Raw genomic sequence first — 144,179 nt, 5'->3', positions numbered from 1 at the left:
AATCAGAAGGAAAGACAGCCACCTTTTTTCTCTTTGTTCTCTGTAATGGTATTTCTTGTTCTTTCTCAACCTCTCTCTCTTCAGTCTGAGATTCAAATTCTTCAGGAGTGAGGCCTCGTTTGGGAACAGGCTAATTTAGTAATTTTTTAACTATTTGGCTAAAATATGAGCTAAAAAAAACTAGTATGTTTGGGATGACTTTTTGGCTTTTTACGAAAAGATGTGCAAAAAGTAGAGAGAAAATAGAATCTTTGACTTTTTGGTATGGGTTGTTGGCTTTTTGGCTAATTTAGTAACTTTTTGACTTTTTGGCTAAAAAGAAGGGTTTCCAAACGAGGCCTGAGTGTTAGCTGCTTGTCTTTGAGAGCAGCTAGAGTTTCAGCTCTTTTAGGAGATCCTTCTTGTGGAGACCCTGCACCAAGAGGTATGAGTGTAAAGGAGACAAACAAAAGAGCCTAAAAGAAAAGGAACCTGAAAATACTTACCCTTTTTTGAAGCAGCTCTGGTAACTCTAGCTGGAGAGAGTGAGGCTACAAGAATAGTTTGGCAGCTGTGGAAAGGGAGGGAATGTTCTCAACTGTTGCTGGTTTAGCCTTAGAAGGCACTCCTAGCCCTATCAGCAAGTCATGAGGGTGTACTGATAGGCACACTTCCATATTGGCTGTCCACCAGTTTTGAAATCTTTTCAAAGCCAAGCCAGAGGGAAGAAATGGGACAAATTTGAACTCACTCAATTCTTTCAACAGTTTAAATGTTGCCACCTCTAGTTTTGATTTGGGTATTCTCAGGTCTCTGGCCGTAAGATGGACATTCAAGAGGCTGCAAAGTGGAACGGGAATCCCATGAGTAAACCCAAATTGTCTGGCAAACTGAGAAGGGCAGTATACCTCAGATATACACTTATAAGCTCGACGGTTTAGAGTACCAATGAACAGCTCCCTCGGTAACAAAATAGAAGCCCACGCATCTTTGTGTGGAGGGGTGGAGCACTCTTTATCAGCCAAATATGTTTGCAGCCAAGTAGGTCCTTTGTTGGCATCAAAGGGGCAAAAAAGGAGGTGGATGGAGAAATAGGAAGTTAATAAAAAAAGGTGAGGTAGTAGGCAAATGAGGCAGGATAAAAAAATAATTCTAGCATATTTCTCCCCATAAGTGCTAGGATCCTGAACAAGGAATTTCAAGCATTTGGGATGCAAATCAGTGAAGTAAGCAAAGAGCCAGAGTTGGAACACCTAAAGGGGACCTCCTTGGTTGATGTCAAGAGGTTTCTCACAAAATTGGGAGCAAGCTCTATAAATATGGCCTAAGAGATATGGGGCCAAGGCTATGAGTTTCTTCAAGACAAGGGCCTTTGCAAGTGGGGCGAATTTAGGTATAATCCATTGAGATGATGTATAAAAGAGAAATTTACACAACTAGTATAAAATAAAGGAAAAAAGTTATCTATCTCTCACAGGGCCTACCCTTTTGTTTTCAGCCTTTACAAAGTCGCTATAGCAGGAATTTAAGGGTGGAAGGGAAAACTTAACAGAAAGGCCCGGGTAACTGGGTGTGAAAGGAGTACCAATGGGTGAAAGCCCTAGGAGATGGCAGATATCAAGAACGGTGGGGGCCATCATGCCACACCAAAATTGAAAAAAATTAAAAGCCATGTTCCAAAAGCAAAGAGCAGCAAGAATAAAAAAAGGGCCTTCAGGAATGATAAACCTGGAAAAACGAAGGACATCGAGAATACAGAGCTCTTGCAGGTCATCTTCTCTTGCAGGAACAACTCTGTCATACCATTCCTCCCACTCTGCTCTCAATGTTGGCCAGCAACGGTGAGGACGGGTCATTCTCCAATTTCCCTAGTCGAGCCCTCTTTTATAGAGAAGAAAATGGTCCTCCAAACGAGGGTATAAAGCTGGAAGTTAAGCAAGAGCTTCTCAAAAGATGGGACCTAGGACATATTCTTGTTTGTCGCTATGGCGAGGAACAAAGAGGCGTCTGTCTATGGAACTTGACCCATCAGCTGTAAGCTTGGCAATCTCTTCCTCAATACATCTCTTCAAAGCCATTGTTGGGCTTGCACGATCGCCAGTTGGTACTTTCAAAGAAGAAGAATCCATTGGTGGCAAGTAGCAAGGGAGAGAGGGTTAATAGAGGGGAAGGGTTTGTATGTTGAGCAAGCGAGTGATTTCAGAATACGAAATAAAAGGGTTCTAAAAACCTTTGTGTCTGGGAAATATATCGTGTAATTCGTAAAGAAGTACTAAAAGTACAGATACAAAGAGTTTCCTTCAATATTGATACTTTTGGAGGGAAAAACACACCCCAAACGTTACTGTCAGCTTCGAAATAAAATATTTGGCTTCGAAGCCAGTTTTTAGTGCCAGAGTGAAATGACAAACGGCTTCGAATGTCAAAAGCCTGCTTCGAAGCACATTCCATACCTAAGAATGTAAAAATGTTCAAGTATTTGTTTACTTCAAAAAGGTTTAAAGACCTGTTTTAGGTTTCTTAGTGAGAGTAGTATCTTTTGAAGCAAAACTTGAGATCCCTTAAGGATGGGAATTGTTGTTCAAAGTATCAAACCAATAGTTGGTTTGATAGTATGAAGAAGAGATTGTTTCTCAGATTAAAACAATGCAGCCCTTGAAAGGAGCTTCCATATTTTTGAAAGTATGAACTGTTGTTCGAAGCAAAAATGATCAATTTAAAACTGATTGATCGTGCTAACCATATGACCATATATTGGACATGATTCAAAACAAGCTTTAAAGGGCATGATTGTTAAAATTTGAAGCACTGATCCTAAACAGAAATTAGCAAAAGTTGTCAACCGTATTCCATAAATTGGAAATTCATGTTGGTTTTTTAGTGTTCTATTGAACCCAAATTCGAAGGATGAGATTGGTTAGTTCGAAGCCCTAAATTTGTTTGTGAAGGCAAATAGAGATAAATTTGAACCGTGCCAAACAAAGAGAAAAGACTTAGATGTATTAAAACAAAAGCAATTACATTAAGAGTTCCTCTTTTGGTACAAATTCCAGTTCATAAAAGTAAGGAATATAATAAATAATGAGATCATGGAATTTAGTCCAGGTATGGTCAATAAATTTCTGTTCTTTTTTTTATTTTGTCCTCTATTTGTTCCAAGCTTGGTTGCTGGAGTTGATGTGCTCTTATTTGATAAAAGAGCTCTTCAGCTTTTATTTCGAATGCTGTCACTTTTAGCCCTTGTTCCAACTCGTCCATATCCAAGTCATCCCAGTACGCAGAGTCTTTATTCTTGAAATCGTTGTATTCCTCGACGAGGTTCTCTGCTTCGTACTGAGTATGAATTCGAAGGGATTAAAGATGGTCCAAAGATTGGGTGGTGTCCAAAGAAGTCCGGTGCCAATGGAGAAGCAATGAGAGTTGGTCCAAAAACATGTGGAGTTCTGCTTGGGCGATGGGGTTGAGGACATGACCCCGAGTCAGAATATCACAAGCCCATCGAAGGTTCTTGAGAGGAACATCATCCTCAAGAACATTGAAAGACAAGTGAGAAAAGGCCGCAAGCAGAAGTTGGGCTTGCTTTTGTTGAGCTGGGGTAGGAGGAGGTGGAGGCTTGTAAGGAGATAAAACCTTCTCCGCAAAGAGGGTAAGATTCAATCTCTCTATCCATGAAGGTTTTTGCGGAGGAGGGGGTATAGAGACTTCTATTTCGAAGGAAGGGAGGAACCGAGGAACATTAACACAATCAAGCTAGTCAGAAGGATGAAGCTTTGCTTTCTTGGCTAAAATTGATGGGTTATACCCCTGTGGCTCTTCTGGGCGAAGGGTAGCTCGTACTATCTTTGTAGGCATGGATGATGTGTACCATGCTACAAGTAGATTCTCCTCTAAACTACGGCGGCGATCGATGGGCACGTAAGGATAGACCATCGAGCTTCACGCATAGGAAGGGAACTCTAAAGGATCAGTGAACTCGACAAAGTGGTGATTAACTCGCTCCCTCAATTCACAAGCCTCAGGTTCTGACCAGCTTCTCCAACCAGAAGCCCCAGAAGAAGAAGAAGCCACGGCCTCGTCCCATGCAGAAGATTGTGAATTAGAAGAAGAGCTTCCCATGTCCATATGTGCAAATTTCTGAATCAAGGGATTATGGACAGTATGTTCGTAATCCAAAGGTTGATAATTTGCGAAAGCTTCCATGACTTGAATATAGGAAGGTGGGTAAAGGTGGCTAATCAATGCATGAAGATTCTTTCGAGGACGAACGGTTTTTTCAAATAACTCTTCATATGCTTGATCGAGATAAGAAAAGGTCTGTTTCTCCATTGAATTGGACTTTTCAAATACTGAGATAGTGGGCATGTTTAAGGGATCAAAGAGGAGTTAATGCAAATGATCATCAATGAATGACGGTTGTGTTTCTAAAAATATAAAGCCCATGAATGTTCTAAAACGTGGATAAAAGACCTTGATCCACTAATATCACCAAGTATCGGGTATATTAGTGCGGGGGGTAATGTTGGCTACATATTTTGTATAAGCCAATTACAATTCAACGCGTGGCAGATTGAGGGTAAAATGGGAAGACAACTCAAATCTTCGATCGTGATCATATACGTGGCAGTTAATATTGGTTTTCATAAGATCTGCGTAGTACTGAATCAACAAAGAGATGCAAAGGGATGTGGCTTCAACGGTTACTCACATTTGAATTCAAAATTAGGAAGGAGGCCTAACTGTAAGTGATGGCATAGTGGAGCTAATTATAAGGCAACATGATCAACAATCATAGAGGAGCAATTCGACAGTTGAAAGTGCAGTTCGATGGTCATCCTTGAGAAGTATAAATAGCAGAGTAGGCCCCAGAAAAAACCTCAGACTCAGATCCAAAAAAACCAGTTTTATTCTACTTCATTTTCTTTCCAGTTTTTACATTTCCTGTTCTTTATATTTCTGTACTTTAATTCTTGCACTGCACTTCGTTCATAGGAGTAGTTTCAAGTAAATTGTTGTTGTAAACCTCCACGAGGTTGAATTGGATCATTGTAAGTTTTCATTTTAATGAAATGCTTCAAGTGCTCTTCATTTGATTGTCATCTGCTTAATTCTCCTAAATCAAGCCACCAGTAAAAGTCCTCTTCATTGAGGCTGAAAGAACTAAAATACAATCGTTTGATAATTGGTTGGCAATTAATTTTCTGTAAGGACTGATTGATCCTTGTTGGCACGCTCATAATTACAATAATCACCTTCGAAAGCCAAAAAGCCAACAATAATGCTCATGTGATTTTAGACGAAATTACAACACTAATTTTGTTAACTTTAATGATTAAAAAGACAATTATACCCTTTTTATTCTTTTTCTACATCTCATCATGTTTGTAAAAGATCAAGCTAAGCTAAAGTGACTAACAATTTGTTTGGGATATTGATTGACTTTTAGGCTTTTTGACTTTTTTTAGCTTGAGGTTAAAAAGTCTTATTCGGAATGACTTTTTTAGATTTTTTGACTTTTGTGAGAGAAAAAATAAAATAATTATAATTTGAATATGACATTTTGTCTTATTGACTTGTTAGCTTATTTTGTCTTTTTGTGACTAAAATAACTTGAAACCAACATCTCAAACATAGCCTAAATAAACACAAAAAGGCAAAATAGACTAAAACCTCATTTGGGAACAGACTATTTTAATAATTTTTTGACTTTTTGACTAAAATATGAGATAAAAAAAACTTGTACGTTTAGAATGACTTTTTGATTGTTTACAAAAAGATGTACAAAAAGTATAGAGAAAAGAAAAATTTTGACTTTTTTATTTAGGTTATAGGCTTTTTGATTTTTTTAATAACTTTTTGACTTGTAAGCTAAAACTATTACTTTTCAAACGAGGCCTAATTTAAGACAAAATGTCACATTTCAATCATGATCACTTCATTTTTTCTCCCACAACTATCATATCCAAACGAAAAAAGAAAAAAGAAAAAATCCCAAACAGAGCTAATTGCTAAATTAGTCAAAAAAAACTAAAAAGTCAGGTTAAATTAGCTCTTCCCAAATCAAGGCAAAAAAATTATAAATTAACTACTTTTAGTTAAGAAACTTTAATTTGTTCGCTTAATTTTTAACCTACTTTTAAAATTTCAATCTACTTACTAATTTTATCGCATATTAAATTATAAATTATTCTCATGCCTATACAATTATATATATATATATATATATACGAACAACACGGAAGATTTATATATATACTTGTGTATATATTAAGAATGGATGGTCGGTTTAATTATTGTTTGTAATTTATAACCTTTTAATTTAATTATATTTTAGATCATAACTAAATATTTAATTAATTTAAGGCCTTGTTTGTCAACTTTCAGTTTTAGTCAAAAAGTCATTATAAGTTATCATATTACTCTATCTATTTTTCTGTACATCTTTTCGTAAAAAGTCAAACAGTAATTAAAATAACTTGTTTCGAAACGAAGCCTAATTATATTTTAAATCAATCCTTAATTATTGTTTATTTTATATTTTATTTTAATTATTTTAAAATTAATTCTTAATTATATTTTATAGTTTAGATCAATCTTTAATTATGTATTTATTTTATTTTAATTAACATATTAACAATTTTCATTATATAGAAACGTAGAGGGATATGCTTAGAAACACCTAGGGTCTTTTATGTCTTTTTACGTAGTTACTTTTGGAGGGAAAATTTGATTTCCTCACCAACGCATCAAAATCTATGAAGTTGGATGGAACAAGTAACGGCAGCAGTTTACTCCAAGACCATAAAAGGGATGAGCGGCTATTTCTAAACGGTAGAGGGTTAAAACTAAAATCACAAGGGGCAAAGAGGCACTATAAAAAATTAATATTTTAGAGACAACAATTTAGAGATAAAATTATTTTTTACGAGTAAAATTTTTTTGTTATCAAAAGTGTTATTATTTTATTTTAGAGACAAAATTAGATATTTAATAATGAATTACTAACATTTTGGGACCAAAAGTGTTGTCTCATAAAATAAATCTTTTTGAGACTAAGTTATTTTGTTTTTAAAAGTACATTTATTAGCGACATTTTTAAAATTTTATCCCTTAAAACTCTTTTTTTGATTTTTCAGAACGGCTTTTTAGAGACTATTCTCGCGATAACTAAAATTAGTCCCTAAAGATTTTTTTTGCAACAAAATTTATAGTGTTAGAGATTAAAAAAACAAACAAACAAACATGGTCTCTCAAATATGTTGAGGTGGAAATCGAATCAAGATCATCTAGCAAAAACAAAAACAAAAAAAGAAAAAAAAAAAAAAGAAAGAAAGAAAAGAAGAGTAATATGTTGAAATTTTGTTGAAAAGATCAAATGATCCATGATCCGTTGGAATTTTCCATGTTCAGATATATATATATATATATATATAAATGTTGAAAAAATCAAATGATCCATGATTTGGACATTTGATTTGTTGAAAAGATTAAAAAAAAAAAAAAAAAAAAAGAGGAGAGAGAGATCTTAGATCTACAACCATTACTAAAAAAACGAAAAAAAACAAAAAAGGATCTTTTCAGATCACAAACTTGTAAACCTTCTCAATATATATATATATATATATCATCAACAACAACTAAAAGAAAAAAAAAAAAAGAGAGAGAGATCTCAGATTTACAACTATTAAAAAAAAAAGAAAACAAAAAAGATAGGAGGAGAAAGAGTGGTGTTGAGATTTATAACACATCCCACCAACAAAAAAAAAAATACATCTACGCACACATTAAAGAAAAAAATAATCACATACAAATTTACGTGATTTGACATAAATTGCCTACATCTAGAGGAGAGAGAGAGCTTCTATTATGAATAAAATAGATAATATATGTGATATGGCCAAAAACACTCAAAACTCACACCACTACCCAAACCCCATATTCAAGGGTAGTTCACCCTTATTCATTCGATGCCCACGGTATTTTTTCTCTCACATTTACATCTCAATTTTTTTCCCTCACTACTTTCTCAATCTCTATTAAGAAAATCCTATAGTCTACATGACTATTGATAATAGTCTATTCATGAGAATTCTAGTTCCATACAATTAGGTAAACCAAATCTTACACATTGGATTTCTAGTAGATTTCAAACTCTACTATTCAAACTTAAATACATGTATCAACCAACTTAATAACTGTATGGGATCTACCTTTATTACATGGGTGGACTAATCCTAACAATCACTGTAACAACATTGATCTATGATTAAATGTTAAAACAAAATTAAGGATGCCTAATAAATAATTAAGATGAAATTCTGAATTAATTGCATGCGTGTTGCATTATTTGCGTTTTTATCTGTCTATCGTAGGAAGATCCATTAGTGTTTCTGTTTTGTTCTGCGAATTGAAGGCCCTATCGGCATCCAATCATGAAATTGACTTGGTATATGTGTTATTTGGAATTTATAGGCAATTATGATAGGTTTAATTTACATTCGATTCGGAATGAAATAATTAGAATAAAATAGATGGACTTAGCTAAGCCTAACCAAGTTTAATTAAGCTTAGTTAATTCAAGCCTATATAAGGCTCAAGCGAACCCTTGGTTACACTTTACACTCTCATATCTTCATTCTTGATGACATAAACGTGAGGAGAGAGAGAGGATGAGAGAATTGAGATCAAAACAGGAAGTTGCTTGAATTTGGAAGGAACTAGCTTGGAAATTCTAGGATTTGGCTTGGAATCTTAGTGAATTCACCACCTAGAGCTTACTTGAGAAGTTGAGGTAAGGATTCAACATTTAAACAATATAATTATGATATCTAGGACATGAATTCTAGAGGATTGAGTTGAATTATGCAAGAATGGAGCTAATAATGTAGAGAAGATGAAGATTTCATACATGCATGTGCATTTCATGGGATTTTGATGTTGTTTTCGAAGAATTCTCTCATGCATGTATCAAGTCTAGTTTGATTTTGAGAATTCATCACATTTCCTACCAATTGGCCTTAATTGATCATGTTTGGAAAGGTTAAGTTCATATTAATGCATACATGTTATGTTCTTTAAACTCTAAGTTGATTTGGTTCAATTGGCTTACCTTCGGACTTTGATTTTGCGAAATGGCTTTGAATTCATGATGTTTTGCAAGTTTACAAGAGATTTCTTAAGTTTTGGGCCCAAAGGATGTGTTTTGAGGCTTTGTATTCAAGTTTTGCATCATGAAGAGCAATCTAGAATTTTAGAATTCTGCATCTCCGCTTGAGCGATAGATCCTACGCTCAAGCGACCACTCTTGGTTTTGCACTTCTGCTCGAGCGACCAAAAGTTAGATTGAGCGTAAATTGCAAGCTCTTAGAAGTTTACACATTTTGCAGACTGCTTGAGCGACTAGAGTTATGCTCGAGCAAAGATCCCAATCTCGCGCTCGAGCGACCTTCGAGCGTGCGTCGAGCAGAAAAATCAAGCAACCATTATTTTTGCAGAGTTTACAAACCGTTCGAGCGACAGAAGTTGCGCTCGAGCGACCACATTTATTTTTGAACCTCCGCTCGAGCGAAGGAAGTTGCACTTGAGCGATGCCCTTATTTTCAGCAAATCTAACTAAGTGTTTTCATATAAATTTTGGCAACCTCATTGTATCCTAGGCATTCTTAAACCCTAGTTAAGACATAATAATGAGGATAAGACTTAGAAACACACTAAGAACAAAACGAAGTAAGTTAAGTACTATCCAAGTGTGTGTTTCAATATGTGTATTTGTTATGTTTGTGTAGGTCATGCGCCGTGAGCTGTCGATCCATTGGTTTGCTAGCAAAGTTATTTGTGAAACTATCTGTGAGTAATAACTTAGTAAATTTTTGTTCGTTATGAAATATTTTCTGAACATTATGATATGATATGAACTGTTTCTGAATGATACAAAAGGCTATTTTGTGATTACATGAATGATGATCTAATTCTTTGAAATGTCTTTGTTGTATCCTTAGCAGAGGCCCTCGCCCAAGGAAAATAATATCATGGCTTATGGTCATGAGGCCCTCGCCTGGGGGAAATAATACAGCGGCCTAGACCCTTGCTCGGGGGAAACTACACCGTGGCCCACGTATGAGATATGTTACCCGGTACCAGAGGTTCCTTTATGGAGCTTGATATGCTTGACCAAAGAGATATGTTAATGCTAATGGATGTACTACGCATGATTTGAATATGAATATGAACATGACTTTGTTTGATACAAACATGCTGATGTTTCTGTTTTGGAAATCTAAATCTGTTACGGACCTCATTCATTAAAATCTTTACTCTATTATTGTTCACTGGGCTTTAACTCACTGTATTATTTATGTATGTAGGTGACCAGGCGCTTGACCAAGCTTAGTGATGTTTGCCTAGAGGTCAGTTTTGTCGGCCAACCGTTGTGCCTCCCGAGGAGGTTCCAAAAAGAGTTTAGTGGTCGAGTTTTGTGAACCAAGTTATAAGAGTTAGACTTTTATGGTTTTGCAACAGTTCTTTTGTCCTATTTTGCGTATTATAACAATGTGGAATGGTTATGTATATGACATTATATATTTTGCGTATTTTTGTGTCCTATGTATGTCCTCATAGCTCTATGGATTATGTATGTTTTATATTTGCTTCTGTAGCCCCTTACTATTAAATCAATCTGTTTAAAGGCCTTGGGTAATCTCAGGATTACTGGCCAGTTATGATGCTAAACCCATAGAGGTGGGTTTGGGTCGTGATAGAGTGGTATCAGAGCACGTGTTCTATCACATACACAAGTCCATATGAGCTACAGGATGTCCTAGAAAAGAATTAGGGACATTTCATCTATAAGTGTGAATGTGTGTTAATTTCAGTAAATGTGAAAACTGAATCTGAACATGAACATATGAATTGAAATGATGAATTGAAACTGAATACTCTGAACATTATGAAAAGAATTATTTTCCTACGTTTATAAGTGCTCTGTTTACCTATAGCAAATGGAAAATACAAGAAGTGATGGAATAGCTGAATCCTCTGAGGCTCGCATGAGTCGTATGGAATAAATGCTTGCAGCCTTAACAGAATCTTCGAGGCAATAGCCTTTGCCCCCTCCACCTCCACCAGTACAAAATGAGCCAGATAACAATGATATAATCAACCTAACTCAGAAGTTTATAAAGATCAAATCGCCAACTTTCTTGGGTGGTATTGAACCACTAAAGGCAGAAACATGGTTACTTGAAATACAAAAACTATATAAAGTATTTTTTTGCTTTGAGAATCAAAAGGTGCTCTTGGCCACCTATACTTTAAAGAATAAAGCTCGAAGGTGGTGGTTGCTATCCGAAATGATAATGGGAACATGACATGGGTTCAATTCAAGGAAATCTTCTACGAAAAATATTTCCCATAGTGCTTTTGGGACTGAAAAGTTTTAGAATTTCAAGAACTCAAGCAGGGCAATATGTCAATAGCCGAATATGAAGCCAAGTTCATTGAATTGGCATGGTTTGCTCCACATATGGTGGATACCGATTACAAAAAGGCACAAAAATTTGAAGGAGCCTTGACTTTAAAAGTGTTTGATCGAGTCAGTGTCTTGAAGTTACCTACGGATGCGGAGGTGCTCGACCGAGCCTTAATGATAAAAGCTACCTTAGCAGCTATGAAACAAAGTAAGGCCCCAACAACAACAGAATAGAGAGGTAACAAGTTTAGAAAGGACAGCTCCTTTGGAAGCAAAAAAACAAAACACGGGGTCTTACCAGTTTGTCCAGATCGTGGAAGGAAACATAGAGGTGTGTTACTGTGCATCCAGTGCTTGTTACCGGTGTAGCAAAGTTGGCCACATAATGAAAGATTGTCCACTTGGGTCTGAAAATGCCAATCGCCCCGCAACAAGTTCAGGCGGATCTGCTTCTGTAATGAGGTCAAATACAAGATCTAGTGGCAGAGGTAACACTGGAAATAAAACGTTAAGGCAATGGAGAGTGTTCGCACTAGTGCCTAGGTGTACAGAACATCGAGTCTGTAGTGTTAGGTATAATTTCCATCTATGCCCAAAATGCATATGTCTTGATAGATTGCGGTTCTACACGCTCATTTGTGTCATATGCCATTTCTCAGAAATTAACTAGACCTTTAGAACCCATGAATTTCTTATTGTCTGCATCTATATCATCTGGGGGTTCTATGATATGTGCTTATATTTATCTGGCATGTGATATTGTGATTGGTGATGTGACATTGTATTTTGATTTGTAGCCATTGGGTATTGATCATTTTGACAGCATATTGGGTATAGACTAGTTGACGAAATATTGTACAACTATTAATTGTGTGAATAAATCTATTGTGTTTCGTCCACCTAGATTACCTGAATTTGTGTTTGCTGGGAATGGGGTAGTTCCTTCCCCATATTTGATTTCTACCATGAAAGTTGTTAAACTACATAGGAAAGGATGTAAGGGTTATATGTATTGTGTTTTGATTGAGACTTTTGATAGTTCTAATATGGAAACTATTCCTGTTGCTTGTGAATTTCCCAATGTGTTTCCGAAAGAATTGGCTAGGGACTTAATTGATAGAGAAATTGAATTCATCATTGATGTAATACCTAGGACACAACCAATTTCTAAAACCCCATATCGATGTCAACTTCTGAATTGAAAGAATTAAAAGTTCAACTCCAAGAACTGTTAGACAAGAAATTTATCCTCCCGAACACTTCACCTTGGGGTGCTCCAGTCCTATTTGTAAAGAAGAATGATGGATCGTTAAGACTGTGTATAGATTACAAGGAACTGAACAAAGTAACCATTAAGAATAAATATCCATTGCCTCGAATAGATGATCTGTTTGACCAACTTCAAGGAGCACAAGTGTTCTCTAAGATAGATCTTAGATCCGCGTATCACTAGTTGAAAGTCAAGGCAGAAGACATAGACAAAACTGCATTCAGAACTAGATACGGGCACTACGAATTTTTGGTAATGCAATTTGGGGTAACTAATGCACCTGCAGCGTTTATGGACCTAGTGAATAGGGTTTTCAAACAATTTCTTGACGAATTCAAAGTTATATTTATTGATGATATACTGATTTACTCCAAAAGTAAGGAAGAACATGAAAATCATCTGAGAACTACTTTACAGATTTTACGGGAAAAGAAGTTGTTTGCAAAATTTTCCAAATGTGAATTTTGTCTTGATAATGTCACATTTTTGGAGCATGTAATCAATAAAAATGGCATATCAGTTGACCCACAGAAGATTGAGGCTATTATAGGCTAGCCAAGATCGACAAATATATCTGAAGTTAGAAGTTTTCTAGGGCTTGTTGGCTATTACAGAAGATTTGTAAAAGACTTTTCCAAACTTGCCATGCCATTGACACGGTTGACATAGAAAAATGTATCATTTGATTGGAATGATCAACGAGAGTCTGTCTTCCAAGAGTTAAAGACCAGGTTAGTAACTGCACCAATTTTGACTTTGCCTAATGGTACTGATGGGTTTCAAATTTACAGTGACGCTTTGTACAAAGGTTTGGGGTGTATGTTAATGCAAAATGGGAAGGTGATTGCTTATGCTTCTTGACAACTCCACCCACATGAAAAGAACTATCCAACCCATGACTTTGAACTAGCAGCTGCGGTGTTTGCCTTGAAAATTTGGCAACACTATCTGTATGGTGTGCCTTACGAGGTGTATACTGACCATAAAAGCTTGAAATATTTTTTCACCTACAAAGAACTGAACATGAGATGGAGATGATGGCTTGAGTTGATCAAGGATTATGACTTGCAGATTTTGTACCATCCGAGGAAAGCCAATACCATTGCAGATGCTTTGAGCCGAAAATCCATTAGCAATTTGTCATGTTTACTTACCGGTCAAAGAGAAATGTTACATGATTTGGAAAGAAATGAGATTGAAATTGTGTTGTGTGAATAGGGTGGAATCCTAGCTGCCATTTCCGTCCAACCTGAGATAATTGAAGAAATTAAAGAGAAACAACTTGACGATGAGTTTCTGAAGAAGATTGTTGATGAACTTGAATCAAAACCAAGGCCGGGGTTTGTAATTGAGAACAATGTGCTAAACTTTTAGGGTAGGCTTTGTGTATTAGATTGTTTTGAACTGAGGAAACGTGTTATGATTGAGACTTACAATTCGAAGTTTGCTATGCACCCAGGTAATACGAAAATGTACAAGAATCTAAAACAGAACTTCTGGTGGCTAGGAATGATGAAGAGTATTGCAGATTTTGTGGCTAAGTGTTTGCATTGTCAACAGGTAAAAGTTGAACATTAACGACCCGCTGGATTACTTCAGCCGCTTCAAATACTGGAATGGAAATGGGAACATATCACATTGGACTTCATTGTTGGGCTACATCGCTCCTCCCAAGGTATGGATTTTATATGGGTCATTGTTGATCGTTTAACTAAATCTGCCCACTTTTTGCCTGTCAAATCTTTGTATAATGCGGATAAGTTAGCTAACTTGTATGTAAATGAAATTATGAAATTGCATGGAGTTCCAGTCTCCATAGTGTCTGACAGAGATTCCAAGTTTACTTCGAGATTCTGGCAGAGTCTACAGCAAGCTTTGGGAACTGAGCTAAGACTGAGTAGTTCTTATCACCCATAGACAGATGGCCAATCTGAACGAACCATTCAAACCTTGGACGATATGCTTAGACTGTGCACGTTAGATTTCTAAGGAAATTGGGAGACCTATTTATCATTCGCTGAATTTGTGTACAACAACAGTTATCACTAAAGTATTGGGATGGCTCCTTATGAAGCTCTATATGGTAGAAAATGCCGTTCTCCGATCTGTTGGGCCAAGGTAAGTGATAGACCTTTATTGGGACCAGAACTTGTGTAAGAAATGACGAAAAATGTGAAATTGATTCAGTAGAGACTAAAAACTGCACAGAGCCACCAAAAGAGTTATGCAGATGCCCGGAGAAGAGACAGTGAATATGAAGTTGGAGATCACGTGTTTTATCAAAGTGACTCCAATGAAAGGGAAAACTCGGTTTGGTGTAAAGGGTAAGTTAGCACCGAGATATGTTGGGCCATATGAGATCCTTGAGAAAATCAACCCAGTGACATATCGGGTGGCCTTACCACCAGTTATGGAACATATGCATAATGTTTTTCATGTATCTATGCTTCGGGACTATCTACGAGATCCGTTACATGTTATTAAACTAACACATGTGCTTATGAAAGATGACTATACATACAAAGAGAGGCCAATTCAGATTGTGAATCGCAGAATCAAAAGATTGAGGAACAAATGAATATCATTAGTGAAAGTTGATTGGAACAATCACGGAGGGACTTATGCAACTTAGGAGACTGAAGAAGATATGATGAAGAGATACCCTGATTTATTCCCTCTGGATCCGATATTCTTCCACAACGAAGGTAATTCGAGTTTGGAAGACCAAACTCTTTAAGGGGGAAAGACTGTAACAATCCGGACCTATGATTAACTGTTAAACCATGATTAAGGATGCCTAATAAGTAATTAAGATAAAATTATGAATTAATTACATGTGTGTTGCATTATTTGCGTTCTATATGCCCATCGTAGGAAGATTTGTTAGTGTTTCTATTTTGTTCTACGAATTGAAGGTCTTATTGGCATCCGATCATGAAATTGACTTGGTATATGTGTTATTTGGAATTTGTAGGAAATTACGGTAGGTTTAATTTAAATTCGATTCGGAACAAATTAATTAGAATAAAATATATGGACTTAGCTAAGCATAACCAAGTTTAATTAAGCTTAATTAATTCAAGCCTATATAAGGCTCAAGTGAACCCTTGGTTACAATGTGCACTCTCATATCTTCATCCTTGATGACATAAACGTAAGAAGAGAGAGAGAGAGAGGAGGAGAGAATTGAGATCAAACAAAGAAATTGCTTGAATTTGGAAGGAACTAGCTTGGAAATTCTAGGATTTATCTTGGAATCTTAGTGAATTCATCACCTAGAGCTTACTTGAGAAGTTGAGGTAAGGATTCAACATTTAGACAATATAATTATGATATCTAGGACATGAATTCTAGAGGATTGAGTTGAATTATGCAAGAATTGAGCTAATAATGTAGAGAATATGAACATTTCATACATACATGTGCATTTAGTGGAGTTTTGATGTTGTTTCAAAGAATTCTCTCATGCATGTATCAAGTCTAGTTTGATTTTGAGAATTCATCATATTTCCTACCAATTGGCCTTAATTGATCATGTTTGGGAAGGTTGAGTTCATATTAATGCATACATGTTATGTTCTTTAAACTCTAAGTTGATTTGGTTCAATTGGCTTATCTTTGGACTTTGATTTTGCGAAATGGCTTTGAATTCATGATGTTTTACAAGTTTACAAGAGATTTCTTAAGTTTTGGGCCCAAAGGATGTGTTTTGAGGCTTTGAATTCAAGTTTTGCATCATGAAGAGCAATTTGAAATTCCAGAATTCTGCATCTCTGCTCGAGCAACCACTTTTTGTTTTGCACTTTCGCACGAGCGATCAAAAATTGGTTCAAGCGTAAATTTGCTCGAACGACTAGAGTTGCGCTTGAGCGAAGACCTCAGTCTCGCGTCGAGCGTGCGTCGAGTGAAAAAATCAAGCAACCAGTACTTTTGCAGAGTTTACAAACCGCTCAAGCGATTGAAGTTGCGCTCGAGCGACCACCTTTATTTTTTAACCTTCGCTCGAGCGAAAGAAGTTGCGCTCAAGCGAACGAAGTTGCGCTCAAGCGAAGCCCCTATTTTCCGCAAATCTTACTAAGTGTTTTCATGTGCACTTTGGCAACCTCATTACATCCTTAGTATTCTTAAGCCTTAGTTAAGACACAATAATGAGGATGAGACTTAGAAACACACTAAGAACAAAACGAAATATGTTAAGTATTATCCAACCTTGTGTTTCAATATGTGTATCTATTATGTTTGTGTAGGTCACGCGCCGTGAGCTGTCGATCCATTGGTTTGCTATCGAAGCTATTTGTGAAACTATTTGTGAGTAATAACTTAGTAAAGTTATGTTCGATATGAAATACTTTTTGAACATTATAATATGATATGAACTGTTTCTAAATGATACAAAAGGCTATTTTGTGATTACATGAATGATGATTCAATTCTTTGAAATGTCTTTGTGGTATCCTTACCTCGCCCAGGGGAAATAATACTATGGCTTATCGTCATAAGGCCCTCATCCAAGGAAAATAATACTGTGCCCAAGCCCTCACCAGGGAGAAATAATACCGTGGCCCACGTATGAGATATGTTACCAGGTACCAGAGGTTCCTTTATGAAACTTAATATGCTTGACCAAAGAGATATGTTAATGCTAATGGATGTACCATGCATGATTTGAATATGAATATGAATATGACTCTGTATGATACGAACATGCTGATGTTTCTGTTTTGGAAATCTAAGTCTGTTACGGATCTCATTCATTAAAATCTTTACTTTGTCATTGTTCACTGGGCTCCAGCTCACTGTATTATTTATGTATGTAGGTGACCAACACGTGACCAAGCTCAGTGATGTTTGCCTGGAGGTCAGTTTTGTCGGCCAACTATTGTGCCTCCCAAGGAGATTCCAAAAAGAGTTTAGTGGTCGAGTTTTGTGAACTGAGTTATAAGAGTTAGACTTTTGTGGTTTCGTAACAGTTCTTTTGTCCTATTTTGCGTATTATAACAATGTGGAATTGTTATGTATATGACGTCATATATAGGTTCATGTATATGTTTTAAATTTTTGTGTCTTATGTATGTCTGCACAGCTCTATGGACTATGTGTGTTTCATATCTGCTTCCGTAGCCCCTTATTATTAAATCAATATGTTTAGAGGCCTTGGGTAATCTTAGGATTACTAACCAGTTATGATGCTAAACCCATAGAGACGGGTTTGGGTTGTGACAATCACCCCATTCACCCCATGTGGTGGTGTTGATGGGGTTTGAGTGGATGGAAGTGAATTGGAGCATTGGGTTGATGTGGCCTAAATATGTTTTGTAACAAAATTTATATTTTTAGAGACAAAAAAAAATTAATTTCTAAAACTTTTATATATCATAGTGAGGATTTTGTTCTTAAAATAATTGTATGTTCCTTATTATTGCGTAGCCAAGTGACTAAGCAACTTTTTAAACTACTAAATAATTATCATTGGTGAGGTATAAAAAATAGTTGATAGATATGCAACCTGAGAAAAAAAGAAAAAAAAGAGAGTAATTTATAAAGAATAATTCTACACATATTAATAATCTTACTAAAATATAAGTTACCAAATGTGATTGTTTGTTAAAAAAATAATGATATTTGTACGGGGAAGAAATAATTCTCCTCGTATAATCCTGTTGACTAAGTCCACGCTCCTCCATACAACGTCGCTTTGTCACCTGAAAACACAAACGTGAGCTAGCCGGCGGGTGTGTGCCGGAAACCTCTCTGATGCCTAAGTCAGAAAACTTGACAAATAGACAAAGCTCAATGTATTCAGGAAGCAAAATTGTATGTTGAGTTATATTACCTCCTCCAAGGTGATGCTTGTGAGCTTTTATAGGTTTCAAGTGGCACAATCCTAGTAGGACTTTTATTTCTCCATGCAGAGTCCTCCTAGGATTCACACTCCTAAAGGATAATGCTTATCCTTTTACACCCCCCCCCTCACTGCTTAAACCAAGTGGGATGGTTTTTACTACGGCCGAACTACCATTTAACTGAAGTAAACTGGCTAAGCTGAGCCACAAGGTAGGCCGAACTATCTTTAGTTCGGCCCTTCCTTTTACTCCGTATCTCGGTTCTCCCATGTACGAACCATGATATGTTGGGACCGAGCTACCGAGTAGCAAGGCCTTGACCGATCTATCCAGAATACGTCATGACCGGAATAACTCGGAGACCGGTTCCAAACCAAAGTAGCTTTACAATTCCTGAGCCGAAGTAACTTCATCTCTTTTGACCGAAGTAACTTTATTTCTCATGGGCCGGAGTAACTTCTCGGCCCATTTTACCCGGTCTTTCGTACTTTGGGGCCATAAAGTCCATTTCATAGCTCGGCCCAATTTTCACCAAAAATTACCCTCTCAATTGCCCCTTGATTCCATCTGCACGGCATGATTGGGATTACCTAGTGACCAGCCAAGCTAACGTCTATAAGCTTTTCCAGCCGAACTAAAAAATCACTTAGCCTCTCCAACCGAGCTTATTTTACTTCGGCTCTACGCGTTCGGTCAAAACGTCTCTTCAATCACTGACTGTAACGCTTCACTTTCCAATGCCACGTGGCAGGCTCTGATAGGCTATGAGCAGCTGTCACGCCGCTCTCGTACCACGAAATTTTTGAACAGTCCCGCCCTTTTGCTTTTCATCCTTTACACAAAACAACCCTCTCATTTCTGAATCATTTACTTTATTCCTTATTTCTTCTCTCCCTTGTTCCTGAGCCCTGAGTTTGAGCTTGCTGTGTTCGTGCCCTTCATTGCTGCCATTGCTTCCATCTTCTAGCTTCTTCCTTTTTACTCTGGTAGGCAAATCTAACCTTCTTGCTTTGTTTGTTTTTTTATTTTGCTTTCCATGCTTTTGCGAAACATATTAGTCTATTTTCTGCTTTGCTTCTGTATTTTACTGGAAAAACTTTACTGAACTCGTGCGTGTATGTAATATCCTGTAGAAGACTAGTCTTTGATCCAAAAACTTGTCCCAACCGAACTAGGATACTGTTTTGTGCTATATAGGTAGATCAATACAGAAAATAACCGAACTAAAACTTGTAGAAATAACAGCAGCTTCAACAAATAACCGACTTCCGATTCACCTTAGCCGAAATAAGATCACCGAACGAAGTTTGAAGACATTAAACTAGGAACCTCGGTCTTCAACCGAGCTAAGCCTTTGGGGCTAAGCCAGCTTTCTTAGCTTCTAAGCCAAACTCAGAAAGCTGCCCCTAGAGGCTCAACCGAAGTAACAAAACTCGTAGTTCAACCGATTTAGGCCTTTGGGGCTAAGCCAGCTTTCTTAGTTTTTTAGACCGAACTCAGAAAGCTGCCCCTAGACGACGAACCGGCCTAACAAAGTCGTTTCCAAAGCAAGTATGCTGAGATGCCTTCCAAGATTTGATCAATAAGAACTTTGCTCAAACCGAGCTACCGAGCATTTTGCTGAACCGAGATAGAACCCGTCCATAAAGCCGAAGTAGGACTTTTTTACCTCGCTTTTAATTTGTAGCACGGTCCAATGATCTGTGCTTAACCCCTGTGTTTTCTGCTTTGCAGACTTTAGGTTGCCCAGGCACTCCTGCGTGCGCTCAACCGAGCTACTGAGCACAATATTTGCACCGAAATAACTTATTCTTAAATTATACGATAGATGGGGAAGTATAGATATTTAGTAAATACTCCGGGTGGCCTAGCCGAATTCAGGAAAGACTACCAAATACCTGACGACGTCCATCTGGTCCTGGCCGAAAAAGACGTCATTCCCTGGGACAATGAAGGCTTCGTCCCCTTCACCCTTTTATCCATCATAGAAACCGGACTACGGTTTCCGGTTCAACCGTTGATCTGTGAATTTCTTAGGCAGACTAGATTATGCCCTACCCAACTGTCCACCAACTCCTACCGCATCATCATGGGAATAGCTGAACTAAACCGCCAAGCCGGACTAAATCTTGGCCTGGCCGAAATTTTCCATCAATACTCCATCGGCTCAAAAGAAGATGGGTGGGTCTATTACCTTAGGATACGTCGCCGCCGAGAGAAGATAATTAAATATACTCCGGACAAAGACGTAAATGACGACGACTTTTTCTGGGTCTCTGGGAACTTTGAGGATTTTCAAGCTCAAATTCCTGGCCGACCTATAAATTGGAAAAAAGGGGAGCCCGGTAATTTAACTTCGGTCTTGTTCCTTGTATTTTTTATTTCAGTTTTGCTAGTCTATCAACCGAACTAACAGTTGTCTCTTTTTTGCAGATTCTGCTCACCTTCATTCCTTGTACAGTTATCCAAATCTTGCAGCTTTACGAGCCGCACTACGGTATCCTGAACATAGTTGGGCCAAGTTGCTGCAATTCGAGCCGACCTATCGATACAGCGGTCGTCGGAAAGCCAGGGTAACTGACTTCCTTCTTGAAGACGCCCTAGAACCGGACCCATCCTTGCCCGAGATTAGACTAGTCCCACTGACAGCCAAAGAAGAGATGGCGAAAAAGAACAGAGTCAGGGCTCTTTTAACCGAGACAACCAGGCCCGAAGTAACGCCACCCAGCCAATCGCAACCTGCTGTTGTGGCCCTCCCTTCTCAACAGTCGTCCTCTTCCCGCCGAACCAAGCGTGCCCGGACTGCTGAAACCGAACAAATTTTGGTTGATGAAGCAGAACCTGCACTTCCACCGAGCTTGCCACCGAGCCCCCAACCGGAACCTTCTGACCGAACTACCGGCAGCTGGGCCCCAAAACTTACTTTCAACGACCGAGACATCCGAGATACAGACTCGGTTGTAGCTGAGAAAGACCACCTGTTGGCCATAAATCTGGCCAAGAGTGTGTGTCTGCCCAAAGACATGGAGCACCACCACAAACAGTTAAACACCGAACTGAAGGCCATCCGGTCTACGACTAAATCCATGATTCTGGTAAGCAACTTCGGTCGTTTTTCTGTCTACTTTCTTTTTTCAACTTCTACTTCGGCTAAAGGGAAATTTTGTCTTTGTCAGGCCATTCAGAAAAACCAAATCACTCATAGGAAAGTGTTGGAGCTTAGGAAAGTAACCAGGCAAGCAGCAGCAGAAGCTGAGGCAAAAGCAGCCGAGCTGGAGGAGGCCAGAAAAGAAATGGCCGAACTACGAGGTGAGGTCGGCAGACTGACTGGACTGGTTAGTTCGGCTGAAGTCGAAAAGCAGAAGGCTGCCATTGTTCTGAAAGACAAGTACCTACGCGAGCTGGTGAAGCTGGAAAGGAAGAAAGATGCCGAAATAACCCAGGCGAAGGAGGACGCAAAAGAGGCCGAAAAGAAAGGCTACAAGAAGGCAGAGGATATATATGTCCAACAGTGTGAGGCCGCCAAAGAGCTGTTCTTTAAGTGCGGCTGGAGGGGAGCCGCTGAGAAGCTCGGTCATGATCCTCAGACCGAGGTTTTCCACCCTCCAGCCTACTTCATACCGAACTCCTTCATGGAATATGCAAGTGCCATGCAACAGCAGTTTCTTGAGGGCTCAGACTCTGATGAAGACTCTGCCCCTGAGGATACTCCGGTTGCGAATGTAGATCGGGTAGTTCGGTCGAAGCCCACGGTGGAAGATCTAACTATTGAACAACCAGGTGAAACCGTGGTTCCGACCGAAACCACTCTTACGACTGAAAACGTCCTTCCGCCTGAAATCGGTCTTCAAGTTGATGCCGACGCTGCCTTTGATGCCGAAATTGAAGATCTTTTTTCTTGATTTTGCACTTTTTCTCTTTTTTGTTACCTTTTGTCTTTGTAACCGGGCTATGCCTCTTTGTAATTGATTTTCAATGAATGAAAATTTTGTTGGACTCTTATTCCGGTTTTCATGTGTGCTTGCACTTGTAATGTCTTCTATTGTTCCAACTGCTATTCTGGTTTTAAATGGTTGAACTATGCTTATCAGCCAACCACTCCTTAGCCGAAATAATTACTTTGGCTGAGGAGTACTCAGAGTTGGTTTTATTCCAGCCAACCATTCTTTGGCCATTCCCATGCTTCAGCTGAAGAGTACTAAGAGTTGGTTTATTCCAGCCAACCACTCTTCAGCCATACCCTTACTTCGGCTGAAGAGTACTAAGAGTTGGTTTATTCCAGCCAACCACTCTTCAGCCATACCCTTACTTTGGCTGAAGAGTACAAAGAGTTGGTTTATTCTAGCCAACCACTCTTCAGCCATACCCTTACTTCGGCTGAAGAGTACAAAGAGTTGGTTTATTCCAGCCAACCACTCTTCAGCCATACCCTTACTTCGGCTAAAGAGTAACAAGAGTTGGTTTATTTCAGCCAACCACTCTTCAGCCATACCCTTACTTCGGCTGAAGAGTAACAAGAGTTTGTTTAATCCTGCCAACCACTCTTCAGTCATACCCTTACTTCGGCTGAAGAGTAACAAGAGTTGGTTTAATCCAGCCAACCACTCTTCAGCCATACTCATACTTCGGCTGAAGAGTACTAAGAGTTGGTTTATTCCAGCCAACCTCTAAGTTTGTTTTTTCCAGCTAACTTAGAACACTGTTTGGTTGTTCCGACCAAACGTCCTGCAGCCTGGATCCTTATCCTGGGCTTAGGAAGGGTGTTGGTTTATTCCAGCCAACCTTTAAGTTAGTTTTTTTCCAACTAACTTAGAATATTGTTTGGCTATTCCGACCAAACGTCCTATAGCCTGGATCCTTATCCTGGGCTTAGGAAGGGTGTTGGTTTATTCCAGCCAACCTCTAAGTTAGTTTTTTTTCCAGCTAACTTAGAATATTGTTTGGCTATTCCGACCAAACGTCCTGCAGCCTGGATCCTTATCCTGGGCTTAGGAAGGGTGTTGGTTTATTCCAGCCAACCTCTAAGTTAGTTTTTTCCAGCTAACTTAGAACAAAAGGTTTGTAATATTCCTATCTTCACTAAAACTAACTTTTACAAAAAACAACTCATTCTGAAAAAGAATTGGTTGTTTTATTGAAAAAAAAAGAAATTACATGTTTGAAAGAAAAAAAACTAAAAATAAAACAACTTGAGATTGGCCGTGTTCCATGGCTTAGGGATTGCTTTGTCGTCCTTGTCTTCTAGGTGGTATGCCCCCTTGCCTGCTAACCCAACTACTTTGTAATGACCTTCCCAGTTTGGCCCTAACTTGCCATCTCCTGGTACCAAGGTGTTTCCCATTACTTTGCGCAGTACCCAATCGTCGATCTTGAATTGTCTTGGATGCACCTTTTTGTTGTATTTTCTAATTAATTCTCGTTGGTATGAAGAAATGTGAACTAATGCCCTTTCTCTTCTTTCTTCCGCAAGGTCGAGTTCCAACGCTATGGCTTCTTCATTTAAGTCTGGATCAAAATTTTCGCTTTGGATTGTGGGGAGGCCAACTTCCAGTGGGATTACTGCTTCTATTCCATAGGCTAAGGAGAATGGTGTCTCTCCTGTTGATCGTCGAGGTGTGGTGCGGTAAGCCCATAAAACATGAGGGAGTTCGTCTGCCCACTTGCCTTTTGCCTTCTCTAGTCTTTTCTTAAGTCCATCCAAGACGACTTTATTTGATACTTCTGCTTGGCCATTTGCTTGAGGATATGCCGGTGTAGAATTGTAGAACTCTATCTTGTATTCTTCACAAAAGCCTCTGAAGATTCTGCCGTCGAACTGAGTACCATTGTCTGAGATTAGGGCCTTCGGTATGCCAAATCGAGTGATGATGTTTTGCCAAACGAACTTCTTCACATTTTTTTCCTTGATTGATGCCAATGCTTCTGCTTCCACCCACTTTGTGAAGTAGTCTGTTGCTGCGAGAAAGAACTTCCTGCCGCCGGGTGCTGTTGGAAGTGGTCCTACTATGTCCAAGCCCCACATTGCGAAAGGCCATGGGCTAGTCAATGGTAGGAGTTCTCTAGCTGGTTGATGTATTTGATGTGCGAATTTTTGGCATTTTTCACACTTCTTGACATATTTCTCTGAGTCTGCCTGCATGTATGGCCACCAATAACCTTGCGAAATGGCCCTGTAAGCTAGTGACCTTCCTCCTTGATGGCTTCCGCACACCCCTTCGTGTATTTCGAACAAGAATGCTTCCACTTTGCTGGGATGGACGCACTTTAGGTAAGGCCCTGAGAATGACTTCTTGTATAATGCCAAAGATGGAGATAGCCAAAATCACTGTGACTTCGCTCGTATTCTGTTGGCTTCTTTTTTCTCTTCTGGTAGGATGCCGTCTTTTAGGAACAGGATGATGGGATCCATCCAAGAGGGGCCTAGTTCTGTGCAACATACTTCTTCTGCTTCGGGGTCTTCTATGCTTGGTCTAGGTAGGTAGTCGATTAGTAGTGGATGAGGTATGGAGGAATTTGCCATTGAGGCGAAGCCTGCTAGTTCGTCTGCTCTGCTGTTTTCCTCCCTGCCGATTTGCTCTATCCTTACTACTTCAAATTTCTTGATCTCTGTTCTGACCAACTCTTGGTACTTGGCCATCCTATCATCCTTCGCTTCATAGTCGCCAGAAATTTGATTTACTACCAGCTGTGAGTCGCTGTAAACCATTAGTTCGGTGGCCTTCATGTAGCATGCTGATTTAAGTCCTGCGAGAAGCGCTTCATACTCCGCTTCGTTGTTTGATGCTGGGAAGCCAAGGTTGATTGCTTGCTCTACAACCAGGCCGTCTGGGGAGATGAGGACTATGCCAAGCCCTGCACCATGCCGGTTGGATGCTCCATCCACAAAGAGCTTCCACATCTCTCCAACGAATAACTTCCAGCACGTGGAGGGGTCAGATGATGTCGTGGGGTCAAGAATGGTGTTTTCTTCAAGGTCCATGCTTGCTGTCTGCCCTTCATCATCTGATTGTACTGTTGGTGAGCCTTGGTTTGCTTCTTCCTTGCTGTCTTTAGTCTGGTCTGCCTTGGAGTCTGACTGAGTGCTAACTGCTAGGGGTTGCGCTATTCCGGCGTCAACTTCCATCCCTAGTTCGGTTGTGTCAGTTAGGTCGACTGGGCAGATATGATGACTACCAGGAGTAAACTCTGCGACGAAGTCTGCCAAAGACTGGGCCTTTACTGCGGTTCTGGATTGGAACTTGATGTCGAATTGTCCCAACTCTACTGCCCACTTCAAGATTCGCCCAGAAAAGTTCGCCCTCTCAAACAAAGCTTTTAGTGGAAAAGCTGTGAGGACGACTATGGTGTGGGCATGAAAGTAGTGTGCCAATTTTCTAGAGGCCATCATTAATGCCAATGCTAGTTTTTCCAAGGGCAAGTACCTTGTTTCGGCTCCCAACAATGTCTTGCTGACATAAAAGATGGGCAAGTGTTGAATTCCTTCTGCACGAACCAATACTGCGCTAATTGCGTGCTGAGTGACTGCCAGGTACAAGAAGAGTTCTTCACCAGGTACTGGGGTAACAAGCAGTGGTGGGGAAGACATATACTCCTTCAAGCTTTCCAGAGCTTGGTCGCATTCTTCGTCCCACTCAAACTTGGCCTTCAAGGCATGAAAAAATGGTCATAGTCTATCTGACGACCTGCTTATGAACCAGTTGAGTGCAGCTGCCATGCCGGTGAGATGCTGCACTTCTTTTACTGAGTTCGGTCTCTCCAGATCTTGGATTGCCTTGATTTGAGAGGGGTCTGCCTCTATACCTCGGTTGGTCACGAGGAAGCCCAGGAATTTGCCAGATCCTACTCCGAATGCACACTTGGACGCATTGAGGCGCAACTTGTGCTTCTTCAGGATTTGAAACATCTCGCCTAGGTCCTTAAGATGGTCATTCTCATCCTTGCTTTTGACCACCATGTCGTCGATGTAAGCTTCCATTGTTCTGCCTAACAACGGTTCAAACATTTTGGTGACCATTCGTTGGAATGTTGCCCCTACGTTCTTTAGGCCAAAGGGCATGACCTTGTAACAGTATAATCCTCTTGGAGTTGTAAAAGATGTGACCTCCTGGTCTGGTTCATGCATGGCGATTTGGTGATAGCCTCTGTATGCATCCAGAAAGCTAAGTCAGTTGTGCCCCGCCGTTAGGTCCACTAGTTGATCTATCCGCGGTAGAGGAAAGCTGTCTTTTGGGCATGCCTTGTTGACTGTTTTGTAGTCGACACAGACTCGCCATTTGCCATTTTTCTTTGGCACTACGACTGTGTTGGAGATCCATCTTGGGTAGTGCACTTCTCTAATTGCTCCTGCCTCCAGCAGGTTGCCTACTTCTTCCGCCACTATTTCGGCGTGATGGAGTGCCGATCTGCGTGTGCGTTGAATGACTGGTCTGGCGGATGGGTGGACATTGAGTTGGTGACTGATGAAGTTTGGATCAATGCCTGGCATGTCGTAGGGCATCTAGGCAAACACTTCGATGTTAGAAGTCAAGAATTCCAAGACCTCTATTCTCTCAGTGCTGGACAACGATGAGCCAAGCAACAAGAACTTATCCGGGTTCTTCTCATCTATTTTTACCTCCACCAAGTCCTCCACTGCTTTCTGATCAGCCTCTTTGCCGACATCCGCGAATAGTTCATTGCTTTCAGGTTCCTCCACCGAATGAGCGTATCCTTTGGCAGCGCGGCTGCCATTTACCGTGGCGAAACATTATTTTGACATGATCTGATCTCCATATACTTCTTCAATTATACCGGTGTCGTTGGGGAACCGCATTACCTGGTGGTAGGATGACACCACCGAACGCATGGCGTGTAGCCATGTTCTGCCCAAGATGATGTTGTATGTGGAGGGGACCTTCAATACCCAGAACTCCACTTGTTTTGTTACACTTCCTGCTCTGACTGGAAGAATTATTTTGCCGACAGGCCATTCTGGCATGGAGTTGAATCCAATTAGGGGAGATACTGCAGGCGCCAAGTCTTTGTCTTGTAGCTTTAGTTGTTTAAATGTGTCGTAGTACATGATCTCACATAAACTACCCTGGTCAATCAGAATCCGCTTGACGTCAAAATCCTTGACTCGGAGAGTGACAACTAGGGCATCATTGTGTGGACAGTATATTCGATCCAAGTCCTTATCCGAAAAGGACATAACATTTGTTGCCTCTGTCTTTCCCTTCTTGATGGCAGGTTGGGCACTTAACACTTCTCTAAAGTGCTCTGTCTTCTTGGTTGATCCCCTGAGCTCGCATACACGCTCAGGTTCAAAGACTCCATGTATTACATTGATAATGCCTTGAGGTGGGGCGTCGATTGGCATTCCATTGGGGTTATTGTGATCCTGGGGGGCTGGTTGCGTCCCTCCTTCAATGTATTTATCCAAATGGCCTGCTGCCACTAACTCTTCCAGGTGTTGTCTCAATGGTGTGCAATTCTCAGTGCGGTGCCCTTTTTCTTTGTGGAAGGTGCACCGCGATCTTTCGTCATAATCCTTCTGGGCTTCTCCTAGCTTGGCTGGCCACTTGACGAAAGGCTCATCTCTTATTTCACTAAGAATCCGATATATCGGTTTCTTGAACACCGTGGTTATGGCAGTACGGATTCTCAACCATCTTTTATCAGGGTCTTCTCCGTTATCTCGTCTGCCACGTCCGTTTTTGCTCTGACGATCTACTGTATTGACCTTTGCTGAGGTCTTCTTTTTCTGGTACTGCGGTCGCACTAGATTTTGCTTTGGCTCGTGCGCTATCCTCTTCTACCCTGATGTGCTGATGCACTCTTTCCATCAGGGCTTCCATAGTGAGGGGTGGCGTCATTGTGATCGAGTCCCTCAGTCTGTTCCCAACTGGAAGGCCTCTTTTATACTGTGCAATGGCGAGATTGGTGGGGCAATCCCCAATCTGATTGAATGTCTCCCAGTAGCGACTGTTGTAGGATCTTAGGGTCTCTTTATCACCCATGTCGATGGAGAGTAGCTGATCGATCTCCACCGGGGTTTTAGTGTTTGTTCGGAACCTTGTCACAAAGGCTTCTACTAATTGTGCCCAAGAGGCTATGCTGCCTTCTGGGAGTTTCTCGAACCAGGTCAAGCCTAAGTCGCCAAGGCTTGAAGGGAAGAGTATGCACATTAGGGCCTCGTTTCGCCTGTACACAGCCATGACCTGACGAAAGTGGCTCAAGTGTGAGTAGGGGTCCGTCTTCCCTTCATATGTAGTGAATTTGGGCTGAAGGAAGCCTGATGGTAGGGGCGCGTTTTCAATCGCCGGAACAAATGGCGAGGAGCCTCGCTAATGCTTTGTCCGTTGGTTCATAAGCAGGGCGCGGTATTGGCATTCCAACCTCGACGCTTCCATGCGTCCGAGGAGCCAACAGCTGTAAGACAAAAACTCTGTGCGGATCCCGCGCCCTGGCATCCTCCTTGCATCGTGCCTTTTCGTCAAGCACGGTTCGTAAGTCGGATGTTCTGGGTAGCTCAGTCTGTCTAGATCTGGTTTGGTGGGAGTGCGAGGGCCAATACGTGCTTCCTTCAGTGTATGATCTCTCAAATCTCGTCCTCTCAGACCTGGAGTGACGAGTTCTGGAAGACTAGGATTGAGTGTCGTCTGTCCTGAGGCTTCTGCTCTCTCCTTGCGAGGGTGTAGTATTCCTACTACGATTTTCTGAGTGGCGAGGGGGCGTCTTGTTTTTGCGCCCCTCTCCTGTCACCACTTCTTTTTTCTTCATCTGGCGTTTCAAGGCCTCCATGTCCGCCGCCATCTTCTTTATTAATTCATCTTGCTCTTTCACGCGATCTTCCAGAGCTTGAGGGTCAATCCTCCGTCTTTGCCTGTCGGGACTTTGAGAATGGGATTGATGGGGGCTGTGAGTCCGTCTCCCCCTAGCATCCCTCCTGGAGGTATGTCTTTGGGGCTCCAAGTCTGCCATGGGAGGGACAGAAGGTAATCCTTCACGCCTTGCGCCCCCTTTTGGAGTTAGTCCGTCGACGACGGACTGCGACAATTCTTCAATGTGTGCCATTGAATGTAAAGGGGAGAAGCTTTAATCAAGAGGTTTTGTTCTGTCTGTTCTTTCTCACAGACGGTGCCAATTGTATGGGGAAGAAATAATTCTCCTCGTATAATCCTGTTGACTAAGTCCACGCTCCTCCGTACGACGTCGCTTTGTCACCTGAAAACACAAACGTGAGCTAGCCGGCGGGTGTGTGCCGGAAACCTCTCCGATGCCTAAGTCAGAAAACTTGACAAATAGACAAAGCTCAATGTATTCAGGAAGCAAAATTGTATGTTGAGTTATATTACCTCCTCCAAGGTGATGCTTGTGAGCTTTTATAGGTTTCAAGTAGCACAATCCTAGTAGGACTTTTATTTCTCCATGCAGAGTCCTCCTAGGATTCACACTCCTAAAGGATAATGCTTATCCTTTTACACCCCCCCACTGCTTAAACCAAGTGGGATGGTTTTTACTACGGCCGAACTACCATTTAACTGAAGTAAACTGGCTAAGCTGAGCCACAAGGTAGGCCGAACTATCTTTAGTTCGGCCCTTCCTTTTACTCCGTATCTCGGTTCTCCCATGTACGAACCATGATATGTTGGGACCGAGCTACCGAGTAGCAAGGCCTTGACCGATCTATCCAGAATACGTCATGACCAGAATAACTCGGAGACCGGACTAACTCAAGTTGTCCAAACCGAAGTAACTTTACAATTCCTGAGCCGAAGTAACTTCACCTCTTTTGACCGAAGTAACTTTATTTCTCATGGGTCGGAGTAACTTCTCGGCTCATTCTACCCGGTCCTTCGTACTTTGGGGCCATAAAGTCCATTTCATAGCTCGGCCCAATTTTCATCAAAAATTACCCTCTCAATATTTAAACACCCGATACCGTTCAAAATATTGAAACAGAACGAGTAGTGAGCTTTACAAATCTCTCAAATTCTTTAAATTTAGGCTTTATTTGATTGAAAGAACTAATAGTGAGGATATTAACAATCCCATAAAAATTGAGGGTAAATTATAAATACACCCCTTATGATTAAAATACGAATCACCTCTTGTAATTTTAGAAATTACATTCTACCCTTTGAGGTTTCTAATTTTATAAAAAATTACCCTTTTTATTAATAAACCATGAAGTCTATTAACCATTTTTAATGATATTAGAAATATGTTTCAATTAATAATTTAGGTAATTCTATTATTGTATTAGAGAGCAATTGTGAATTTTATTTTTTTAGTTAATTTTGTTAAGTAAAAATTTTTGACAAGAGAGTATTTGTAATTTTCAAAATCACAGGGAGTAATATGTACTTTAAACAAAATTTAGGGATGTATTTGTAATTTATCCTAAAATTAATGTGGAATTTGTTATGCAATTGGATTAGTGAGGTAAATAATCTCGTCTATTGTTTGTTTTGCACTGAACAGAAAAAGTTATCATTGTAGGATTAAAATTATATTTGTCTCTTTTTTCAATCTTACCCTCTTTTCATATTTTTTCCCAATCTTTGTTTCATCTATATTTCTTCACAAGTTTTGCTCATGGCAGTGATTTTGGGGAAAAAAAATTAAAATATTATTATTATTTTTTAAAAAAAAAATGTATACAGAGAGCGACCATTATCTAAAATAAGTTCAAAATAACTCCAACAATTGGATAGTTAGAGAGCAGTACATCTTTTGATTCTACTTTCCAATACTTGGATTCATAGTCCCACACCTCTCTTATTATTAATAATCTGGCATTTTCGTTAGATTAAATATCCAACGGATATCTAATCTGGATAGAAAAGGGCAATTAAACGTTGAAATGTTATGTCTATAAATTAAGGGTGAATTATATTAACGGTTTCTATAGTTTAGGATTTGTATAATTTTGATCATTGATTTTTTTCATTGTAATATATTAGATCATAAATTTTAAATCTTATTTCAAATAAAAATAATTGAATATATCATTAGATTTTTCAAGGATAAAATCGTCAATTTAATAAAATATAAAGTAATTTGACAAAAAATAAATGTCAAAAAATATTTTTGAATTTTTAAAAGGATAAAGATTGGTAGCTCGAGGATATCCCCCCCCGAATCCCCCTAAAGCCCAAAACGACGTCGTTTTGGGCTTTAGGTTTTTTTTTTTTTTTTTTTTTTCTTTTTTTCCGCCATTTTTGAACGCAAAGCAGAGGAAGAGGGAGAGAAAGAGAGGGAGAGGGAAGAGGGAGAGGAAGAGCTCGTCGCCCAGCCGAGGTCGTCCGCCCGCCGGTCGTCGGCCCAGCCGAGCTCGTCGCTCGTCGCCCAGCCGAGCTCGTCTGCCTGCCGGTCGTCGGCCCAGCCGAGCTCGTCGCGTCGCCTCCGCCCGCCTCCGCCTCCAGCCCATTTTTTAGGCCCCCTCCAGTCCTTCTTTCCCCTCCCCCTCCCCCTCCCCCTCCCCCTCTTCGTCTTCTTCATCCTTCTTCCGCTGTAAAAAAAAAAAAAAAAAAGGAAATTAGGGGGATTCGGGGAGCTCGTTTTCGAGCTCCCTAGCACTACTCTTTTTAAAAATTATTTCTACTTACTAAAAATAAAATTATGTAAAATTAATAAATCTTTTAAACATTTACTTAATTTTGTTACCAAATTAATTTTTATTTTGTATTTGGTTGATAATCATGTAATGGGTGGTTGTTGTTGTTTTTATTTTCTATTTTTTTTTTCAAAAGTCAAATATGGCGACAACTTTAATATCATTATTAAACCAATCTATTAAATCAAAAAATTTAAAAATAAAAACATTTAATATATTAAATATATCGATTATATATTAAAAACTTAACAACTACCTATTATATGATCATCATCTAAACATATAATAAAAATTAATTTGGTAAAATAAATAAATAAATGTCTAAAAGTTTATCAATTTTCAATAATTTTATCTTTGGTAAGTAGAAATAGTTTTTAAAAATTTTAAAATATTTTTTTGACATTTATTTTTATCAAATTAATTTATATTTTATTAAATTGACGATTTTATTCTTGAAAAATCTAGGGAAAATTATTTATAAGTCCTATTAGGGAGATTTATACTACATATGGTCCTACTAAAAAATTTATATTCTCATAAGTCCTGTGAGATGTTTGTTGACACATTTACCCTCGATATTAGTTATTAATATCATAAATAATAGTAAAATCATATATAGGAAATTGAATGTTACTATAAATCATATCTATATAAACGTATCATAACGTGACACCTATATAAATGTAACGTGACACTTATGATCTATGGTAACATTCACTTTCCTAAGAAAGTGAATGTTACCATAGATCATATCTACATAAACGTAACGTAACGTGACACCTACATAAACGTAACGTGAGGAAATTGAATGTTACCATAGATCATATTTATATGAAACGTGACGTGACACCAACATAAACCAGCAACATTTTCACATTCAATTTAAAAAAATAAAAACTCATTAAGTTTGCGAAACGTAACGTGACACGTTACGTTACGTTACGTTTATGTAGGTGTCACGTTACGTATAGGTATCACGTTACGTTTATATAGGTGTCACGTTATGTTACGTTTATGTAAGTGTCACGTTACGTTACTTTTATGTAAGTGTCACGTCACGTTACGTTTATGTAGGATCTTGTGGAATACATTTTTATCTAAATAGAACTTGAGACTCTATAAGAAATTACACAGAACTTAGCCTAGTATAAATGTCTGAAAAATGATTTATAAATAAGTCTCTCAAAAATCTAATGGTATTTTCAATTATCCTTATTTAAAATAAGATTCAAAATTAATGATCAAATGTGTCATAATTAAAATATCATAAATCAAAGTGACATGAGTCTCAAATTATAAAAACTGTTGGTGTAATTCACCCATAAATTAATGATCCTAATATCATGTGATAATCCTAGGGGTGAAATCGGTGCGGTGCGGTCCGATTTTGAGGTATTTTTGCGCCGAACCGCACCCTTCGGTTTTCCATTGATCTGCACTGAACAGACCGAATTACTGGTAAGAACTGTACCAAGCGGTTTTACGTTGGGGCGGTGCGGTTCGGTCGGTACACGTCAATTCCTCGATCTTCAACAAAATCTTTTCTTGAATGTGAAAGACCATTGGTGAACACATGAAGAAAATGAAGATGGAAGATGGAAGAAGATGAGAGGGTTTTGACACAGAGAGAGAGAGAGAGATCCAACCTTCACATGAAGAAGATGAAGATGGAAGACCCACAAAATATTTCGTGGAAAGAAGATGAAGCATATAAACCTTCATCTCAGAACTCTCTACAACACACAAACATATAGAGAGAAAGAGAGGAGAGATAGAGCATTTGTTTTGTAGAGAGTTGCAATTACTCTCAGAAACATCCAACCCAAGACCATGATATTCATTGTCGAGCAGTGTAATAATTAGATAGAGAGAGAGAGGGAGAGAGTTTTTTTATTTTTTTATTTTGAGCAATGTGAAACATTGGACAGTGTGAAAGCTATTTGAATATTGGAATTGAATACACAGATGACCTGCACGAAAATAATAATAAAAAATAGCTAGACAATACATAATAATAATAATAAAAAAAGAGAGTATATATCGGTGCGATTCAGTGTGTATGGTTTTCAAATTATAATTACCGAAAATCGAATCGAATTTCGGTTTCTTGTTTTAACATAACCGAACAGACCGAAACAAGAAAACAAATAGACCAAAACCGCCCAGTTCAGTTCGGTCGGATCGGTCCAATCGATTTACCGGTCTTTCCTTTCACCCTAATTCAACGAGTCGAACAAGCTCTTAAATTTTAACTTGAGAAAAGTTCAAATTATTTTGATTTATCGAGGTGATTACCTAATAATTTCTGATTTTGATGGAGGAATATCTTTACTGTTGGCCGTCGACTGGTCCACATCTTGGAAAGCTTGCGTTATGAAATATGGTTGGCGGGTGAGCAAGTGGGCAGTAGCGGGGATTTAGGGAGTCGGTGCCATTGAGAAATCTATTTAGGAAAATGTTATGCACTTTAAATAATTTATTAATTTTTTTATTAAATCTTTTATATTGGTATAAGATTTACATAAATCTATATATGTGTGACTTCACATCAATATAAAAAAATTTAGTAAAAAAATTTAATAGATTATTTGGGGTCTTTAACCTTACTCATCTATTTATTTACAAACAAAAATGAGTCAGTGTTTGATTTTAGTTTTCTTAATTTAATTTTTTTAAAATTGAATTTTTTATTTTTTATATTTTTTAGTGAATATTTTTATAATTTTAAATAAATTTTTTAGTTTTTTTAGATGCATCTTCCTTAGATGTACCTGAATAGTAAAATACTTGTGAAAAATTATTTTAAAAAATTAATAAATAGACAAAAATACGAAAATGTACTAAATTTTCATATTTTTTTAATTTTTGGTATTTAGTGAATTTTTTACAAATTTTTTTCACGAATATTATACTTTCTAAGAGTACTTACGTTAGATGCGTCTAAAAATTAAAAAAGAAAATTGCTTAAAATATTAAAAAAAAATCTTTGAAAACAAAAAAATACGAAAAATAAAAATAAATTTTCTGAAAATTAAAACCAAACAAGCTGAGAAACTTTTTGTTTTCTTTGAAACTTCCTCAAAAAAGTCAATTTGGATAAATAAGGGATGTGGGTTGGCCTTTGGCTATTTTAGTCTAGGGTTGAAAAACTTCATTTGAGATAGACTTTTTTTTTATTTCTTTAACTTTTGTAACAGAAAAAGTAAAATTATTACGAGTTGAATGTGCTGTTTTGTTTTATTAGGTTAAAAAGTCTATTTTATCTTTTTGTAACTAAAATAATCAAAAAATCAAAAAGCCTAACACTACAAAAAAAATTGATTTTTTGCGACGGCAAAACGCCGTCACAAATACCCCAAACACCGTCTGAAAAGGGTTTTTGCGACGGTAAGTGACTTTTTGCGACGACAAAAGGGAGGTCGCAACAAAAGGGATTGCAAAAGGGCTTTATGCCGTCGCCTTTTTTTTGCGACAGCAAAATGCATTTTTTGTGATGGGAATAATATGTCGCAAATAATGCACGAAAATCTAAATTTTTTTGAGACGGCACTATGTTGTCGTCGCTAAAAAGGTCTTTTGCGACGGCAAAAGGTACCGTCACGAAAGGTTTATTTGAGACAGCACCTGAGCCGTCGCTAAAACACTATTGGCGACGAGAACAAAGCCGTTGCTAAAGGCGTTAAGTTTCAGCCAAATCCCCATCTTTTACGACAGTAAAAGGCCGTCGCAAAAACCCTGGTTCACTTTTTTTGAGACAATGTGTGCTGCCGTCTCAAAAAAAAAAAAAAAAAAAAAAAGCTGTATTAAAATTATTAAAAATATGAAAATAACCTGTATTAAATGAAAAATAACTAAAAAAAAACGATAATTACAGAATAATATAAATACATACATAAACAAAAGTTGGCACATAATGAAAATTCATAATGTTGTTCCATTCATAACAATACATAAATAAAAATTCAGAATAATAAAAATTATCCCACTACATAATGTCGCATAATACATACATAATGTTGTTCACAAATCTAAATAACATATATCAAAACCAAAAGTTTTCGTCTTGCTTCTTCCGTGGGTTACAAAAACAAAAATTGGTCATAATCTTTACACGCTCGCATTCCACAAGAAGCAAACTGCTACTCAGAAAATATCTGAAAATAAATAAATAAAAATAATTAATGACAACATAATGGTGTTAATATTTTAATTACAGAAAAACATTAAAAATTAAAATCAATATAATTACAAAGATAGTTTAGTAAATAATTTTGGCTAGACAGAAATCCGGTCCTAACTCCCAAATCGGGAACCCGATTGGAGTCCCATCTTCTCCCACAAGTTTCTCGTGCCTAGGCGGTCATGCGTGCCAAGTTTCGTGCTGAACCGACGTCGTTTGGTGATTTTGGGGGGTCAACACCTCGAATTAAAATTTCTTAAGGAACTAGTTTGCCTAGACCGAAATTCGGCTCTAACTCCCAAACTGGGAACCTGATTCGAGCCCCGTCTTCTCCCACAAGTCTCTCGTGCCTAGGCAGTCGTGCGTGCCAAGTTTCGTGCTAAACCGACGCCGTTTGGTGATTTTGGGGCGTTAACACCTTGAATTCAAGTTTCTTAAGGAATTAGTTTGCCTAAAGTGAAATCCGACGCTAACTCCCAAACCAGGAACCCGATTCGAGCCCAGTCTTCTTCTACAAGTCTCTCGTGCCTAGGCGGTCGTGCGTGCCAAGTTTCGTGCTAAACTGACGCCGTTTGGTGATTTTGGGGCGTTAACACCTCGAATTCAAATTTCTTACGGAACTAGTTTGCCTAAAGTGAAATCCGACGCTAACTCCTAAACCGGGAACCCGATTTGAGCCCCGTCTTCTCCCACAAGTCTCTTATGCCTAGGCGGTCGTGCGTGCCAAGTTTCGTGCTAAACCGACACCGTTTGGTGATTTTGGGGTGTTAACACCTCGAATTCAAGTTTCTTAAGGAACTAGTTTGTCTAAAGTGAAATCCGACGCTAACTCCCAAACCGGGAACCCAATTCGAGCCCCGTCTTCTCCTACAAGTCTCTCGTGCCTAGGCGGTCGTGCATGCCAAGTTTCGTGCTAAACCGACGTTGTTTGGTGATTTTGGAGCGTTAACACCTCGAATTCAAGTTTCTTAAGGAACTAGTTTGCCTAAAGTGAAATCCGGCTCTAACTCCCAAACCAGGAACTCGATTGGAGTCTTGTCTTCTCCCACAAGTCTCTCGTGCCTAAGCGGTCATGTGTGCCAAGTTTCGAGCTAAATCCGGCTCTAACTCCTAATCCGAGAACCCGATTTGAGTCCCGTCTTCTCCTACAAGTCTGTTAACTTAGAATGTAAAGAATGTAAAAATACACTTTAGCTTAGAATGCAAAGATACATTTTATACCTGATCTTCTGGTAGTGGTGTATATGGATTCTCGTCTTCTGCAGATTCCCTAAATGCCCGGTGGCCACTCGATGCATCAGGAACCTATGATAGTTAATGCATAATGTGTTAATCATATTTGAATTTTATACACAATGTTCTGTGAAAATTGAACTATCAAACAATGTAATTTATATCGAACCTGTCTGTTGGGATCCACACTCGCCCCTGTGACACTAAGGCCATCATCTCAGCTCTCATCTACTGTAAATGTGTAGCGAACTCTGCTCACAACTCCTCCCTCAACTCATCCCTTAGCTCTGCACGAACCTGCTGGGTGATCTGAACAATAGTCGATGGCTGGGGTGTTGACTGTGATGGCCCAGCACCATCTTTATACACCGCTCTCCGAGGCACAATTCTCCCGTATGTGCGACAATATCCATGTCCGTCATGACCTATCAACTCATGGAAAATGGCATTCCTAGCCTCCAAAGTACGACAATCCTCAGGTGGCATAGAGAGTTGACGATTAAACTCATCCTGTATTGAATAAGATATACAAGTATATGCCAAATTAAGATGGTTGACACACAAAAAATAAAAAATAAACTTTAAATACAATCAAAGGTGTTTGGAAAGTACCAAGATCTGGATAACCTCTGGGTCATCTACTCTACGTGTCATAAGCCAAACATTCATCTTATCAGTTGACTCCCCCTTATTGGTCATCTATATTTTTTTAGAAATATGAAAATTAGAATCCAAATAATTTGCAAATATACAATGCTTATTTATATACAAAAATAAAACAATAAAATATAAACCTCATGTCGTATCTGAGCGAAAGAAGTACGCCCTGTAGTGTGAGCTATGCCGTGAGCTCTCCAATTTTTAGAGGTCCTAGTTACAATTTTTTATAACAGGTTCAACAAATGTAAGTATATAAATATGATTTGTATGTTTACATATCATACATATAACTTATTTGTATACCTTAGCATCGGAAGTACGCCAATACTCCACAAGTTCTTCCCACTGGCTTGGCACAATGTGCACAGAAACATCATCCTTCAGATTAGGATCAGAACTTTTAGGCTTGAAATACTTAGCCTTAATCTTGTTCTTGTGATCCTTCCATATACTGTTGCAGTTTTTCATGCAAATTGGCTTGTACTCCTCTGGACATATATTCAAATTGTCCTATAAAACACAATTTCAAAGTTTAAATAATAATAACACAATTTTGGAATTCGAATTTTTTGACAAAAATGTACTACCTTCACATCCTTCCAGATAGCATCAACAATATCATCAGGCACATTGTTCTAGTCAAGAAATGTAAGAGGAACAATGTTACCATTCCGCACAATAATGCCAAATTGAGTAGTTAACTTAGCCACGTTATCCCCTATTGGGCAGTAATTTTCATCAAATTGTATGTCTAGCTTTTTACTAGTACCCCACTCCCTAATGCCCTTGGCACATCCTTTACCACGCCTAGTCGAGGTTAATGAAGAACTAACATGACCTGCGAGATACAATAACAATAAACAATATGCAATGATAATAAACAAATGCAAATTTGAATAATGTGAATACAAATCGAATTCTTATACCTGAGGTGGGCTGTGAAGAAGTCAAAGGGTCTGCAAAATACAATGAGAATAAACAAGTTATATATAATGAGAATAAATAAATGTATGTTTAAATAATTTTCATACAAATCAAAGCAAATTTATATACCTGCGGATGGCTCATAAGTTGATGACTCTAGTCGGGATGATAGCTGCTGTGGTGCCACTGATGGTGGACGCACCAATGGTAGGCGTGGAGGCCGAGTACATGGTAGCTGCTGTGCTACCACTGATGGTGGTTGATGCGGTGGTACTAATGGCCCCTCTGATGGTGGTCGCTGGGATGCCTCCTCTAATGATGGTGCCAGTAATAGTGGTCGTTGCGATGACTGGTCAGATGGTGGTGGCACTACTGGCTGCTCCAATGGTGGCCGATATGATGCCTCCTCTGATGGTGGTGCTACTGATGTCCTGTTATGTAGCACATCAGACATCATACGCCGGGGATGATCAGGCTTCCTCTTCCTTCCCATAATAATCTGTAAGCAATATAACATTAATTGACATTAGAAACATAGACAATGGTTTGTCATCAACTATAATATGACATTAATTGAACTAATACAATTACAAAGACAAAGTAAATTAAGAAACTGATGATTAACTACAACATTGGCCTTGATTGAATTACTGATATTGATTAAATATCCGCCTATTTGAACATCAGCTGTTTCCCCTTCTGCGGCTTCCCTCACCCAACCAACTTCTTCATCACGAAGCATTATATTTCCTTGAAATTGTTGGCTCATATATGGCTCTATTTGTGGATTAGTTGAACTCATATCAAATAAACCTCTTTGAGACATCTTCACCACCACTTGCTAGTCTGGTTGTAACGGGTCTGCAATATACCAAACTTGCTCTGCTTGGGATGCCACGATGAAAAGTTCATTGGTAATTCGATCATCTCGGTACAAAAAATGATTGAAGTTCACCAACGTGAAATTGAAGACATCTTCTTTCTTTCCGTGAATGTTGTCAATCCAATCACACTTAAACAACACATGTTTCTTTTCATTGGAATATCGAATCTCAACAATATCTGTCAATTGTCCATAATAGTACACAAACTCCACACGAGGATTCTTGTCTTTCCGACTAGCATAACTTATGGTATCTGCCTTCAAAGCTACACCACAATTTTGTGTGGCTCGATGATCATCCATGGCCTTTACTCGATACCGAAACCCATTCAGTATATACCCGTTGAACCTCCTTGCCAGGTTATGAGGACCATTTGCCAATAGAATAATCTCTTCAGAAAATATGACATCAGTAGTCCTTCGCAAAGTTTGGACCTATTTAAAACGAAAATGTAAAATTTAAAATGTAGTTCGACTTAAGTAGCTAGAATGTGTAGACTTAAATACATGCATGTTCTTTGAACCAAATGTGAAAAGTTTCAAAATGTTCACGCCGAAGCTGATGATCGTCGACACGAGGCATTTTGAGTTAAAGTACTTCAAGGTGTTTGCTGTGTAGATTGAAAATTTATCAATACAAAAAATTTGGTTGAAAATTCAACAAAACATAATAAAATATTGAGTGAGTGACTTAACCTACTTTATGAATGGTTGAACCGCTCTTGTATTGAATAAGATATACCGATGAGCTTGAACCCAAGAAGTATTATCAAGATAAAAGCTTGTGTTTTCACCAATAGCATGACCCAGATTATCAGCACCACTATAGTTCCTCACGGGCCGAGTAGATTTGGTTTCCACATCATTGAGATATTGTGCACAAAAATTCATGCATTCTTCCATAAGATATCCTTTAGCAATTGATCCTTCAAGATGAGCTTTATTACGCACGTATTGCTTCAAAGTAAGAAGATACCTCTCAATTGGATACATCCATCGAAACTGAATCGCTCCACCCAATAATGCTTCATCAGCTAGATGTATAGGAAAGCGCTCCATTATATCAAAAAAACTCGGAGGAAATATTTTCTCTAGATGACAAAGTGTTACAGCGATACGATCTTGAATATATTGGAAATCCGTTGCATGATTCACTTTGTAACACAATTGCCTAAAGAAATTGGTCAATTCAATCAAGGGTTCAATTACATTCTTCGGTAACGATCTTCGAATAGCCAATGGAATAAGTTGTTGCATCAGAATATGACTATCGTGGCTCTTAAGACCCCCAATACTTCTATCATGTGAGCGCATACGACGTGATATATTGGATGAATACCCGTCGGGAACTCTTACTTCCTTCAACACTTTCAAGAACAAATCTTTCTCATCCTTGGTCATCGTGGATTGTGCTGGTGGTAAATAGGCTTTATTTGACCCTCTTAACTGCAAATGTAGAGGTTTTCTAATATTCATATCTTGTAAATCACGCCGAGCATTAACACCATTCTTCGATTTTCCTACTACCCCTAATATTGTCCACAACACATTACCACAAACATTATTCTCTATATGCATCACATCGAGGTTGTGTCTTATTAGATTGTGCTCCCAATATGACAGTTCATAAAAGATACTATTTTTCTTCCAGCTATGGGTGCGATGTCCAGCTTTCTTCTTCTCTACTGTCTCCTATGCCTCTCCTTAAGGTCATCCCTCTTGTATTGGGTTAAAATACCCTCAGATTCTAATTATAGCAACATCTCAGTTCCAAACAACAATTTTGGTTTAAGTCTAACTTCCCGACTACCATCAAATGATACTTTATCCTTCCGGAATTTATGGCTAGTAGGTAAAAATCTGCGATGACCCAAGTATGATTGTTTCCTACTATGCTTCAACCAATACGATGCAGTTTCCTTATTGTAACAAGGACATGCATATTCGCCTTTAGTGCTCCATCCTGACAAGTTTGCGTATGCAGGAAAATCACTAATTGTCCACAGTAAAGCTGCATGCATTTGAAACATTTGATTTGTTAATGCATCAAATGTTGACACACCCTTATTCTATAGTTCTTTCAACTCCTCAGTCACTAGTTGCATATACACATCAATCTTGTCACTAGGTCCTTTCGGGCCTTCAATAAGCACAGATAAAATTAGAAATGGTTGCTTCATGCACATCTATGGCAGCAAGTTGTATAGAATGAGCACAACAGGCCAAGTGCTATGAACTATGTTCATCGTCCTGAATGGGTTAAAACCATCAGATGCTAAGCCAAGCCTTACACTTCAGCAATCATTACTAAAGTCAATATTTCGACGGTCAAAATCTTTCCATGCAAGGGAGTCAGCATGATGCCTAAAGACACCATCATCAGTTCGTTCCTCTGCATGCCATCTCATTAACTTGGCCGTCTTGGATGACATAAACAACCTCTGCAACCTTGGCTGTAAAGGAAAATACCTCATCTGTTTTGCAGCTATTCGTTTGCCACCTTTGTTAGGACCATTTGAACCACCATCACCATTTGATTTCCATCTAGAACTGTTGCATATGACACATTTATCAAGATTGGCATCCTCGTTTCGAAACAACATGAAACTGTTGGGACATGCATCCCACGTCTCATACGTGAAGCCCAAATCTGTTGTGACCTTTTGAGCTTATAATATGAGTCCGAAAGTTTCACACCCAACGGGAACGCCTCATTCAATAACTCAAGCAACATGTCAACGGACTTGTCTGTCCACTTATTAAGCACCTTCAAATGTAGAAGTCGAACAATGAATGACAAAGATGTGAACTTTTGACAACCCGGATACAATTCACTTTGTGCATCTTGAAGAAGTTTGAAATACTTTGCAGTCTCTGCATTTGGACCGAGCTGAGGTTCAGATGTATGGGGATCAGGCCCCTGTGGTTCATTACCCTCAACATTTGTACCGGCATGTGGATTTCCCATAGCCCCTTGTATCATTCCAATCATATCATCCCCAATGTCTAAATTAGCTAATGTTTCATTCTCTCGATTACCATGCAGAGATACATAAGATTCCCCATGATTAATCCAATGTTTGTATTTTTTAAAAAAATCATTCAAAATCAGATGCTCCCGTACACCCTCTCGTGCAAGATGGTATCGATTCTCATACTTCCTACACAGACAACTGATCATCAAACCTTCAACCCATTGGTGTAGGCAAACACAAGGAATTCGTCAATCCCATTAATGTATTCGCTCGACATCCTATTTGGCAAATCAATCCAACTCTTATCCATCATCTGTACACATCCACAAAAATATCTCATCAAAGTAACTCTAAATATAATATCTACGTATTCATGTACCATGATACCTATCCGTCTAATTTCTCTCAAATAAGTAGGTGGTCTTATCCTAGTTAGTTATTTACCGATTTGATAGGATAACATAAAAAATGAAATACTTATACAACAACACGTGAGATCAATTAATTGAAGAAAATAATGATATAATTTCATATTTTCTGAGTCATAACTAAAAAAATAAATAAATCATAACCAAACACCACATGAGGCACAACCAAAGATCTTATAAGTCTTAACTAAAATAATATCATAATTAACGAAGATAATTCATCATAACTAAAGAAAAAAAAATGACGTAACTAATTATGCATATGATAAATGGATGTGTATGGTAGAATTCTCCAAATTATTAGTATTCCATAATAATATGCGGCATTATTTATAAACTTGATAGATGAGTTATAGAAAAACACACTAGTCATATATTGTCTCAAAAATTATTTAATAAAGATGAATCATTATTGTCTATATTATAATTTTGAACACCACATACATAATCTTATGTAATATTTCGAGATTATTAAATGATCACATTTTTGTCTCAATAAACTATTATTAATTATTATATCTGAAAATTTGTTTAAGGTTTTTGAATGATTACCTCAAGACAAGAAACATGATCATTTTTCAACCTATGATGCTATACGCATTAATTGATATATCAATCAGTGTACCAACATATGTTATGATATTATTATTTTAAAATTATGATCTCATTGATTATACAAATAACAAATATTCAAAATTTCTAAAATTATATCATATCATCTATTAATATATCAATTAGTTAATATAGCATCGTTCTTTTTTAACATAGCAATTAGTATTTTAAAATTATGATCTCATTGATTATACAAATAACAAATATTCAAATTTTCTAAAATTATATCTATCATCTATTAATATATTAATTAATATACCAATTAGTTAATATATCATTGTTCTTTTTTAACATAGCAATTAGCAATTGGTTAGTGTGGGGATATATTTTCTAAGTACCGACACGTGGCATGGTGACGCCGACGTGTCAACCGAGGTGCCACGTGTCGTGATAGTTACGCCGAGGTTATCTTGGCGAGGCCGAGGTGATCTCCGAAAATATCGGAATCCGAGATAAGCGGATAAGGGACAAGAGTCCTAGAGTAAAGAGAAGACTTAGCCAAGATAAGGATAAAACTCTTAAGGAGTTTATCTTTATCTCTTGAAGAGTCCAAACTCAGTATTGAATTGAAGTCCATAGAAGTCAGGCTTCTAGTAGGACTTGGATTGAGTAAACTATAAAAGAGAGGCACCCCCGTGGGTCTAAGGTACGCAGTTTTATACTCAAGCTTGTGAGTTTAACACTTGATTATCTTTGAGAGATATATTGACTTGATCGTCGGAGTGCCCCCGGGTGGAAGAGCCACCGCCGGAGCCTTTTCTTTCTGTTACAGGTTTGTTGAAGCCATCTATTCTGCCGGTGCTCTCTAGCTGATTACTAGGCAGGCAGTGTGGTCAGAAAATTACCCACACAGTTAGCATTATTAATTAATATACCAATTAGTTAAATTATATCATAGCATTGTTCATTCTAATTATAATCAATTTGTTTTCTCATAAATGTTAAAGAATATCTTAGTGCATTGTTTGGTATTGACATTAAATGAAAAATGTTTTTAAAAGTAACTCAAAAACTTAAGAAAAGTTCTGAAATCAGAAATGTGAATATCAAACCCGTAAGTATATGTGAAGCCAATTTTTCTACAGATTTATATATTGAAGATGGGGGAAAAAAAAGAAAAAAAAAAAACATGTGTTACTTTATATATATATTGAAGATGTTAAAAAGAAAATTAAAAAAAAAAAAACATACGGAGAGAGAGATGACCTTAAGGAGATGATCTTCAATATATAAACATGTTTATATAAACATACGCAATATATATAAACATACGCAGATTTAAACATGTTTATATATCTCTGCGATATATGCAAATCTGACACATGTTTTATCTTACTACGCAATATGACACATGTTTATAAACATACGCAATATATATTGTCCATAATACTTGACTATATATATATATATATCTCTACAGATTTATCAATATAACTTCATCTACAGATTTATGAATTTAACTTCATCTACAGATTTATCAATACACATTCATCTATATATATATATATATATACAGAGAGAGAGAGAGGGAGAGAGAGAGCATACGCAGAGAGAGAGACTCGTCGCCGGACCATCGCTACCTGTCGTCGTCGCTGCTGCACCACCGCTAGCCTGCTCGCCGTTCGTCGCTCGTCCAGAGAGAGTCGTTCGCCTTCATAGCTCGTTTGAGGTTTTTGGGGGAAAAAAATTTGTTTCAAACATATAGGGATTTGGATCAAATGATCGAGCGTCAAGATGAAAGGGAAGAGCGGGGGCTAATTTATTTTTTTTTACTTTTTGCGACGGTACGTTTTACACCGTCGCAAATGATAACTAATTAGTTCATAAAACGACGCCGTTTTCATAAGCCTTTTTTGCGACGGACATTTGCCGTCGTAAATTGTTCACTATTTGCGACAGCAAACATATGTCGTCTCAATACAATTTTTTTTGTGACGGTAAAAAAACGCCGTCGCTAATACTTCCGCATTTACTACCCTATCCGCATAGTTTTATTACCGACGGGACAATGCCGTCGCTAAAACCTTTATTTGCGACGGTTTAATCTGTCGTCGCAAAAAACTATTTTTTGCGACGGGAGGCGTGCCGTCGCTAATTCTTCCGTGTTTTTTACTCCATTTTCTTGTAGTGTAACATGCTAAATAAAGACCAAAAAATATATTAAAAAAAACTATAAAATATACGCGATTCAATAAAATGTCAAAAATACAAATAAACTTTTTGTCAATCAAATAAGAGAAACTACAAATATTATGAAACTTTATATCAAACTAGATATTTAACTAAAAAATAAATTAAAATAATAATAACCATATATATGATAAAAAAAATCCAATAAACACAACAAATATCCAATCATATACACCCAAAGAAAATCCAACAAATACTCACACAATCATATAATGGGGGTGTTTGGGAAGAAAAAAAATAGCCAAATTTAGGTTAAAATTCACAAAAAGATAAAAAAGGCTAAAATAGTTAATAAGACAAAATATCACATCAAACCCATAATCATTTTACTTTTTCTCTCACAAACATCACATTCAATCACAAAAAAATCCAATCATCTTCCCAAACACAAAAATTTTAACCTACTAAAATAGTCAAAAATTAAAATAGCCTACTAAAATAGCCACTTCCCAAACGAGGCCAATAAATCAATAAGATTCTATTTATTTTGATATAAAATATTATTTTATTACGTGATTGAATATAAAGTAAGTAAAATATTTTTTAACAAAAATAACTTTCCTTTTAAATTATCGCAGAAGTCATTTTCGTGGAATGTGGGGGTGCGCTGTCACAGCACACTGCTGTGACAGCAAAATGCGATATCGTTTTGCGTTCAATTCATTTGTTAACCAAAGTGCAGTGAGGCACATGCCTTTAATAGATTTAATTGGGTGAATGAGTTTAGATGAAAAAAATTGAATGTAACTCACATATATTAAAAATAAGAGATATTTATTTATAAGTCTTTTTTTTAAATATTTATGGTAGGTTAAGTTTTATGTAATTTTTTATAGAGTTTCAAGTCCTATTTAGATAAGAATGTATTCCATAAGATCCTACATAAACGTAACGTGACGTGATACTTACATAAACGTAACGTAACGTAACGTAACACCTATATAAACGTAACGTAACGTGACACTTATATAAACGTAACGTGACGTGTCACGTTACGTTTTTTATTTTTTTAAATTGAATGTGAAAATGTTACTGGTTTATGTTGGTGTCACGTTACGTTTCATACAAATATGATTTATGGTAATATTCAATTTCCTATATAGGAAATTGAATGTTGCCATAGATCATAGGTGTCACATTATGCTTTATGTAGGTGTGACGTTACGTTACGTTTATGTAGATATGATCTATGGTAATGTTCATAGGTGTCACGTTACGTTTATGTAGATGTCATGTTACGTTATGTTTATGTAGATATGATCTATGGTAACATGCAATTTCCTATATAGGAAATCATAGGTGTCACGTTACGTTTATGTAGGTGTCACGTTACGTTTATGTAGGTGTCACGTTACGTTACGTTTATATAGATATGATCTATGGTAACATTCAATTTCCTATATATGATTGTACTATTATTTATGATATTAACAACTAATATTGAGGGTAAATGTGTCAACAAACTTCCCACGGGATTTATGGAAACATAAGTTTTTTAGTAGGACCATATGTAGCATAAGTCTCCCTAATAGGACTTATAAATAATTTTTCCCAAAAATAAATAATAATAATAATAATAATAATAATAATAATAATAAAGAATGGGTTTGATTAGTTGAAAAATATATATTGTAAAACTCAATTTTTGTATAATTTTTACGGAGAAGACAAATAAAAATATTGTAAAACTTAATTTTTGTATATATTTTTCTTAAGTAATAAAACCCATTCTTTTTTTTTTTTTGATAAATTACAAATACACTTTTTTATATTTTCTTAAATTACGAATTGCCCTATGTAGTTCTGGAAATTACATCCCCTCCTTCACATTTTGAATTCCATAAGAATTGACCCATTTTATTAATAAATTATCAAATTAATTAATAGTTTCAAGTGATATAAAAAATTTATTTTAATTAATAATTCAGATAATTTTATTATTGTATAACTGAAGAATTAAAATTTTTATTTTTTTAATTAATTCTATTAAATAAAAAATTCTGACAATAAAATATTTATAATTTTTCATACCAGGAGACAATATATATTTTACGTAAATCTCAAAGAAAATATTTATGTAGTTTAGATTTTTTTTTTTTTTTTTTTGAGTACATGTGAATTACATTCAGTTTTTTTCATCTAAGACCATCTCCAACGGTTCACCAAAACTAATATCAAATTCAAATTTTAATGAAAAAGTTATTGTTCACTGCTCCAACGGTTGCACCAAATGAATATCATATTGAGATTTCATCAAAAAATTCATCAAACTGATGACGAAATACTAATTTCACCAAAACACTGTTGGTGACCGTTGGAGGGAGACCAGCCGGTTTCCCGGCCAGTTGACCAACCAGTCGACCACCAAAAGGTTCAAACAGTTCCAAGAAAAGGTTCAAACAGTAAAATAATAATAATAATAATAATAATAATTTTTGCCTTACCGGTCGACCAGCCGTTCGACCACTAAAAGGTTCAAAAAGTTCAGAAAAAAAAAAAAAAAATTCGCTTAACCGGTCGACCAACCGGTTGTCCCGACGCAAATTTGATGAAAGTTCACCGTTGGAGCGAGTGATATCAGATTTGGTAAAATAAGTCATTTTTGACTCAGATTTGATAAAAAAAAAAATGTACCGTTAGAGATGCTCTAAACTCATTCACCTAATCAAACCTAGGCTGGCTCACAGTACATTTATTATTATTATTATTATTATTTATTTATTTTTTTTTAACAAACGAATTAAACGCAAAATGGTACCGCGTTTTGCTGTCAACAGCACTGTGTGCTATGACAGTACGCCCCCTCATCGCCATTTTTGTATGTTTTGTCCCAATCCTTTAGAGAGCAGATCCAATGACTTTTGTAGCAGTGGATAATTAGTGGTTCTCCTCGAGTATCAATTCAACATCAAGAGTAATTGCATGTTGGAAAGAGAAAGTACCATTTCAGTATTAAGAAAATATTTTACGAACATTAACCAAACACCAACAGAGAAAAAAAAAAAAAAAAAAAAAAAAGATAAAAGTATTTACTTAATTTTTTTTTAAACATAAAATATTTTACTTCAAAATGAATAGACTTAAATATAAAGACTTCAAACAATTACAATAGGAAAAACCCACAAATGTGAAAAATGTCAACCCATTTTTTCCCTTCAAATAGGTGTAAATATTGAGTCAGGTTTCTCCCGTTTGATATCAAATTATTTCGTGTTGTTAGATTCATGGGAGCTCACTACGGGTTCTGTTTTGATGATCCAAACCATTACATGTGTAAAATTTGTCGAGTATTTTATTTTTGTAAAAAATCACATTGATCGGATATCGATAACTACTTGATTGGATTAGAAATCTGTCCACGGTAAATATAATTTTCAAAACAAATTATTCACAAAATTCTTATCTGATTAAATAGCTATCAATATCCCGTCAACTTGATTTTGTACAGAGATAAAATATTCGACGAGCTTTACACATTAAATGATTTGAATTATCGAAACAAGATCATGATAAACTCTAGGAATCCAACAATACTGTCCAATCTATTTTGTGGACAGGAGACAAGTCCGCCCTAAATTTTCTTGGCCAATAGGCTGACTCCATTAGTTTACAAACAATCCACACATTTAACTAGTAAAAGGTGGGCAAGAATAAAGTTAAATGTAATAATTAGTATATTAATTAGGGTATTAAAAGATAATGTCTCATAATTTTAAAAATTTTAGATTTTTGTAATTTATATTATGAGTGGAGTCTATAATTTTGGAAAAATGCTATAAATTTCAAATAATTTATCAAATATTTTACCAAATTTCTTACATTAATGTAGGACCCTCACAAATCCACATATGTGTAGGTCTCACACTTATGTTAGAGGTTTGATAAGACATTTGGTAGATTATTTAGAATCTCTAATATTATTCATAATTTTGAAGTGACAGTATCATAATATATATTAGTATACTAATTAGTATATCAATTAATACGTATAGCATCACTGAATGTGCAATTATTGTATGGTTGCATTAATTTATGAATAGTGTTATATGCACAAATTAATATATTAATTAATGTATCAATTGATGATGTGACATAATTTATTTTTTTTAATATTTATAATTTGTATAATGAGTGAGATTAATAATAATATCATAATTAGTATTAATATATTAATTAATATATTAATTAGTGTAGGTAACACTACCATTACTGTATGGGATACAACTTTCTATTGGGCCGCTTATCTGGCCCCACACAATGCCTAATTTAATACTAATAGGGTTCCTTGAACTTCTAAACCTATGTCGGTAAACGATTCATAAATTTTTTTTAAAAAAAATGATATTACATGTATTAATTGATATATCAATTAATGTAATATTAATATTTCAAAATTACGATTTCACTCATTATATAAATTACAAACGATGGTGTTATATGTGTATCAATATATGTTATAACATTATTACTGACCCAATCTATTATACAAATTATAAATATCAAAAACTTCTAAAATTATGACACATTATCTGTTAGTACACTAATTAGTATATCAATTGATACATATAATATTATTCAATTACAAATATTCAAAACCTCAAAGATTATATCACATTATCTGTCAGTATATTAATTGGTGCATATAATATTACTAAAATAAATAAATAAAGCAATTCAATCAAATTATTATAATTATTTTATAATAATTGTTTTTGTGTTATCTTTTTAAATAAAATTATATGTACTAATTAATATATTAATTAGTATATTGACAGATAATGTAATATAATTTTATTAATCTTAAATATTTATAATTTATATAATGAATGAGATTCCTAAGTTTAAAATTACATTAATATAATATGTGTACAAGAATTAGCGGGTGTGATTGCTAAAATTTATTGAACGACATCAGCAAGTTTCACAAGACTGCAATAATTATAAATTAGCGGGTAACACAAGTAATGTGTGTGTAATTTAGATAATCATTAATAAAATAAATAATAAAGAAATTTAATATCATAATATATATATATATATATATATTATTTAAGTGATTAGTATGCTCTTAATAAAATCTAAAATTTTGAGTTTAAAACTTATTTATAATGTGTAAAATAATTTTTTTATTTTAAAATATATAAAGTTATCACGTAACATGAGGAAAAGAATATTTCACTAAATCAATTTAGTCATTCATTTATAGATAAAAAAATTTAATATTATAATATGTATGTTACTTAAACGATAAGTATATTTTTAATGAAATCAAAAGTCTTAAATTTAAAACTTGTTTACATTGTTTATAATAATATTTTTATTTTAATATATATAAAATTACCACATAATATAAAAATATGAAAGTTTCGTTAAACCAATTTAGATCTTTATTTAAGAAAAATGCTTGGGAGCACTAATTAGTACTCCCACTAATTAGGTGGCAGTGGGTCCTGCCATTAATGATGTGATATTTTGGTCTTGAAGTTGTATTTTTTTTTTTTTACTTTTTTAATGCATTAATGCTATTAGTGGTGATATTTTTAGTGAGATGAATCATTGTTGTTTATTTAATAATAATATAGATCACATTGCAAATATTAAAGCATCCACCGAACCTAAGTAGTCACGGACATGAAAATGACAATAATTGCCTCGCTTGTCTTTTTGTCTACCCATAAATAAAAAATAAAAAAAAAAAAAACCTAGCTCTTTGTTCGTACGTACTACTCTTTTGCTTCTCTATTTTTATTTTATTTTTTATATATATTTTTTTTATGTGTAAACATATTAGTGAATAAAATAAAAATATTTTTTTTTTATTGCTTCTTTTTTTCTCTTTTTATTTTTTTATTGATTCTTTTTTCTCTGTCATAGTAATAGTTGAATATGCGCCTGTTTATATTTTTGTCTTATTTTTTCAATTTTTGGTAGCTAGATTTAAAAGTAAGGGTTTTAGATGATATGTTCATGAAAAAAATTTAAAATCTAATTTGATGGAAAAAAAAAATAATACTTATTATTTTTATATAATTTTTTTTTGAAAATAGTTTTAAAATTATATTTCTTATTGTTTATTTTTGTCAAACATTTCTAAGTTTTGGGAACATTGCTCTGAGAGGAGAACAAATTTCAAGAGAAGTGCAATAATTTAGGGCAAATTACATATACACCCCTTGAGGTTTGGCTAAATTACAAATACCCCCCTGAGGTTTGAGAAATTACGAATTCCCCCTGAATGCTATATTTGCATAAGAAATTAGGGGGTAATTTGTTATGAAATATAAACCTCAGGGGGTAAATTGTTATGAAAATACAAACCTTAGGGGGTGGGATGTAATTTCCGAAACCTCAGGGGGGTATCTGTAATTTAGCCAAACCTCGAGGGGTGTATATGTAATTTGCCCTTGAATTTAGTTTCATCTTGGGTCCCACATGGTTGGTATTGACAAATACAGGAGTACATAAAAATAATAAGATTAAAAGTGTGATTAAAAGGAGTATTCAGAACATTTATTAATAGTGTTACAAACTATGAAGATAAATGATGCATTGCATATATAGTCAATGTATATAATATTATTTACTATTATTCCTTAAGGGCATCTTTAATGGTTGTTGCTATTTTACTATTGTTATTACTATAACTTGACAATAAATAGTGTTATTTTGTCAAATTATAACAATGGTGTTCCAATGGTGATTTGCTATTTTTGGCAAATCTCAATCAATTTTCCCTCCAAATTTGTAGGTGTTGTTCGGATATAGGTTTTTTGTGATTTTATTTTTATTTATTTTTTGTCTTTTGTGACATTTTTTTACATGTTTGTTAAAAAAAATTATATATTTATATTATTCCCAACTAAATAAATATAAAAAATTGAAAAAAATGAAAAATTGAAAAAAAAAAAAAATTCAATACAATGTTCTTCATTTAATACAATGGTCTTCATTTAATAAAAAGACATTAAAAAAAATTTCAATACAATGTTCTTCATTTAATGAAATTTCAATACAATATTCTAATAAAAGTTAATAAAATTTCAATACAATATTCTAATAATATTTAAATTTAATATTCCAATACAATTTAATAAAATTTTAATTTTTTAATTTCAATTTTTTGTTAAAAATAATTTCAATTTATTACAAATAATTTCAACGGCTCACCATCCATCTATCTAGAACAATCCGTGCATTCCAATATTATCTACCTATATACCTCTCCTTGTTGAGTCATATATCTATGGCACCAAGCTCTCTCTCTCTCTCTCTCTCTGCTGTCTCTTCATTCCCCTCCCTGATCTTCATCTCTCTCTCCTCTTTTCTCATTTTCTCTCCTCAAATCTTCCAAATCAAACCCTAACCAAGCCGATCTCTCTCCACTAATCTAGTTTCAGTCTCTCTCTATACCTCTCTCGGTCTCCATGGATGAACCCGAAGCTGGTTTCAGTCACCGATCGGTCTCCATCTGCCTCTCTCTCTCTCTGTCTCACTCTATCCCTCATCTCTCTGTCTTCGATCGGTGAATTCTGAACAGATCGGCGACTGTTTGAAACAGAGAGAGAGATGAGACCAGGTATATGATCTGTGTCAGTCGATGAATCTCTCAACCAGGACGATGAGACCAGGTTTTTTCTGAATCTGTTTTTTTTTTAATCTGTATTCTGAATTTTTTTTTTTATCTGAATCTGAATCTATTTTTTTTTAATCTGTTTTGTAATTTTTTTGAATCTATTCTGACGATGAGAGCATCTCAAATTTGGCAAATTATAGCAACCATTGGATCTATTTTGGCAAATTTGGAATTTGAATCTGTGAATCTGTATTTGAATCTGTGAATCTTTGAATCTGTAATTTGAATATGTAATTTTTTTGATGAATTTTAATCTGTGAATCTTTGAATCTGAATTCTGGATCTGTAATTTTTTTCCTGTCAATCTGTGAATCTGTTTGATGAATTGGCTGAGTTGGCGTGAAGGGAGGGAGGGAAGGAAGGAGGGAGGGAAACCGTTGGTTTATGGCTGAGGTGGCATGAATGGCAGCTGCCAAAGCTTATGTCAAATTTGACACAAGCTTTGGCATTTCTCAAATTTGGCAGCTGCTATGTTTTGCCATTGGAGCATCAAAATTCAATGGCAGCTGCTATATATAGCAATGGCAGCTCCAATGGCAAACCATCGGAGATGCTCTAACAAGTGTATAGGACACTTGTTAGCAGAACCGAAAAAGCATTTTGATTTAGTTTTCTAATTTAACTCTGTTACATAAAATAATTTAAATATTAGAGAATTAAATTGAAATATTTTTAATACATTAAAATGAGATTAACACAAATATAAAAAAAAAAAATCACTTTATTTCCTCTAGTTTTGTTTTGGAGCACTTTACCCTCTTACAATTCGAATATAGGTAAAGAACCCATTCAACTTGCTTGTTTTCATTTTTTAGAAAACACTTTTTAACAAATTTTATTTTCTTATTTTTCGTGTTTTTTTGTTTTTACTGAATTTTTTTAATATTTTAAGCAATTTTTTTACTTTTTAGACACATCTAACATAAATACACCTAAAAAGTAAAAAAGTTGTAAAAAAAATATTTTAAAAATTTATTAAATACCAAAAATATAAAAAAATAAAAGAATTCAGTACATTTTTTGTATTTTTATATATTTATTAATTTTTTAAAATATTTTTTCATAATTTTTTTACTTTTTAGATACATCTAACTAAGGTGCATCTGAAAAAGTAAAAAAAATGTTTAGAATTTAAAAAATATTCACTAAAAACCAAAAAATACGAAAATCAAAAAACTCAGTTATCAAAAAACTTAATCCAGAAAACTCAAACCAAACACACTGATTATGATTTCGGATTGAAGTGCAAAGTTAACTCGGTATAAATAAAGACAAAATTACCTAAATACCCCTATAACTCTCTCTCTCTCTCTCTCTCTCTCTCCCCTTTAATATGCATAATTTTCTATCTTAATAACGTATTTAACAAATAAAATCATAATAAACTAAACATCCTAATTTATTATCATAAAATTACCTTGATCTAATTTTTTTTAAACCCAATTTCTTATTTAACAACATTTAAATTAAATACAAAATTACCATAAATTAAACCATAAGATTAACCCAAACACCTTAATTTATTACCTTAAATTTATCTTAATCTAATTTTTAATTTTTAATCTAATTTATTATTTAATAAAATTTTAAAGTAAGCACACACATATATAATTAATTAAATCATAAATTAAAATAAATACCCTAATTTATTACCGTAAAATTACCTTATTTAATAACATTTTTAATTAAACATATGAATGTATATATTTAACAAATTAAATTATAAATTAAGCAAAACACACCTAATTAATTATAAAAATTACCTTATTTAATAACATTTTAAATTAAACATATAAATATATATTTAACAACTTCAATTATAAATTAACCTAAATATCTTAATTTATTACCATAATTTTAAGCCAATTTATTATTCAATAATATTTTAAATTAAACATTTACATATATATACATATATTAAATTAAACATAAATTAACCTAATTACTCTAATTTATTATCATAAAATTACCTTAATCTACTATTTAATTTTTTACCCAATCTCTCATTTAATAACATTGTAAATTAAATTATTATTATTTTTTAATAAAAGATGACACTTAGGGTTAGGGTTAGGGTTTGGTTAGGATTAAGATTTAATTTGGAAAATAGGATGAATAGGAGGATTAAGATTTAATTGAGAGTGTGTGACACATCTTCCATTATATTTCACAGAAAAAACTAATCATAGTACTTTAATTCAAATCATAAGGAAGGTTTCTGTCTATATTTGAACCATAGGGGGTAAGCGAAATTATAAGGGGATAAAGCGAATTTTGCCCTTCAAATATTGGAGACCAAATCGAAACACTTTTATGCATTGGAAATTAAATTGACATACAATTTAAAATTAAGAACTAAAATGACACAAAGGCTCATAATTTGAGAATTAAAAATGTAATTAACTCATTTTTAAAATCATACGTGTTGTTCATTTGCTTAACGATAAATCATGTACTAGGCTTAACGAATAAATCATTTTTTTTTCTTTCATAAATAATTTACGTACATAATCTTAGAATATAAGCAAATCATTTTTCTATCATAAAAGTGAGCCCTATGATGGACCCAAATCGACCAGCATGTTCTAGTTTATTGTAGAGAGGAAAAAACCATATCCTAATTTGTATACAGGTAACTGATTCACAAGCATGCTTAATTAGGAGTGGCCTAATTTAGAAACAAACTCATCAACACTCCTATCTGAGCTACCACCTTCATCAACTGCCTCCCTTGCCAATTCCCTCCATTTCATTGCATTGCTCCTAATCTCTCTCCCTCTCTCCCCTTCCATCACTTCCCTTATGCAACCCCCTACCGCTTCTCTCCTCACTATCCCGCTCTCTTCGCGTTGAACCCCGGACTCCCATCCCAACACATCAATGACATATTTTGCATTTGTGCTTTGGTCTGTCCGTTGTGGGATTGCCACCATTGGGACTACCAAAGTCGAATTCCACGCACAATGCGTCGCCTCGTGTGCTAGAACTTCCAATTGAGGACACCATGACACCACAAAACACTTCTCGTTTGTGTCCTCCACAAAATGTTTTGGAAGCTTGAACTCTTCTGTTGCTCTGACCACCCACAAGAAGTGGCAATTGCTTCCTCTCAAACCGCATGCTAGTTCTTCCATTTGGTCGACTCCGAGTTTGGCCGAACTCCCAAAAGAGACATAGATGACTGACCCATTTGGTTGCTCATCAAGCCATTTCATGCAAGCACACTACAAGAAAAACCATTTTTGGCGACTAAATTTTTAGTCGCCAAAAGTCCGCTTTTAGTCGCCGAAAGTCGAGTTTTTACTTTCAGCGACTAATTTTTTTAGTCGCCCATTTTGTCGCGCATACGTGGTCGCGAGAGGTATCGGCGACTAAACTTTTTTTAGTCGGCAAAAAAGAGCTCTTTAGCGACCAATTGTTTAGTCACCATTGGTGCATTACACTTTTTAAAAGCACACATTTAGCGACTAATATTTTAGTCGCCAATAGTCCATTAATCGCCGACTAAACTATTTTGTCGCCCAAAATAACACTTTTGGCGACTAAAAGTTTAGTCGCCAAAGGTTCTTCCGTAAAAAAAAAAAAAAACAAATTCTTTGATTTTTCTGAGATTTGAAAAACGAACCATTCAACTGCCAACACCTTTACCAACATACTCCCTCCACTATGCCACTTGAACATCACATGACTATATATGCAATATATATTATTTATATACTATTTTGACCGGTATTCATACAAAGCCATATATGTAAATATAATTATTTTTATTGAATATAATTTATGTAAAAAATAAATTATTTATTAAAAAAAATGTAGGCCACTTTTGGCGACTAAATCAATTATTTAGTCAATTCTATGATTTTTGGGCTACTAATTAATTTGTTGTCGCTAAAAAAATATGTTTAAATTAAAAATAGCACTTTTGGCGACTAAATCTGTTTTTAGTCGCCAAAAACGTCCCGTTTTGGCTACTAAATTGAAATTTAGTCGCCAATTCACTGTTTTTAGCTACTAATTTTTTTTTTGTAGCCAAAAACCTTCATTTTCAGCGACTAATCTTTTTTTAGTCGGCAAAAGACCTATAATTGGCGACTAAAATGGTTTTTAGTCACCAAAACCATCACTTTTGGCTACTAAATTATTTTAGTCGCCAAAAACCGTCGCTTTTGGCTACCAAACAACCTTTAGTCGGTAAAACTACTACATTCGGCGACCAACAAACAGTTTAGTCGCTAAAACCCTGGTATTCGGCGACTAATTCATTTTAGTCGGCAAAAGGCTTCATTTTTGGCGACTACATCCAGTTTAGTCGCCATTTGGTCAACTTTCAGCGACGAAATTCTGAATTTTAGTCGCCATTTGTGCTTTTTCTTGTAGTGGCATCAGTTTTTGGCCTGTAAATGTTGAGGCCATAATCTTTGTCATCTTGGAGTCACTTGGACCAACTATACCTTCCGGCCATGTTTGTTTGGGCGGACTGGATTAGTATTCTCATGACTAATAGTCCTAGGATTACGAATCTGTTAGATTATGTATCCTATCTTAACTAATAGTCAAATTTAAAATAATTAGTCCGTACTTTAATTGTTTAACCAAACATCGGATTAATAATTTTATTAGACTATTAGTCCAATCCCAAACTCATGTCCACCCAAACAAACATGGCCTCCATATACGTAGTAGTCCAAGTATATGGAAGGTATGGTTAGTCCAATTGTCCTCAGTGGCCAAAGCTTTTCCATCTAAGTCCACCATCTATATATGTAATATGTTGGGTGCAAAGTGTATGCCTGTGAATTATGGTGGGATCACAAATTTAGGGGAGAGAAAAACTGCAAAGATCAGAAAATATAAAGAGAGAAATTTATTTATTTATTTTTTTTGAGAGAGAGAGAGAGAGAGAGAGAGTTATTGCTTGGTGTATTTTAAAATTGAAGAGCTCTTGCCTTCGTTATAGAGGCAAGGCTGCCAACCCTCTCAACCAATGAGGATGAACCAAACACATACATGTATAAACCGAACTGACACGGCTCTGAAGCAACAAGTTGAGCAAGTTGCGCAACTTACAAACTTAGGTCATGTTTGTTTGGTGGACATGAGCTTGGGATTAGACTAATAGTCTAATAAAATTATGTGGGGATATATTTTCTGAGTACCAACACGTGGCAAGGTGACGCCGATGTGTCAGCCGAGGTGCCACGTGTCCTGGTCGTGACGCCGAGGTGATCTCGGCTAGGCCGAGGTTGCCTCCGAAGATATCAGAATCCGAGATAAGCGGATAAGGGACAAGAGTCCTAGAATGAAGAGGGAACTCAACTTGGACATGGACAAAAGTCCTAGATTGGAAGAAGACTTCAGTTTGGGTAAAGATAAGACTCTTAGAGAGTTTATCCTAATCCCACTGGGAGTCCCAGATTAGCAGTAATCCTAAGTCCATTAGGGCCAGGCTCCTATTGGGGCTAGGATTGTATTGGCTATAAAAGAGAGGCATCCCCATGGGTCTAAGGTATGTTTTTTGATACTCAAGCTTGTGAGTTTAGTACTTGATTTATCTTTGAGAGATATACTGACTTGATCGTCGGAGTGCCCCCGGGTGGTCGAAACCACCGCGGATTCTTATATTTCTGTTGCAGGTCAGTCAGGTGCCATCTATTCTGCCAGTGCTCTCCAGCTGATTACTAAGCGGGCAGTGTGGTCGGAAAATCACCCACGCAATTTGGCGCCGTCTGTGGGAAAGAAAGAAGAATAGATGGCCAATGACGGACAGAAGGATCAGACTAGAGACAACGCTCTTGCTGGGAATAGGAGATCTATCAACCTCGACGTTGAAGGAGACAATAGCAACACAGAAAACTCGTGACTAGAGTCACGGAGTGAAAGAAGCCGGCCAGGTAGGTGACGCACCAAAGACAACAGATTAAAGCAACGAAGATGACCTCCAGGTATGGAAGGATAGATACCTGCGGAAGAACGAAGACCCTTCCAGAAGGGATGCAAAGACATGGGGGCATGAGCGCTCCCAAGGAGATAACATTCAAGTATAGAAGAACTCATCCTGAGTGAACAGATCCCGGATTCCAGATCCCGGATCCGAGAAGACATGATCTCAGCCTAGACAAGTAGGCCCGAGAAGACGAGAGTTCAACCTAAGTGAGCAAATCCAAGATTCTAGAAGATAAGATCTCGGCACCTGAGTCCGAGAAGAGAAGAGCATAATGAGCAAATCTCAGATCCCAGAAGATAAAAAGGAAACACACAAGATCAGACTAAAGTTGGCCAGAATTGAGAAGTATGCTAGGGCCGAGGAGAACATGCCGGGAACAAAGGCATCGGAACAAGAAAAGAGAAATGGCTCGCCGATGCGAGGCCGAAAATCAAACTCAGGTTGGAACCAAGTAAGATCAATAGAGAAACCAAGGCCGACAACCTCGGCTTGAATTAAACCTCGGCGACAAGGTCGAAGCTACATGTATGATGAGAACCCAAGTGGATTTTAAGTTCACACTGGGAGGGCAGAGAGAAGAAGAATGCGTTTAACACTTGTTGAAATTTGTAGCAATTTACAAGTTGGTTAAACCAATATGATACTTAACCGAAGTTAAACCGAGACGATGCTTAACCGAAGTTAAGCCGAGATGATGCTTAATTGAAATTAAGCCGAGATGATTCCTTGTCTCCACTTGTTGAAATTTGTAGCAATTTACAAGTTGGAGTCAAGCTGATTCCTTGTCTTCACTTGTTGAAATTTGTAGCAATTTACAAGTTGGAGTCAAGCTGATTCCTTAATTCACTTGTTGAAATTTGTAGCAATTTACAAGTTGGAATTAAGCTAATTCCTTATCTTCACTTGTTAAAATTTGTAGCAATTTACAAGTTGGAGTTAAGCTGATTCCTTATCTTCACTTGTTGAAATTTGTAGCAATTTACAAGTTGGAGTTAAGCCGAGATTACTGTTTCTCTTCACTTGTTGAAATTTGTAGCAATTTACAAGTCGAAGTGAAGCCGAGGTTATAGTCTGCACACTTGTAGCAATCTACAGGTTGGTTAAACCAGAGAAGATGCTTAACACTTGTTGAAATTTGTAGCAATTTACAAGATAATGTTAAGCCGACATGTGATCATCTGTTGAAATTTGCAGCAATTTACAGGTTGAGGTAAAAGCTAAGTATATTGTTTAAACACTTGTTGAAATTCGTAGCAATTTACAAATAGATTATTGTTTAACACTTGTTATGTTAATCCTTGTTGAAATTTGTAGCAATTTACAAGTAGGCTAGACCGAGATCACCGTTTAAACACTTGTTGAAACTTGAGAAAAAGTTTGCAAAGTTAACATTGAGTAGTATATGTTTCACACTTGTTAGAATTTATGAAAAGTTTGCAGGTCAGTATCTTGCCGAAGTAAAAGTTTTGTAGCTATTATACCCGAGGTATGTAACCCCGAGAAGATTGCACAAAGGAGGCAAAGTATGAAAGGCATGCACAATATTCTAAGTATAGAATCTTGCAAGAGCAGTTAGAAGAAGATCAAAACAGAATTCGTCGTGATTGACACACCTTCACCTTATAACATCATCTTGGGAAGGCGATGGTTGCATGCAATGGGGGCAGTTTCCTCAACGTTGCATCAACTATTGCGGTTCTCCACAGAACATGGGATTGAAAGAGTCAGAGGGGATCAACTGCAGGCGAAGAATTGCTCCATGGCAGCAATGAAAACTACCTGCAACATTCGGGAACCAAGGAAGGCAGAGATTGAAGACGAGGACATGGAGGTCCTAGATGATGTCGGCAAGGAGCCAGCCAAAAAGAGTGAAGAGACACTGAAGAAAATCCTCGTCCAGGAGGGCGACGAAGAGCGCTTCATTCAGAGAAGGAAAGTTGAATTAGACATTGAAGAACAAGGAGGCACATCGGCCATATGCAGAGCTTACATTATCTAAAGAACAAAAAGGTACAAGAGTACAAGCGACAAAAAAAAGAAAAACTTCAAAAACTGAGATGATGCTTAACCGAAGTTAAGCCGAGATGATGTTTAACCGAAGTTAAACTGAGGTGATGTTTAACTGAAGTTAAACTGAGATGATACTTAACCGAAGTTAAACCGAAATGATGTTTAACACTTGTTGAAATTCTGAGAGAATTTACAAGCTAAAGAGTGCACAAAGTTAAATGTCGGCAAAAGATTCTCCAGAGTCAAACGTCGTTTTGATTAGAACCACTAAATGCACGCCAGAAGTGGTGACCAGAATTGTGAAAAGGAATAAATGCTTCAAGAAATAGCGATGATAGTTTGCAAAGGCCAAGAGAAAGAGGGTCTAAAGGGGGTGAATTAAATACCAGAAGTTTTAGTACATCGGCGAAAGAAGAACAAATCAAGTCTGTGACTACAGCATGAAGCCCACTTCCCTAATGTGATCCTAAATACAACTTGCGTTCACATTAGGGGCCAGAGAGAAGGTGTAGGGGGAAGGAATGATAATTAAGGAGCAAGGAATGTTAACACTTGTTGAAATTTTTGAGCAAATTACAAAATGAGTTAACCGAAGATTATGAAGTCTACCACTTGTTGAAATTTGTAGCAATTTACAAGTTTGGTATAGCCGAGATAACACTGAAAGACGTTTCCAAGATATGATCAACCGAGATGACCAACTAGCTTGTTAAGAGCTGAGAAAGTTGGCAAGTACAAAAATGAAGACCTTAAAAAACTAGGGACTGAAAGCAAGAACGTCGGACTAATCTACTTCGACGAACGACAATGGTTCAGCCTCGGCAGTCAGTTGGAGGAGCTTCTCTACCGCTACCTCGGCATCAATTTTAAGAAGGAAGCAAACTACTCGGCATCAGCGGTAGGTTATGTCTCACCCCCAGAAGACAGTTGGAAAGAACTTCTCAGCAGCCTTCTCAGCCACGAGCTCAGCATCAACCTCCTGAAGAGTTTGATCAAAGCTCTTCTTGGCGATTGGCACCTCGAAGTTTTGAAAGCAAGGATTGAAAGCAAAAAATCTGGGAAAAGACACAGAAAACAGAAACAAGAATGTAATTCGTAAATCAAAAATGGTGATGAAGCTATCAGGAAATTAAGACAAAAGGATTGCACAGGTGTGTCAAGCCAAGAACAGTGACAGAAATCAACAGATATGTGAACAGTGTGTAGCCAAGAAGATGATTTGGAAATAACGGGTAAAACAAGCAATGGTGATTAACAATGAAGCAGAGCTTCTTGGAAAGCAACAAGAAATAAAACCAGGAAGAACAGTGGCTTACCAGAAAGAGGAAAGCCGAAATGAGAATTGCCGAAATCTGACGACAATGACAGAATGACGTAAAGCTTCACCGGAGGAGAGAAATGAAGACAGTTGAAGAAGCTTGAAAGCTTGGAACAAATGACGGATTTAAGCAAAAGAGCTAGAAAGAAAAGAAGCCAGAGGATTAAATGAGAAAAGAAAAAAAATAGTCAAGAAGACGACAAAGTTCAAGAATAAAGCCAAGTGCACATGCACTAAGTAAGTATGTGAAGAATAAGAAAGTAATGAACCAGACATGATGCTAGCAACAGAAAGCGGATATGACAAAGAACAGTTTCAGGCATTTTAGCAATAAGAAATCAAAAAATTGAAGACAGACGAGAACAGAAGGCCACAGATGGCAAATAAACAGATTCAAAGTAAATCAGAAGAGTTATGAAAGATTGAGCTTAATAAAAAAGTAAGAGTTTATGAACCTACAAAGTGAAGTGAACGCCGATATGAAAATCGCTGGAGTCAAATAGGTGACTGGAAATCGGGAACTCACCAGAGAGTGTGAGTGGAGCAGTTGCAAAGCTCTTGGAGTTTACGAATTAAAGGAACCAGAATCTCGGCTAGGAGGTGCGATTTCAAGCAGTTTGGAAAGCATGAAACTTGATTCTTGACACCAGTGGACAGCGAAGTCCAGGGAACTTTGAGGTCGGCAAGTTTGATCTCAGACAGAGGGGCACAGATGAACGAACAGTGTAGGTTCCATCACCTCAGAATGCCGAGGTAATAGAACCTAGGGGGCAGTTGTGGGGATATATTTTCTGAGCACCAACACGTGGCAAGGTGACGCCGATGTGTCAGCCGAGGTGCCACGTGTCCTGGTCGTGACGCCGAGGTGATCTCGGCTAGGCCGAGGTTGCCTCCGAAGATATCGAAATCCGAGATAAGCGGATAAGGGACAAGAGTCCTAGAATGAAGAGGGAACTCAACTTGGACATGGACAAGAGTCCTAGATTGGAAGAAGACTTCAGTTTGGGTAAAGATAAGACTCTTAGAGAGTTTATCCTAATCCCACTGGGAGTCCCAGATTAGCAGTAATCCTAAGTCCATTAGGGCCAGGCTCCTATTGGGGCTAGGATTGTATTGGCTATAAAAGAGAGGCACCCCATGGGTCTAAGGTATGTTTTTTGATACTCAAGCTTGTGAGTTTAGTACTTGATTTATCTTTGAGAGATATACTGACTTGATCGTCGGAGTGCCCCCGGGTGGTCGAAACCACCGCGGGATTCTTATATTTCTGTTGCAGGTCAGTCAGGTGCCATCTATTCTGCCAGTGCTCTCCAGCTGATTACTAAGCGGGCAGTGTGGTCGGAAAATCACCCACACAAATTATTAATTCGATATTTGGTTAAACAATTGAAGTACGGACTAATTATTTTAAACTTGACTATTAGTTAAGATAGGATACATAATCCAACGGATTCGTAGTCCTAGGACTATTAGTTATGAGAATACTAATCCAGTCCGCCCAAACAAACATGACCTTATATTACAAATTGACTCAAAATAAAACACATATTACAAATTAATTATTTAATTTTAACTTAATATTCGGTGAAAAATGATTTTTGGATGAATATTTGGCCAATTTGGTATTGTCGTTGTTGCATATAATAAGTGTCATTTGTATATGCAGGACCTAATATTTCCAGAAAATAAAAGTGCATATTGAGTAAGAATAAAAATTCAATTTAACAATGATGCCGAACAAAAACATCATGTGTCCAAGCCCAACTCAACATCAGGCTTAAAAATCTTGTCCGAGTCCAAGGCCTTGTTTGGGAATAAGATATTTTAGTAACTTTTTAATTTTTTGACTAACATATGAGATAAAAAAATTTATATGTTTGGAATGACTTTTTAATTTTTTACAAAAAGAAGTGCAAAAAGTAAAGAAAAAAATGAAATCTTTGACTTTTTTTATAGAGGTTATAGGTTTTTGGATATTTTTTAATAACTTTTTAACTTTTATGTTAAAACTCTTACTTTCTAAACGAGACCTATATTTGACTCTAACACGATTTACACTTCCAAACTTGTTCAACAAACTTATATATAATGATCATTAAAAATTAAATAATATTTTCTTTGTGGTTGAGTTAGCAAAAATACTTAGATGACATTGGTAATATTTACGGTTCATAAAAAATATTTAACATGTATATATTTATTTTTGATAAAATGAAAATGAAAAATATTTTTGTTACACATGTATTAAAAAAATAAGTAAGAAGGGGTGGCCCGAGATGGGATTGGCAAAGTTTTCTGAGTAGCGGTGGTTGTGATTGATGATAGTGGTCAAAAGAGGTCACCAAACAGTGGCCAAAGGTGGGGGTGGCCGAAGGTGGGTTGCTAGTGGTGATTGGTGGTTGGAGGGGGTGGGGGAGAAAGAATGGATAATTTTTTATATTATTTTTTTTTATAGAATTTAAAATTTTCTTTAAATTGATTATATTATTTAAAAACGAAAACAGACACTAAACAAATTTTGATTTTCAATTTCAAAATTTTTGAAAACATAAGTAAAAATTATAAGTATAGACGTTTTCAAATGAGACTTTTTTGTTTTGTTTTTTTTTTTTTTTTTTGAGCTTAATGGATAAATACTACCAATGTCTCATTTGGTATTTATCCATTAAATCCTAGTTTTGAATTTTTGGAGGGTAAATTTTTCTTTTTTAAGTGTATTCTTTTTACTTAAATAAAAATAAATCTCAAAAAATGAATTATGAATTATACACAAGCCTGATTCCTATTATAAATTGGGTTAAAAATTCAACTTAGACCAATCCTATGAGTCTAAATATTAATCTCAGGCCCTTAAATTGTAGATCAAATATTTGCACACATGACATTTATTCATATAGTAAATTATAAATACACTCCTTGAAATTTGTCTAAAATATAGATTCTGTTTAAATTTTTTTACAAATACTCCCTTATCAAAGTTTGACTTTTAATAGTGTTAACATTAAAGATTAAATTACTAGATTACCCTCTGATATCTAAAGGAAATGACTCTATTATCCTCATGTCCTTCTTTCCCATTGTTTTCTTCTTTTTCCCTTTCATTTATTTTTTTCCATTTCTTTTTTCCCACCAACGCAATGGCCACCTCTCTGCCCCCTCTAGAAATGAGAAGAAATCAGAGTGAAGGAGAGATGAGGAATAAAGCAATAGGCTGTAGTGTACAAATTTTTTATTTTTGTTTTTGCAGAGACAAGAGCATTGATGGTAAACTAGGTATTTTAAAAAATAAAATTAATGACATAAGCAAAATCAATTAGTAAACCTAACGGTTGATTAACTGAAGGGGTATTTGAACCCTCAAGAGGTGAAATGTATTTTCTAAAACCTGAGTGGAGAATTTATATTTTAGATGAACCTCAAAAGGGGTGTATTTGTAATTTACGGTTATTTATATAGATCTATGTAGTGCTAAAAAAAAAAAAAAAAAAAATCCACAAAAAACATATATCAAAATGCAAATTACTTAATGATTTCACCAACCTCTTCCTCTAACTTGTAAAGGGTGTTGCACAGGACCCAGTCCACTTCATCCACATTAGAGAATTGATTTACAACCAAGTCTAACGGACTTGGGTATGACCCAGGGATACAAACAAAAGATGGCATGCCTGAGTGAGGGGTCAAGTGATGGTAATCCAGGAACCAATACTCTAGGCTCTGTAAGAGGCATTTCAATAGTCCCTTGTGGGGTGGACATGATAGTATATATTGTCCACAGCACAAGACTGAGTGAAAAACACAGCCCCAACTAGTCCAAACCTTTTGGCCAAATCAAGAGCCCAAGGAAAAAATGCATCATAAACAATGCAATCCAAAGAGCACTCAATGGTGGCTGTTGAAACTATAAGAGAATTTGGTTCTGATTAGGAACTCTCACTAGATTCATGGATGCTAGTAATCATGGCGGATATTGACAATAACTCACTCATATATATATATATATATATAACAAAACTTGTGGAGATGTACGACCCGAGACCGTAGAAGCTCCTAAGAGACACAAATACCTTAATTGAAACTCTATATATTGGAACTTCTTCTTCTTTTTATTTATTTATTTGTGTTTTACATACTTGTGCAATGCTTTTAAATGAGTAACGAAGTTTTTCTTCATCCAAGTATTCCGTCAATCTTTATTCTTGAATTTTGCATTTGGTTGCTCTTTGGGATCAAAACATTCTTCCATATTTACCCAATTTGTGTCAAAAGCAGGATTCTCCAAACCAATTTGTGAATAATAACTCCTAATAATTCCATTCCCTTGATATTTTCTATCACACTTTAATGAAACAACTTCGTCACCACCAAAATCATAGGGTTCAAGTCTACCATCATAAATTTGATTAAACTCACCAATTTCTTGTTCCCAGTCTAAAAGTCGAATGAATACCTTTTCACCGGAAAGTTATGTAGATAAAAGGTTTTGCTAATAATTGTTTCTAAGGGACAAATAAAACATAAAAAAAAATTAAATAACACCATATATTTTTTTTATTAAATTTAGGACTCGTTTGACAAGTGACTTTTTTAGTAAAGAGTCAAAAAGTCACAAAAAAAATCAAAAAGCCTATAAACTATACTAAAAAGTCAAAGATTCTCTTTTCTCTTTACTTTTTGCACATCTTTTTGTAAAAAATTAAAAAGCCATCCCAAATATACTAGTTTTTTTTTTTTATATCATATTTTAGTTAAAAAGGAAAAAAATTACTAAAAAAACATGTTCCTAAACGAGACCTTAATATATTTTTTAATATTTTCAAATATTTTTAAGATTTTTTTTATACAATTTCTAACATTAAACAATGTATGAGACACTTATTAGCGATAAATTATATTTTGCTCTTTTTGTATTTGATATTTTTTTAAAAAAATTTTAAACTTTCATATTTCAAGTTTCTTTTTAATTTATTTCAGAAATTAACATGTATTAAAATTAAACAAAAACAACCTTGGCCTTCTCAAATGTGTTGATGGTGACTCATATAATTAAAAAGTGCTTCAAAATTATTAATTAATAGTTTCTAAACAAAAATTACAACTTTTAAATATTTTGACAAAATGTTAAAAAAAATTCCAAATTTAAAAGGATTATAGAATTTTTTTTAAAAAAAAAATAATAATAATAGTTTGGGTACAGTCGGTGTTGGGCGGTGTCGTTGGACTACGTTGGTTTCAAGATACTATTATTTTAGCCATTTAACTAAAAGTTACGATCTACATAAAAAAAAAAAAAAAAAAAAAAAGTTGGATAGCTCTATCCTACTACACACCTCATGGTAACAATGGTGTACAACTTCAAATACATGTTGATTTGAATGAGAATGATAGATAACTTTAAGACTCTTTTGGCAACATGCATAAAAAGTTATTGCTTCAAATTGGTTAACACGAACCTCACCTACCTTTTCATCTTCAATGTCCTCAATTTTCACAATCTCAACTTTATCATCTTCAACATTTGCATCTTTATCATTAATCTCTCTCCTTATGCCTTCATCTTCAACTTTTCTTCAACCTTGATCATAATCTCATCTAGTAGATTAATTTCGTCAATGGGATGGTTCTTTTCTCCATCTTCCATCAGTATAGCTTCAAACTCACATTCTTTTCTAAACTCGTCTTCTTTGAAGCATTGAACCCAATACTCAATGGGTAAACTTATCTTCATATTTAGAGATATCCAAACACGGCTTGGAGATCTTGTCTCTTCAATCTCTGAATGAATCGCCTTCTTTAAAACTCGAAGTGTCTTCTCCTCTTTCTTATCTCGGATTCTTCTAGGTAAACAATTTGTTGGCTCTTCTCCAGCTACATCCCATAGGTCACAAGCTTCAAAGGGACAAGAAAGAGCAAATTTCATTCTCTTTGCATATTGTTTGACTCTTCCAGGATCAATATATCACAATCACCACTAGGACCGTAGTAGCTCTGATATCACTTTGTCGGAAATACATGGTAGGTTGGGCATATCTCAAATCACAATGAGGGAGAAAAATGAATAGGAAGGGAAAATTTATAATTTTCATTTCAATAAATCATAGATTACTATACAATACTTTATCTCAATTCTCATTTGACTCCTTTTCACTTCTTTAGAGTATATAGATATTTATAGTATATATTCTAAGAACATGAAAGTCATGCACATAAACCAAGACATTAATGAGTTATGACCTATGAAACACAGGTACTCCGAAAATATTGTTGTACTCGTATCGGGTACTTACCAAGTACTGGTACGTATTGATAGGGTTGCATGCGTACCAGGTACTTAAAATACGTACCAAATACTTTTTATACATTCTTTGATAGTTGGGTACTCCGTGGGTACGGAATAGATACATCAGGAGTACACCAAGCTATAGGACATTAGTGGAGATACGTTTAATTTATTAAAAAGTTCTAATTTACTTCAAACTGCAAATCATTTACTTGATGTGCCAGAGATGAAAGATGTATTATTCAATAATGAAATTGATGGAAATAAAACTTGAAGTATCAAGTTTTCAAATTTCTTTTAGCTTACTCTTGGAATGAAATTTTGTTTTGTAAATTCTCCTATTTAACGGCATTAAAATAACTTGTAGACTTTGCTTTTGTATTGGTATTGTTGAATTATGATTTCTTTTTTGGTTTTGTAATTTCTTCTTTTAGCTTTGGTATTAAACTTAGATTTGTAGATTGAATCTCAAACTATAAATTATAAAAAAATAAAAAATTTATTGATGTACTCCAGCCGTACCCAGTGGCGAAGGCAGAAATTTAATATAAGGGGCACTTGTTAATTATAATCTCAAAATTTTTCTTCCCCAATCAATAATGATAATATAACAATAATTTTTTGAGCTAATATCAAACACAAAAAATTAATATTCATCACAAAAAAAATTTAATTTTAAACTCTTACAATTGACCTCGACGAATTTTCATCGTTTGAAAACTTTCCATAATAGTATCAGTGTGAATGTCATAAAAAAATATCTCTCTCAATGTAGACAACCAAGTTATCATTCATCCATTCGGTTCCACAACCGATTCTTCATAATATTCATAGTTGAAAATACCCTCTCAACGGTAACAGTTGCAACAAGTAATAAGATTAGTACTAAAATCAAGAGCAAATACACCAATGGATATATTTTGTCTCTTCCAATCTCTACCATTTTCTTAGCAAGATCGGCAATTCCATTCAACATTGAGAACTCATTACTGGATAGCACATTATAACAAAAAAGGGTTTTTATGGCGTGCAATGCACGCCGTAAAAACTCTTTTACGACAACATGCTTCGTACGCCGTTAAAAACTATTTAATGGGAGATTGTGTGTTGTTGTTACTTTTTCTACAACGTGCTATAGTACGCCGTTAAAAATTATTAGTACGCCGTTAAAAATTATTTAACGGCAGATTGTGTGCGTCGTTACTTTTTCTACGACCACTTTTGCATGCCGTTATGTGGTGGGACAAATAACAGCGCTGATTGTGCTCCATAAAATATATAATATAACAACTTGCTCAGCCTGCCGTAGATATGTGGAACATACCACGGCATACATGGAATGCTATGGAATGTTTCATATAATGACCTAATTTGCTTGCCGTAGAATGTGCATTTTTTTTTTAATTTTTTAAATTCAACAGGTTTTATTTGGCCTGTTTTGTACAATCTAATATTACAAACAAGCTTCACAAAATATCAATTAATCACAAACATATTATTTCAACCATAAAAAATAAACTATATCTATAAATTATAAACATTCAAAAATTGTCAATATATACATGCCACACATCCAAAACCTAATTGCAAGTTCGAAAACATCCAAAATGACAATTCTTAAGTTCTAAATTATCCAAAAAGTTATAAACCATCCAAAACTGTACATATATAAGTTTGTAAACATTACCCAAAACTATTCAAAAATTATAGAAATCTATTCATCAAAGTCCCCAAAAACTATCCATAGATGTTAGTTCTACTCAAAGTCAAAGCTAATGAAATAGGTTGGCCAAGCAACAGTGCTTCCAATAGCATCCTCAAGCACAAACATCTCACAATTAGGGTGAAACAATGGCGCATTGACTATGACATGGTTAACCCATACTTTCCAACACCTAGGGCCAAGAGGCACGTGGTGTACCAATACTTTAGAATCTGTTGATGCAATTGTGCCTTCCGCAACCATGCCTTCCGCAACCATCACCTTTGTTCCATCCCAATTCAACAATTTGCATTTGGCATTGTCCAAGGATCCACCATTTCCAGTTTCATTTGCGTCATGCAACTATCATGAAAGCAACTGATGTAGGACAAGATTTTAAGACTTTTTGTATTTTTAGTTTTAATATTTTTGATAAATTATTTTATTAGGAATCTTGTAATTTAGTATAAATAATTTAAAATTATTAGGTTTCTTAATTTTATTATTTTAGAATTAGATTTTGACTAGGATTTTAAATAGTTAAGAATTCTAGTTTCCTATTCTCTTAGGTCTCCTAATTTATGTTGATTTAAGTTTCCTAGTTTATTTTAGAATTATTTTTCTTACAAGTATTAGATTTAGTTTATTATAAATAGCTATGTAAGCCTCATGGCAAAGAAAATTTTTATACAACTTTTATTAATTCATTCAGTAATATTTCTCTTCCTTGTGGATTCAAGGTTCTATTTTTCTCGTGGATTCAAGAGCCCCTTTCGTCTACTAGAACGATATCTAGTCCCCGTGTATTCCGCTGCATCAAGTGGTATCAGAGCATGAATTTGCCTAACTCAATTACACAAGACAATGGAGCATATACAATCCCTATTGACGTTGATCGTAGGGTGGAAACCATATGGGATGCGATTGAGGAACATCGACTAGAGGTGCACGAACTTCGCAATGAGATTTGTAACCTACTTGCCGATTTGGGACTAATCGTCAACCAGAGGCAACCAATAGTTGACAGCAATTGCGCCGGAGGATTCACCCGAGGCCAACCTGTTAGCTTACGTTATTTTGTAGAAATTTCATATTCTAACGGTTCAAGTAAGTTTCAAAAAGAAGATTTTCTTGATTGGTTGCTTGATCTTGAAAATTTCTTTGAAATCATGAAGATTCCTCATGAAAAGAAGGTTATATTTACATCCTACAAACTTGATAAAATTGCATTGAAGTGGTGGAATGGATTACAAGATTATCTAGTTTGCAAAGGTAAAGACAAATTTCATTCATGGTTAACAATGAAAAAGTTTTTGGCAACAAAATTTTACTTTCATGATCATGAAGATATATTGTCATATACAAATCAAGATACGTCCATGGAGCTAGTAAAACATTGCCATGAAATTGTAGTTGAAAAAGAAAAGAATTCGCGTCAAAATATTATTTGTGGTGAGAATGGTTGTAAAACTAATGAAGAAAATACAAAGTCTTGTTCGAGTGTTGATAATGCATCAGCACATGGTAATTTGAATATTGAGGAGAAAGTTTTACAAACAAGTCATAAAAATATTGAAGAAGAAGGAGATCTGATTGAGCTCAGTAATAAAGAGAAAATAGAAGAAGAGATAATACAACCGCCGTGTGCAACAAAGAAATTGGTTGATGCTACACTTAATATTTCAAGGTTGATAATCAATGGATCAATTGAATCTGGGATGGTGCAACATCAAGAGAGCATTCAAGTTCTACATGAAGTAAACTTTGTTGATTTTCTTAGTGTTAAGCAATTTAATTTGATTTTCAATGCTTGTCTAATTAATTTTGTCAACCAGTTGAAGCATATAGAGAAGAACCTTCAGAAAGAAAACTTTCCTATATACAACTTTTGGAAGAGGGGCAAGCAACTGAAAAATTCAAAATATCTGTTTATTTGGCATGGAAGATGGCAGATCTCTAATATGAACTCGAGGGCGAGTTCTTTCAAAGAAGAGGAGACTGATGTAGGACAAGATTTTAAGACTTTTTGTATTTTTAGTTTTAATATTTTCGATAAATTATTTTATTAGGAATCTTGTAATTTAGTATAAATAATTTAGAATTATTAGGTTTCTTAATTTTATTATTTTAGAATTAGATTTTGACTAGGATTTTAAATAGTTAAGAATTCTAGTTTCATATTCTCTTAGGTCTCCTAATTTATGTTGATTTAAGTTTCCTAGTTTATTTTAGAATTATTTTTCCTACAAGTATTAGATTTAGTTTATTATAAATAGCTATGTAAACCTCATGGCAAAGAAAATTTTTATACAACTTTTATTAATTCATTCAATAATATTTCTCTTCCTTGTGGATTCAAGGTTCTATTTTTCTCGTGGATTCGAGAGTCCCTTTCGTCTACTAAAACGATATCTAGTCCCTGTGTATTCCGCTGCGTCAACAACACATAAGATAAGCTAATGAATTGAAGACAAAATTAAAGTTATTATTAATGCCATATAAAATTTACCCAAATATCGTCATTGTCTTCATTGTTTTTGTCACCCTAAAAAAAATGTAATACAATATCAAGTTATATTTGTTTTTCCAAATTTAGTAAACGACGTGGGATGCAAATGAAAATTTGACAAAAACTCTTGAGTAGAAAAACCAGCAAGCAAACAACAGCAGAAGCACGAGAAAAATGAAAATGCGTAAATTAATAATGCCATACAAAATTTACCCAAATATTTTGCTGTGAGTGCATCCTACGTTCATCACCTCCATGCACCCTATGTTCACCTCTACCGTTTTCCTCACCATAAAAAAATTGTAATACAATGGCAAGAAGCATTTTTTAACTTAAATTTAGAATCTTAATGTAATCCATATGCAAAATGACAAGCTTGAGTAGAAAAGCAAGCAAGCAAAAGCACAAGCATGAGAAATGTGCAAGTTTACCTAGGTTTCTCCATGTGAGTGTCCATTTGCCCCTTTGCTTGGCTCCTACAAGTATTCATCAATTTTTTATTTTTACAAACTTTGTGAAATATCCTTATATCTAAGATGGGAAGCACCAAAGTAAAAAATAGTTAAATTTTATAGGAAGACAAATTTGTTCACCCAAGTTGAAAGTTCGTGAGCTTTTAATCTTTTCCCATATAAATAACCCAAAAAAACTCACAAATTAGTTACCATGAATTTTGGTGGCTCTAATCTTTTGAGTTGAAGTGAAAAATTCAACATGGACAGTTGGACAATGATTTCCCATTCATGCACATGTTGCTAGTATCCAAGTTATAGGTCTAGACTATTGAAGTAGGTTTGTCAGGCGCACTATGCTGTTTTTGTTCTGAGAACATTGCTCTCAATATCTCCATCACATGTTTAACTCTGAGTACAATAGTCTTTAAAGTAATAACAATCCTCAAATGCATCCTATTATTAAGCAACTCAATAATAAAGAAGTTCTTAAAGTAATAACAATCCTTACCTTAAAGTAGGTGAAGTACCCACAGCCCCAAGTGCCAAAGCTATAGACAGTGAAAGTCTAAGCTTATTTCCCAAAAGGAGGGGGTATTGGTGGTAGAGTAGATAGAGAAATAAGAGGGCTTATGTGTTTTTGAACCAAACCATGAGGGGGTAAACTGTAATTACTCCTAAATTTAAATAGAGGTCTATGGACTGTGTAGTTATTTTCATAAAATTAAAAAAAAAAAAAGAATTAGAAAAAGCTACCTGGGTTTCTCCATGAGAATTTTTCTTGCCCGTTGCATCTTCGCTTGGTTCCTACAAGTTTTAATTGAAAAAGTTTTAGGAACAGCTATGAAACATCAATATATATATATATATATAACATATATTGTCACATTGTTCATATTTTTTTTTTTTATACCTTATTCGACCTTTTTCCTTTTAACATTTCAGCTTTCATCTCCCAAAGTTCATGTTCTAAGAGCAGCAATTTTTGATTTAGTAGTCTCATATTTTGATTTTGGTATGCTTGTGCATAAACTTTTGATTGCAATGCTCCAAATCCAAGCCCTCTTACACTACCACGCCGTTCTAGACCAAATGCTTGAACAATTGCATCATCTTTGATAGACGTCGACCCTTCTTTTGTAGAAGGCTTGTGAAGCTCTTGAACCTTGTTTTGCAATATATAACATTTATGATGAGGAACACAAGTCTGCTAACTACAAAAATAGGTGCAAAACTCACCTCTGAGTTACTTCATAAACTGAAAGGAAACACCACCCCCATTCTTTTTATTGAGCATAATTAGAGCATGTTGCTGACAGTAATGCTCAGTTCAAGTCTCAGGAAAACAATAACACTAATATTTCTTCTCCAATCAAATCCAAAATCCCAAAATCCCAAAATCCAACTTTGTTTAAGACAAACTGAACCTCTACATATCAAAAATAAAAAAATAAAAATAAAACAAACTGGCAATTTTTTCAACATCCATACCAAAACAAAACGGCACAGCAATAGTAGCCCAAACAAAACATCACAACAGCCCAAACAAAACAGCATATCAGCATATCAGCAGCCCAAACAAAACAACAGAACAGCAAACGAACATAGCAGCAGAGTAGCAAAGAACCTTATTGAACACTTGTACAATTATTTGTTGAACAGAATTGAGTTTGAGATATTCATATATTCTCAAATCTTAATTAACTAGCCCACTAGAATTGAGTATTGTTTGCAGATTACTATTCAAATTGGTGACTTCTTTAATATGCATTAATTGCTTTTGACTAGTTATCCTTTATGACTACTTCTTTCTTATGCCTAGATTTTTTGGCAATTTAGACCTTTGTGGTCGACAAATGAACAAACCATGTAGAACAGGCTTCCCTATTTATTTAGACTTTTTTTTTTTTTTTTTTTTTTTGGGGCGTTTAGTATAACAAAAATAAAAGTCAAAAGAAAACTTTTTCTGTCATCAATGAAAAAAAAGCTGTTGAGAAGACTTCTCTTCTTCTTGGAAGAGTCTTCCTCACCAGAACTATTCATACAACCAGAGTCACAAATGTCAAAGAAGCAGAGTCCATTGGTTAAACGTATAAACTGGATTGCCACATGCATCAAAAGAGTTTAATTCTTGTAGTGAAAACCAGAGAGGTTGTATCTTCTTTCTTAAAGGAAATCACCATAGAACCATCTTGTATTTGGATGAAAATAGGATTAGATCACTTTCATTTCAGCAAGTGAAACTAATTTGTAAACATCATATCAGTGAATAAGTGATTAATCCATCTACAAACAAGGACACCATGTACAACCCACATGAGAAAGCAGAATCCAACCAGGAAAAAATAAAAAACCATAGCCACAAAGCAGCATGACAGCCCAAACAGCAACTGCACATAACCAGCAGTAGCCCCTTGAGACCAGCTCCAGCTGAACCTAAGAAAGACCAGCAGCAACAAACTCCAAAAAACACAACACATGCTGCACACCAACACACTGCAACTGTAGACAAAGGCAGCTAGCAATAGGACACCAACAACAAAAACCAACCCCTTAACACAGCACTAACAGTAGAACACCAACACAGAAACCTCGATCTACTACACAAAATGCTGTGGTGTCAACAAGCTCAAATAAAATTTCTGCATCCTTGGGTGGTAAAGCACCAAATAACATTCGCTCAAATTTTGTTGTATCTGAGGGGCGGGCCTTAGTGAACATGGAAGCATCCACGGGATTTGCCACTATGGTGTCCCGACCATTGGCTCCAATTGGCACTCCTGCTATGACTTCTGATGTGCAGGCTGATAAAAGGCCTCATAATATCAAGTATGTGTTTTTTAATAGATACTAATTGTTACCCCTCTCCAAAAAAAGTACTATCTGTATACAGTTGGGTGACTAATGTTGATATGCTGTTCTTACAGGTCCCTCTAAACAGGACCTACTTTTGCCTTATCTAATGGTGGAAAAACCCTAGGCGCATGCCTAATGTTTGAGACCAAGAACAAAATTCTGGATAATGTTCAAACATCTTTGGGCTCTTGGGGTAATGCACACATTAATCAACAGGTATGTGAAACCTTTGCTCTTTGCTCAATGGTGAATATCTGTTCCTTCTACTATTATATGTTAGAACATAATTCAAACGTGGGCTAAAGGGACAGCTGTAGCAGATCTGATTGTGGGACACCTGTTGATTGTTGTTCTACAAATATGTGATAGTGGACTTAGTAGTTGAGAGTCTTTAGGATTAGTTACCTAGTGGTTGAGAGCTTTTAGGTGTTTTATTATCTGTTAATGTAATCTAGTAGCAAAAAATAAGGAAGTAGTGCATTGTGTAGCTACCAGAAGAGTCTATTTAAACTCTTTTGGGTGTTTATTTTTAGGCAGGGTCTGCAGCCATTTGTAAACACTGCAATATCCAATAAATTCTAGTGTTTCTTCCGTAATTTTTTCTAACATTTTGGTATTAAAGCTAGGTTAGAGTGCTTTGTTAGCATATCAGTGTTCTGGTCACTTCAAGTTATGGCTAGAAGCAACATTGTAGGAATCTCCCCTCAAAATGTTCCTTTCTTTACTGGTCTTAATTATAAATTTTGGGGTATCAAGATGAAGACGTTATTCAAGTCCTATGATTTGTGGGACTTGGTGGAGAATGGCTTTGTAGATCTTGCGGATCTCGAGCAAGCTACAAGGCTGAGAGCAGTTCAACGTAATGAGCTAAAAGAAAAACAGCGGAAGGATGCCAAAGCTTTATTTCTAATTCAGCAAGCTTTGGATGAAGCCATATTTCCAAGGATTATGGCTATCTCCACATCAAAGAAAACATGGGATTTGCTTCAAGAAGAGTATCAAGGCTCAAGTAGAGTTGTTACAGTGAAGCTGCAAACTCTATGTCGGGAATTCAAAAATTTATCAATGAAGTCCTCAGATGCAACTCAGAAATTTTTCTCAAAAGTTACTTCTACAGTGAATCAAATTAGATCACTTGGAGAGGAATTGACAGGTCAGAAAATTGTTGAGAAGGTTTTGCGAAGCCTTCCTCCCAAATTTGATCATGTTGTTGCAGTGATAGTAGAGTCAAAGGACTTGTCTGATTATTCTCTCCATGAATTGATGGGTTCTCTACAAGCACATGAGCAACGGCTGAACAGAACAATAGAAACTTTTGTTTAACATGCCTTCCAATCAAGGCTTGATTTGAAGAAAATGTTAGATGGCTTGGGACGAGGAAACAATGGAATGGGATGTGAAAATTCATTGCATGGAAGAGGAAGAGGTAGATTCAATGGCTAGCAGAGAAACTTTAATAGAGGTAACAATGCTACTCTTACTCCATGTTCACATTGTGGAAAGACAATTCATAAAGATAAGGATTGTGGGTTTAAAACCAAATCTAGCCAAAATAAAAATGCTCCACAATGTTATAATTGTAAGGAGTTTGGTCATGTTAAGAAAAATTGTTTTCACAAGGCCAAGGAGCAGGCCAATTTTAATGAAGTAAAAGATGTATCTGAAGAGAATTTATTTCTTACTTGTTTGGCTGCCCATATTGATATGTCTGAAGATATTTGGTATCTTGATAGTGGTTATAGTAATCACATGACTAGTAATAGAAATTTCTTTGTGGAAATTGATGAATCAGTGAAGACACAAGTAAAGATGAGAGACAACAACCATGTTCAGGTATACGGTTTAGGTACTATTGCTGTGATTTTAAACTCTGAGAGAAAGCTCATTCATGGTGTTATGTATGCTCCTGGGTTAGCTCAAAATGGAAGCCGTGGCGGTGTCGGATACGGGGACACGCCGGGGACATGGGGACACGCCGGGGACACGTACGAGACACGACATCTGGCATGTCCCCTTAATTTAATTAATTTTTTTGCGAGGGACACGGCGGAGACACGCGTGTCCAAACCTGGACACGCCATGGGACACGGGAGAAGAGTAAATGAAAGAGAAAATGAGCACAAACCTGGTCAGCGACTTCTCAGCCTTCGATCTCGAGCCAATCGACCTCCATCCAGTCCATTTCGACGATCCAGTCCACTTCAACGCAGAGCTTTCTCTCTCTCCTTCGGCTTCGCATTTGTAGAGCTCTCTCTCTCTCTCCTTCCCTTGCGATCGCGATCGCGATCGCTTCTGTCTCCCTCTCTCTCGCTGTTCGCGATCGCTGGTCTCCTCTCTCTCGCTGATCGCGATCGGTGGTCTCCCTCTCTCTCGCTTTTGCTTCTGTCTCCCTCTGTCTCTTCTGTCTCCCCCGTCTTTATCCATATAGGAGTATAATATATGTAACTATTATTTATTATAATAACTATTATTATATTATAATAACAATAACTATTATAATTATATATTATATAATAGTTATTATATAACATAAATATACTTATAAGATAATATATAATACATATTATAAAATAATATATACTTATTAATAAATAAATAAATAAATACATATGTAAAATAAAATAAAAAAATTAATTAGAACACATTATTTAAAAAATATAATAAATAAATAAAATAATTAATGTGCATTAAAATAAAAATATTTATAAAAAAATTAAAAAATTTGCCGTGTCCCCTGTCGTGTCCGTGTCCCTATTTTTTAGAAATTGCCGTGTCCTGTGTCCGTGTCCGTGTCCGTGTCCGTGCTTCATAGTGTGAAAATTCATTGCATGGAAGAGGAAGAGGTAGATTCAATGGCTAGCAGAGAAACTTTAATAGAGGTAACAATGCTACTCTTACTCCATGTTCACATTGTGGAAAGACAAATCATAAAGATAAAGATTGTGGGTTTAAAACCAAATCTAGCCAAAATAAAAATGCTCCACATTGTTATAACTGTAAGGAGTTTGGTCATGTTAAGAAAAATTGTTTTCACAAGGCCAAGGAGCAGGCCAATTTTAATGAAGTAAAAGATGTATCTGAAGAGAATTTATTTCTTACTTGTTTGGCTGCTCATATTGATATGTCTGAAGATATTTGGTATCTTGATAGTGGTTATAGTAATCACATGACTGGTAATAGAAATTTCTTTGTGGAAATTGATGAATCAGTGAAGACACAAGTAAAGATGAGAGACAACAACCATGTTCAGGTAAACGGTTTAGGTACTATTGCTGTGATTTTAAACTCTGAGAGAAAGCTCATTCATGGTGTTATGTATGCTCCTGGGTTAGCTCAAAATCTGCTGAGTTTAGGCCCATTGATGAGAAAAGGTTATTGTGTTACCTTTCATAATGATGAATGCATGATATATGAAAAGAGGAGCATGAACTTAATTTACTTAGTCAAAATGACAGAAAACAAGATGTTTCCTCTTATGTTTTCAAAGGTTTCTGTCAATGCTTTTAGTGCATCAAGTAGTGATTCCATGCTTTGGCATAGAAGATTTGGTCATTTTAACTTTGGTGGGCTGAATTTATTGCACAAAAAGAATATGGTTTCTGGCTTTCCAATGATTAAATTTGATAGGGAAATATGTGAACCGTGTATTTTTGGAAAGCAACATCGTGAAAAGTTTCCAGTAGGTAAATCTTGGAGAGCTACAAAGCATCTAATGTTGGTGCATGCAGATGTATGTCGTCCAATGCAAACACTCTCTTTGAATAAAAGTAAGTATTTCTTGATCTTTGTTGATGATTTTTCAAGAATGACTTGGGTATATTTTCTAAAAGAGAAATCTGAAGTTTTTGAGTGTTTCAAGCAATTTAAAGTTGCGGTGGAAAAACAGAGTGGCTGCTCTATCGTAACATTGCGTAATGACCGTGGTGGTAAATTTACATCCACAGAATTTAGAACGTTTTGCAGCAATCATGGCATCCAAAGACAACTCACAGCAAGTTATACTCATCAACAGAATGGCGTTGCAGAGCGCAAGAATAGAACTATAATAGAGGCAGCGAAAAGCATATTGAAAGACAAAGATCTTCCCAAGAAGTTTTGGACAGAAGTTGTGGCATGTGCTATTTATCTACTCAAGCAGTCATAGGGAAGACTCCTTATGAATTCTGGTATAGAAGAAAGCCTAATGTAAGTCACTTAAAGGTATTTGGTTCCATTGCATATGCATTTGTACCTTCTGAGTTAAGGAGGAAATTAGAAGATAAGAGCACCAAGTGCATTTTTGTTGGCTACAGTGAAGAAACTAAAGGTCATAGGTTGTATGATCCTAAATATGGGAAATTAAATATTAGTTATGATGTGGTGTTTAATGAAAGTGACATTTGTACCTTTTGCATTTCTTAATGGTGAGCTTTTGGAAGATGTTAATGTTGAGTAGTCCCAAGGTTACAAAGTAAAAGAGTTAGAGCACAAAGTTTACAAATTACACAGAGCACTTTATGGGCTCAAACAAGCACCAAGAGCCTGGTATAGCAAGATTGACACTTATTTTGTTGATAACCAATTTCAAAAGAGTGCTAGTGAACCAACCTTTGTGTGTTAAAAGTTATAACAGTGAATTCTTGGTTGTGTGTTTGTATGTTGATGATATGATATGTACTGGAAGTTCTTCTCAAATGATAAAAGCATTTAAAGAGTCGATGACGCAAACTTTTGAAATGTCTGACTTGGGTGTTTTGCATTATTTTTTGGGTATTGAAGTTGTGCAAGATTCAGACGATATTTTTATTTGTCAAATGAAGTATGCAGATGATTTGTTAAAAAAATTTGGAATGATGAATTGCAAGCTTGCCAAGGCACCATTAAATGCAATTTAAAAGCTTTCTTTGAATGATTGGGTTGAAAAGGTTGATGAGAAATATATTAGAAGTATAGTGGGAGGACTTATGTATCTCACTCACACAAGACCAGATATAGCATTTTTTGTAAGTCTCATATCCAGGTTTATGCACAGTCCAAGCAAACATCATTTGGGGGAAGCTAAGAGAATCTTGAGATATGTTCGAGGCAGTTCAAATAATGGCATCAGGTATATGAAAGGCAAACCCAATAATCTTGTTGCTTTTACTGATAGTGATTGGGCCGGTTGTGCAGATGATAGGAGGAGTACAACAAGTTATATATTCAGCCTTGGTTCAGGAATCATTTCATGGGCATCAAAGAAGTAGCTGAGTATAGCTTTGTCAAGCACAGAAGCAGAGTACATAGCAGCCACAACCATAGCATGTCATGCTAGTTGGTTAAGGAGAATTTTGGAAGATCTAAAGGAAAAACAAGATGGTCCTACTGTGATATTTTGTGACAACAAATCCACAATTACATTGACCAAGAATCCAGTCCAGCAAGGAAGATCAAAACACATTGAGATTCAATACCATTTCATTCGAGAGTTGGTTTCTAAAGGTGAAATAGAGCTATAGTATTGCAATACAGAGGAACAACTAGCTGATATTCTCACAAAGGCTTTGGTAGAAAATAAATTCAAGAAATTTCGGTCCATGATGGGAGTGCAAGCCCTCCTTGAATTAAGGGGGGAAATGTTAAAACATAATTCAAACGTGGGCTAAAGGGGCAGCTGTAGTAGATCTGATTGTGGGACACTTGTTGATTGTTGTTCTACAAATATGTGATAGTGGACTTAGTAGTTGAGAGTCTTTAGGATTAGTTACCTAGTGGTTGAGAGTTTTTAGGTGTTTTATTATCTGTCAATGTAATATGGTAGCGAAAAATAAGGAAGTAGTGCATTGTGTAGCCAACAGAAGAGTTTATTTAAACTTTTTCGAGTGTTTATTTTTAGGCAAGGTCTGCAGCCATTTGTAAACATTGCAATATTCAATAAATTCTAGTGTTTCTTCCACGATTTTTTCTAACATTATAGGGTTGTTGTAGTTGTACTGCTAGCATTGATCGATGTCCCTAGGTTGTTCTTCCTTTCCTTCTATATCTACGCAAATTGTTCTAATATCTTTTTTGTGAAAAATAGGATACTATCGATGTTGATTACTTTGTATTGTTTTAGTTTCATATAAGCAGGGCTTCCCCTTTTGGTTTATTTTTTGTTGTCTCTGTTTGATATGGTGCGCAGAGCTATGTTTATAGAGCAATGCCAAGGTAATATTGGAGGACCCCAGTTGTCAACTACTTTGGTAGCCCTCTTTCTGAAAAGACTAGTTGATATCATGTGGAATGATGGTCTTAGCATTAAAAATTGACCAATCTAGGATGATCTTATACTACTATTATTTTTTTGTTGCACCTAAACATAATGCAGTTTGCCGTTTCTTCCAAGTGAGGCCTGATGATGTTGGACAACACTATGACACTTATAATGTTGCCTATGGTTAGTTATATGGTGGTTTAACCTATGAACTTGTAAGAATAGGGTTTGTAAAATGTTGAAGAAATAATGTAGTGTTTAGAGGAGAAGTGACTAAAGTTTGGCTTTATTTGAAAGTGAGAGATTGTAGGAGTTTCAGAATGTTGTGTGGAAATTTTAGGAAAAAAGTACTTTTGGGTTTATGAGTCGATTTAAAGTCCAAATTTAGTAAGGAAATGATTAGCTCATGGAATATAGGCTTTGGAATGAAACAAAAGAAAGAAACCAAGGTAGGTTTGTGATTGAAATAACGTAATCCAATAGTAGAGAATTAAAGACAGAAGAAAAGACAAAAGAAAGAGAAAGAGAAGGATCTTATAGGAATCCCACTTTGTTTCTTTAGGAATTACTCTCCAAGGTTGGGTTGCATCACAAAATAGCACAATCTTTAATAATCAAAATCCACTCTAATGAGTTGAAGAATAAGTGTTGCTATGTTTAGGTTGCTAAACTCCTACTTCTGCTAAGATTAGGATCCCAAAAGTGGAAAACTTGACCTGTAACACAATTCTTGACCCACACTATATAACACATGTGAGCATTAAATGATTTTGTTGACCAAGAACATGGCCTGTGTACTTACTATATCACAGGCCAATTTAAAAGTGACCAGAAATGTAATGACTTGAGAATAAACATAAATACTCAAAATTAACCCAAATTTGATTACGTAGTAAGGTTTGAAGCATGCCCATGTGCAAATCTCCAATTTGTACCTCTACTTATTGTGTTCTACATCAACAATTGTGTTAGAGCCTGATAGGTGTACACACGTTCTTCAGGATAGTTTGTTCATTTGGGGTAATGAGTTCTGGCTGATTTTACATTGTCTCTTTGTCTGTGTCCTGCTCTTGCTGTTCTTTCTTTTTTCATTTCCTCTTCATGTTTGAAAAGTTTGGAATGGGGAAGCAAAATGATTTAAAATGGGTTTTTAAATCTTTAACTTTTAGTATACAGAGAACATATTGGCACATGCCTCACATTTTGTCACAACATATTGGAATAGCAGGTCTATAGTTCAAAATCAGAATTTGAAATCAATCACAATTTTCAGTTTAGCACACTAGAGGACTAATAGACCCCAGACTGAATCCAGTTTTCTAAATAATCCGTAGCAGCCATTTCCTATAATCAAAAAATGATAGAGTCCGACCATTGTATCCATCACTGAATTACACCTCATTTGTTGTATAAAAGTGAACAAATGCTAGGGGAACATCTGAAAAGTTGCAAAGGAGACTTACAATTGAGGGAAACAACCATGTATAGAAGTGTAGGATACATCACAAAGGTGTACAAATTAATTCGGACTTTGAGATAATACCAACTTAAGGGGTATTTTTACAAGCATCAAGAAAAAAAAAGAATCCATTGGTAGAAAAATCCAAAAGCATTTAGAAATGGTTATTGATCCAGATATGGGATCAACAACTTAGAAAAGGCATGTAATCAACATAAATTGAAAACAACACAATTTCTAAGACTTGCCATCAGAATGCAATCAATATATGTAAACAAAAACACATACTTACATAATAAAATATACTTATACCTCGTTTTCTCAGCAACCAACCAACCAACCGTACTTTTTCTTAAACCCAAAGCTGAACAACATATTCGTCATCATCCAATTTTGGGTAGTTCTTAATAAAACCCAAAATCAAAAGAGGGGGAAAAAAAAAACAATTCAATCAAGAAACTCATGTACATAACTAGATGATCTGTTTGGCCCCCAAGAAAACACTCAGTTTGGTAGCCAAGAAAAGAATCTAAACAACCCAGAAAATGTACCTATGTTCTTCTTCTGTCCATGGAGTTCCTTTCTTCCTCTCGACCTCGCTGTGCTTTGTCTTTGCTGTTGACCGAAACGAAGTCTGACTCCTCTTCGACTCAGTCTTCCACCCGAGGGATGACTCATCAGAATAACTCTGCAACTCAATTCGGCCCGACTCAATCTCGTTCGCAAATCTGTATGAAAGAGAGAGAGATGCCCCAAATGAGATGTGTTTAGGGCAAATCTGAGAGAGAGAGAGAGAGAGAAGAGAGAAGAGAAGAGAAGAGTATGAGTGTGTACTGTCCCTTATCTCCCTCGCTGTGCCCGACGCTGTTAAGTGGAGTCGTTAATGTCATTTTGCTAATCAAAGCCGCAAAGAGATGAGTTAGAAAATGGAAGTGAGCAAAGAGATGATGAGGGAGATGGCGATGGATGCCGCTATCGAGCCAGTTGTCGTACTGGCAACAGATACCCTTCGAGCCAGTGTCTGATTATTAGAATACAGGAAAAGGAAAATGTCTCCTAACTCAAATTTTGTGGTTTAAAAGTGACTCAAATGGTTAAAACGACGTCGTTTTGACCATTTTTATGTTGTTTTGTACTCAAAACGACGTCATTTTGGCCATTTGAGCCACTTTTGAGCCACAAAATTTGAACTACGTAGCATTGTCGTCAGGAAAATATTTGGTAGCTCAAATTTTTGTGGCTCAAATGGCTCAAATTTGTCAAAACGACGTCGTTTTATACTCAAAATCTGTCAAAACGACGTCGTTTTGACAGATTTGAGCCATTTGAGCCACAAAAATTTGAGCTATCTAGCATTGTCGTTAGAATATATTAGAAGCCCAAACTGTTGATGCATATTTTCTTTTGCTAAATATATATATATATATATATATTTTGGTGAATTGGTGCTAGAAATTTTATTTTGGCGCTTCTTTGTTTTTGATCATATAGTTTACAACATAAATTGTCCATCGTAAAAATTTCAACGCTTTTAACGGCAGGTGTTGTGTGCGTCGTAAAAAGGCAATACTTTTAATGGCGACCGTTGTGTGTGCCATCGTGTATAATTGATGTATTAACGGCACGCCATATGCACGTCGTTGAAAGTTTTATTATTTACGACATGCATTGCAAGTCGTAAAAAAATCATTGTTATTACCATTCACGGCCTACGCAATAGACACGCCGTGGTTGGAAAAGTATTTATGACATGCAAAAAAAGCAAGTCGTAAAAGTGAGAAACTATGTCGTGCATTTATTATATGTTGTTGATGTGGTGCCGTAAAAAGTCAGTTTTGTTGTAGTGGCATATCGACAATATATGTATCAAGTTGATCATTAAGTACCATGAGCTCCATTGGAGAAAAATCTTTGGGATAAAATTTAGCAAGATGAATTAACTTTTTCTTGTCAAAACTAGAGAAAAAGTTAGATGGATTCAAACATGTCACACAAAGTAATAACTCAGTGTTTGACTTAGTGAAACAAGCATTTAATTCTTGAATTTGCATATCCAAAATAGTGTAGAGTACCTCAGCACGATAGTGATGTAAGTGTATAATTTCTTGAGCGTTGCGCCTTTTTCTCCCTCGAGCTATAACATATCATCCATTTGGGAAACATCAATTTCATGCTTTTCACAAAAAGACAAAATATAATCAAGTAAAAATGTCTACCCACTTTCCCTCATCTTTTGAAGCCGTATTTTAGAAATTTGAACTAAATTCATGGCATTAACAATATCTTAATCATTAACAATATCTTAATCTTTCCTTTGTAGTGCTTGCTTATCTGAGTAGATTGATGGTATGGTTGGTCCAATTGTCCTCAATGGCCATATCTTTGTCATCTAATCCACCACCTATACAAATATCAATCACTAGACTTAGTTAACAAAATTTACTAAAAAGGTGCACAAAATGCTCTGTATTTATTTTGCAAATAACGTTATCATGAGTGCATTTATATAGGGTGTGTTTGGTAACATTTACGTTTTCAGTTTATATTTACAAAATTTTTATAAACTGGTTTTTGTTTATTTTTTGAAAAACATAAACTAAAAACGTGTTTGGTAATTGACAAAATATTTACAAAATTTTAAAAATATAAAAAAGAGTGAGAAATGGCAAGTAGTGGCAAGTGGCGGAGGAAGACGGTGGTGGAAAGTGGTGATGGTGGGTGGTGGGTAGCTGGTGGTGGTGGGTGGTGGCAGGTGGGTGGGTGACGGTGGCGGGTGGGTAGGTGACGGTAGCGGGTGGTGGGTGGTAACGAGTGGGTGGTGGTGGGTGGTGGCGGGTGGGTGGGTGGGTGACGGTGGCGGGTGGTGGGTGGTAGCAAGTGGGTGGTGGTGGTGGTGGTGGTGGCGGGTGGCAGGTGGTGGGTGGTGGTGGCAGATGGGTGGCCGATGGGAAGTGGTGGTGGGAACTGACGGAATGTGACTCACATGGATAGGTTCCCCATGACAAATAGGACTTGTGAGAACTGACGGAATGTAATTTGGACCCGTAGGTAGGGAGTTAGAGCTGAATACGCTCTAATCTTAGTCCAAAAATAGCGTTTCGGGGGCGAAAATTCATAACAGCCCCTGAATGACCATGTGGCTCACATGGACAATTTTTCCATGACAAATAGGACTTGTGAGAACTGACAGAATGTAATTCGGACCGGTAGGCTTGGAGTTAAAGCCGAAAACGCACTAAACTTAGTTGAAAAAATCCATATTGGTGTATGGCAAAGAATTTACACTTTTGTATAGTAGTAATATAATACTTTTGTCGTTCTCAGTTTTTGTGTAGTTCACTATTACTGATACAGAAAATTTTTGGCAATCAATAGATAATAACTGCTGTGGTATATAGATCACCTTCTGTCGTGGTACATATATGACCATTTGTTAGCGTACATATATGACCGTTTGTCATGGTCTATAGAAAAAATTTTGTCGTGGTACATATATCACCTTTTGTTTTGGTATAGATTATGATGGTAATTTGTACCATGCAAAATGGTAATTTCGCTTGGTAGTAAATATATTTTTTTTGTATACGGAGGACTTTGATTTTTGTATGACATATTTTGTATGGAATTATTATTTTAGTTTGGACAATAGTTGGTTTGTATATGGACTTTGACATTTAAAGTTATTTATTTTTTCAGATTGTGGAATGATTGATAGTATGTATCATTTTGTTTATATACGTATTACAGGTTGCATGGAATATAGACAAGTTATGGAGAAATTATAATTTTGCGATGAAATATAATATCATGTTTTTGGCGACTAAACAATTAGTAGCTAAAAAGACATTGGGAAAATACTTTGGGCCACTAAAAGTTTTGTATAAAATATATTTATATATATATATATATATAGACATTTGGTGACTAAAATTTGTAGAAAAAAGAAAAAAGAAAAAGACATTTGGCGACTAAAAGTTTTGCAACAAAAAAAAAATCAAACATTTGGCGACTAAAATATTTGGTAGCTAAAAACAAAAGCTAAAGAATAAAAACACTTTCACCGACTAAAATTTTAGTAGCAAAAAATGTGGGACTTTAGGCAACCAAATTTTTAGTAGCCAAAAGAAGAACTTTTTTGGCGACTAAAATTTTAATAGCCAAACATGTGGGACTTTAGGCGACTAAATTTTTAGTAGCCAAAAGAAGAACACTTTGCCGACTAACATTTTACTAGCTAAAAATATGGGACTTTAGGCAACTAAATTTTTAGTAGCCAAAAGAAGAACGCTTTGCCGACTAACATTTTAGTAGCTAAAAATGTGGGACTTTAGGCGACTAAAAGTATGGTCGCTGAAAATGTAGTAATTTAATTTAATATCCAACCTTTTGGCGACTAAAAATTTAGTTGGAAATTGAATACCTTTGGCGGCTAAAATAATTTTAGTCGCTAATGACCTTTGCCGACAATTCTTCGATGACTACTTTGGCGACCAAATAATTTAGTCGCTGAAGCCCTTCGGCGACTAAAAATTAACGTTTGGAGACTAAAAATTTAGTCGTTAAAAGTGATTTTTTTTTGTAGTAACAGAAGAAAGTGAGTCTAACATGTGAGTCTCACTCATAGTGTCTCTTTTATGATCTGTCACATATGTGAAAATATTTTGTGCAACTATACTTTCCCTAAAATATTATTGACACCGGTTGGCCCACAAATGGTTTTGGCCCACCACTTAGAGCCCAACTCACAACTCAAGCACTAAAGCCTAACACCCTCGTGAACCTAGAGCTGAATTAGGAACCAATGGCATCCAAACACGTGTCAAGCAAAGAACCAGCCATATAAGCAGACAAAGATCCTGTAGAGTTATTGCACCACACATAGCCATTAATGTGGCTCTTACGGCATTAAATGCGATAAACCCTTCACGTCAGAACAGACAGCCTTACCATGAACAAGGCAATCTAGAGTATAGACTTTCGGCCAACATGACAGGTCGGAGTGGACAAGGAAATGATCAACAAAGGATATAAGGAGGCTTCCAAGACACACAAAAGGTTTAAGCTCTCAATTTCTCTCTCTCTCTCTCTCTCTCTCTCTCTCTCTCTCTCTCTCTCTCTATACATCTTCATTCACTCCTAACTTGATCGTCGGAGGGTCCACTGGGGGACTTTCGTTTCTCGTTGGACACTTTTGCAAGTACTCCAGTGAGCTTAGTGACTGGTGAACGGTGTAGGAAGCGTGGGTCAACCCTACTCGCCCTCCAGGAATCCGCAGTATCATCAATTGGCGCCATCTGTGGGAACGCCACTCTAGGTAACAGTTGTGTTCATTGTTACCAGAGACCCGTTCCCAATAACTCCTCATCGTCAGCCATCAAGGTGGATGGTCACAACGAGATCTACGGCTTCTCAACACAACGTCGTCGACCCCCAAGCCGACCCTCCCAACACACCCCAGTACTTCACAGAACTCACCAACAGCATCAACCGCCTGGCCGAGCAAAACCATGTCTTGATCAATGCCTTGCTCCAGCGAAACCTCTCTATATCTCCTCCACCACCACAAGATATCCCCCCCAATCGAGAACGAACCCCGAGTCATCCTTTCCAACAAGCTTACCTTTCTAACTTAGAGGGTCTGTAGCCTCCACCTCAAGACATGAACCCGCCACCTCGAGGTTTTCATCCGTCAATTTAAGCACCTGCTCCTAAAGGAGAGTCTAGCAGTGTTCAACCCCCACTGCACTCTGGAGGTGACAATGTTCCTATCTGGGATGCGGAACTCTGTGCCATGAAACTCTAGCTCCAAGGGGTCATGCAGAACATACAGAATAAACCCTTCACAACAGCCAACTCCCTGTTTGTTACCTCCATTAGGGACAAACCCCTACCCCCTAAGTTTAAAATGCCCTCGATCAACTTATTCGATGGCATAACGGACCCGGTTGACCATTTGGAGACCTACAGGACCCTCATGATCCTCCATGTTTTTCCTGACGAGATCATGTGTCGGGCTTTCCCCGTGACGCTTAAGGGGTCAGCTTGGCTATGGTTTAGTCAGCTGCCATCAGACTCTGTCTCTACTATCCAATACCTAAGTGATTCCTTCCTGAGCCATTTCACCTGTGCTCAGTGCCAGTGTCACCCGGCAACTCAACGACTTAACATCCGTCAGACGGAAAAGGAGTCACTACATAGTTATGTCACCTGTTTCAACATTGAGGCCCTACAAGTGGCGGAAAACGACGACAAGGTCATCCTCACAACTTTCATGGCCGCTTTACGACCGTCTGATTTCCTTTTCTCTCTTTCTAAGAACCCTCCAACCACCATGGCCACCCTCCTCTCCAAAGCCCAAAAATATATGAATGCCAAAGATTCTTTGGCAGCCTGCCAAGATACTACCACTGAAAACCCAACCCCTTGGGAGAAAAGAAAGGAATCCGAAACTAGTCCCTCCCAGTATACCTAACAAGCCCCTAAGTATACGAACCAACTCGCTCGAGCCAACCGACCGGTACCTACCCGACTGCCCGGTCGGTTCGAGCGATACACCCCCTCTCAATTCCCCCATGGAACGAGTCTTGAACCAGATCCAACGAGATTACAACCTGAAATGGCCTCAACCATCACGGTTTCCCTCCAACTGACGAGATCAATCCAAGTATTGTCGTTTCCATCAGGACCACGGCCACAACACCGAGGAATGTGTCAACCTCAAAGACCAGGTAGAGGATTTGATACGCCAGGGACGCCTCAGTCGGTTCACTGTAGCCCAACCCTAGCAGCGACCAAGGACTGACCCACTGAGAGGCCAATACCGCCATATCCCTCCCCGACAACCCGCACCACCTAAGCGAGACAATGATCAGCCACCACCACCTCCCCGAGCACAAGGCAATCTTGTCCCCCCAGTCGGCGAGATCAGAGTCATCGCTGGTGAGCTCGCAGGCGGCGATCCATCCCGATCGGCCCAGCGAATCGAACTCAGAAAAATCAGGCGAGGCTCCGATAAAGAAGTCACGACATTGGATCGTCCCTTCAAACACCCCAAGCAGTGGACTGAACCTGTCACCTTTATGGAGGCCGATTGGACAGGCATCCGTTACCCCTATGACGACCCAGTCGTCATCTCTACTCTCCTGTCCAATTACAAAGTCAGACGGGTGCTTGTTGACAATGGCAGCTCTTCAGACATCATCTTCCTGAACGCCTATCACCAACTCAAAGTTAGAGAACAAAAATTGTCCCCTCTCCAAACCCCGCTAGTTGGTTTCACTGGCGATCGGGTGACCTCCATAGGCTCCATCGATCTCCCCATCACCATTGGAGAATATCCATGACAGACCACCAAATTACTCACTTTCCTTGTCATCAATTGTCATTCTGCTGTAACATAATCCTTGGACGCACAGCTCTTAATGTTTTTCAAGCTGTCACATCCACATATCATCTAGCCATGAAATTTCCTACCAACCTTGGGGTTGGCACTGTGAGGGGTGAGCAGACTATGGCCAGAGAATGCTACGTCGCCTCACTAAAAGAGGTCAAGCTGAAGAAGGCTATGATCATCGAAGGACTAGACATCAGAGATGAAGAAGAATTAGTCAGAGGGGAACTAGTAGAAGAACTCGTCGAAGTCTCTATCGATCCTACCAACTCAGCCAAAACAGCCAGGATTGGCAGCCAACTATTCTCCCAGGCCAAGGTCGATCTCACAGCTCTATTAGCCAAGTATAACAATGTGTTTGCTGGACCCATTCAGACATACCAGGCATCGATTCCTCTTTCATCACTCATCGTCTCAACATCGAGCCCCACTTCCTTTCTGCTAGAGGCAGTGTATCTTTCACCCGGAACGCAATGCCCTCATCGCCTCTAAGGTAGACAAACTGCTGAAAGCATAGTTCATAAAAAATGTGGACTACCCCAAGTGGCTGTCCAATGTAGTGTTAGTCTGCAAAAACAATGGTAAATGGCAACTCTACGTCGACTATTCCTACCTTAATCGGGCTTGCCCCAAAGATAGCTATCCCTTCTCCTGGATAGATCTGCTGGTTGATGCAACTGCCGGACATCAGATGCTTAGTTTCATGAATGCCTTCTTCGGCTACAATCAAATTTTGATGCACCTGGCCGACCAGGAACACACCTCCTTCATCACAGACAGAGGAACTTATCACTATCGTGTTATGCCCTTCGACTTGAAAAATGCCAAAGCAACTTACCAACGTCTGGTCAATGCCATCGTTCAGCACCAGATAGGCTGGAACATGGAAGTCTACGTCGATGACATGCTAGTGAAGAGTAAACTCTCCTCTGATCAATTGGCAGATCTGTGAGAAACCTTCAAAACCTTACACAAATATCAGATGAAACTGAACCCAGAGAAGTGCGCCTTCGGTGTAGGATCTGGGAAGTTCCTGGGCTTCATGGTCAGCCAACGGGGCATCGAGGCTAACCCCGAAAAGATCAAGGCCCTGGTAGAAATGCAATCTCCCAGAACGGTCAAGGAGGTTTAATGGCTCACGGGGCAGAGTCGCTGCCCTCAACCATTTTATTTCTCAGGCAACAGACAAGTGTCTTTCATTTTTCAAAGTCCTCCGATAGGCGTTTAAGTGGAACACCAAATTTGAGGAGGCATTTCAACAACTGAAGCAGTGTATGGCCAACCCCCCCTCCTTTCTCAAGCGCTCCTTGGCGAAACCCTCTTTCTCTACTTAGCCATATCAAACAATGCCGTCAGTGCTACCCTCATCAGGAAAGACAATTCAGTACAATGTCCAGTCTACTACATTAGCTGCGCGCTCAGGGGGGCAGAACAGGACTATCCCCTGTTGGAGAAAAGGGTCTTCGCCTTGGTCATAGCCTCCAAATGTTGCCCGGGCACTTACTGTCTCCAAGATATAGAAGGCAAAGACCTCCCCCATCTATGGAATGCCGAGCACTTGAAGCGTTATTTCCAGTGAAATGGTGTCTCTTATTTTTGTATTGTTTGATTGTTATATGTTCGTTTTGCCGATCTGCACACTTGTTTATTTTTGCCCTTTCCATACATGGTGTAAACTTGTGATCAACAGGTTGTGACTTAAATGACAACAATTTGACATCTCCATTTTCTGTGTTACGTTTCAGTAACAACTTTTTGACCAAGCCTCAGCCAGACTGAGCACGAACAGCCCAGTCAGACTGAGTTAACTAAAGTCTCAGCTAGACTGAGCAAGAGTTCAGCCGGACTGAGTTAACTAAAGCCTTAGCCAGACTGAGCACGAAGAGTTGAAGCCTCAGCCAGACTGAGCACGAAGAGCTCAGTTAGACTGAGTTAACCAAACCACCAGCCAGACTAAGCATGAAGAACTCAGCCAGACAGAGTTAACTAAAGCCTCAGCCTCAGCCCGACTGAGTCCTTCAAGTCTGTGCCAAACTAAACAAGAAACGCTCAGCCAGATTAAGTTAGCTAAACCTTCAGCCCGACTGAGCCCTTCAAGCCTCAGCCAGACTGAGCATGAAGAACTCAACTAGACTGAGTTAACTAAAGCCTCAGCCCGATTAAGCCCTTCAAGTCTCAACCAGACTAAGCACGAAGAACTCAGCCTAACTTAGTTAAAATCCTAGTTCATAATCATCTATTTTTACTATTCATACAAGTTAGCCTACTTGCCCATTTTTACCATTTTTACAAGATTGGTTACTTATCAAATTTCATATTCCCAAATTTTCTTACCCATTTTTATCCAATTCTACTCATCAATTTTTACCATTTAAACTTTACAAATCAAAGCAATGACAACAACAACAATGACAGAACTCGTCGTTTTATTAACAAACTTGCATTTTTATACAATTCATTACAGAAATTATATGTACAAAAAAAAAAAAAACAATTTTTTACACTTAGTTCCCCTCGCTTGACGTGAGATCGTCCTCCTCAACCCCCTCATCCAAGGAGGTCTGGGCAACGTTGTCTTCTCCTACCTTCACGAGACTGAAGTCCACGTCTGGGAACAGCTCTTGCGCCTTATATTTGAAGGACATCCAGCCGTTGTCCTAGTACTGACTCATCTTGTGCTTGTAGAAGTCGGACCGCTGGAAGCTTTGGATCACTTCTTCTTCACTCAAGCCTTCAGTGGCTGCTCCCGACGGCCTTGCACCCTTTTCTCCCTCCTTCGCCAAGCTCCGAGCGACTGCGGTGTCGATGGCCATCTGGAATTTGGCGAACCCCTTAAATTACTCCATAGCCGCCACACAGAAGTAGGGGTACGCCGCCCTCTCAAATGCCAATTTTGCCCTCTTCTCTGCTAATGACTTCTCAAACTTTACAATTTGACCATCTGCTTCTTCTTTGTCCTTAATTGCCTGGTCACGTAGATCTTCGTTGTTGGCAAAGTCCTCCTCCAACCTTTCATTGGCAGTGGTGTAGGCCTGTTGGACCACGTCTAGCTTCCTCTGCTCGCACGCTTTGCCAAGTAGTTCTGCACCACCACCAGTACTTCCATTTTCTTTGCCCTTTGCGCATACTCCAGCCTCTTTGCACACGCACTCCGAGCGGCTTTCCTCTAGCTCGTTGTCTCAACCCTTAGGTTTTGTAGCTGCGCTTTCACTCCTTCTACCTCTACCTTTATGTGCGTTGCCTTATTCATCAGGGCAGCCACCAAGGTCGTCGCCTCCATCTGCGCTGAGTAGAACCCTCTCAGGAGGTCGGCCTTTGTTAATCGCACCATCGATTGCACGACCGCATCCTTTAATACCCCAACGAGATGGTCGACAGCGACCCTGGCTTCGCCCCCTTCTTTTACCGATTGACTTGCCACCGCGTGCACGTGGAACATGGCGGTCTTCAACAGGGCACTCATCTCTGATTTGCTAACCCCAACTTTCCCTTCACCAGGACTGGGGGACACTTCTGGCACATGCGCCAACTTGAGTGACTACGACCCCAACCTCTCACCTATTGCCACTTGCTTTGACTCCGCCACGCTCGTCACCACTTGGGCATTTGGGCCCATGTCTTCTTTCACCACTTGGGCATTCTCTCCTTCTAGGGCTTCTTTCGCCCTCCCCTCCTTCGTCTTCTTTGAAACAGGGGCACCCTTACTCCCCTCTGCCGCTGCCTTCTTTCTCTTCGTCTTCTTTAACACTACTTCCATCTCTTGTTTGCTCCTCTCCTTCAGCAGATCCACTGGAGGCGACAGTGGCGCAAAATCAGTCAGATCTTTGACTCCCAACGACATGGGCCATGGTTGGATCTGCTTCCTCATCACTAGCTTAGGCGCAGGTCCCAACTTCATCTTCCTTAGCAAACGTTTTCCGCTCCTCCGTCTCTTGCGCTTTTCTCCTTGCCTCCAACTCCTCCTGTGCAGGATACTTCTCAGTCGGTTGCGACCCCAGACTCAGGGTAAATAGGGTTGACGGTCGGATAAGGTCATCCTACTTCACACCCTCCTTCTTCTTCTACTCCTTAACCCGTTTCACCCTGTTCTCTACATCCGCTTCTAGCCGTGGCTCCGCCGACTTCGTGGGGACTTTCCACGTTGTGCGCACCCCCCTCTCATCATTTGCTGATACATAAAACCACCTCAGTCTTCACTCCTTCATCGATGATGGTAAGCCTGCCACTAGTCCTCTGTCCGCCACCGCTTGTAAGGTCACCCACATCTCTTGCTGACTGGAGGCCTTGTAGCAAGAAAAAAATTCCTCCACTGTCATTGCTACACCCCAGTCGCCTGTGGCCATGCGATCGCATAGGCCATTATTATTTTCCATGCGTTGGGCATCAGCTGCCCTGGCGCCACCTCTAGTCGGTTCAGTACATCCACTACTATTTGGGGGAGCGATAGCCTCAACCCCTCCCGCTACTTCCCCGTATAACATAAATTTCATCGGTCGTGCATTCGACGCCCTCTCCTTAGACGTGGGCAACTTCAGCTCTATCTCGGCTGGAATCTGGTACTTCCTTCGTACCTTCTCTAACTGCTCTACCGTGAATGTTGGCTTGTCGACCATGTTGTGCCAATGGTCCGGTTCCACTTGGCTAATTGGTCTTGCAGCTATGATCATTGTAGATGGGCGAGCTCGCGCCATTTTCTCCACCCCTCTTTTCTCCCGCCTTTCTGCTTTATATTGCTTCGCCAACTTCACTGCATCGTCTTCCCCCAGTGCCTCTAGCCTCATGGATAGCATTTCATCTCGAGCCATCCCTTCTACGTTTTTGCATATTGCTTCAGACGCTGGCACAAGGAAGTTCGCAAAATATTGGAGAGGTGTATCAGACGAAACAAATGAGTTCAACTCTGGGACGTGTTGGTTTTTCTCAAAGAGGTATGTAAAACGAATAACTCCAAATGCCCATGGTTTGCCTATATTCTAAGGATCGAGATTAAATTTCGCCAATTTGAAAATTTTCAAAGGTTTCCAACCCCGCCTTTTGCACGTCCCATCTTTGTTCTAACCCTTCACCTCCTGTTAATGCATCACTTCCCTCATTGCCGGATCATACCATGTGTACAACCATGATTCACCACCCTTTCCCCTTCCCCGTCTATTCCATTTCACATCATCACGTGCTTCGTCACTCCTCGAGCCTCGCAAGCTATCACCACCTCTGGCTTTGCCCCCTTTACAGTCGAACCTCCTCCTGGTCAGTCCTCTAGCTCGGCCTCCTTCGCGGTTGGCCCATTTCTCGGTCGGTTCTCTTGCTCCGCCCCCTCCGCGGTCGGCCCTTCTCTCGGTCGGTCCTCTGGCTCGGCTCCCTTCACAGTCTACCCTCCTACCGGTCGGTCCTCTAGCTCGGCCCCCTTCGCGGTCAGCCCTACTCTCGGTCGGTCCTCTGGCTCGGCCCCCTTCGCGATTGGCCCTCCTCTCGGTCAGTCCTCTAGCTCAGCCCCCTTCGCGGTCGGCCCTCCTTCCAGTCGGTCCTCTAGCTCGGCCCCCTTCGCGGTCGGCCCTCCGCTCGATCGGTCCTCTGGCTCAGCCCCCTTCGCGGTCGATTTTCCACACAGTCAGCTCTCTCACTCGGCCTTGCACCCTCCCCATCCTTCTTCTTATTCCCTTCGTTGGGCTGAAACTACATTTGGGAATTGGGCACTACTGACACCGGTTGGCCCATAAATGGTTTTGGCCCATCACTTAGAGCCCAACTCACAACTCAAGAACTAAAGCCCAACACCCTTGTGAACCCAGAGCTGAATTAGGAACCAATGGCATCCAAACACGTGCCAAGCACGGAACCAGCCATATAAGCAGATAAAGATCTTGTAGAGTTATTGCACCACACATCAGCCATTAATGTGGCTTCTGCGGCATTAAATGCGATAAACCCTTCACGTCGGAACGGGCAGCCTCACCATGAACAAGGCAAGCTAGAGCATAGACTTTCGGCCAACATGATAGGTCGGAGTGGATAAGGAAATGATGAACAAAGGATAAAAGGAGGCTTCCAAGACACACAAAAGGTTTAAGCTCTCAACTTCTCTCTCTCTCTCTTTCTATATATATATCTTCATTCACTCCTGACTTGATCGTCAAAGGGTTCGCTGGGGGACTCCCGTTTCCCATTGGACACTTTTGCAGGTACTCCAATGAGCTTAGTGACTGGTGAATGGTGTAGGAAGCGTGGGTCAACCCTACTCGCCCTCCAAGAATTCGCAGTATCATCAATTATGATCGTTATAATATTGTTGTTCATTGTTAACTTTAGCATTACTCAAAAAACATTTCAAATATTTGAGAACATAAGTGTAGACCGCCCGAAACTTCGCTCCGCGCGCAAGGGCGCGAATTGTAGTTCTAGCTATTACAGTTCAGACTCCTGTCACGGTTCTGAATCTAATCTCACAAAGTGCAATGTAAGACTGATAAATCACCAAAGAGTCCAAATCCGGCAAATCGTTTTGGAATATCGATTTTAATCAAGAAGTGCCAAACATGGACTACTTTTTCAGATTTCAGAATCGCCACCTAAATAATTTGTTTTGGGAAATTTAGGAAACCCTGACTCGTGCCTAAGGCCACGTGTCCGTCATCACCAAAGTTGCCTCGGCTCAAGAACTTGGGTACGAGAGGGGAAGGTCTTGAAATGAGGACCCCCGCTCGCCCAATCAAAGGATCGACCTCTACTAAGATGAAATGTTATATTGAAAACACAGGTGCTCTTTTTCCAGTTTATTAGCTAACCTTACTATGTGATGCGCACAACATACAAGTATAGACTCAATCACACAGATTGGAACAAAACAACTCATGTTTGTTTTTTGAAAATGGTTTGAAGTTGCTACTCGCAAGTAGGCTAAGACGCGGATTTGCCACCCTCAAGTGGGCTTTAGAAAAACATGATTTTGCCACTCCAAGTGGGCTTAAAATGCATATTTTGATGAATTGTTCCAATTCAAGAAATGAAGCCCTCATCCACAGGTATTCATACAGTTATAGCAGTTAAGCATATAGCCTCATGGCAAGCATGCTAACATGGCAACATACACATCTCATGCAGTATGCTAAAGCGTAAACACTCACAGTGTACTCAGGTAAGGAACATTGGGCAGCGGTAAAATGGATTTTAAGATATCTTCGAGGGACTTCGAAGGTGTGTTTGTGTTTTAGGGATGGTAAGCCGATGCTTGATGGGTTCACAGATTCTGACATGGCTGGTGATATTGATTCTAGGAAATCTACTTCGCGGTATTTGATGACTTTTGCAGGGGGAGCTGTGGCATGACAATCTAAATTGCAAAAATGTGTTGCTCTCTCGACTACCGAAGCTGAATTTATTGCCATTATGGAAGCTTGCAAAGAAGAGTTATGGTTGAAGAAAATTTTTGCAAGAGTTGGGTTTGAAGCAAGAAAAGTATGTGCTTTATTGTGATAGTCAAAGTGCTATTCACTTGAGTAAAAATTATACTTTTCATTCGAGATCGAAACATATTGATGTGAGATACCATTGGATTCGTGATGTGTTAGATTCGAAATTGTTACAACTCGAAAAGGTTCACACAGATGATAATATTTCAGATATGTTGACTAAGACTTTGTTGAGGGACAAACATTTAAAGTGTCGAACTTTGGCGAGTATGGTTGATGTCTCCACCTAAGTAGGTAGGGGGAGAATTGTTGCGTATACCTCCTTATTGGAGTGTGGGACCCAATTGGTTTATTAAAAGAGTTTAATTTGGTTTGGTATTAGTTATACTATATTTTTTATATATTATATCTAATTTTGTGGAGACCCAATTCAGTTTGGAAACAACTAAGGTTTTGATAAAAAATCCTAGATTCATAATATATTATTGGTATTGTTTTTTCCAAAGAAAAAAAAGGTGTTGTGCCACTGCTATAGAGCAATTGAAAATTAATTTGGTGGAATCAAATTTTGGGTGAGTGAAAAGTGTTACTTTTCGGTTGGTGAATTTGAAGTTCTCTATCCTGCGGTTTATTGTTTTTTTGAAGCACTGTACATGTGCATCTTGATTGCTTTGTCAAATTCGGCTGATTTGGGTTATTATTTTGGGTCTTTTTCAGCTCTAGTTTCGAAGATTTTGGTTCATCTATTTGGTGAGGTCTTTCTTCTTGTTTATTTGTGATTATTTGGAATTCACCCAAGGGTGGTTTTGTGAGACCATTCGTGTCTCGTTTGTAATCGTTTGGAAACTATTTGATTGATAGTGGAATCGGGTTTCGATCCCGTGGTCGTACCACGTAAAAATTCTTGTGTTGTTTTTTATTTAATTTTTCCGCATTAGTTTTTATTCCCATTGATTGATTTACTTATGGGGAATCACATATTTTTCCTAACAGCCAAAACAGAAGCTAGTTAGTAATCAATGCATGATCCTAGCTATGTTAAGATGCCTAATGCAACACATGCAAAAATGCAACTAAAATAGGCTCGGCTATCTAGAATGGCATATGAATGCAACACTTGATAACATGCTTTGAAACACGTATTCAAGAAAGTGTATTGAAATACAATGCAGTTTGAATGATGCGTCGAGCCTGGTGCATGCAAGACAAATGAATGATGCACGCATACAAGTATAAGGATGCTAATTGAAACATGCCCTAAAACTAACCATCAAAAGCTGATAAGTAAAAGGGAGAAAGAAATGGGGTTGGAAGACATGCATCACACATACGCACGTTTATTACAAAATTTGCCCTCTCGACGGAGGGTCCGCATAGTAAGTTAACTAGCTAATCTAAGCTAATTAAACTAATTATTACAAACCAAAACTGATTAACTAATCCTAGTTAACTAGTTACAAACACAAATGAATAGCTAAGTGCATTAACTACTGAAGTACAGAACCAAATAGTTAACTAGCTAAGCAAAGCAGTTAAAAGGAGCCTCGGGGCGAGGAGTGCATGCATGCTCGGTCGCCTCGTTCAGAAATCCATTACTATGCCCCAACTTGCCTCTGTTTGCATTTGATTTCAGAAAGTTGTACAAACCTCCAGATAGCTTCTACTCCAACATGGAGACCTCTAGGAGGGCTGCCGACCATAAAATGATGGTGTAGACCACCTATAGACCACTTAAACATGTTGCAGACCAGAAAAAGTGGTCAACCAGCCACTTTTATTGGTCTGCCGACCAGAAAATTCTGCCAAGCTCCAATTTGCTGCAACAGAGAACAAAAAGGGGCACAACAGTGTATTTGCAAGATATATGTACACAACCACCCTCCCTATCATTTCTTAAGCTTAAAGGGGTGTGGTTCTCAACTCTCGGGCCACTAACCGAGCATCGCAATGCACGATGGCCGAGAAGCCAAGTTTGCACAATTCAATATCAATGAAGGCACAAATAACACATAAGGGCCTTAACCTCTATCATGCATGATCAAGAGGGTCGGTGACCGAGCAATGAGGCAAGTTTCATCACTTCAAGTATGAAACGCCCCTCGTTTCTCATGTTTGAATTAACGTTCAATCCAAACGCAAAGCAATGCAACAACATTCCAAACAACATGCAAACAACATAAGCATGTCAAGCTAGGGGCCTTAAGCATGAAAGCTAGTGAAGGACGCAACACAAGGGCTATGTAATGCAATGCTCAATGGATCAAACCAGTCCCAAACTGACTTCATGCACGCCGAAACAAAGGCCAAAATGCTCTAAAATGATGGCATGAAAGGCAAGATAATGCATGCTCATGCATCAGCTAATCAATTAAGCATAAGAGCACAACTCTCAAACATGATTAAGAAGTGACAAACATGGAAGTGTGACAACACTATATGCTCTGAAATCATGTGTGAAACGATGCCAAATCATCCAAACAACACAAGCATAGCATGCCAAAAGGCCTAAGGCACAAGGTTACCAAAAGGGACTACACAAGAGGCATGCAATACATGGCACAAATGATTGAACCAACCATGGATAGAGCTCAATTAGGTCAAAACAAAGACCAAAACATGTTGAGATGGGAGCTCAAAAGCCTAGGCATGCATGCATACAAGTTAGGCCATAAGCGAGGCATAAAGGCATAACCCTTAAAAGCACTCAAAGAGTGAAAAAATTAAGAACATGGCAATGCTATATGCTCTGAAATATCATGTTAAATGATGCCAAATCATGCACATGTCACAAATAAAGCATGTTAAGAGGCTCAAAGCTTAAAACTAGCATAGGTACTTGCACTATAGCTATACAAAGCAAGCCCCAAAACACCAAGAACACCTAAAATAGTCCTAAAGCATGTCAAAATAATGCTAAAACATGTATGGAGTATAGTCAAAACAAGCTAGCATGGTAAGCTAAAACATCAAGTAAGCTAGGCCAATGAGCATGATTACACTACAAGTGTAAGAAGCAAATGAGGGATGCTCTAATCAACCAAAAACATAGTTGTATGATGGTAAAATAACACTAAAAACACACTGAAATGGCAGCCCAAAAAGCTTAGGCAAGATGGCATACATAATGGTTCATGTTTAAGGCATAAAGCACCAACCCTCTAAAGCATTCAAAGAATGAAAGATGTGAGGGCATGAAAATGAAACATGCTCTGAAATCACATATCAAATGATGCTAAATCATGCAAATAGCCCAAGTAATGCATGCTAGTGGACTCAAAACACAAAGCTAGTGAGCAAGATTGAACTATGGCTATACAAAGCAAGGTCCAATTGATCAAGACCACTCAAAATAGAGCTTAAGCATGGCAAAACAATAGCAAATACATGTTGAGATAGGGCTAACACAAGCTAGGATTAGAGGCATAAAGCATGGAGCATATTAGGCCAACAAAGAGGATTACACTACAAGTGTAAAAACCAAGCAAGAGGTGACTCTACCAACCAAAATTAGAGTTAAGACATGTTAAATAATGAGCAAAAACATGCTGAAATGGAACCAATACATGCTAGAATGGTGAGCTGAAACCTTAAGCATACATGGCTAGTTTGCAAGGATTACACTACAAGTGTATAAAGCATACAAGGGTAGCCTAAACTAAGCCAAAATAGAGGTATTCCATACTAAAGTAAGGCAAAAAATAGGCTAAGATGGAGCCAAAACAAGCTAGACAAACATGCTCAAACATGAGGCCATCAACACAAGCAACTAAGACACAAGGAGAGGGGATGACCCCCTCTTATTTGGGGCCTCAAAACACACTTTCTACTGCTGAAAATCCATTGGATTTTAGTGGCTAAAAGGCCAAGAGAAGGCTAAAACAAAAGCTTCATGGGATGGCTTAAAAGCCTAGCAAATAAGGCATGCAAGGGAGAAGACCACCCCCAACACCAAAAAAGCCTCAAACAAACATTTCAAATACTTAAAAATGAAGCTTTTTGCAGTTGGAAGTTAAGCCTAAAACATTATGCAAGTATGGTCAAAGACTTAAGCAAAACAAGGCTTTAAGGGGTTAGTTTCTTACCCTTGAAGAACAAGGACAAAGCAGCAACTCTAGCAACTTTTTTTTGGACCAAAAGCAATCCAAAAACCCCAAAACCAACTTCAAGTTACCTCAGCTCCAAAGCAAAGGTGTTTCACTCGGTGTTTTTGTGCAAAAGTGTGAAGAAATGGCACTTTAAGGCACAAACCAATGCAAATATAGAGAGAGGGAGCAATATAGAGATAGAGATATATGTATAGCCCTCAGCCAATTTTTCTAAACCTGAGACAAGAGGGAGGAGGCTCCTTTTTATAGAAATCCATGCTCCAAGCTTGTTTGACAAGCTAGAGGCTCCAAGCAATCCCTCCATACACGTGTATGGAGGATGCTTTCTGTGCCCAACAGCTGGCACAGTTGACAAGAAAATATCTGCAGAAAAATGCAGAAAAGGTGCTGACTAGTTGAGGTGGTCGGCCGACCACTCCCACTAGTCGACCGATAAGAAAAAGTGGTCTGCAGGGAGAACAACTGGTCGGTAACAAGGGGAGGTGGTCTGCACGAAGAAAGGAAGGTGGTGGCATGGCTGCTGACCACTTTAGGTGGTCCAAAGACCACCCACCCTAGCTGGCCGACCAGAAAACTGGCTGGCAGGAAAGAAAAGTGGTCTACAGGGGGAGAAACTGGTCTACACCCCATGTTCCACCCTCCAAGCAAAGGAAAACAAGGTTTGGTTCAAAACCAAACCAAAAAGGAAGCAAGACAAAAGTTCGCGGGACAAGGTACGCAGCCGGAAGCCCCGAAAACTAGTCTACGGGAACAAAAAGTAGCCTACAAGAGGGAAAGGTAGCCTACGACCACAAAAAGTGGTCCACAGACCTCTATTTCCTCCTAGGCAAAGGCAACAAGGCATGGTCCGAAAACCAGGCCAAGAGGAGAACGTTAAGAGGTCCCGAGACAAGGCGCTCGGCCGAAGGCTCCGGAAATCGAAAACTAGCCTACAAGAGGGAAAAGTAGCCTCCGACTACGAAAAGTGGCCTACAGGCCTCTCTCTCTCTCCCTCCAGGCAAGGTCAACAAGGCATGGTCCACAAACCAAGCCAAAACACAAAGAGTTCAGAGGCTGGGAGGCAAGGCACTCAGTCGAAAACTCCGGAAACTCGAAACAAGTACAAACATGCGCGATCATCGAACGCTCAATCCATGACGTCTGAGTCTTAAGGTCGGTCAAAAATGGGGTGTCTACAATAAGGTAATACATAATCAAATTTCTCACAAGATTGTAGGATCCGCGGTACTAACCTCGTCCTCCAACTCATAGAGCGTGTTACAGAGGACCAAATCCGCATCACCCACATTTGCAAATTGATTTACAACCATTTCCAGCCAAGAAGGGTATGATTGAAGAGCAGTAACAAACGACGGCATGTCTAAGAGCTCAAGTGGTGGAAATCCAAGAACCATAAATTTAGTCCTCTCAGTAAGAGGAAGCTTCAAATGTCCATTGTAGACATGGTAGTATATATTGTCCACAACAGAAGATTGTGTAAGAAACACTACTCTAACCAATTCAAACTCTTTAGCCACGCCAAGACCCCATGGCAAGAAGGCATCGTACACAATATAGTCCACTGGGCACCCGAAGCTCATAAACTTCACCACCAGCCCTGCCAGAGTCTCCGAGCCAACCTCTCTGATCACAATATGTATTCCTCGTGGCTGCTTACCGCTGCAGGATTGCCTTCGTCATAGCCATCAGAAATCGTCTCCACGACGATGGAATTGGAGTAGATGCCATTCATGGTTTTGTTGAATGGGTGGTGGCTAATGTGATTTTGACACCCTTGTGCTCCAAACACTTTGAGAATTGGAGCATTGGGTTTATGTGGCTTTGTCCCGGGAATGGAAATACCAAACAATGAGCTTTGTAATCTCTCTTGTGCTTCTCCATTTTGTTGGACACACAAACACACTCAGTCTCTCAACTCTCTTTGTGTTGCATTTATCCAAGTGGTAAAGTAACAAACGAAGTGTCTAATTCGTTCACCACATATTGGTAGGTAATTATTCTCCAATGGAAGGAAATAATCATTTCGATAAAATAAAAAAAATAAAAATAATAAACATGAGGGTTGCTATTAGCACCTACCTAATTTTTTTGAACCCTCATTTCTTTGAACACCCACCCTAAATCCTAAATTTTAATAAAATTTCTTTGAACACTTCACTTAATACCAATTTTACCAATATTTATAATATCACCACCCCCAAGTGCACACCCACCTAATTTTGCACACCCCTTATTCTTCTTATCTCAATAAACGATGAATGATTAAGAGACAATTGAGAACAACAAACGATTGAGAGATGAATCGACGATGAATGATTGAGAGGCGGTTGAGAATAACAAACAATTGAGAAACGAATCGACCGTCTCTCCGTTATCCTTCTCTCATAAATGATGGTCTCTTTTTCCTTGTCACTGTGAGCGACGTTATCTCAATTAAAAATCTCTTCAACGGTCTCTCTTTTCTTCTCTCAGGTAGTCTTCAACTCCCTATTACATATATATATTTTTTTTGTTTATTTCAGGGTAAAACTATTGATACAAGGAGTTAGAGGAAAAAACCCTCAGAAAAAACAAAAATAGGGAAAAAAATCCTATAAAATTACCTTTTGACATTCCAGTGCCGAAATTTTTTTTTATATTCAGCATTGTATTACTATACTAAATGCTTATGTTCAGTATTGTATCACTGAACATAACTTTAACAATTCGCAACTAGTACCGAACCGAAAATGATCCTGAATCGTAATGCAAGATAGATAAATTTACCAATGCAACGCCAACCTCATCAAAGTTGTTGTTATCGTCCGCCATTGCTCTATAAGTATCAACGAATGATGAAAACAACACAAAAGTAGAAACTCAGAATCTGTAATAGGATTGTTTGCAACGTTAATTGATTTGGAATACCGAACACATTTGAAACTACCGAACAAAATGTTAATTGATTAGGTAGTTTCAAATGTTTTTCATTGAGGATGAGTACGTCGGTTTAGAATGGTGATGAAAAACCCTTAATTCTCACAGGTTAGATAATAAGTTCACTTTCTAAGACCTACATGTAAGTCCTCCTATAAATTTTCTGCTACAGTGAATGATGACTTGATCCAAACTGTAGCCCAAGTAGTTATGGAGAGTCCATTTAAGTATTAGAGTGGGATTTTAATGTCGTATATTGACCTGCTTTATAATTTAATTATGGGAAATGATATATTAGCCCACTTTTTAGACCAATTTTTTAGACTAAATGATGTGTAAGTGATATGATTGGTTGATGATTATAGAAATTATGAGAGAGTGTTATCTTTAATATTCTAATTAATTAGCACATCATTTAGCTTAAAAAATGGGTCTATTATTTATTTATTTATTATCTTGAATAGCAATGTTTTTTAATTATTAACATACTAACATTTTTTATTAATAATAATAATAATAATAATAATAATAATAATAATAGGGTTAAACTTCTCTCATGTTGAGATCTCAAGGCCTATTATAGGTTTCGTTTCGATTATCCAAACTGTTTATTTTGTAAAGTCCTTAATGTATATCATCCATGGAAAAATTTAGATTAATCCAATAATTGTAACATTTTCATTTTATCGCATTTGTTTCTAAAAGAGTGGATGGTCTATTTCAAAAATATATTTATCATCAATTTTTTCCAGGACAAATGCAATAAAATAAAAAAGTTACAATTATTGGATCCAACTAATTTTTCTCATGAATAATATATATTGATGACCCTACAAAATAAACAATTCAGATTATCAAAACATGACCCATAATGAATCTTATAAGCTCCTCAAATCCTATCATGTTGAGATCTTAACATGAAAGAATCCTAACTCATAATAATAATAATAATCAGCATGTTTGTTTCCAGTTTTTAGAATTCACCTTTTAAAAAATTCTACTTTCTTGTTTCCGTGTTTTATTATTTTTACTGAATTTTTTTAATATTTTAAGCAATTGTTTTAATTTTTAGACACACTTAACATAAATACACTTAAAAAGTATAATTTTTGTGAAAAAAATTCACTAAATACAAAAACAAAAAATCAAAATTCAGTATATTTTTCATGTTTTTATGTATTTATTAATCTTTTAAAATATTTTTTTCACAAATATTTTACTTTTTAGATATATCTAAGTAAGGTGCATTTAAAAAAATAAAAAAATACTTAAAATTTTAAAAATATTCACTAAAAATAAAAAAATACGAAAAATAAAAAACTTAATTTTTTAAAAATTAAATTCAAAAAACAATATCAAACACACTAACTACCACTGGATAAATACGATGAGGGGCAACGTAGCCTTTGGAGTATGGAACAGGGGTCCTTGCTATGCTCAAAGCATAGCAGTGACTGTGGTGCTTCCGTTTGAGGTGTATTATGGCCTTATTTTTATAATCTAAACCGTTCATATTGTAGGGTTTGTTAAGTACTTCATGCCTACCAAAAATCATATTAATCGGATATTAATAACTATATGATCGAATTGCATATTGTTTATGCTATTTCTTAAAAGGAAAACTTATTATTTATTTTTTTGGTTATCGATCATATAGTTATTGATATCCGATTAATATGATTTTTGGTAAGCATGAAGTACTCAACAAACCCTACAAAATAAACGGTTTGGATCATAAAAATAAGGCCATAATACACCTCAAACGGAGGTACCACAGTCGCTGCTGTGCTTTGAGCACAGCAGGGACCCTTGTTCCATGGAGTATAGTGTTGGGTGGGTGGTTGAGGTTTTTTTAGCTTGTTGGATTTGAATGTAATTTTAAATAATTTGTTATTAATCGATAAAAAATTAAATAAAAAACTTTGGGACATAAGGCAACATTCTAAATGGAGCCATTGTAATATTTAAATATTAGAGAAAATTCATTTTATCCTTATAGTTTGAAACTAAAGAATTTTACCCTCTATAATTCAAATATAATTAGAAACTTCTTAGAAAAAATTACCCATAAGTCCTATATGGAGGAAAGTTAAACCATTTGGTCCTGAGAGTTTTCTTGTACACCAATTAGTTCTATTTTTTTTTGGTAAGATTTATTTAGATGGGTTGGATGTTATTCGATTTTACATGTATATCCTTTGTGTGATTGTTATTTCCTAATTGACTATTTCTGTTTTTGTGGGGATAAGGAAATGTTATCGTGGGGGAGTCCAGGTTAATCGGTTAACATTGATCTCATATGTTTGTGGAGAGAGAGTGTGGGGATATTGTCTGTGATTTTTTTCATTTTTTCGTCGTTGGCAGTAATCCGTGGATGTGTTCATTTCCGGTGGTGTTTATTGTGGTTAATCAGGTGTTGTTGACGCCAATTGTATTGTGACAGGTTAGTACTTTTATTGTGTTGGTGTTTTATACTGATTTTTTTGTGTGGATGATGTTGGCTCTGTGTCGTTGTTAGGTTGGTGTGTGGTATTGTTTTGGCTGGGTTTTTACGCTGGTGTGTTTTGTGTGTGTGGGTGTGTTCTATGATGTTAATATCACATATGTACTGTTGGTTTTACGTGTATGCACCTGAAACACATTTTGTTGTGTTGCATTTTACGTAACCAGATCAGAAATGTTGGTGTTGCAGGTATGAAGGATGGTATATTGTTGGTGTGCATGTACAGACAGACCAATGTTATTGTTCGATTGTAATATGAGTCGACATTCGCTCAGTTAATTGATCATATTTGCAGGAAATTTGATGGTTTGGTGCCGGGGGCGGTGTGTATGTTGTTTGACGTTCCCGGTTATAAGAAGTTTAAGATGGATAGCGATGGCAATATTCAAAATATGTTGTGTCTTGGTAAGTCATTTGGGTTAAATCACATTGATGTCCTAATTCAGGCACGAAGTGTTAGGGCGGGGGGCAATGTTGGGGTGGTTTATTACGCAAAGGATGGTGTGAGTTCCCATGGTAGTCTGAATTTCGATGTGGAAGACGAAACAGATTTGTTACCAACATATTGCCCTAATAGGTCGAAGATATTTTTTGTCCGCTTAATGGGTGTATGGGATTCCCATGTGGGTCAATGTTTCGACGGAGGTGCCAATGAATTCCGTGAAGTTCTATGCAAGTATGCTGTGTAGCATGGATTCCAATTCGAGTATGTTAAAAATGATTCGGTTCGTACTACTATAGTGTGCAAGTTTGCAGCGGATATGGGTTGCGCTTGGTCAATTCACGCGAGGGTGCTACCATCGAGCGGGGTGTTATGTGTTAAGAGGTTTGATGGTGTGCATACTTGTGGTGCAACAATGTGGACTTATAGGAACTTGTGTATGGGGTCTGAGTTGGTGTCTTCTGTTGTGGTAGATCGGGTGCGTGGACAGCCGTTGGTACATCCCATGGATGTGGAGTTTGATTTAAAAAAGGACTATGGATTGGGCATTAGTTACCGAGTAGTATGGTTGGGTGTCGAGAAAGTGACGGATGAAGTTTATGGGGGATCACGCTATGTCGTTCGACCAACTCAGGTGGTACAGTGAATCAATTATGGAAAAAAATCCAAACAGTTACATTAGTCATGAATTTGATAAAAAAAAAAATGGGAGGTTCGTTCGGTATTTCATATCGTTCCGTGCTTTGTATAGATGGGTTCAATCATTGTCGGCCTTTGCTCTTCCTAGACAGAACATTCCTTAAAGGTAGGTTCAAGGGTAATTTGCTTGCCGCTACCGAAAAAGATGAAAATCAAGGTACCGTTGTGTATTTATTTTTTTGTCCCATGTGTAACTCGTCACATGGTGGTCCATCTAATATGTTTACAATGTAAATTTGCCGCAAAATTACCCCATGTACTAACGGGATGCCATGAGATTGACAGCAAATGGTAATTTAAAACATATTGACATGCTTATTGCAGGTTTGTTATAGTTGATCACATATGCATTGTACAGATAGTTACAAAAAATGACACATTGCAAATTTGACTATAACATATTTTTGTTATACCATATGGTTTCATGCTATGTCTGTAGGTTTGTTTCCTATTGCGTTTTCTATCGTTGATTCTGAAAATTTAGCCAACTAGGAATGGTTTCTTCGGAATTTGAAAGAAGTTGTCGGTGACGTTTGGATGCTTACGTTCATATCTGACTGCCACATTAGGCTGTTGCAATCTATGCCTAACATATTCCCCTCTGCACATCATGGATGTTGTTTGTTTCACTTTCAAATGAAATTACAAGACCGAATGAAATACGTTAATGCTTCGCACAAAATTGGCTTGCTGTGCAAATTACGCGAATGTGCTTACGCACCCACTGTTAGTTGTTTCAACAAGAAATTGGAGGTATTAAAGAAGTGCAGCCCGGTTGTGATTAATGATTTTAAGAAAGACTTGCATCCCAAACACTAGGTCAACGCATATTTCAGGTACTTTACACTCTGGCCAATGTGTTGTGTTAATTAGCTGCGTCTTTGTCGTTGTTTCTATTATTTGTTTGCAATCATATTGGTTATTTCGCAGGGGCCAACGGTACGGTGAAATGTGTTCTAACGCTGCTGAGTCATTTAACAATTGGGTTAGCGATGCTCGACATCTTCCTATCACTAGACTGGTTGATATGGTAAGGGCAAATCATGGAGCAGATGGTGGAACGCAGAGTTAAATGCACAAAATGGGCCGGTGTAATATGTCCAAAATGGGATAGCAAACTAGCAATGACAAACAATGATAGCAGATCGGGGTGTGTCAGCTAGGCTAATGACAATGTGTACGAAGTCCACTCCCATCCGTCAGTGTTGGTGGATGTGGCCAGGCAGACGTGTTCTTGTTTTCAGTGGTAGATAAACAAGTTCCCATGTTCCCATGCCATCATCGCATTTCGTAATAGCGAGCTAGACATTCATGAATCGATAGACCATGCTTTTCATATTGAAACATTCAAATCATCATCCAGCGGAATGATATATCCTATTCCAACTATGGACAAGCCATCTGCCACCACAGCTGACTACATGATTATGCCACCAACAGTTAAGCGTCCGCCAGGTAGGCCCAAAAGAAAGAGGATTCCATCAAGGGGTGAAGTAGTTCAGTGTATTCGATGTGGTCGATGCGGAAAGTTGGGCAACCATAATAGGAAGACATGTAAAGAGCCAATATAGACGGCCAGTGTTTCCTTAATTTGTTAGCCTAAAAACTGGGTTTGTTACAAAGACCATTTTGGTGTCAATTTCTTTTAAATGTTTGTTTGCTTGGGGAAACGCTGACTATGTTTACAATGTTAATAAATGTGCTTTGACAACATGATGTCCAAATGCATACCATTCCCTTTCATATTTATCCCATTCCATACACTGCGTAATTGTTGCCCATTCACGGTTTTCAACACACTTATGGTGTACTCCATGTTGGTGTTCTGAATTACAGTAGCTAACATCATCGAAAACCCATTAATTGAATTTATTACGATACTAGGTTTTTGTTGCAACCTGTATGACGTAGCTCTTTTTACACTATGCCAGTATGTTGTTTTGTTTAATGGGTTAAGTTCCACATTGAAACTTGGTGGCCCATTATTTTGTTTGCTGGTTTGTTTTTTTCCTTGATTGGCCATTCGGTAACATTACCATGTGTTCGCAATTCGAGCATAAATTAATCTTTTTCCTCATCTCACAATCAATGTTATTGACTGTACGTTAACAGCCCAAGATTGACGATTAGCTATATCAAAAAACCAATCCAGGATGTATCCGTCAACTACAATTCCAGGTAACTCCACATTAGCCATACAACATACTAATACCAGCAAACTAACTATTTGAAGCCAAACCTAGAATCGTCTATTATCGAAACAAAACAACCATTGTGTTCATCCATTACCATAACAAACCCATGAAACAAACATCTCCGAACTGATCAACGAGTCATGAAACAGGTAACTAACCAATGCAATCGAAATATGCACATCAATGTTAAAAAAAAAAAAGGTATCGAAACCAAATTAATCAACCCACATCAGGGTGCTTCAAAAATAATCACAACTGTTCGAAACCAGATAAACGACTTCAAAATGTTAAAACAATTAATCCAACGCGACGAAAACCAAGACTTTTCGACACAAAATAAAATAACCTACCACATATACGACATCAACGCTTACTAGTTACTAACCGAAAAATAATTATTTACGCCATTACCAACAGAACAAAATGAACAATTGGGGGGGGGGGGGAGGGGGAGGGGGAGGAAGGGAAAGAGTGATTGGGGGTGTTACTAATGGTGATTCTCAACACTTAACATCCCGGCACGAAGTCCTCTTGTTGGCTCGTTCAAGAACATCTTAACTACTGCAGCGTGTAGACTAGCAGAGGTGACCCCATCCATCATGCCATTGATTTCCATCCTGTGAATGTACTGTCGGACAATGAAATACACAACAATTCCGTAGTCTGACCTGCAGGCATATGACAACCACAACGGCACACTAACCAATTTATTAACACAAAAAAATGTAAAGTGGAACAAACAACACTTACGACTCCGGCACTTATTGCGAGCAATCCACAACTGACACAAGAGTGCCGTCAAAGTGATCCCCCTAAATATCTTTCATTCCAACCCTATGCTTCACAAAATTGGTATAGTGGTTGGTCACCCATTGTTTCTGGCATTCAATTTTTTGGTATGTTAGTCTGTTGTCAATCAATTAACGTTCGACATGTATGAACAAAACAAACACACCCTCGCGTGTCAAACATGGAAACATATTCAGCTAACAAAAACCACTGGCACACTTACCACTTTCAGAGCCTCGTTGTAATGCTCGTCTCGGACCCCACGTCTTCACCTCATGGAATTGTAATGTTTCCATTCACCGCTTTCTGCATCATGCACCATGACAGTCCAATGGTTCACATGGAATATCAGGTACATTGTGTACCTACAACCTCTTGCTGCCTTCATTTGAATGTTTAAGTACTTAGTCGTCGATAACGCGTTCATATTCCTCATCATGTCTTGCACATATGTTATATGTCAATTTAGTCACTTGTTTTGCAACGTTGTCAACATCTATTTTCATAAGGGGTGTTTATGTACTGAACACACACTACTGAACACGTATGTCGTGTCCCCATATTCTGTTCTTCCAGCCACCTTCCTCTGTACTTCTATCAGGATATCGGCGTAAGCATAGATTACCTACATCATATGTCATCCATAAGTAACTCTTTGTAACTGTGTGTATGTACAAAGTATTACCATTGTGTATTGTAGTGTTACATTATAATTTTTATTTCCTCAAGCATGCACGCATTACATTGTTTTGGTCACATAATGCATATGTTTTTTAAGCTCGGTCCCAGAATGTGCATACAGAGCCCATGACAATCTCCTGTTTTATGTGCAAATGTTGATAACATTTTATGTGTGTCAATTTGATATACACATCACCAACATTGTATTCAATAGATACACATCCTTATATCAGCATGACTTTTCCGAAGAACATTACGCTCACATAGCAAAGATTTAAATTTTAAAATAACAACCACATTATACACATTCAATCCAAATGACAACAACATTCAAAAGGATACAACGATGCTCATGCAAAGGCAATCTTGTGCACACAACAACATACGCACTTCCACAAACAAATACGTCCACTACTACCAACTCCACGGAATCTCAACACATAGCAAAGCATTGCATATCGTAAGTCCGTATTTCGTGTAATAATTTTCAGTAGATTATTGTAAGGCCATCACATTGCATTCAAACAGCATGCATGTACATCATGTATTTTCAAAACAAGTAATGTTCATACACTAGTACCAATCAAATCCAACCCCACAAACATTACAACAACCACGCAAGAACGACTTAACCCCACAACACAATCAACTGCTACAACCTCACACCTCAAACCTCCTAATACTATTACAATCCAGAACGTGATGACATACCAACATTGCACAACACTGTAAACTACGCAAAACTCCTAATTCTACAAATGACATAGTCAGAACACATTACCATAATCTAATGTACATCAAATCAAAAATAGAGGAATTGTTAACAAATTACCATAACCATTAATGTGTAAATACCCTCATACGTACATACCCCCATATAAACAAACCCCAATCACAAATTAACATAACCAGTTAACAAAACACAACAACAACATAGAGGAATCCAAAACAACATTACCACATTTCATGTGGAATTAAAAAGAAAAAAATTATGTAACAAACATTTGCACCCAAGCCCCATTACATTCAACCCACATTTTTTTGTCCCGACTATCAACATTACTCAATAACATCAACACTTTACACATTTCAACGAAATATAATACACTTCAAAACACTTCCAGAACTGAATTTGAACAACGCCGAATATATCATTTACTTTACATACACAATGAAACAACTTACCCGACATCATTTGTGATGTCACAATCACTGGCGACAACGACTGGAGGTCGTTTTCTTTTCGCACCACTATGCAACGTCGCGACAACCTCTCTCAATTCACAATGTAAACATCTGGCCAAAATGGGGGCCTTTGTATGTTTCTAGGGTTTATGAAGAAAAGGAATGTTCAACTCAGAGTACCAATCCACACCTAATCAATGTATACCCATTATACATAGATCATCAACACACCAACCAATATCCCATTAACATCGAAACAAAGCACAAATTTCCTATTACGTCTCTTTTGTTTTGATTGCTTCGGAGGGAAACCAATATTCACTTTGGAGCATATTTGGGGCATTCGCGTAAATTCAACATCAACAAAACCCACAATTACCCTTACTTTGCATCATAAAACATGGGTAACTTGGTCTTTAACATTGGGATGGGACTTGTTGGTTTAGAAATTAAAGTTACGAGTAAAAGGATCAAAAGATTAGAATCTGAGATTTATTGGTGCATCTCCCAAGTTCTTATATAATTTTAGATTAAAGTGCATCCCTTAACGTTGCTAACTATAGATATGAAATGACTATAATATTATCAAATCTTATACCTTTCTATTATTTATTTTTCTCTTTTCTCTTTCATTCACAAAATTTGTAATGTTTAATATTAATTCAATTAAATCATAATTAATCATAAATTCTTAGTTATTTATTGTAATTCTTTAACTTTTTATTTTTATTTAATTATATTTTAGATCACAATTAATTCTAAATCCTTAATTATTTACCATAGCTCTTAAATTTTAATTTAATTATATTTTAGATCATAATTAATCATAAATTCTTAATTATTCCTAACATGTTAATCTAATTTTAATTTAATTATATTTTAGATCAATTATTAATTATTATTTATTTTGTATTTTTATTTAATTATATTTTAAATCAATCCTTAATTATATCTAATATTTAGATCAATCCTTAATTATATTTTAATCTAATTTTATGTTTGGAGGAAATGGGGATAAAATTGTCTTTTTGTTAATTTCACTTTATTCTTTTAGAAACCAAACTCACTCTCAAAAGTGGTGTATGTGATACGCCTTCCGTTAGTTTAGATGAAAGAACTAATGGTGGCACTTTAGTGAAAAAATCACATGGGAGTCTTTGTCACTATGTGTTTGAACCATAGGGGGTAAAGTACTCCAACCTCAAACTATGATGAGATAAAATGAATTTAACCCTAAATATTAATTTCAGTGGATATTTATACATTTTTTATTGTAATTATTTAACAAAAATTATTTTTTCACGTCTTTTAGATGCAAAATTACTTAAACTCTTATAATCAAGTTTTTCTAATATATTTTTTCAAATTATAATATATCTACACTTAATTTTGTGTGACATATAGTTGTGATTTCATCATTCTAATTTGAACAATGACACTCTTACCTAAAAGTTAGACGTATTATTCAAACTCAATAAAGTTGCAATTTATAGCACTCATTTGGCATACTTCTTTTCGGCTAAAACAGTCATAAAAAGATAAAATAAACTAAAAAATCAATAAGATAAAATGTCACATTCAAACCATAATCATTTTATTTTTTCTCTTACAAAAGTAAAAAAAAATCAAAAAATCTATCCCAAAAGTCGCTTTTTTAGCCCCAAGCTAAAAGAGTAAAAAAAAAAATCAAAAAATCAACTCACATCCCAAACAAACCTCTCTCTCTCTTCCCCCTATAATCATCAGTCAATCATCTCTCTTATATATCATTAGGTTTAGATAGCAGATTTGTATATCATATTTCTTATAATTTTGATTTTGAGTTAATTATTTTAAATTTTCATTGTTTCATTTTTTTTATTTTTTATTTTTTGGAATGAGCAATTGTTACGAATGAGTAACAAATAATTTTCCTTGATAAAGGTAAAAAAATGGGCATTTTTTTATTTAAAAATAAAAAGACCTACGAAGATGAATAATAATAATAATAATAATAATAATAATAATAATAAGAAGAAGAAGAAGAAGAAGAAGAAGAAGAATAATAATAATAATAAAAATAAAAATAATAATAATAATAATACCAAAGATCCACCATGTCACAAATATTTAACTGAATTAGTTATATTATCATTTGAAAAAAAATGTGTTAAACAAACTTGATCACAAACATTTTAATTAGCAATTTTACATATCAAAACACAAGAAAAATAAACTTTAGTTAAAAAAATATAATATAAAAAATTATAAATTTTCATTAAAACTAATATCTAAATATCACAAGATCACAATTTAAAATGTTGCCTTAGAGCATCTCTACTCAAATGACTATTTATGAGGTTGCACCTAAGGGTGTGCATGGTGCAGTTTGGTGTGATTTGTAGGTAAAATTATAAATCAAATAATAAATTAATAAATAACCAAATCGTGGTTTGTGCAGTTTAGATGATTTCAATTTGTTAGTTGATTAAAAAATAATTTTAAACAATTATTGAGCATTTGCATAATATATAACATTAATTTATATAATATTATATATATAACACTAACTAATTTTACATAATATTTTTCATATATATAACACTAATTTGTAATAAATTTTATATATTAAATCTCTCTCACACTGATTTTTACTTTAATATTTGATTGCAGGTAAAAAAAAATATATGTATTAAATTATAGCGGACGAATTATAAATTTCAAATCACGAAACAAACAAACTTGCAATTAGTGGGCAGATCGATGCTAATTAGGTAATATTTTGCACAACCCTAGTTACACCTTTAACAGTAAAAATAAGAATTAAATTGTGTTCCACCCAACTTGCAAATCTGAGTTGGTAATTGACAGTTTATGAACAATAACAATTTGACATAGCTAAAAGAAGATGGCAAGTTATTTTGTTTTCATTAATTTAACGACAAGGGCCTTCAAAAGAGTTCAAAATAATAATAATAATAATAATAATAATAATAATAATTTTGATAAATCAAATGGAGTGCCTTTTAAAGATGTTAAATTTGCATAGGCCGTGCTTCAGATCCCTAGTGACGTGGCGCCGTCCCATTCGCTGAAAAAAAAAAAAAAAAAAATTTTTTTTTGGGCAAATCACCTTCCTACACACATGACCCCCAGTGACCCCCACTGGAAGTCTTAGGCATTTTTCATTTGCGTATGTCAATCTGTTATTTAAACTTTAAAAAAAAATTATCATATTAATTTTTGAAAGTTGGGATGGAGCTTTGATGTTCTTAAAGTAATGCTCCATTTCATTTGTAAACTGACTCTTAACATTTTATATCTTAAAATTCTAACATAAATAATAAATTCCATAATTGCTCGCTCTTAGGCTTCAAAAATGAATTGGCCGCCTCTGCCGGCTCTGTACAATACTTTAGTGAGGGGATTGTTAGTGAGGGGATTAATAGTGAGGGGATTATGGAATGGAGGGGATTGATAGTAAGAGGATTTATCAATCCAAAAATGAATTGGCCCCGTTTGTTTCCAGAGATGGAATGGAGGGGATTGATAGTAAGGGGATTAATAGTGAGGGGATTGTTAGTGAGGGTCGTTTGTTTTCAGAGATAGAATGGAGGGGATTGATAGTGAGGGGATTAATAATGAGGGGATTGTTAGTGAGGGGATTGATAGTGAGGGGATTAGTAGTGAGGGGATTGATAGTGAGGGGATTAGTAGTGAGGAATTGTTAAATTATTTTTATATAAAATAATAAAACAAATAAAAAAATATAAAAAATTAAAAATTATATTTTAAAAAAAATTTCCAATATATAAAAAATAAAAAAAATAAAAAAATTTCTAATCCCCTCACTATTTTTCTAATACCATCTCTACCTCCTCACTATGAATCCCCTCCCCAAGGGTATTAGTAATACCAAGGTATTAGTAATACCCTCCCTATCTCTCAAAACAAACAAGGTATTAGTAATACCAAAGTATTAGTTAGTCCCAAGGTATTAATAGTCCCAAGGCTATCTCTCAAAACAAACACCCCATATACTAATCCCAAGGTACTAGTAATCCTAATCCCCTTGCTATAACCCAAAACAAAAAGATTTTGACATGTTACTATATCATGTCGTGTGTGCATGTGTAATGCACTTTGTCTTATTCCTTTATTTATTTTTAGTCAATTTATTTCACATAGGTCATCAAGAAAATGTAAAAAATAAAATAAAAAAATGGAGGTAAAACTGAAATGTTAATGTTGGAACAACTCCAACGAACCTCAATATTCTGTCTACAAATTTTACCTAATGCTCTATTTTAGTTCCATGTAAAATATATTTTTTTAAATTTATTTTACATATATATATATATATATATATTTTATATTTTAATTGAACAAAAAACATATTTTTAGTCATAGCCTCCAAAATGACTAATATTAAAATTTTCGTAAGTCTGCAAGATGTTTATTTTTAGTTCGGCACTTTCAATAGATTGATAATTTCAATATGAAAACGTGACTCTTCATTAACTTTTACCCAACACATGATATAAAGTTATGTTTCAATAATCAACCAAACACGAGAAAATAAAATTAGAAAAACTGTATTTTTTTAGCACAATTAATTTACTTAAAAAATATTTTCAAATGTAAAATATTTTTCATCAAAATAAATAGAGCCTAAAATACAAGTTTCTTATTTTAGACAATTATCTTTCATAAAACTAACAATACTCTTTATTCTTTCTTAAAAGAATGAGTGAAAGTCCATCATATGAAGTGTTTTGGGCCGGAGGTTCGAGTTTTGATCTTTGTTAGTTATATGGACAATACACACATGACACTTCGTGATTGGTAAGTCCAAACATAGGGTCACTCTAAATGCACCCCAAAAGTTTAGTTGTACATCCCAACTTAATGAAATTCTTTTAATATTACACCCCTATTCAAAATGACGAAAAAGTGCAAATCGAAGTAGTTTTTGACACCTATTTCATAATATGATTGTAACGCCCCAAATTAAATACAGCAATCCATCCACAATAGTGATTAAAAGACGACATATGAAGAGATAAGTACTTCCATTCATTTAAATTTCTTATACAAAAGAGCAACACATGCAAAAAAAGCTGGTGCTCCCCAAGGCGATGTACGAGGGCGGATAAAACCCTTATCTAACAATTCTTGGAGTTGAATCTTTAACTCACTCAACACGGCATGTGCAAATCTAGATGCTGCTATAGAAATCGATGCGGTGTGACACACACTGGCTGTGCGGAAGCCTTGTCAAGAGATATGCAAGTGTGTGTGGCGCTAGTTAACACTCTTCACTAGCCTGCCAAGAAAACTCAAAGGGTTTGCGAAAACAAGCAAACACAATATTAGTTAGCTTATGAGCCACTAGGTTGGAGACAAGCCACGAATTTAGCAAGCAACAAGATAAAATTAAAGTAAGCAACAATAGAAAGCTTTGCATAATTTAAAGGTAAAATGAACTTTTCATTGATGAAAAGAAGGCATTACAATAGTTGAACAATGCACCAAAAGTGATACAAAAGTTGCCTTACTATTGGCTAGGTTGGGATACTTTAAAGGCACAAGTAGTTTAGTTCAACACTTGGGTACTCCCTTCTTAATACAGCTTGTTAAGCCATTTCCTAGTTGGCAAGAAGAAACATTCACTATGTTTGAGGAGTCATAATGGATTTTAAAAATTCTACAAAAAGAGAAAAATTACAATACTTGGATCCAAAACACCTTTAATACTAAGGTATTTGCATACAAATTTACAAGACAAAAATACTACATTTGACCCTCCAAAAGTTGCTTCAAAGTTGCTACTGCACAGCCAAGGTAGTGGCCTAGGTTGTGGCCTGCTGTGGCTGGGCTATGGCTTGTCAAGTTGTCACTGCTGCTGGGCTGCTAGCAAGGCTACTGGCTACTGCTGACTTGTTGGCAAGGCTGCGACTTGCTAGCTGCTGCTGTGACCTACTGGCTGCTAGCAAGTCTGTTGCCTACTGGCTACTGCTGGCAAGGCTCTGGCCTACTGGCTATTGCTGGCAAGGTTGCTGGTGGCTGCTGGTGGCTGCTGGTGGCTGTGGCCTTGCATGGGCTATCTTGCATGATGCTTTTAGCCTTTGCTTGCACTTGAACCACCAACTTCTTAGGCATGTTTTTGGATCTCCAAAGGGCACAAATGAATGTGGCATCAAGGTGTTAACCCTTGGATGGGCGCACCTTGATAGTCTCTCCCCACTTAAACGGTCGACGCCCTTGGCGACTTTGCCCAATAAGCATCAATCTCGTTTTTAAAAGTTGACAAGTTTGCCTCCCGTTCCCAGTTGATTTCTTCATCTCCAAAGCCTCTTCATTTTACCAAGTATTGCCTTTGTTTCTTCTTGGAAACCATTTTCACCCGGTCGGCCAAGATAGATTCAATAGGCTTTTTCCCCGCTTTGGCGGTGATGGTTTGGCATTTTAGCTCATTTTAGGTTAGATCTTCCTTGTCTGGATAGTAAGGCTTCAAATAACTTACATAGAAAACTAGGTGCACTTTTAGCCAAGATAGAGCATCTATCTTATAAGCACACTTGCTAATTCTCTTTAGAATGGTCACTAGTCCGTCATACTTACGCACTAGCCTTTTGTCTTTTCCCCTCATGAACTTGCGTTGCTCAAGGTTGAGTTTGAAAAGAAGTTGATCCCCAACTCTAAACTCAAGTGGCATTCTCTTTTTATCAACCCATTTCTTTATTTTACTTGCTGCTTTTTCAAGATAGGCACGAGTAATGTCATGATTTCTCTTCCATTCCTTAGCAAATTGGTAAGCCCTAGGTGACTTTCCTTCATAAGGTCCATTTACTGTGTGGGAAAATAGTGGCTGTTGTCCATTCATTATCTCAAAAACACTTTTGCCCGTAGAGCTACTCTTTTGAGAGTTGAAGCATAACTGTGCTACGTCAAGAAGTTGTACCCAATTTCTTTGATTTGCATTGACAAAGTGGCACAAATACTCCTCGAACATACAATTAAAGCGTTTGGTTTCCCCATTCGTCTTCGGATGATAGCTTAATGAAGTATTAAGTTGTGACTCAAGAAGCTTGAATAACTCTGTCCAGAAGTTGCCAACGAAACGCGAGTCTCAGTTACTAACAATACTTTTAGGCACACTCCAATATTTAACAATGTATCTGAAGAAGAGTTGGGTGGTCTCCTCCTCTAAAACATACTTTGGGGCAGCTAAAAATGTGGTATACTTGGAGAATCGGTCCATAATAGTCAAGATGGTCCCGATGTCTCCCACTTTAGGCAGTCCAGTGATGAAGTTAAGTGATACACTTTCCCACGGACGTTTAGGCACGGACAAAGGTTCAAGCAAGCCTGCTTTCTTCTTATGTTCAACCTTGTCTTGATGGCAAGTGAGACAAGTGTGGACATATTCTTCCACATCATCATGTATCTAGGGCCAATAATATCCTTGCTTCACCAAGGCCAATGTTTGCTCCCAACCCGGATGTCCTGCCCAAAGTGTATGATGGCACTCCCTAAGAAGTGTCTTTCTCAAATCACCAGCCCTGGGTACAAAGATATGGTTGCCTGTTGTTATTAGTAGTCCATCTTGCACCCAAAATTGGTGAGTCTTGCCAATTTTGACAAGGTTCATAAGATTCTCTGCCATAGTATCCTTTGTCTAGGTAAGCCTTGATTTTTTCCTTGATGCTGGTTGAAATAGAAGTAAGTGAACATACTTGATGGCACACGGAAAGCTTTTCTTTCCTACTTAGTGCATCAGCAACATGGTTGGTAGCACCAACCTTGTATTCTAAGGCAAAATCAAACTCTGTGCCAACTTCTTTTGCCACTGTGCTTGTCGTGCACTTAGCTCGGGCTATATTAAGAAATGGCTAACCACCGTGTTGTCAGTCTTTACAACAAACCATGAGCCTAAGATGTAGTGCCTCCAAGTCCTCAGACAATGCACTACCGCAAGTAACTTTTTTTCATGAGCTAGATATCTCCGCTCAGCATCATTGAGCTTCCTACTCTCATAGGCAATTGTGTGACCATCCTGCAAAAGAACACCATCCAAAGCAAAATTAGATGCATCAGTTTGTATCTCAAGCTTTACCTAAGTCAGGTAGAGCAAGAATAGGGTCTTTTGACATAGCTTCTTTCAAGGCTTGAAAGGCTTGTTGGCGCTCTTCTGCCCAAACATATGGCTTGCCCTTCTTTAGCAACTCTATCAATGGAGAAGCTAGTCTTGAGTAACCTTCAACAAACTTGTGATAATAATTAGCTAACCCAAGGAATGACCGCAACTCTGAGACATTAGCGGGTAGATGCCACTATTGAATAGCCTTGACCTTCTCTTGGTCCATTTTGACGCATCCATGCTCAACAATGTGCCGTAGGAACTTAATCCTCTCTTGGGAAAAATAACACTTCTCTAGCTTGACATAAAGCTTGTGCTCCCTTAACTTGGACAATGCTTTTTTGAGATGTTCCATGTGTTTTTCTAAAGTGAAGTATACTGCCACGAATTGGTCTAAGTACTCTTGAAAAACCACATTCATCACGGTGCAAAATGTTATTAGGGCATTGGTCAAGCCAAATGGCATGACTAAGAACTCATACGAACCATAGCGAGTAACGCATGTGGTTTTAGGCTCGTCTCCCTCGGCAATTCTTACTTGATAGTACCCGATTGAAGATCTAGCTTTGTGAAGTACATCGCTTTGCTTAATTGATCAAATGAATCTGCAATTAGGGAAATGAGATACTTATTCTTGATGGTTAGCTTATTGAGGGCCCGATAACCCACACATAAGTAAAGACTACCATCATGCTTCTTTTGGAATAAGACAGGTGCACCAAATGGGGCCTTGGGTGGCCTAATGAAGCCTACTTCCAATAACTCTGTAAGTTGCTTCCTTAATTTATTCAATTCAGGAATAGCCATTCTATATGGTGCACGAGCTGGTGGCTTTGCCCCTGGCACCAACTTAATAGCATGATCCACACCTCGACGTGGAGCCAATTCCTTAGGCAACTGTTTAGGCATAATATTTGAAAATTGCCTTAAGACCTTCTTGACTGCGGCTGGGACAGGAGTAGATTCAAGAGCTTTATTCAACTTCAATGCGGCAACCCAAGTTTGTTCACCATGCCTAACACCCCTCTTGAGTTGCATAGCTAAGACAAACCGGTCACTGTTGTTGGTGGCCATAGCAGGAATAAGATATGGCTTGTCCCCCATGACACACATACTATTAGAATAAGGCATGACTGCCGTCTTTGTACTTCTCAAGAAATCCAACCCAAGGATGGCTTGGAAGTCATCCATGGTTACTGCAGTGAAGTCTACTCTTCCTTCCCAAATGCTGACCTTCAAATGAACAGATTTTGCAATCCCATAGATGGGCTGCACAGCCGAGTTAACCACCTTGATGTGGCTGCCATCCTTATCTAAAGATAGCCCAAGTCTTTCAACTTCAGTCCCTGCAACAAAGTTGTGGGTGGCCCCGGTGTCAATCAAAGCACAGAGGGGCTTCCCATTGAGCTTTACATCCACAAACATCAAACCTTTGTTAGATGACTTGCTCTTGTTCAACTTGCCTGATGATTCCCCACTATATATGGGTTTCTTCCCTTTGTCTTCATCTTTAGACTCCATAAGTTGTTTAGGATCTGAATGCTTGCCCACTTTGCCACTCTTGGCATTCTTCTTAGACCTTCTTGTAGAAGCCTTCTTCTCCATGGCATTCATCATATGAAAGGCTCCCACTCTAGAGCCAGCTGCCTTGGAACCCTTGCCACTTCGCCTAGACTGCACGTCTTCTTCCTCACTATCATCATCACTTGGTTGAGAGACATGGTCAGGCACTGCTGCTAAAACATTCAAGGCATGCTTTTGTGGACATTTAGATGACCGATGTGGCCTATTGCATAAGAAACAAGCGATAGGGCCTTTTGCTTTGTTTGTAGAGAACTGTTGAGGGGCTTTTGCCTTGTCACCATAGCTCTTCTATTGCCATTGTCCCCCACACGAATGGGTTTTGGATGTAGAAGCGTTGGCTCCCCCACTCTTAGGTATGCCACGGCCTTGGGACTTTCCACCTCCCCTACTCTTGTGCGGGGAACCACTGTCCCATTGATTAGGTTCAGCATAGTTCGTAAGGCACTCAGCTACTGCTTGTGCATAGACTAAATCTTTTACTCTTTGCCTTTGAAGTTCAACTTTGGCCCATGATTTCAATCCCTCAAGAAAGAAGAAGAGCTTGTCTTTCTCTGACATGTCTTTGATGTCTAGCATAAGCCTAGAGAATTGCTTCACATATTCTGTTATAGTGCTTGTGTGCTTGAGATCCTGCAAAGCACGCTGGGCATTATACTTAACATTTTCAGGGAAGAATTGGAGCTTAAGTTCATGCTTAAGTTGCTCCCAAGTCTCAATTGTGCATAAGCCATGTTGTATCTCATCATGTTTAGTCCGCCACCACAACTTGGCATCACCAGACAAATACATTGTGGCCATAGAAATCCTTGTCTCCTCGACTTCGGCTTTCATAGCTTTGAAATATTGCTTCATATCGAAGAGAAAGTTGTTTAATTCCTTGGCATGTCGGGCGCCACCGTAGGCACGGGGCTCGGGCACACGCACCCTAGGGAATTCCATGCCATCACAATGTGCATTGCCAAAAGCACGAGTAAGAACACCAACCCGGCCACTAAGATCTTCAATTTCTAGCTTGAGTTCAGTGACAACATCCTCCCAATCTTGCCTTTGAGTAAGGCCATGAGTTTGCTCAAGATCATGAACCCGTTGCTCAAGGTTGTCTAATGAAGTTTCCAAGACATCCATATTGGTCTTGTTTGGTGTAGCTGTTAAAATAGATTATAGATTATAGCTTAATAGATTATAGATTATGACTTTAATCAGAAGTTGTTAATCTGTTTGGTGTAGCTGTTGGATTATAGATTTAAATTGCTGAGTAGTGTTTGTTAAATAAGCTGTGAAGTAGCTTTCTCAATTAACTTTTATTTTTTATTATTCACTATTTGTCTACATTTCTCATAAAATAATAATAATAATATTCTATAGTCCTTACGTCTTTTTCTATTTTTAAAAAAACAAAAAATAAAAAATTATAAGAGTATAACCATGAATTAACATGTCCATAGCAGAAGCTGATAATCAGAAGTAAGGGGTGAGCAGCTTCTCAGAATCAGTTTTTTTGACTTAAAATAAATTGCTAGAATCAGAAGTTGTTTGAAATAAGTTTAACTAAACAGTCCAAAAAAAATTTTTAAATGCCAAAAGCCATAAGTTGGCTCAAAAAAGCCCCACCAAAGACCCCCATTGGCCATACGTTGCTCCAAGAGCTCAATTCTCTCCCTTTGCGTGGGTTGACGGTGGCTAGGAGCATCCATTTAGAAAGCCAAGAATAGAGAAAGCCAAATAGACTAGGCTCTAATACCAACTGTCACACACTGGCTGTGCGAAAGCCTTGTCAAGAGATATGTAGGTGTGTGTGGCGCTAGTTAACACTCTTCACTAGCCTGCCAAGAAAGCTCAAAGGGTTTGCGAAAACAAGCAAACACAATATTAGTTAGCTTATGAGCCACTAGGTTGGAGACAAGCCACGAATTTAGCAAGCAACAAGCTAAAATTAAAGTAAGCAACAATAGAAAGCTTTGCACAATTTAAAGGTGAAATGAACTTTTCATTGATGAAAAGAAGGCATTACAATAGTTGAACAATGCACCAAAAGTGATACAAAAGTTGCCTTACCATTGGCTAGGTTGGGATACTTTAAAGGCACAAGTAGTTTAGTTCAACACTTGGGTACCCCCTCCTTAATATAGCTTGTTAAGCCATTTCCTAGTTGGCAAGAGGAAACATCCCCTACGTTCGAGGAATCATAATGGATTTTCAAAAATTCTACAAAAAGAGAAAAATTACAATACTTGGACCCAAAACACCTTTAATACTAAGATATTTACATAAAAATTTACAACACAAAAATACTAAACTTGACTCTCCAAAAGTTGCTTCAAAGTTGCTGCTACACAGTCAAGGCAGTGGCCTAGGCTGCGGTCTGTTGTGGCTAGGGTCACGGTCTGCTGTGTCCTGGCACTATTGTTGGGCTGCATGGCAAGGCTGCTGGCTGCTGCTAGCAAGGCTGAGGCCTGCTGGCTGTTGCTGGTAAGGCTATTGGCGGCTGCTATTAGCTATGGCCTTGCATGGGCTATCCAATGGCATGCCATGGGTTGTCTTGCACTATGCTTTGAGCCTTTGCTTGCACTTGCACCAACAACTTCTTAGGCATGTTTTTGGCTCTTCAAAGGGCATAAATGAGTGTGGCACCAAGGTATTGACCCTTGGATGGGTGCACCTTGACACCGTGCCAGGCATTAAATCAATTGAGAACTTAGGCCCCGTTTGTTTTCAGAGGTAGAATGGAGGGGATTCATAGTGAAGGAATTAATAGTGAGGGGATTGTTAGTGAGGGGATTAAGTAAAATTGTGTTTGTTTTAATGATAGTTATTAGTGTAAGAATTGTTAAATTATTTTTATATAAAATAATGAAACAAATAAAAAAATATAAAAAATTAAACATTAATGTTTTAAAAAAAATTCCCAATATATAAAAAATAAAAAAATAATAAAAAATTTTCTAATTCCCTCACTATTTTTCTAATACCATCTCCACCTCCTGCATCTCAATCCCCCTTCCAACCTCCATCTATATCACATCCTCTATCTTAATCCCCTCCCCAACTCTATAAATAAACACAACACTAAATAACCCCACCTCCATCCTAATTCCCTCCCATCTATTTAACCCCAAAACAAATGGGGCCTCAATCTCGTGGTGAGGTGGCAAACTAGTGAGATCCTTAGGAAAAACGTCCAGGTATTCACAAACTACTCTCGGCAAATCGACCTGGACTTCATCACACTCATTACCCAAGAAGTTAGCAAGAAGATAACTAAGTTCACTCCACCCACGCGGATCATACGTTGGCGATGAAACTCTATCGGCTCTGTTCCATATGAAATAAAAGCAATCACCGCTCAAGGTACATACAGTAACCCTCTGACGGTAAAAATCTATGATAAATTGTTACGACGACAACCAGTCCATACCCAAAATAGCATCAAAACAAGACATGTCAATTAACACAAATGCAAAAGGAAGTCAGCGACTGGCAACCTCTATATCATAACCCCAACACCCTTGCTCCAAGATAATCTCACTACCAATAGGTGACACTACATTGAGTGGAGATGCTAATCGAGCCAACTCTAACCCCAATGCCAATGCAAATGCAGATGAGATAAAGAATAGGATGCACCCGTATCAATCAACACATTGGCAATAAAATTGCATAACAAGAAAGTACCTCTCACTATCGAAAGTGCTGGCACTAAGTCTGGCGTGGTAACAACATACACACGTCGGTAGGTCTTTGCTGCACCTACTCACTCCTCGGGGCACAAATCTGGTGCATTGACTGAGCCGAAGAGGCTCCCTGATTGGCCCTCGAGGCCTAAGCTGACTGCGTTGGTTGATGGCTCTGTGTCTGCCTCTGGCCAAACGCTCCAGATATGCCGCCTGACTGAGGGCAAAACCTCCTTGTGTGCCTTACCTACGCACACTGATAACACGTAGGTGGCTACCTACTTCTCTGACTTTGGCTCTGAGAACAACCCAACGATGGTGCAGACTATTGCGTTCATCCCTTCTTCGGGTAAACTACAGACTTGTGACCTAGCTGGCCACACTTGAAACAGGTAATCCCTCTGTGTCCACCTCTCCCTGACCCAGAACTTGGTATAGGAAAAGTAGACCTAGACTGAGCTCCCTAGGATTGCTCTGGAGTAGAACCCTTCTGCCTCTTATTGTCCCGCATCTCCTTCTGAACCTCCTGACTCCTTATGGAGCCCCTCATACATTCCTTTTTTCGCTTGAACCATGGTCTCTAGATGTGCCGCCACCTCCACAAGGCGCTCGTAGTCCCTAATCATTGACCCGACTACTTTGAACAAGAGCCCGATCCTTAATCTCTTCTCAAACTCGATACAACGGCATTCCTCAGTAGCTACGAGTTTCGGTGCGATCCTCGATAAGCTAGTACTAGAAAAGTAGACCCAGAACTTGGTACTGGAAAAGTAGACCTAGACTGAGCTCCCTGGGACTGCTATGGAGTAGAACCCCTCTGCCTTTTATTGTCCCACATCTCCCCCTGAACCTCCTGACTCCTCATGGAGCCCCTCATACATTCCTTTTTCGCTTGAACCATGGTCTCTAGATGTGCCGCCGCCTCCATAAGGCGGTCGTAGTCCTTAATCATTGACCCGACTACTTTGAACAAGAGCCCGGTCCTTAATCTCTTCTCAAACTCGATACAACGGCATTCCTCAGTCGCTACGAGTTTCGATGCGAACCTCGATAAGCTGGTAAAGGCAACCTCAAACTTGGCCACAGGTGTGTTAAGTTGGTTGAGCTTTAGAAAATAATCCCTCAACTTCTTCCTGGTAGTGGGAGGTAAGAACTTGTCCTGGAAGGCGTTGATGAAATCCTCCCAAGTCACTCCAATGCGCCTACGCACATACTGCGAAGCCCCTGAAAAATGTATTTTCTTTAAAAACCCTTATGTTTGAATTATTTCCTTAAAAGCCCCTCAGTTTCTTAAATTATTTCAAATCTTGTCGGTTAGCATTTTTAATTTTTATCGGAATAGGAATATCCTAGCTGAATTAGGTTCCTTAGCCTAATTTAATTTAATTCTACATAAATAAGGTTCCAATACATGAGTTTAATTCCAAGCCCTCACTTCTTTTATTAATTTCAAGATTTGCCGCAAAACTAGTACATGTACTTTTTATACTATAAGTACCATCAAATCAATTTGAGATCTATATATATACATTGGAAATATGTCCATAGTACTCGTACATTGAATAAAATATTCCTCATTTCCCTTCCCCATGGCCGGCCAACCTAGGAGAGTGTGAGGGACCAATTTTCAAAGCTTGTAATCATAGCATTCTAGAAGCAAAGTACCAAGTACAAGGGTTGTGTTTCCAACCTAGTTTCATCCCAACTAGAGGCTAATTAAATCTTGTCTAACCACATAATTAAGCCCCTTAATCACTCCATATTCCATTAGACTCCAAGTAAATCCAAACTTTTCAATCCAATTCCAACTAGTGGGCCTTTATGTCTTTTCACACCAAATTTGCCTATATATACAACCACCCACTTAGCATAGCAAACACAAACAACACACACACAGACACCTACATTTGGCCTAGAGGAGAGAAAGGAGAGCAAGAGAAAAGTCTTGGGAGGGAGAGGAAGGAAGAGGAGAACAATATTGTTCAAGCCTAGCAAGTAAGCTACAACACAACTTTCTCTTTTATTTTTCTTTTCAAATACATGTTCTTAAGGGTTCTACACATTATTTTCAGATGTGTTTTAGTGATTTTCTTGTGTTAAAAATGAAAAGAGTTGAGCCATGATTCTACTCTTCTTGTAGTTCCCCTTATTCGGTACAAAAACTATCTTTTTCATACCGATCTCTCAAACTTTCCAAAGGCACACTTTCAAGATAAATTTCTGAGTTTAATATATATTATTTATCATGTTTTCATCACAAAAGAAATGAAAAATTTCCCTTAGTGGATCTCTTTTTTCACAAATCTTCTTGTTTTGGATATTGTGCCTTAAAAATCTGTTTTCACAGCCAACTTTCAAAATTTCTAGAAAAATGTAGAAAATCATTCTGGACCTTCATTTTATGTAAAAATCTCTCTTAAGGAGTTATCTTTAAACCAAAATTGGTTTCATTGAAAACGAGTGAACGATTTGTCAGAAACTCCGATTTCGTAACAGTTGACGAATCTGGACAGTGCTAGAGTGTTTCTTAAATAACTGAAAATGTAGAAAAGCTATCCCATTTCCGAAATATGTTCTGGAAACTAGATTAAATTCTCTACGAATCATAGGGAGGCCAAGTTCAGTAAAAATCTAAAATAGCCCTTTTTATTTTAATCTTTAAATGGTACTAAATCTGAAATTTTAGTTTTGCATGGGTGTTTTATGCTCTTGTGTTCATGAATATGCTTATTAGTTTATGATCATGTCTTGGTATGATATTGCATGTGTTATGGTTATGTTCCTTATTTTCTTCATTTTAATGATGTATGCTTATGTGGATATTACTATCTTGTTAAGGTAGTCTAACCTTAATTTAAAACATTTAACGCAACGAAAAACTTAATTGGGATGGTATTGGGTTTTCGACACTTGAATAACAAAGAGATGATAATGTGCTATGTATGGATTAATGGGATGCGTTCCCTATTTGGAAGTTAAAGTATTGTGCAAGTGGTTTTTAGAACTCTTGTACGGAGTGGTTGTATTCGGATCCTAGGTATTTGGTGTGAGGAGGGATTTGGGCAAAGCCCATTATTACCGTCTCTTTTAAGGCCCTGTGGTTAGCGCTACGCGGTACATAACCGTTGGTAGGCATCCAAGGTAAGATTTGCAACAAAGCAGCAAAAGAGGGGGCATACCGAATAATCCGCGTCCGATTATTGTCGTTGGGAGGACGAAGTCTCTTTGGGGGATTTCTAGTTTACTAACATCTAACCTTGTAACCCTTTATTTGTTTAGTCGAATATCTTGCTTCATTACTTGCTGTCATATTTGTGCTTGTGTATTGGACTAGGAAAAAGGGACGGGGTGTGCATGCGTTTACTGGGCATTCAAAACTCACGGCGTATCATGCCAGGTACCGAAGATGAGCTTATAGCTGGAGACGACGAGCCAGAAACCTTTGAAGACTTTTGGCTATCTTAGAAAAGTTAGAAATTTCCCCTTTTGATATTTTGTAAGGCTTATATGAAGATTTTAATTTTTGGGATGTAATGTAATGGAACGAGCTTTTGTAATTAAGGATATTCGTGGTTATTATGTACTTATATTCTAACATATATATAAACCCTATCGTTGTTGTGAGACCTTGTGTTAATACCTTTTAAGATCTGTCAAAAGGGTAGTGCACTGCCTAAGAAAGTTAGACTTAGAAGGGAGGCTAATTTGACTTATCCGGCGATCTGGGATTTTACCTGGTTATTGACCATAGGACTCATTAGTGACTCTCCCTTGACTGCAACCAATAGTGTAGACTCGTGGCGTCACACATACTTCCACCATTGACTTGCATCTCCCTTCAACTGGAAGGATTCCAAGGTCACCCTCAAACCATCATCTTCGATGCCAAGCATCTTGAATATCTTCACCATATGCTCGAGCCATTCATCCACTTTCAGTAGCTCCTTCGAATCCCCCAAAAACTCATCTGGATTAGACTGGAAAAACTCCCTTTTTAAGAAAGACAACCCTGCCTCAGCAATCTGGGCTTGAACTTGATTCTCAACTCTAAGAACGTCCATAGACTGCTGCAAAGCCCCGGCCATTTCACAGGCCAAAGCACTCACGTCCTGTTGGCCAATTTGTTCGACCACATTGGCCTAATCGACCCCTTCTTCCTGTGTCGGAATTTCATCTGGTAACGACATCTCATGCCGTCTCGGCCTACCACGCCTACCACCTCCACCACCACGTTCTCGTCTTGACATCCTAATAAAGGTAATACCATAGATTAGCACATTTACAAATGTGCCGAAGCTAACTTACTCACATCCTAATGCGATGGGCAACATTTAATTCATTCCACATAAGCACATAAACACATTCAAACTTTCTTTCTAGATAAGGATCGTCCTGCTGCATTACCAGAGTTCTAGTTATAAGCAGTGGTGATCAAGTGCTCTTCTAACAAGACTTCTAGAAACCCATAGACCCAATCAATATCTTAGAAATTAAATTCCATACCCCTATTGTTACATAAGCATGTTATCATATAAGCATACTATACCCACAAATGTCTCTATCAAGCGAGATAAACCCATTGTGGTAAAAACCACTTCCCACGTACCTAAAGTATTCAAACCCGATACACTTTGATACCAAGCTGTAACGCCCTGAATTAAATACAGCAACCCATCCACAATAGTGATTAAAAGACGACATATAAAGAGATAAGAACTTCCATTAATTTGAATTTCTTATACAAAAGAGCAACACATGCAACTGTACATTTATAAGACGGGCCCTGAATTTATAATACATGCTACATGGTGAGGAACAAAACGAAAGCTAAACAAATAAGAGAATTCCCTAAAGGTGTACAACTTTCCAAGTTAGCACTTGGTTACAACAAAAATGGATTTAAATCCCAATACATATAAAAGCCCTTGCTTGTATAAAACAAATACACAATTAAACAAAATGAAGCTCTTGTTCCATGTCCTCCCAAGCTATTGCCTTGGCGGAGGCCTATCATCTGCACCTAAAATGTTTTTCCCACATAGGATGAGCCAAAGCCCAGTAGAAATAACACAACACAACATATGAATCTTAACAAAACTATAGGGGTAAAATGCACATGCAATGCTCATGACAAAACATTTTATATCTCTTTCAAATCATGCCATGCCGGGTTTATATTACCATTCATGAAACACTTTCCTTTTTATGGAAAACCAGTTTGTGAATACAACTCTGTGAATCTCTAGGTACATGTCTGCTAGCATGCTCTACAAGCACCACTCTTTTGTCATTTTAACCGGTATTAACCAGAAGGCTCAACACCTATCCGTACGAGTTTCTAGTCTTTCACCAAGGACACACATGCCAACTTATCATAGTAACCACACCAAGTATTCACCATTTTCTCAAAACAATGTGATTATTACAAATGTGTAAATGTATGACAATGCTTGATACAATGGATGAGAAATAGTTTTCATTTTCCTAGTCCTCATGCAATTTCTACAACAATCATGGCTATCCTCCACTGGTAGACCAAAACAGATATCTCTAAACAAATAAAATAATTTTCATAAAGATAAACTTTCCAAATTTCGAGATGCGAGTGGTAATACATTTCCAACTCCACCATCTTAATCAATAACAATTAAATTCCATATTTCCAACATCTATATCATTATTTATACAAAATCAACATTTAGAGCAAAACCCCTTTTCCAAAATTACTTCCAAATTTCAAAACCAACCATGTTGTCACCTTTACACCTCATTTCCCAACCCCACAATCATTTCCATGAAACCATTTGAAAGCCCCTCTTTTTAGTTTCAAACCAAAAATCCAAGATTTGTTCAAAAGTCCATTTCTTTCGCAAGGTGGTTTTATAAAAACAAATAGCTAAGTTAAAACTCATAAAGAGGTGCGAAGAATCCCTACCTCAAGCTCAGAACGGTGAAAGAGAAGAACTTAGAAAAACTGGACTGTGGCTTGACTTTTCGTGCTCCTTTCGGATATGACTAGCCCCACAGTTCGGACTCCTGTGGTTTTGAATCTGATTTCACAAAGTGGAATGTGAAACAGTGAAAACACAAAAGAGTCCAAATCCAACAATTCTTTTGGAAAATTGATGCTTGAATCAAACGCCAAAAATGGACTACTTTGCTAGATTTTAGAGTTGCCACCTAAATATTTTCGAGAAATTTAGGAAACCCAAGACTCGTGCCAAAGGCCACTTATCCGTCATCACCAAAGTGTCTCGGCTCGAGACCTTAGGTACAAGAGGGCAAGGTCATGAATTGAGCACCCCACTCGCCCGATCAAAGATTGGCGTTTACTAATCATGATGTAATTTTTATTTACATTATATGCTCTTGTTTTGATTTATTAGCTATTTTTGCTATGTGACGCACACAAGTATAGACTAATTTGCAAGGATTGTAACATTTGATTTTACCTTTGTTTTGAAAATTGTTTTGTGAATATGCCACTTGAAAATGGACATTAATCAAACTATCTCAATTCAAGCAACTAGCCTTCATTCACAGGCATTCAAACAGTTATATCATTTAACCAATTAGCCTCATGGAAGTATGCTTGGACATGGTAAAAACCAAACTTATGCGATATGCTAAAACTCAAAATTGCTCACCTAGTACTTCAAGCAAAAACAAAGCAAAATAATTAGAAAATATGCATGCTCTTAATCAATGCAATGCACACATTATGTATTTTACAGGCTCGGCTATGAGCATGACATATGATTCCATTCAAGACATGTGATGAAGCACGTATTCAAGCAATGAATTTGAACATTTGATATTGAGTTAGCATGATGAGCTGAGCCTTGGATGCATGCAAGGCAATGGATCTAACACATAAGGATGCTAATTTGAAAAATGATATTCCTATACTAACCATCGTAAGCAAGTAAGTAAAAGGGAGAAAGACGTGGGGTTGGAAGACATACAACTTATTGCATATTTACAGAAACTGTAGACGCGCCCCGAGGGCCTCATGCTACTACAGTTCGGACTCGTTTGTCACGGTTCTTAATCTGATCTCATAATGTGCGATGTGAGATTGATAAATCACCAAAGAGTCCAAATCCGGCAAATCGTTTTGGAAAACTGATTTTTAAGAAAGAGGTGCCAAACATGGACTGCTTTGCCAAATATAGAGTCGCCACCTAAATATTTTATTTTGGGGAAATTTAGGAAACCCTGACTCGTGCCTAAGGCCACGTGTCCGTCATCACCAAAGTTGCCTCGGCTCGGGAACTTGGGTACGATTGGGGAAGGTCATCTATGAGCACCCCCGCTCGCCCGATCAAAGATCGGCCTGTACTAAACATGATATCTAGTTTTTGAAAACACGTGTGTTCTTGTTCCGGTTAATTAGCTAGAATTTACTAAGTGATGCGCATAACACACAAGTATAGACTAGATCGCCTAATTTGGAACAAAACATTGCATATCTGTTTGCTTGGAAACAGTTTGAAGTTTGCTACTCGCAAGTAGGCTAAAATGCAGATTTCAATGAATTGTCCCAATTCAAACAATCCAACCTTCACCCACAGGCATTCAGGCAGTTATATCACATAAGCAAATAGCCTCATGGCAAGCATGCTTTCATGTTAACACTCACATACATGCAAGATGCTAAAGCATAAACACTCACAGTGTACTCCGAGCCAAAATAAAGAACTAGTTAGTAATCAATACATGATCCTAATTCATGTTAAGATGGCTAATGCAACACATATGAAATGTAACTAGAAATAGGCTCGGCTATTCTAAGATGGCATATGAGATGCGACGATTTGATACATGTATTCAACTTGGAATTGAAAAACGATGCAATTAGTATGATGCGCCGAGCCTGGTGCATGCAATACAGATGAATGATGCAAACATGCATAACATAAGGATGCTAATTGAAAATGACCTAGAACTAACCATCATAAGCAGTTAAGTAAAAGGGAGAAAGAAATGAAGGTTTGGAAGACATGCATCGCACACATGCACGCTTATTACAACAATTGCGCCCTCTCGACGGAGGGACCGAAAGAATAATACAAACCAACTAATTAACTAACTATCCTAGCTAATTAATTATTACACAACACTTAACTAATTAAACAAATTAATTAAGCTATGAAAGCAGTAAAGTAGCCTTGGGAAGAGGGACGAATGCATGCATGCTCGGCTTCGCTCGGAAATCTATCGCCATGCTCATGCTGCCTCTGTTTACACTGCTCTACACCTCTGGAAACTATGCAAGTCTCAAGGATGCTTCTGAATCACCTTCTGAGCACTGTGGGATGTCACCGGCTGAAAGTCAAGGCCACCGGCCAAGAGGAACTGGTCATCGGCCATTTATGGGGATCTCGGCCAACAATTCATAGCCGGCCGGCGCTGAAGATGGCCGACCGACCATCTCTTCTTGCAGAATCCTATTTTTTGCTGTAACAGAGGATAGACAGAGCATGGCAATGCATTTTCAAGGCAATGTTTGCACCACCACCCTCCTTATCATGTTTGAGACTCAAAGGAGTATGGTTCTCAACCCTCGGGCCATCAATCACGCATTTCAATGCATGATGGCCAAAGGAGCCAAGTGTGCAATTAATATCAAATGAAATGCACAAAAACATACAAGGGCCCTCAACCTCTATCAAGAGGCAAGGGATGCACATACAATGCTATGCAACCTAAACATGCAAGCAACCATACAAGCAAATCAAGCATGATGCAAATCCAATGCAACATAAGCATGTTAATGACAATGCCATACCTAGTGTTGACAAGCATGCCAAATGCAATGTAACCTAAACAAGTATGCAAGATGCAACATGAACATTCAAGCATGCAAAGGTGGACAAGTATGCAACAACATACAAAATGAGACAAGCATGTGACAACATGATAAAGGGATAAGCATGCAAGAAGCATGCAACATACTAGCATGCAACAACATGCAAGGTACTAAATATGCAACAAGCATGTGACAACATGCAAGGAAAGCATGCAACAACATGCGGGGATGGTCTTAAACCGAAATGGACAGCTCTCGAATAAGTCCAAATCAGTGGCCAAGATGTAATGGGATAAGGGACAAAATCACATACAAACATGCATGGTAATTGACCTAACACTTAAGCATCAAAGGGGAACTTTTGAGAATACTTAAAAGGAATGAAAAGCGTGCAAATGTAACAACATTGTATGTTCTGAAATGAGGCTAGGAGTGATGCCAAATCACATAAACAAATCATGATCATAGCATGCACAAGGCTTAAAGCCTAAGACTAGTGAAGGGACTTGAACCAAAGCTACACAAAACAAAGAGCATATGGCAAGTATAACCCAAAACAGTCCTGAAGCATGGCAAAGTAAGCCTAAAACATGCAATGACCAAAGCCAAAACAAGCTAAAACAAAAGGGTAAAAACATGAGACATGCAAGACTACCGAAGAGATGTTACATTACACCTAAAATAACCAAACATGGCATGACTTAAGCAACCAAAATCAGAGTCATGGCATGTCAAAGTAGGCCTAAAACCCTACTTAGATGGCATCCCGAAGACCTAAGCATGATGGCATATACAATGGTACATTCATGAAGCATAAAACGCAAACCCTTCAAAACAATAAAGGAGTGACAAATGCAAGTATATGAGCATACAATATGGACTGAAATAACATTACAAGTGATGCCAAACTACTTAAATGATCCAAATGGAGCATGCGAATGACTCGAACACTTAAAGCTAACAAGCTAAAATACATGGTAGCTATACAAAGCATGGCATACATGGTTGAAACAAATCAAATCATAGCTCTAGCATGGTAAAATAAGCTTAGAAGCTTCATGAAGTTAAGCCAAAATCATGCTAAAATGGCATGTTACAACATGATGCATGTTAGGCCAAATCATGGGATTACAAGACAAGTACATGAAGCATGCATGGTATGTCTAAACCAAATCAAAATAGTGCTATATCATGGTAAAACAAAGCCTAATGTGTACTGAAATGAAGCTAAAACAAGCTAAGCACACATGCTACAAACATAAGCCATTCATGCAAGTATTAAAGACAACAAGGAGAGGGGATGACCCTCTCCTATTTAGGACACCAAAACTAGCTTTCCACCACTAAAAATCCTCTAGATTTCAGTGGTAGAAAGGTCATGCAAAGCTAAGAACAAAGGCCAAAATGGATGGCCTAAAACAAGGCCTAACAAGGCCTTGGAGAGGGGAAACGACCCCAAACCTCAAAATGACCTCAAACAAAGTCCTAAAGCAAGAAAAATTAGAACTTTTATCAGTTATAAGTTGAGCTTAAAACAATAAGCAAGATAGGCTAAAAGCTTAAGCAAGAAAGGGGTATCTAAAGCAAGGAACTCACCCTTGTAGAACCTCTTCAAGAACAAAGTTCCAGCAGGTTTTCTGAGTTCAAACCAACCCAAGAACTCTGAAATCAACCTCAAGAGACCTCAGCTCCAAGAGGATGGTGTTCTAGTGTGTGTTTGTGTGCAATAGTTAGACAACACTACACTTTTGGGCACAAAACAAGGCTAAACAAAGAAGAATAGATACAATACTATATCTCTCCTCTCAAGAACAATTTTTTCTGAACCTCTGAGGAGGGAGGAGGAACTCCCTCTTTATAGAAGTTCAATCCAAAGCTTCTAAGAGAAGCTAAGCAAAGGGGGTAAATCCCTCCATACACGTGTATGGAGGGAGGCAATTGTGGATGCTAGCTGTGCCAGCTGGCAAAAAATATCTACATAAAGCAGATGAACAGGGTTCGGCCAACAAAAATGGCCGATTGACCAAAAACAGTACCAATCAGCCAATACACTTGGCCGATGGAAAGAAAACAGGGCCGATGGCCTCAAGTCTTGGCCGGTGGGTTAAGGGCATGGCAAACAAGCCACCCTCTTCCCTTAGAAGCAAAAACACAAGTGTTTAGTTCACAACCAAGCACAAAACAGACAAGTTGAGAGATCTTGAGGCAAAGCGCGTAGCCGAGACCTTCGAGAACTCAACACGAACACGAGCATGGATGATCATCGAGTGTTCAAATGATGACGTCCATGTCTTGAGGATGGTAAAAAATGGGGTGTCTACACCTTGTGCAAGAGGGTGCAAATCAAAGTCTGAAATTCCGAATTAAACTAATTATTACAAAACCAAATGAATGAATAAGCAAAGAATTAACTAGCTAACTAATTTATTACAACAAGGATAATATTGAGAATGAGAAACAAGCTAGCTATTTAAGACAACTAGCTATGACAATTACAAATAAAATAATAGTAATAATTACAACACTATAATTATAACAATAAATTAATTATAACAATCCTCAGAGCATTAATTTACAATAATGATGTAAGCAAGGATGCGCAAGGGTTGCATGCATAGTGTCCAAGAACATCTCTGTTTGCCTAGGCCTGCTCTGTTTCATCTTCAACCACTGCCCTCTGTTTTCTACAAAATACACTGTTGACCAAACATTGATGACCGGTCAACCCTCAATGAAGCTTGACTGGGCCTAAAGAAGGATGGTCGTGCCTTAATTTTATGCAAAATTCTATTTTGTGCTTTGAAGTTAAAACAGTGCAGACAGAGTTGTTCTGAACTCTATTTGTCCCTCTCACACTTCTCTGTCATGGAAAAGCCTCGAGAGAAGGTTGGAATTGTTTCCAAAACCATCAATGAGCAAGTTGATTGCTTGATGATTTCCGATACAATTTGGACAAAAATTAATAAATGAAAGGAACTACAACCACCCCTTCCTTCTATCATAGAGTGAACTCAAAGAGGGAGGTAGAGACGCTTCAAGATTCATCAGAATATCATGAATTGAGGGAAGACAACCCTTGACACAATAGATTTGGCATAATGTCCGGCCGAACCCAAGCAATATAACTTATTTTCTTTATGTGGGTTGGTTTATTTTAAGCTAAATTCATTAGTCTTTGCCATCCTTTAATCCATTAAGTCCAAGATGATTGTTATGTCCACTAAAGATTATGTCCACTATGTGAGAAATATGTCAAACAGGAGGTAATTCTCAACAAGAAAAAGAGACTACGCCGTTGACAATGAACCTCCATAGAGATTAAGCGATTAAGCATAAATCGCTAGTTCGCGTTTTGAATAACAGTCAACCAATTGAAACAACTCTCAAATGAAAGAAATGAATAGAAAGTTAATTTATTAAAATGAAGTTCTTAAACATGTAAGGTAGTTAAAGAAAAGCTAATAACAGTATTCAACAAGCTATGTATGCAAACTTATGAGATAACAATCATGCTAATCAAAGCATGAACTGTTTAAACAACCTAGAACAACCCTAAAACAATCTTTAATGGGTGAAAAACAGTGGCTCAAAGTACATGAAAAGAGCCTAAAAAAAGCTAAACAACAAAGAGAGAAAATAAGGCTAGTAAGCAAGAACAAGGAGGGGTGGCTAACTCCTCCACTTTTGAAACTTCAATGCATGATTTTTAGCCTCTTTTTAACTCTGAAAATCAATTTAGAAAGCAAAGAAAAAGAGTGTACAAGCAAGGGTTAGAGCTATAGGTAAAGGTGTAAGAAAGAATGTAAACTCTCTCTACCCTTTTGGTAGCTCTCCAAACCCAAACTTAGACACTTGAAGAGAGATCATAACAACACAAAACTACAAGAATTAGATAGTAAATGATAGAAATGAAAGCAAGAGATTAAATAGCAAGCTTATACCCCTTGACAAAGGTAGCTCTTTGTTTGTGAATCAAGCTAAGTCCAAACACACTCTCAAGCTTGAATTGTAATACTTAAGGCTCAACCAAGGTTCCTAGGCTAAGGTGTGAAGGTGTATATGGTGTATGGATATAGGTTCAAGGTGGTAAGCTTGCTCAAAGGATTACTTACACAAGAAGAAGGAGCTCTCAAGAAAGTGTAGAGGCATTTTAGAAATTCTTCAACCCTCAAAACAGAGATATAACTTCGTTTTTATAGAATTTGAGCAAGAGGGGTCATAAATATGTTCAAAAATGGACAGATGGCGGGCTCCTGCCCAAAATAGTGTTTCTCGTTACTAAGGCACGACCGGCCATCAATAGCCACGGCTAGCCCTTAATGAGGCACGGCTGGGGCTCAATGTGTTCCCTTGTTTTTTCTGCTTCAAACATGGCCCCTTCGTTGAGACCTTGAACCACGCACAACACTACTTTCATTATCGAGTGTTTGGAATAAAGCGCCCAAGTCTTAATGGTGGTCAAAAATGGAGTGTCTGCAGTTGTCTCTCTTTGATAGAGCTCGAAGTCATGAAATGACTTGAGTGAATGTCATAGCCCGAAGATGACCCATTTTGACAAGGCCGTAAGACCTGGGCAAACAAACCAAATGTAGATGCAGTTTGTTGAACCCGAGGGTTCCTTACATATCTCTTTGCAAGGAATCAAACCAGCGTAGTTCAGGGGTAAGAATGATACACAATGCAATGCAATAATGCAAATGATATACAATGTATGTATATAATGAAATCATCAAACCGCAAGTAGTGCTTACCACACAAATATCATAATGGAATGGGAATACAAATCAAACTATGTTTAATATAGAAAAGAAGTGTGGGCACGAGCCAAACGACGCCTAACACAAGTTAAGTGCCTACATCATCAATACTGGCCTCAGTGCATCATGGATGCTTACACATAATAAAACCATGTTTTAACATGAAAGGGGTGCGAGCACCTGCAAAACTATGTTTTTTGTAGAAAGAGAAATAGTACAAATAATTGGATGACATGATATAAGTGAGGAATGATATGCTGGGGAAAGATAATGAACCTAAATATGATGCAATGAATGCAATGGATGAAGTGAACAAGGGGCGTAAGCTAAACTACGTCTCACCTAGAAAGGGCATGAGCACAAAATAGATCACGTCTAACATAGAACACGTGCCGACACCCTCAATACTGGCCTCAGCGCAACATGGGTACTTACACATGATAGAACCGCGTTTCAACGAGGGAAAAGTATGAGCACATGCCAGACTAAGCTTAACATGGAAATGATGCAGACGATAAAATGGTACGATGTAATGGATGTAATGGATAATGCAGTAGATGCATGCGATAGATGCTATATGCAATGTCATAGATGATACTAGATGATGAATATGATGTAGCAACTATGAAATGGAAGTACCTTACAGGGGTAATTGGTGAGAACTCACCTCATGCTGCTGGGAATCTTCCTCTTCTTCTCGGTTTTATCTTCATGCGCTTCCAAACCATGGGTACTACTTTTCTCCCTGGCTATGTTTACAACTTTCCCTATTCTCCAACAGGGTGTCAGACTAGGTTGGTTTAGTATCCAGAACTGAGACGCATACAAGCCACCTCAACCTATGGAGCTGCCATACAGATTTCAAGCTGAGGATACACCCTTGGGTATTCAACCTAGACTTTTGTCTTGGAAATTTTGAACCTTTGCATTCTAGGCATCGCCATTTGAACTCTAGTTTCCACTGTCTCAGTTGATCTCCTAGGAACTCACTTGAAACACAGTCAGATGGCTATACCAGACCACCTGAAGCCATTCGGGCATGACAAACACCAAAAGAATTGCATCTTTAGAGGATTTAAGGTCTCCTAGACCCAGTGAGTGCACAAAACAGTGTGATACAGGGTGCACAAAATAGTGTGATGTAAGATGCACAAAACAGTGCGATACAAGGTGAATGCATAAAATAATGTGATGCAAGGTGCACAAAACAGTGCGAACTCAAGGTGCACAAAATAATGCGATACAAGGTGCACGAAATAGTGCGATGCAAGGTGAATGAAACGTTGGTATGAAAGTGCACAAAACAGTGCAAACTCAAGGTGCACAAAATAGTGCGAATGAAAGTGAATGCACAAAACAATGCAAGACAGGGTATACAAAATAGTGCGAACTCAAAGTGCACAAAATAATGCGATGCAAGATGAATGCACAAAACAATGCTATGCAAGGTGCCCAAAATAGTGCGCACTCAAGGTGCACAAAATAGTGCGAGATAGGGTGCGATGTAGGTTGAATGCACAAAATAGCGTAATGCGAGTTTGCATAAGACAGTGCGATGCCTGGTGATAAGCAATACATAGAGTAGTGCATCATGTACCTTATGAAATGAGTGTAGGGTAACTTGCCACAACTCATTGAAATGTAACACAAAGGAAGGCAACTCGACAAAACTCTGTTTAAGTACAGAACAAAGTTAAGATCAAGAGCAACCAATCAGGCAATTCAAATCAACCAGCGCGTAGGAGCATGCATGCATAATCCAAAACACTTGTATTAATTAGAGGGAAGATGGCAATCCCAAGAGAGTTTTGAAATGGTTGAGGCAACTTTCGAAAGCTGAATCATATCAAAATCATCATGGGGGTGAGCCCACCCTAATCCAGGGAAAAGTGCCCAACAAATGGCTCTGAACGAATGGAGAGAAAGGTTGGGTTCATGCCCTCTGTTCAATTGATGACCCGATTAGATACACTGAAAATTGCCCTTAGTGTCCAATCATTGGCCATCGGTTGGGTTCATGCCCCTTGTTCGATAGATGGCCCTATCAGATGTATTGAAAATTGCCCCTAGTGTCTAGCCACTAGCCACCTTTTCTAAAATGATGTAGGCATCTGTTATGGGGATCATCAGACCCTAGAACAGTTGGCAACCAATCAGACTCATGCTTCTCTTCTGCCCCCAACATGTTGAGAACTTACTCCAGTCCCCTCCAAAGCAGTGACAGATTCCTCATATACACTTTGTAATGATCATAAATGTGATACCCCTTGTATAAGCTCTCTTAGTTTGTTTATGAATTC

At 37.4% G+C, this 144,179-nt stretch overlaps 3 protein-coding genes across 23 annotated transcripts; all 3 read right to left on the bottom strand.

Moving 5' to 3' along the window:
- Nucleotides 1-56,531: 56,531 nt before the first annotated feature.
- On the bottom strand, nucleotides 56,532-105,404 carry LOC114296013 (mogroside I-E synthase). Its single transcript, XM_082918169.1, is given in 6 exon segments — nucleotides 56,532-57,097; nucleotides 58,261-58,311; nucleotides 86,947-87,022; nucleotides 104,756-105,153; nucleotides 105,156-105,263; nucleotides 105,266-105,404. Coding segments are annotated over 6 exon segments (1,338 nt in total).
- Nucleotides 71,124-85,660, bottom strand: LOC114298330 (uncharacterized). Of its 21 annotated transcripts, none has more exons than XM_082920133.1 (7): nucleotides 85,173-85,660; nucleotides 75,006-75,306; nucleotides 74,849-74,899; nucleotides 74,072-74,116; nucleotides 73,854-73,914; nucleotides 73,641-73,676; nucleotides 71,124-71,494 (listed from the first exon to the last, which is right to left on the bottom strand). In XM_082920133.1, the coding sequence occupies exons 3-7, from the start codon at nucleotides 74,884-74,886 to the stop codon at nucleotides 71,186-71,188; spliced, it is 489 nt and encodes a 162-aa protein (XP_082776259.1). In that variant the 5' UTR covers nucleotides 74,887-74,899; nucleotides 75,006-75,306; nucleotides 85,173-85,660; the 3' UTR covers nucleotides 71,124-71,185. The 21 variants fall into 21 exon arrangements, 7 of the variants coding, with proteins under 7 accessions (XP_082776259.1, XP_082776258.1, XP_082776261.1 ...); XM_082920132.1 differs by having other exon boundaries at nucleotides 75,006-75,257; XR_014364188.1 differs by lacking the exon at nucleotides 73,854-73,914 and having other exon boundaries at nucleotides 74,306-74,899; nucleotides 75,006-75,257.
- Nucleotides 105,405-122,910: 17,506 nt separating the features above from the next.
- LOC114265704 (uncharacterized) lies at nucleotides 122,911-125,764 on the bottom strand. The gene is made up of 3 exons (XM_082918168.1): nucleotides 124,935-125,764; nucleotides 123,594-124,841; nucleotides 122,911-122,971 (listed from the first exon to the last, which is right to left on the bottom strand). The coding sequence occupies exons 1-3, from the start codon at nucleotides 125,762-125,764 to the stop codon at nucleotides 122,911-122,913; spliced, it is 2,139 nt and encodes a 712-aa protein (XP_082774294.1).
- Between the last annotated feature and the right edge of the window lie 18,415 nt (nucleotides 125,765-144,179).

The sequence above is a fragment of the Camellia sinensis genome, chromosome 3, assembly GCF_055761805.1.
Source record: "Camellia sinensis isolate YWXY chromosome 3, ASM5576180v1, whole genome shotgun sequence".
NCBI lineage: Eukaryota > Viridiplantae > Streptophyta > Magnoliopsida > Ericales > Theaceae > Camellia > Camellia sinensis.
Note: the sequence above shows the minus strand (reverse complement) of the source record. Positions and strands in the feature narration are given on the sequence as shown.

Excerpts from the sequence above, each read along its gene's own strand:
- LOC114298330 (XM_082920133.1), bottom strand. The coding sequence starts at position 74,886 with ATGCAACGGGCAAGAAAAATTCTCATGGAGAAACCCAG. Across the intron at positions 74,117-74,848 it reads ATTCTCATGGAGAAACCCAG|GAGCCAAGCAAAGGGGCAAA; the intron begins GTAGCTTTTTCT and ends GAATACTTGTAG. Across the intron at positions 73,677-73,853 it reads ACTCACAGCAAAATATTTGG|GGTGACAAAAACAATGAAGA; the intron begins GTAAATTTTGTA and ends CATTTTTTTTAG.
- LOC114265704 (XM_082918168.1), bottom strand. The coding sequence starts at position 125,764 with ATGGATGTCTTGGAAACTTCATTAGACAACCTTGAGCAACGGGTTCAT. Across the intron at positions 124,842-124,934 it reads CATTCGTGTGGGGGACAATG|GCCACATCGGTCATCTAAAT; the intron begins GCAATAGAAGAG and ends CTTATGCAATAG. Across the intron at positions 122,972-123,593 it reads CTTCAATCGGGTACTATCAA|GATGGTCACACAATTGCCTA; the intron begins GTAAGAATTGCC and ends GTTCTTTTGCAG.